The 142,552-nt window shown below is 47.0% G+C and overlaps 2 protein-coding genes and 1 non-coding gene across 11 annotated transcripts; all 3 read right to left on the minus strand.

The window, feature by feature from the left end:
- Positions 1-715: 715 nt before the first annotated feature.
- On the minus strand, positions 716-69,419 carry LOC123779747 (multidrug and toxin extrusion protein 2-like). Of its 9 annotated transcripts, none has more exons than XM_045778233.2 (17): positions 69,252-69,356; positions 69,034-69,135; positions 61,796-61,864; positions 58,991-59,139; positions 58,124-58,166; positions 57,323-57,367; positions 55,171-55,268; positions 53,645-53,742; positions 38,064-38,177; positions 36,898-36,965; positions 22,107-22,215; positions 21,248-21,323; positions 15,085-15,154; positions 13,594-13,726; positions 5,552-5,646; positions 4,269-4,323; positions 1,388-3,975 (listed from the first exon to the last, which is right to left on the minus strand). In XM_045778233.2, exons 2-17 carry the CDS (start codon positions 69,118-69,120, stop codon positions 3,737-3,739), a joined length of 1,548 nt encoding a protein of 515 aa, XP_045634189.2. In that variant the 5' UTR covers positions 69,121-69,135; positions 69,252-69,356; the 3' UTR covers positions 1,388-3,736. The 9 variants fall into 9 exon arrangements, with proteins under 9 accessions (XP_087723799.1, XP_045634189.2, XP_087723798.1 ...); XM_087867670.1 differs by having other exon boundaries at positions 3,884-4,093; positions 69,252-69,419; XM_087867674.1 differs by lacking the exon at positions 1,388-3,975 and adding an exon at positions 4,046-4,173 and having other exon boundaries at positions 69,252-69,419.
- Positions 69,420-70,564: 1,145 nt separating this feature from the next.
- Positions 70,565-106,158, minus strand: SLC47A1 (solute carrier family 47 member 1). The gene is made up of 17 exons (XM_045778179.2): positions 105,693-106,158; positions 101,440-101,541; positions 99,906-99,974; positions 98,814-98,962; positions 97,500-97,542; positions 95,985-96,029; positions 92,820-92,917; positions 92,422-92,519; positions 92,204-92,317; positions 92,052-92,119; positions 88,113-88,221; positions 87,916-87,991; positions 84,157-84,226; positions 83,552-83,684; positions 74,499-74,593; positions 73,721-73,790; positions 70,565-71,728 (listed from the first exon to the last, which is right to left on the minus strand). The coding sequence occupies exons 1-17, from the start codon at positions 105,879-105,881 to the stop codon at positions 71,499-71,501; spliced, it is 1,758 nt and encodes a 585-aa protein (XP_045634135.2). The 5' UTR covers positions 105,882-106,158; the 3' UTR covers positions 70,565-71,498.
- Positions 106,159-128,856: 22,698 nt separating this feature from the next.
- Positions 128,857-128,928, minus strand: TRNAW-CCA (transfer RNA tryptophan (anticodon CCA)). The gene has a single exon. It is a non-coding gene; the product is annotated as a tRNA-Trp (tRNA).
- Positions 128,929-142,552: the final 13,624 nt, after the last annotated feature.

Below are 142,552 nucleotides of genomic sequence, written 5' to 3' on the forward strand. Positions count from 1 at the left end.
TCTCCAGTGCCTCATAATGTCAGTTTTGAAAAATGAACTCTTCTGGTGGGCGTGCAGTGGTATCTCATTGTGATGTTACCTTGCGTTTTTCTGCTGGCTAATGATGGTGGGCAACTTCTCCGGTGTTTATTGGATATTTGCGTGTCTTTCCATGACAGGGAATAACAGATTTTATGAGAGGTGTTTAAGACAACAAATTTGAACTGAAGCCTCACTGTCCTACCTGTCCTAACACCACATGCTTCTTCAGCGAATGCTTGCCTGATATGATCTATGTCCACAGATCAGTCATAGGAAAGAATGAACATAGGACCCATGCATGGACATTACACACATGTACACACACACACCTCTAAGAAAGGGGAGATAAAAACCTTACACAAAGGAAGTATCCGAATGTATAGTTCTCACAACCTCTTGAGAAACAGAAACAATCTTCGAAAAGAAAAAAGAGCTGGAAGAAATAGTTTAAGAAATATGTGGCGCCTGGGTGGCTCAGTTGTTAAGCGTCTGCCTTTGGCTGAGGGTGTGATCTCAGAGTCCTGGGATCGAGCCCCACATCAGGCTCCTCTGCTGGGAGCCTGCTTCTTCCTCTCCCACTCCCCTGCTTGTCTCTCTCTCACTGGCTGTCTCTGTGTCAAATAAATAAATAAAATCTTAAAAAAAAAAAGAAATAGATTAGAAGGTTAAATAGAAAAAAGAAATAGGTAAGACAATAGGAGAGGACAAACAAGTAATTAAAACTCAGGAAAGAAATGGAAGAGAAAAAGAATGTTTTAACAGAGGTGAAAGCCAGTTCAAAACAACAAAAGGTAGAACAAGCAAGAGGTAAAAAGGGAAGTTTGGCCAAATTACAGAAAATGAAATGGAGACAAATATTGCATGGTTCCACTTACACGAGTTATCTAGGGTAGTCAGATTCACAGAGGCAGAAACAGAATGGTGCTACCAAGGGCTGGAGGGTGGCAGGGGTGACGGGGAGTTACTGTTTAATAGGTACACGGTTTCCACTTACAATGATGAAAAAGTTCTAGAGATGGATGATGGTGAACGCACTTAATGCCACTGAATTATACCGATAAAACGGCGAATCTACGTTACGTACATTTTACCACAATTTAAAAAATGAAATGAGACAAGGTTGTAAAAGTTATTAAAATAAGATGAAAGATTCTTCAACACGATAAAGGTCATTTATGAAAAGCTGACAGGGGCGCCTGGGTGGCTCAGTCGGTTGAGCGTCTGAGTCTTGGTTTTGGCTCAGGTCATGATCTCGGGGTCCTGGGATCGAGCCCTGTGTCGGGCTCCACGCTTGGTGGGGAGTCTGCTTGGGATTCTGTCTCCCTCCCCCTTACCCTCTGTCCCTCCCCCTGCTTGCTCTCCCTTTCTCTCTCTCTAAATGAATATATCTGAAAGAAAGAAAGAAAGAAAGAAAGAAAGAAAGAAAGAAAGAAAGAAAGAAAGAAAGAGAAAGAAAGAAAGAGAGACAAAGCTTTTCCCCTAGGATCAGGAGCAAGATGGAATGTCTACTTTTGCTATCTCTATTCAACACAGTATTGAAGTTGGAGACAGACCAATCAGCAATTTGCTGTTGTCATCTCAGTCCCAGACCTGGGGCCCTCTGTGCTTTCATAAAATGCATATTTCTCTGACACGCTCAGCTTTTGGGTTCGCATAGCTGAGGAATATTTTGGAAATGCCAGCTTCTGTTCAGGCGTGCTTTTATCATTTTCCTGAGGAAGGTTTTATACATTCCTGGTTAAATGTGTCTCTGGATATTTTACCTTTCTGTTGCCATTGCAGGTAAGGCCTTTCTTTTCATTATATAATCCAAGTGGCGGTTGGTATGTGGGAAGGCTGTTATTCCTGTATGTGAATTTTGTGTCTTGTTAAAATTTTGAATTCCTTTTATCGTTTGCGGTGGTTTTCAGCTGATTCTCATGGGTTTTCCAAGGATACAATTATATCATCTACTAAATATGCTTAATTTTATATTCTCCCTTCTGGATTTATACCGCTGATTTCTTTCCCTGCTTAATGGCTTTGGTTGTGTGATAAACTGATGTGAGAGTGGAAATGCTGGTGGTGTTCAGGGCTTCAGAGGTAATGTTTCCAATGTTTCTCTGCTAATAGTATGCTGGCTTCAGGCTGACATACACACACACGCAAACACACACACACACACACACGCATGTTTATGTGTTCATGTTCTGTAAAATCGGGTTCAGGAAGAATTCAGGGAGTCTGCTTTATTGCATGTGTCCAGCAAGAATGGTTGAGCATTTTGTCCAATGACTTCATAGTGCTTATAGAGATGACCCTATAGTTTTTCTCCTTAGATCTATTTTGATGATAAAAGATATTAGTTTCCTCATGTTGAACAATCCTGGTTATTATTAAGTTGCTAAATGTGGTTGACATTTTATTTAAGAATTTTTCAGGAGTGCCTGGGAGGCTCAGTTAGTTAAGTGTTGAATTTTTTTTTTTTAAGATTTATTTATTTGAGACAGAGAGTAAGCACGGGGGGGAGGGGCAGAAGGAGACGGAGAGAGAGAATCTCAAGCAGACTCGCTGAGTGTGGAGGCCGACCCATGGCTCGGTCCCACAACCCTGAGATCATGACCGGAGCCGAAATCAGGTCTGAGCCTGACACTTAACCAGCTGAGCCACCCAGGCACCCCAAATAAAACCTTTAAAAAAACAATAGTTAAAAAAAAAAATCACGAGTGGACTAAATGCACAAAATGCCACATTTTAACTGGTTAATTTTATGTTACGTGAATTTTAGCTCAAAACTTTCCCTGCATGTTTTCTTCTAAAGCGACCTGTTCGAGATTGTGGTTGCAATATTTGGGGCTATCCCTCTGAGGATACAAGTTTTCTTTTCCCTACAAAGTCTCGGTTTCTTTTCTGTTGCTTTCTTGTATCACTGTTTTTTCACAGCTGTCTGGTAATCCCGGACTTCTTGTTCACATTTCAGAGAAAGAGATGAAAAGCCAATGGGGACACTAGTCACTTGGTGGGCTTTGTGGAGGGAATCCCCAATATTAGTACTTTTTTTTTTAGTATTTTCTATTTGGGTTAGTCAAACTCCCCATAAAGGCTTTAAACATTTGCCGGGAGGGGGCAGCATTTGGGGAGCTGAGCCGCAGAAGAGAACACAGACTGATTTTTTAATATGAAAGCTGCCCCCAAAATGGGTTCAAAGGCCCCAAACTAGAAGTTAGCATTTTGAAAGATTTTATAGCCTCAAACATTATTAGCATGCATTTTCAATTTTAAGGTGTTTATTTTATAAAAGCTTCTATGGCAATACCTGAGACAGAACTTGGATAGGCACTTAATACACACCCCCTGCTAAGATCAAACACACTGACCGAGAAACACAAATGAAACTGGCTCAGCAATCAATTTGAGAGGGCACTGAACTTTTCTGAAAGTAGGAAGACATTCAACGGAAGAGTACAGAACGCTTCCTGCAGGGGAAAATCAAATGTACAGATTTACAAACCATGATAGAGTTAATGTTTGGGAGAAACTTAGAGTTCTAACTCCTTTCTTGATCTCCGTGAGGATGGTGCAGATTCTGGGGACAGCTAAGAAAACATCACCGATATCCTTTCCGCCCACGGCTGGGAGTGAAACCGCTGTCCACGTGACAGGGGCACCTCCCGTGCCCCCCAGATCACGTACAATCATCATGTCTGGTTTGTGGGCTGGGGATCATTCTTCTGTTTCAGCCACGGTCACTGAACACCCTTATTCCAATTCCTGCTAAAAGAACAGCAACGGCCACAGCTAGAGCTATTCCACGAGAGCAAACCACCTGGCTCACTGTCAACACATCCCCGATGGTGGACACGGCATACTGGCTGCTTTCTTCTGGGACCGTTAGTTGGAGGGTCTGGCTCTCGGGTGTGATGATATCAGGCAAAATCGCTCCATCGGTTACTTCTTTCTCCAAGACGGGTAGATCTGATCGCAGAGAACAGTGGAGTACACACTTAGGGACAGGGTTCAGCAAAGGGATGGTATGGAAAGTTACGTAAGAATAACACATCGCCAACAATGGCCATCAATTCTTGGTTGGCATCTGTGAAATTACATGAAGAACACTTCACAGGACAGCCCAGAGCTGATCTCCCAGTTATCAGGGCAGAGACAAGATTTATTCTGCAAGAGAGCGGGAGCTCATAAGTTAACTCGGGCTACACGAACTTTCGGCCTCGTGAGGCCGATCAAGGGCCCTAGACCGGGTCCTCTGTTACCTGCTGGTGGCGGCGTGGTCTCTTTGATCCCCTTCAGCCCAGCTCGGACCTGCGCCTGAGAACAAGCATCACAGAAGTAAATGAAGTGTAAGTCAAGTGAGGCGAGAACTCTCTTGTTACAATTCCACCCGAGCTACTGATGAAACCACTACCACTAACATCCAGCGCGGTCCTTTCCGGTCTGGAAACACCAATGACCATAGCACGTAGCACCGGACAGCCACTATTCGCCCCAGTGCTCAGCTCACGGTCATAATGTAAAAAGCTACTTGTGCCTGTACTGGCAAATCTAACATCATTTCTCTCGCACCGTGCACTGCGGTGTTCCTAAGCACTGATTTAAGGAATAAAGTCTAAAGACACACGGTGTTGTCACATAAAGGCTGGCTGATGGCCCACCTGAATGTCCTGTACAATTTACTCCCTCCATAGGTCACGCTAAGATAGGAAAGGCGTCATATGGCACAATTAGGAAAACCAAAGGCATGTGAAGCTGGGGGAGGGGGCACAAAACTGAAGCAGGGACGCTTTGTGCACTAAACTCACCCCCTCCCATATCAGTGACACGTCTTCTCCTCTCAGCCATGTCATCTGGACAGAATAAACACAGCTCACAATTCACACAGAGAGACGCCTACACGGTCAAGACCCCGTTCCTCTACCCCGAGCTTATGGTTCTTTCCCCAAGCACTGGTCACTGATCGTAGATACTCAGCTTTTGAGGAAAACATGGACCAAAAACGTCTCTAAAAAGAAGCCTCGTCCATAGTCTCTCGTGGTTCAGAGGGGAGAGGGGTGAGGAATTGGGTAGGCCGGTGATGGGTATTAAGGAGGGCACGGATTGCATGGTGCGCTGGGTGTTATATGCAAATAATGAATCATGGAACATTACAGCAAAAACTAAGGATATACTGTATGGTGGCTAACAGAACATAGTAACAAATTAGTGTTAAAAAAATAAAATAAAAATAAATAAATAAAAAGAAGCCTAAAAACAAATAAATCAGTATAATTAGGATTTAAAAACTACTGTTTTGATACTAAAACAGCAAAGCTAATTCCCTGTTGTTGAAGCCTATTGAGCAGACACTGAGCTAACTGTATGAAGAAGAAAACGTGCTGAAATAGGAAGTCCCTCTGCCCCTAACTCTCATAGAGACACTTTCCATGAATGGAAGCAAGTCAGGCTGCCAGCGGCATTCTTGGCATTCTGACCCTCGAGGATTCCTTACAGAGCCACGGGACCACCAAAGGCCCACGCTTCTAGAAGGACGCGCTGTTACCTGCTCTGCAGCTCTCTTCCAGTTTGTCCTCCAGATGAGCCCCAAATAGAAAAGGGCTTGAAAGAAAACACAGATGATCAAGCCAGACCAGAGACCTAGGGATGCAGAATGAGACCACGGCTTAGATGTTCTTCACCTACGTTCCCGTCCCCGTCAAAATTCTTCCAGAACTCCTGTATCCATACAGTTAAAGTAACTTCACTTAAAATGACTTCCTTTAAAAATGTACCTAAGTGTGGCCCAGGATGGGACGCAAGCTTGCCAGTGATCGCTCAGTGGCCATCGATCTGCCAATCAACAGTAAAAAGACCACAACACTGTCTGCTGCTTGTGTGTTGATTTAACAGATATATACTGGCTCTGTTTGTCGCAGGTCTTGAAGGGCTGGAAACAGAGAACTGCACAGGCTGGCAAGAGCAGGGCCCTCCTGGAGCTTACCTGCTACTGGGGGAGACAAACGACACGCAAGGCAGCAAACGTGATAGCTGGAAGGGTGAGAAGGGCCACGGAATCACCGAACAGAGCGCTAGAACAGCGACCTACAGCCCAGCGTCCGTGAGAAGGGCAGGTGCCGCTCACCCATGGGGCAGGGGGGAGTAGCTGCGAGAGCTCCAGGACAGCCCTGTGGGCAGAGGGAGGAGCGGGCCCAGGCCCAGGGGAGACCAACTGCACTGTGGACAAGGTTACTGAGAATATAAATGGACCCATTAAAAAAAAAAGATATAAACAATGCTTACCCCCTTAGGAGAAGAAACTACTTAAACTAGTTCCATAGCCATTAGAGACCAAAGTGGATAGAAAACAGCCACTCGTCTATCAACAATTTCGCTATAAAGCGGGCTGCTTTGGTTAGAGATGGAATTCGGCATAGACTGAGAATTAGTCCATTCATTCATTCATTCATTCATTCATTCCACGTCCGCGGCCCCACACTGGCAAAGGCCCATGGAGGCTGGTCCTCTGTGGACCCCGGGTAATGAAACAAACCGGGAATTCAACAAAACTCCCGAGAATTCAACAAAACGTCTCTTCAATTGGGAAGCAGGTGGACTGACCGTTTACACCCTTTGATGGACGGATTCTATTCCTAGGAACCCGTTCTGAGGAAAGACTCCGGGATGTTAGCCATTCAGACACCTAGGACACTCATCACAGTCCTATTTATAAAGAGAAGCTATTTATTTATTTATTTATTTATTTATTTATTTATTTATATTATTGTTATTATTTTAAGATTTTATTTATTTATTTGACAGAGCACAAGTCGGCGGAGCAGAAGAGGGAGAAGCAGATCCCCCACCGAGCAGGGAGCCCCACGTGGTGGGGAGCCTGCTTCTCCCTCTCTCTCTGCAGCTCCCTCTGCTGTTCCCTTGCTTGTGCTCTCTCTCTGTCAAATAAATAAACAAAATCCTAAAAAATACATAAATAAAGAGAAGCAGTGTACATGTCCACTACCAGGGAAGCATTAAAGAAACGATACAAGGAAATATTACAGAGGTACTAAAAACCATGTCTTTGACGCGGAATAGGAGGAAATCACGTATTCAGTGTCACCCCACGTCTGTGACTAATAGAAAAAATTCTGGAATAAAATACACTGAATTTCTCTGCTGTTACGGCTCGGCACTGTAATTAAGGGTAATTTAATTTTGTGTATATTTTATGCATTTCCCAAATTTTCCATACTGTTAAAGTAAAATTTGAATAACTTAAAAGTACTTTTTAACAAACCTGAGCACCTACTGAGTACGACAGTAAAAAGCCCCTTAGTGAACAAAGACAGGGAGATCTGCTTATTCTAAAGAAGCGTTAGAGTCTAGTAAGAGAGAGCTTTTGCGTTTTGTTTAAGTAAAGCTGAGCTAACCTCAGCAGCTTATTAAGGACGGGGCTCTTGCAATTTAGCTAAGTGGTACTTCCCCGGTACGCAGGGCCGTGCTTGGAAGCACTACGAGACAGTAAGAAATGTTTGGCAGTTGTGTGTCCCAAACAGAGAATGATGAAGCCCAGCTTGACATTAAGCAGCCAGCGCAAAGGCCCCCAGCCTGGACCGGTCATTAAAAAGAGAGATGACATTGAAGACCGTTACTCATTAAGCCACCAAGTAACATTTCCAAAAAAGTCAAGGTAAGAAACTAAGCACCTGTCTGTGTGGACACGAAGGATCTCAGGACAGCAGCAAGATTAAAATGTCACAGAGAACTAGGGCAGATTCAAAATTTTTACATGGAAAAAACGCACTGATTGGATACAGAACAAAAGCACCTATTTGAATACATACTACAGCATTCAGTCAGTCCTCTAATTAGACTATGTTTTTCACTAAAAAAATAAAATTCACTGTTACTGAAGTCTATAGAAAATACAGATGTGGATATATACACAGAACATATGTATAACAACTTATTCCCAAAGCACATGATAGATTATTCTGCACAATTCTGTACTTTTAGAATCTTGATAATGGATAATTTTCTTAAAAAAAAAACAGCAATTTGCTGAAGTGACTCCCCACCGAAAGAAAAAGGTCTCAACAGAATGATTTTTCAGAGGCAAAATTGAGAAGGCTATCAAAAGGATAAACCCCTCAAAACATGAGAGCACAACAGTTTCATTGAAGAATTTCACCCAACCTTTCTAAAACAGATCGTCCCTATTCTACGTAAGTTGTTCCAGGGCATATAAAAAGGAAAGAAATTTAATTCCTTTTATGAAAGGAGTATAACATGAATGAATATCAAAACCCAAGAAAGATTACACAAAAAAATAAAACTACACACCAATCTTACATCATTGCAAAAAATCCTGAAATAAGATATTAACGGAATCTGGCAGCTCAGTAAAAGAATAGTGCATCATAACCAGGATTATGAGGAAACCAATTAATATCGTTTGTCATCATAATATATCTAAGGAGAAAAACCGTAGGATCATTTCCATAGGCACTAAAAAGTTATTTTTTTAACCAAAAGTAAAAATAAAGTCGAAGACTATAGAAATAATGTTATAATGCTACTGTAGGAGTTCTTGCTAGAACAATAAGGCAAGAAAAGAGAAAAAAGGCATAAAAATTGGAAAGGAAAAAGTAAAACTATTTGTATTTACACATGACATGTAAATATCATAAATATTTTATATCCACTTTGGTGTATAATGGATGTTTAACTAGTTTAAATAGTTTCTACTCATAAGTGGGTAGGTATTGTTTATATCTTTGTTGTTGTTGTTGTTGTTGTTTGTATTTGACAAAATACCCAACCATTCTTGTTGGAAATAAATCTTAAATCATGTTTAAGAAGCACGTACACACATATTTACTTACACGTGTTTGTGTGTTTGTGTGTGTGTGCGTTAGCCCAAAATCCTGCAATGACTTTTATTATAGAAACACTGGAAGCAGTATCTATAAAATCCTGAACAAGACAAGCAGTTCCACAAATACGACAACAATTTATTATACTACTAGAGGCATTAAGGAAAGGAAAGGAAAGGAAAGGAAAGGAAGAGAAAAAGGAAAAAGGAAAAGAAATCAGTGGAATAAAATCTTGTAAAGACAATATAAAATCATTTGTAGATGATATGATTGTATACCTGGAAAAGCCATTGAGAATCAACAGAAAACTACTGCAGTTATGAGGAATTCCAAATTTAACAAGAGACAAAATTCACATATAGTAACTAACAGCCCTCCTACCTATAAAGAACAACCACTTAGATTATATGGTAGAAGAGAAAACCTCATTTACAATGGCAACAAAAGGATAAAATGTCCAGGCTAAAATTAATAAAAAATGTGTAAAAGCCTTTGAGGAAAATGATTTTTAAAAATCCTGAACAGAAGCTAATGTTTCCAAAATGTTCATCAGCTATTTGAACAGAAACTACTGAGAGTGTCAGAGATGCACCCATTTCATGAAAACACAAATGGCCTCCAGGTCTTGGACCAACTGGAGGCTGGATTTCAGAGTTGGTTCCTCCACCTTTTGACGTGAATGGATTTATTCCCTATAGACAGAAATCTACTGGTTCTATTTTGAGATTAAACCCAGGAGAGAAGAATTTCCCTGAGGAAGAAATAAGGCGTCTGAAAAATAGAAGCTGCCTCAAGTACCTCTTCACCTGCTTGCTCTGAAGGAAAACAGAAGCTGAACGGTAGCACCTTAATGGGAGTAGTAAATATCTGAGTTAGGTATGTAGTTTACTGGAGGTAACAAATGCTAAGATAAATGCCACAGCCATTATAAACTCTCAACTCCTCCTCTCTGAAATAGGGATAAATCCCTCGCAGACATGAAAGATTAGAGAGGCAGCATGGGTAAGACCTGGAAGCATCACTGGGGCAGAGTTCTTGAGCCTGGATGACTACATCAGAAAGGGGGCCAGGAGTCAGAGGTGTTGGCAGGACCACTGTGAATACATGGGGCAGCTGAAATACGCACAGTAGGACCTCAGACATGAAGTGAGGCCCAGTGATGGAGATCCAAGAGCCAAAGGCACCAAAGACTGAGGCCCTGAGGATTTTGAGGAAGAGAATGCAGAACAAGAAAAGCAAAAGGATCACCTTCTGGTCCTTGGTGAAGGCCTACATTTGAAGAGCATGAAAAAGACAACCTGCGAAAGAACATAAGAGGAATATATGCTAAGAGCACTTACTATGAACTCACAAAAGATAGGGATCTTGTTTATCTTTATATTCCCAGATGATAACATACCGCAGGGCCTGAGATATGCAGATAAAACTTTGTTGAATGAATGAGGGGATTATGAAAATCAAACAGATGGAGATAAGGTGCACACAAGAGTATTAAGTATGGATCTGGAGGCGAACTATCTGGGTCCAAATCCTGTTTCATCACGGACTATCTGTGGGAAAAATTACTTAACCTCTTCAAGGTTTTAGCTTCTTCGTATTTAAGGTGGAACTAGTGGGAGATCACATCTCATGTGGGCATCATAAACTGAAGTGATATACATAAAAGGTTACCACATTTCTGATAAAAGCTCTTTATGAATATTATCTCACATCATGTGAATTTCAGGTTTTTACATTTTTTAAACTTAAAAATAAAAGTAATACTGTAGAAGAATAGAGAAAAATGTTAAAACCCTATTGTAAAAGTTCTTGCCATAATGATAAGGCAAGAAAAAGAAATAAAAGGCCTTAAAATTGGAAAGAAGGCAAAAAAGTCTTTTTAATAAATGGTGTTGGGGAAACTGGAGAGCTACATGAAAAAGAATGTACTTTTTTTATACCACTTTTTTATACCATACACAAAATTTAACTTAAAATGCATAAAGGCCTAAATGTGAGACCCCCAAGCCACAAAGCTCTCAAAATAAAACATACGCAGACATATTTATGGACACATCTCCTCAGGCAAGGAAAACAAAAACAAAAACAAAAAACTACTGGGACTACACTGAAATAAAAAGCTTTCACACAGCAAAGGAAACCATCGAAAAACCGAAAAGGCAATCTACTGAATGAGAGAAGATATTTGCAAATGTTGTCTCATAAGGGGTTAATACCCAAAATACATAAAGAAGTAATATAACTCAACACCAAAAAAAAATCTGATTAAAAAATGGTCAGAGAGGGGCGCCTGGGTGGCACAGCGGTTGAGCAGCTGCCTTTGGCTCAGGGTGTGATCCTGGCGTTGTGGGATTGAGCCCAGCATCAGGCTCCTCCGCTATGAGCCTGCTTCTTCCTCTCCCACTCCCCCTGCTTGTGTTCCCTCTCTCGCTGGCTGTCTCTATCTCTGTCGAATAAATAAAATCTTTAAAAAAAAAAGGGTCAGAGAACTTGAATAGACATTTTTTCCAATGACACACAGATGGCCGTGAGACACATGAAAAGATCACTAATCACCAGGGAAATGCAAATCAAAACTATGAGATATCACCTCACACCAGCCAGAATGGCTAGTACAAAAGAGACAAGAAATAAAAAGTGTTGGCAAGGATATGAAGAGAAGAGAAGCTTGGGGCACCTGGGTGGCTCAGTCGGGTAAGCATCTGCTTTTGGCTCCGACTGTGATCCCGGGGTCGAGAACTGAGCCCTACACTGGGCTTCCTGCTTCGCGAGGTATCTGCTTCTCCCTCTCCCGCTGCCCCTTCCCCCACTCATGCTCTCTCTCTCTCTCACTCTCGCTCTATCTCCAATAAATAAACAAAAATCTTAAAAAAAAAGAAAAGAAAAGAAAAGGGAACCTCATACACTGTTGGTGGGGATGTGAATTTGTGCAGCCACTTAGGGAACAGTATGAAGGTTCCTCAAAGAAATAAAACTACCATATGATCCTGCTTCTGGGTGTTTACCCAAAGAAAATGAAAACACTATTTCAAAAAAGATATATATATATATATATATCCCTATATTTATTACAGTATTGTTTATAATAACCAAGATATGGAAGCAACCCAGTGTCCGACAATAGATGGATGGATAAAAAAATGCGGTATATACATACATATATATATGTGTGTGTATATCTATAGATATATTTATATATATATATACATTGTGTGTGTATATCTATAGATATATGTATATCTAATATTCCAATATATCTAATATGTATATCTAATATTCCATTGTGTGTGTATATCTATAGATATACACACACAATGGAATATTATTCAGGCATTAAAAAGAATGAAATATTATTCAGGCATTAAAAAGAATGAAATCTTGCCATTTGCAACAGCATGGATAGAGCTAGAGAGTATAATGCAAAGCAAGATAAGTCGGCCAAAGCAGACGAATACCACATGATTTCACTCATATACGGAACTTAAGAAACAAAACAAATAAGCAAAGGGAAAAAAAAGAGAAACCAAGAAAGAGACTCTTAACTACAGAGAACAAACTGAGCTGGGCAGAAGTTGGGGGGAAGGAGGGAAATAGGCGATGGGGATTGGAGAACATTTATCTTGATGTAAAAATTAAATAAAATGTAAAAAAATCAGAACAGGAGTAAAATTATTTCTATTTACATATGCCATGATCCTATACATAGGAAATCTTAAAAAATCCACACATTAAAAAATAATACAGCAAAAACATTTAGTAAACTTAGATCAACACACAAAAATCAGCTGTGTTTTAAGATACCATGAAGGAACAATCTGAAAAGGATATTAAGAAAACAGTTCTACTCACAACTGTATCCAAAAGAATAAAATATCCGGGAATAAATTTAACCAAGGAAGTGAAAAACACTGAAAACTACAAAACACTGCTGTAAGAAATTAAAGACCCAAATAAATGGAAAGGTATCCTGTGTTCATGGATCAGAAGACTTATTATTAAGATTGCAATATTCTCTCTAAAGCAGTTTACAGATTTAACACAGATAAAAATTCTAATGGGTTTTGTTTTGGAAAACCTGACCCTCAAATTCATAGGAATTCCAAGGATCCTCAAATAGCCAAAACAAAATTAAAAAAGAACAAAGTTGGAAGGCTTACACTTCCTGATCTCAAAACTTACTACATAGCTATGGTAATCAAAACAGAGTGGTACTGGTGTGAGCCAGACATAGAGACTACCGGAGTAGAATAGAGTCCTGAAATAAACTCATACATCTATGGCCAACTAATTTTCAACAAGCGTGGCAAGATCATTCAGCGGGAAAAGAAGAGTTTTTCAATAAACGGTGTTCACTTCACCTAGGTAATCCATCGTGTTGCATGTCTGAGGCCAATGCATGACCACCTTAGGGCAAGCCAGTTCTGGCCACTCCGTCCTCCAGCCCATGATGGGTGCTCACAGGACCAAGTTCCTCTCTCTTGTAGTACTCAACCCAAATGGAATTATTGTGTAATTAATTAATCCTGGCCTCATCCTGAGGGCACAGATCACGTCTATTTTGTTCAAGACTCTATTTCCAGTGTTGTTATATAGAGGAGGCAGGGAGTAACTGCTTTGGGAGAAAATAATGCCACAGGGGCTATTTGTCAGTCAACTGCTTTATATCTCAAGCAGTTTATCTTAATAAGACAGATGAGATTTGAGGGTGATCACTGAAGAATCAAAAACATACCTATTATCCCAAGTTTAGCAGCAAACATCAGAGATACTCCAATGGGAAAACCAAAAACATAATAACCAATGGCGTTCAAGATCGCAGCAATCTTTTGTTTCCCTGTTCCTCGTAGGACTCCCCCGCAGGTGCCCTAAAGAGAGGAATAGCAACCAACACTGCAGTCATTTACCCGTCATCGCAACAAGTTTGGAATACTACATTAATACACCACAAGTTTTGATGGGGTCCAACAGTTCTATCTCAAAATGAGAACTGCACACTATGTAAGAGATAAGGAAACATGCTATGCTTCTAAGGTTACATTAAGAACAACAATAAACTATAGCAACTTTCATCAGAAACCCATCAGGTAACCTTATTTAAAGCTCTATTTAAAAATATTTTTGTGGGGGGCATCTGGGTGGCTCAGTCGTTAAGCGTCTGCCTTCAGCTCAGGAAAGGATCCCAGGGTCCTGGGATCGAGCCCCTCATTGGGCTCCCTGCTCCCCTGGGAGCCTGCTTCTTCCTCTCCCACTCCCCCTGCCTGTGTTCCCTCTCTCGCTGGCTGTCTCTCTCTCTCTGTGCCAAATAAATAAATAAAATCTTAAAAAAATATATTTTTGTGGGGTGCCTGGGTGGCTCAGTCGGTTAAGCATCTGACTCTTGATTTCAGCTCAGGTCATGATCTCAGGGTCGTGGGATCGAACCCTGCATCAGGCTCTACACTCAGCATGGAGTCTGCTCAAGTTTCTCCCTCCCTCTGCCTCTGCCCCTCACCCCCAAAATAAATAAATAAATCTTTTAAAAATATTTTATAAAAGCATATGTTAAAAAATGTAGAGCCTCATTGGTGGAAATCTCAGCAGAAACTAGTCTGATATCATGGCTGAAAAACATGAATGCGATCATGGGCTTCAAAAATGCCCAGAACCAGAGTGGTGACATTCATCTTGTTCTCTTCCACGTCATTCTTAACACAGCCAGTGTTCAATGGGTACCACATCTTCAGAGCGACATTAACAAACAGAAGAAATTCCTTGGGGGAAAAAGCAAGATGGCAAACGCACCTAGAAATCGTGTCATGAGAGCTAATTGCTGAAATTGGGAATAAACCTCAAGGCATCATTCCAGGGTACAGAAAAAGGGTCTTCAAATACCTATAAATCTATAGAAAAATCAGGCCACAGAGACTTTTTAGTGGTCAGGGTTAACTCAAAGGTGGCCTGGCCTGCCTTGGACGACACAGCAGAGGTCACCTGATCACTTGGCTAGGATGTCACGCACAGCATTCAGGCCCCAGATAAAGAAGAGGTTGGATAAGTCTGGTTTCTTCCACCTTGCATGCTATACTCTAGAGTAAGCCAACTTTCCCACAAATGGCTAAGAATGCCTGAAGCAAGAGCCTCTCTTCTCAAAGATGAAATCACAGACGTTTAATTCAAAAGTGAGAAACACAAAACAAATTTTGCCATGTATATTAGACCGAGTAAAATCATTCCAAATACTCACGGCAAGCGCATCAAACAGATGAAAGGGAGCAAAAACAGGCATCACTTGGCTCACAAGGTAAATAATCTCTCTGTTGGAGGAAAGAAAGGAGTCAGTGACTCAAAACTCATGCACAAATGGAGTACTAATTCATTACTGATCTGACAAACCTAACATTGATCAGGTAATTCAGTGAAAACACGAGTACACAATAAAGCCTTACTAATTTAAGTTTTATTAGTTAGAATTTGGGGTAAGAGGGACATGGTCCAGGTTGCCACTATAGAGGATAACTGTTAAAGTGTTGTTTATGAGTATAAAATGTGCAGGTTGGAAAAAAAGGTTTCAGCCTGTATATGGTAATCTTCCTCTGTGAATGGGAGTCTTCCTCAAAACTGGAGTTGAAAGTCAGTGTTTATATAGGAAACATTCATGGATCCTCTGAACTCTGATTATGGTGGGAGATCTGCCTGGGGAGGGACTACAGCGGGGGTCCTGGGATTTGGGAGACACAGCAGAGCTGGAGGTGACGAAGGTCCTGCACAATGGAGCCAATGTGGTTGTGACACATGAAACAGGCTATCATACTCTCCCCAGAGGAAGTTTTCCTGCTTCCCTACCATTCACCCTAAATGAAGACTGCTGGTCGACAGGTACCACCACTAAGCCCGCAGTCAGCCCTCTCACCAGAGGAGTGACCTCTTTGGCATAGATTCACAGGACTGTAAACTGACCTACTGTGTACACTATTCTCAACTAATCGAAACAACAATGCGGTCTTGTATTCAAACATAGACATTAACCCAGTGTTCACCAGACACAAGAAAATCAACAGCACAAAAAAAAAAAAAGGAAAGACCAAAATGAGTGTGCAGAATAGTTGACACAAATAACCAACATTTCCGTAAGCAAAAACAGAACGCAAGGAAAAAGAAGCAAATGGAGAAAAAAAATGAAATGAAAAAGATGAACACTAAAATAAAACATTAATGTAAGGACCAGATAATGAAACAGACATGGCAAAATCCTAAATTTCAATTTGAAAGATAAAGCTGAGGAAATATGCCAAAACACAGAGACAGAAAATGAAAGAAAAGAGACAATTCAGATTAATCCGTAAGTTCTACCATTTATATAAATTTCCCAGTGCTTCAGATTGAAAGTCTATAAAGTACCACAGTGAAAAAAAGAAAAAAAGATTCACCTATACTTAAGCACATCCAAGGACAAAAAGAATATCTGAAAGATTTCCAGAAAAAAAGATTCTCCTTCAAAAGAGTGAGAGTCAGATTAGTATGAAAAGTCCCCATCCAGGTGACATCACGGAAGATGGTGGACTAGAGAGCTCTAAGAATCAACCCTTTTACAAGAACAATTCTTGAACTGGCAGGAAATATCAAAATCAACCATTTCAGGACTCTGGAGTCTAGCTGAAAACGTGCAGCAAGAGTGCTTGATGGAGAAAGAGGCTAGTAAGTATCCATGAATTTTGGTGTTTTGCATAGTAGCTACCATTTCCCATCTCCTGGTCCTGTGACAGGCAGCTGTAGGGATGGCTGCCTGCATTCCTGACGTGGCTTATTGGTGGCACATGGGGCAATAAGGATCTTTTCCTCCAAAAAATCAGAGCTGCGTGTTTTGCTCTCCTTGGCAGTTCACTAAGGGATCGGCATAGAGGATGGCCACTGTCTCAACCCCTTTGGGCTGAAGTGCCTTCCCATGCAGTGCCTGTCACATAGTTAAGAGAGACAGAACTTTGAAAAAATATTTCTTTTCTTATTGGATCAAGACATTTAAGGAAATCTGCCAGGCCACTGGCGGACTGAGAGGATAAGAGACACCACACATGACAAGGAAAACAGTCTTTGTCAAAAGTGGTTTGGAAAATCACTAAACAAATGGACAACTGCAGAATAGCAGTGAGAACAAGAAGAGCAATGTCCAAGGAAAGAGGACAACCTCATTTCCAGAGTCATCTCAACACAATGTGCAAAATATAATTTCAACAACAAATCATAAGCATACAAAGAAATATGAAAGTATGGCCCATTCACAGGTAAAATGTAAATCATCAGAGACTGGCAAATATTGTCAGAATCATTTTCTTGGAACTCTGGAAATCCCAAAGGCTTGCAGTGACCCGGGGAGTGTTTTTTCAAGAAAAGCTGATGAATCTTGGTCGTAACGGTGTAAGCTTTGAGGTGTTTTTACTGACCTTAGTACCATCCCCTCCTCCCAGCTCAGCTGTAACCTTGAAAAATAACCACCCATATTTCCAAGACTGGAGGAGGAAGAACGAGTTGAACTTTTTCAAAGCTTCCTTCCCAAAGAAGAGCTATTTTGCAGATAAACCACCTGTCTGTGGTTGTCCTTAGAAGACCCCACTTGAAAGGCTGTCTTTATTTCATTTGACTCAAACTTACCCAGTGCTAACGCTGATCTCTGAGAGATGTCTGTCAAATTATTTATATGCAAATGTTTTAGCTGCTGCTGCCTGAAGCAATCGATAAGAGTTGGCACAAATGACAGACTAACCAACGAGCTTGGTAGGAGGGTCTGGGCGACAAGCTAGAAACAGCGGCTCTGAAAGTTCTGATATATTCACGGGAATCTAGAAGGCCATAAACATGCATGTGACTGTGCACATCCTCAAGAAGGACCAGAGAAGACCTAAGCTCTCGCCTCTGGCTGAGCCTAAGGCTCTGAGCAGGCAGGAAACGAGGGGTTAAGACCAAGTTGTTATGGCCTGAGTGTTGAATGTATGCCCTGACACATGCACAGAGGGCCCCTCAGCAAAGAGTGGGAGATGTCTGGGCTGCAAGTATCTAAGGAAATCTTGGTCCAGTAAGGAGCTGATCACTAAGCTGATGCAACAGAGACTTAGTGGCCACACTTGACCAAAAATACAGACTTTACCAAACTCGTTCATAAAAGTCACTAAGCAACAAACAGCAAATAGCAGCAACAGAAAACCTTGGGGGGGGGGGAAGCTCTGGTTTCCAGAACTGCCACATTATAACATAAAAAACGTCCCGTTTTCAACAAAAGTATGACGAATGTAAAGAAATAAGAAAGTATGGTCAATACAAAGGGGTGGGGAAAAGCAATTAATACAACTTTTCTCTGTAGAAGCCCAGATTTTGGACTCAATAAAAAACCCCTTAAATCAGCTATTTTATTTTATTTTTTTTAATGATTTTATTTATTTATTTGACAGAGATAGAGACAGCCAGCGAGAAAGGGAACACAAGCAGGGGGAGTGGGAGAGAAAGAAGCAGGCTCATAGCGGAGGAGCCTGATGTGGGGCTCGATCCCATAATGCCGGGATCACGCCCTGAGCCGAAGGCAGACGCTTAACCGCTGTGCCACCCAGGCGCCCCTTAAATCAGCTATTTTAAATACGCTCAGTCTTTTTTTTTTTTTTTAAACTGTGATGTCTCATCAGGTAGATAATATCAATGAAGAGGTAGACATCATTAAGAGAAACAAAAAATTGTGGAGTTGAAAAGTACGAAAACTGAAATGAAAGGTTCAGTAGAGAACCTCAACAGATCTGAGCTGGCACAAGGAACAATCAGTGAACCTGACGTGGGGAAAATTCAGATTATTCTGTCTCAGGAATAGAAAGAAAGATAAACGAAAAATGAACAGAGATGCAGAGACCTGTTGGAACACCAAGTATGCCACCACATGCATGATGGGAGTCCCAAACGGTGAGGAGAGAGAAAGGGACAGAGAAAGAAAAAGAACAGAATGGCTAAAAACTTAGATGAAAAACATGAATCCACACATCAAGAAACTCAACAAACACCAAGCAGGATAAACTCAAGGAGAAGGCAAGGTCATTTGCTGAGAATGATGGCCAGGGGTGGTAGGGAGGGATCAGTAGTTTGAGGAGTAGAGAAGGTCTACTATGGATTGTAGTGACGGACAGTCAGATAATCAAAGAGACGCAGGACAGACAGTGCTGAGGGTCTACTTGTGGTCGGTGGTCTTAAGTTTCTAGTGGAACCAACGTGCCCTCTTGTGTGATTTTTCCAAAATGAGAAGTTAATGGCGCAGAAAATGTGCATCTGGATTCCTCCAGGGTGGCGGTTCTGCCATATAGAGGGGTCAGCGGAATTCAGATTTTCATCTCATTTTTTCCCAGCTATATAAACTCAACTTGTTTTAAAAATCCTTGATGGCTTACCTTAACGTGCTCATGTTTTCCTCCAACTTCTTGAACACACGAAACAGGGTTATAAAAACTTTTAGTAACCCTGTGCGCTAACTCTATCTATCATCCATTTCATTTCTGGGTCAGTTTCCTTGACTGATGTGTCTTCTCAGTATGGATTTCCGTTTCTTGTTTGTAGGCCTGGTCACTTTTAATTGGCTCTAGACCTTGTTTTATTTTCTTGGGTACTACATGGTCTCTTGTTATCTTAGATACTCTTGAGGCGTGATGCAGTGACGTTCTGGAATGCAGTTAAATTTCTTGGAAATAGTCTGATACTTTCAAGCTTGCTTTTAGGTTTTGTTAGGTGGCCCCAGAGCAGCCTTCCTTCCAGGGCTAACTGTCCTCCGCTGTCGAGGCCGGATCCTTGCGAGAACTACGCTCGCTGGCGCACGCACGATGTTTGTCTGCTCTGGCTGGTGCGAACACCAGTTCTTCCCGGCCCTTCGTGAGCTTCCAGGATCGTTCTGCCTACTCCTCTCGGGAGATTTGCCCTCAGCCTCAATCACTATCCTCACATGCATGCACAGCTCAGCGAGGCACTGAAGACACAAGGAAGACCTCTGTAGATCTCCAAAGCTTCTGGAGGCTCTCTCCCCTCTGGTGCTGTTTTGTGAACTCTAGTCACATGGCCTCCCTAAACTCCTAACTCCGTTGCTTCAACCCGGGAGAGGGAAGGGCTTTGCCAGGTCCCCTCCCCATCGGGGCTGTGGCCTGGAATCTCCCTCCTGATAAGCTGGTGTAATCACAGGGTTCTCTTTGTTTCTTCTCTCAGGAATTACTATTCTGTGCTGCCTGTTGTCCAATATCTGAAAACCATTTGGAAATGTATAGATTTTGCCCAGTTTTTTTGTTACTTAAAGCAGGAGAGTAAATCCAGTCCCTATTATTCCATCTGACCATCTCCTCAGTCCTAAGATTTTATAAGAATATTTTGGGGCAGGGGCGCCTGGGTGGCACAGCGGTTAGGCGTCTGCCTTCGGCTCAGGGCGTGATCCCGGCGTTACGGGATCGAGCCCCACATCAGGCTCCTCTGCTGGGAGCCTGCTTCTTCCTCTCCCACTCCCCCTGCTTGTGTTCCCTCTCTGGCTGGCTGTCTCTCTCTGTCAAATAAATAAATAAAATCTTTAAAAAAAAAAAAAGAATATTTTGGGGTGCCTGGGTGGCTCAATCAGTTAAGCGTCTGCCTTCGGCTCAGGTCATGATCTCAGGTCCTGGGATCGAGCCCCGCATCGGGTTCCCAGCTCAGTGGGAAGTCTGCTTGTCCCTCTCCCTCTGCCCCTCACCCCCACTTGTGATTTCTCTCTCTCAAATAAATACAATCTTTAAAAAAAAAAAAGAATATGTTTAAGTATTTGTCTAAAACCTGTGAGGTCAGATGAAAATAAAAGAGCAAAAACAAACAAACAAACAAACCAACTTGAAAGTAATAAAAATGAATTTCTTCAGAGGAGTAATCTGAGGCAACCAGTGCAAATTACTGAAGATTTTTCATAAAGAGGATCTGGTTTATTCAAAACACATGTCACTATATCGAAATAATTGTGCAAATATATAATTACAGAAAATACAGTAAAATTCAACCTAAGATTGAGTGAGTGATCTATACAAATTCTGCCTCTTGATTCAGGCCTGCATGGTGTCCGTGTGCTCCGCACTGGGCGGTGCCATTCTGGGGATGCAGACATCCCATGTGCCTTCTCTGTGTCTCTCTGAGCAAAACCAGCATTGAGCACAAGAGAAACCCCACTCAGGTTTGATAAATAAAGAAACTGGGTATTGGAGGAATGGGGGTGGTTACCAGGGGCTTCCTTCATCCAAATTCATTCGAGTTTAGTACGCTGGTTCTCATTCCTGGAGACACTGGAAAATAGTACTCACCTCTCAGAACCAGAAAAATACAGTGAGGGAAAAAAAAAAGCATAAAACAGAAAACATTTTTCAAGAAGAGGAGTACGTACGTACCTGTCACTGGTAAATATGTAGGCAACCACATCCTTCAAGGCTGCAAGTAAAACGCCCACTACGAGTGCACAAACACCTGGAAAATCCAGAAGAAGCAACCGGAAATGAAAATTCTCCGGGTGTCATAAACCCTAGTGCTGGATCCCCAGGGGATATTTGTGTCAATGATTTAGGAAATGTGATAATTTTAAGTGTTTCTTCTTCCCGTCTATGAAGACAGCAAAGATGATCAGATGACTCAGACTCCTTTTTCTAAGGCAGATTCACAGGACAGATGTCAGTAAGATGTCAACACAACCAGAATCTTCTCTAACTGCTCAGGTTCCCCCACATTAAAGGTGCTAGAGGAGGCAGGGCTCCGGGAACGTGGAGAAGCAGTCACCCAGACTTTGGTCAGAAAATAAGCCTGCAGGGGCGCCTGAGTGGCGCAGCCGTTAAGTGTCTGCCTTCGGCTCAGGGCGTGATCCCGGCGTGATGGGATCGAGCCCCACATCAGGCTCCTCCGCTGGGAGCCTGCTTCTCCCTCTCCCACTCCCCCTGCCTGTGTTCCCTCTCTCGCTGGCTGTCTCTGTCAAATAAATAAAATCTTTAAAAAAAAAGAAAAAAGAAAATAAGCCTGCAGATGATAACAACTAGAAAATTTTTCAGTGGTAGCAAGTGTAACATTATGTCATTGGTACCTAATGACAGAAAATCATAGCAAGAAGTTTTATTTAATGGAGTAAACTGCAAAGAGCTTAAGGAATATTTCAGTTGTGTTTATATAGGTAAGTCAATTCCCTAGAGAAATTCTGATGTGTGTATTTTAACTTGACAACGCTCAGGGTGGGCGCCGGAGAGGGGAAGTGCTTGAACTCACCCGCACACAGGAGAACAGTGATGCTGGAGTGCCGGGCCTGCTCAGCATTCCCTGCCCCCAGGGCATTGCCCACGCGGACACTGGCTGCCACACCAAAGCCTAGGGGCACCTGAGAATGAACGATCACAGATCAGAAGAAGTCAGAGGGCCTGAGAGTGGGGATATGAGTGCCCCAGAGTCCAAGGGCACGGAACCCTAGAGACAGAGTAATCTGTGTTCGAGAACTGGATTACATCGGAGCCAGGAGCACACAATCAAATTGCCCATTCTCACGGACACCCAATGTCTTCCTTGCCGAAGAAACCTAGTGGCTGCCTGACTGCTCCCTGTACCAGATCCTTCAGGGCAGAATCCCTTAATGCTTTGAGGGCAAAGCATCTCCTTTACTGACTAAACACACACCGTCAAGACTTAATTCAATCTAGCTACATTCTACAAGAGAAGATTTCATGTATTACGAATATATACATAACTTGTACAAATTAAAGGAACCCTGTGAAAAAGCACTTAGAACAAAGCCTGGCACAGCGCAGGAAGTCCATCGACACTGATGGAACCGGACTCCATAACTCCATCACGCCCAACATCCCTACAGCTAATTATCCGCGACACTGACTTATGTCCCTGCAAAATACCAAAATTTTACTTTCCGTCATTCATTACGGAAATCTGAAGCTACAGGCTTCCTTGCTTCTTGAATAGACCATTATTCAACCTTCAGGGTCATCCTTTTGACATCCTGTCATTACTCTGTAATACAGTGTCACCCTCAGGAGCTGTACGGGTAACATGGTCGTACAGAAAACTCTGGTTTTAGCTGTCATGTCTGCTGATGATGGATACATCGGATTGAACTTCTCATTCCTACCAGAAACAGCATCCTCCCAACAACCTGTAACTTCTCACTGCTTTGAGAACTAGCCCGAGTCAGTAAAAAATAAAATAAAATAAAATAAAATAAAATAAAATAAAATAAAATAAAATAAAATAAAATAAAATAAAATAAAATAAAACAAAACACATATATTCAATTATGAACTTGCAAAACAATGTATTTGACTATATAAAACATTATAAGACTTGCATGCCCAGAGCATACCTAATGTCCTCTGGTTCAAGATGAGTGCTTGGCTCACATGCTTAACTCTCTTCCCTCCCAAATACCATTAAAATAGCAGTAAAGATGCTTAGTGGAAAAGACGTCCATTCACATCACTGAGAGTAAGAGAGCAGACTGGCTTCTGGAAGAGGGAGAGCAGATGTCATAATCCTGGGGCAGAACCACAGGAAACTGCAGTCCAGAATACAGACAGGCAGAGGCGACATCCTGCTCGTTCTTCGCAGTGGAGCCTGAGGAGGCTTGAAACTTCGAGTCCATCAGCGAGCCAGTGGTGAGCACTGCTCAGGGAGACCCACTACAAACAGCCCGGCCGCCGCCACTGCCTACCTGGACCTCCCTCCCAGCCTCACCGCACACGGAGAGACAAGGCTAAAACAGAAAAGCCAAGTGGGGGAGCTCCCTGTGTGGTGTGAGCACCTCAGAACCAAGCCCTTCTCGTTTTGTCTTGGGGACAGTGGGACAGGGGACGTGGGGTGGAGCTGCGGTGGAGGAGGTCAGACTGCCTGCTCCCCGTTCCTCGCCCACAAACCCTAAAAGGAAGATGTCCCCTGATAGATACCACCTTTGTACATGGCTCCCTACTGGTCTTTCCCATTCCGGGGCAAGGTCTGTTGGAGAAAAATTCCCAAATAACAAGGTCAGAAAAGCCATGCCATTTATTTTATAAATCAATGTATTCATTCTTTCATAAGTACAAAGGAACTAATAAAGATCACCAGATGTTTGAGGAAAACCAAAGAACATATCCCCCAAAGAGACCAAGATAAATAAAAGACCAACTGAGCTCAGAGGGAACAGTGACGTGACCAAAAGCACGGAAGAGAACATTTGAAGGTTCGACTTAGTGCCCTACAATATTTAACAGATAATGCAGCATAAAACAAGACAAGGTTCCCATAAAGAAGGGACTGTAAGAGAAAAAGCAAGGTTCTTGGCAATGAAAAACAAAAATGAAAAGATTTAACAGCAAAAAGACACAGATTTTTTTTTTTAATGGATCAAAAAAAAAAAAAAAAACCACAAGTTCAGGACTGGAGGTCAACCTCCACCTACCAGGAAATTAAAAAGAATATGAAAAAGGTACAAAAAAGGGAGAAAGAGTAATATTTTCAAAAACTTCTCAGAGTTGAGGAAAACAAAAGTCTTCAGTTGGAAAGGGCATACCAAGCGCTCATAAGCAGGGTAAGCAAAGGAGGACCTTCACCGAAAAACACACCTGAGAAATCTCACAACTACATGGACAAAGAAAGAAATGCTAGAACTTTCAAAGAGAAAAACCATGCTGTCACAAAGGAATAAGAACTAGATTAAGATTGGACTTCACATGAGTAACTCAATGCCAGACAAACGTACAGTAATGCCTTAAAAACTCTGAGGGAAGATTGCTTTGAACCTACAAGTCTATATTCTGCCAAGTTACCGAACAAGTCTATGGGGAAAATAAAGGCTCTTTCAAATGTGCGTGGCTCACAGCTTACCTTCCATATAATCTTAGGGAAAAGTTCTTTGACTAAATAATCCAAATTTAAGAGGGTGGGGAAGGGCAGTGGGAGAGGGAGAGGGAGAATCTTAAGTAGGCTCTAAACTCAGCATGGAGCCCAGTGTGGGGTTTGAACTCACAACCCTGAGATCGTGACCTCAGCTGAAATCAAGAGCTGGATGCTTAACCGACTGAACCACTCAGATGCCCCAAGAATCCAAATATTTTTTTGAAGAATTTAATAAAATAGAAGAAATGAGATCCAAGAAACTGGAGACATGAGGACAGTGAGAATTAATTGTGGTGTGACAGCTGTGGGACACCCCAGGAAGAAGTCGAGAGCTCAGGGATGCAAATTAAGGCAGGGAGTCACAGAGCCCGAAACTCTTCAAGAAGAAAAGGGAATCATACCGAACGGTCCGGCCGAGCACCGCGTGACCTTACTAGAAGGGTGAGGGTACACACTGCTCTGTCAATAAAAAATAAATAAACCCTATGAAAAAGGCCTTCAAAACTTAAAAAAAAAAAAAGCCTGAATAGAAAAGTCACAGGCTAAGTATGAAGCAAACGAAAATATATGATTCTGATAAACTGATGAAAGCAAGAAAAAATAATACACATCACCTTTTACTCATTAAAGTCTCTTCCAGTGGGAGTTTCGGTGTCTACTGGGGTATTTCCCTCCCATCTGATGCAGACCATCACTTGGGCCTGCACATAATTCTATACAAAAAATCCTAATATCCTATTTTTTTATGTTGCTTAATTTCTTTTTTTTAATGTTTATTATATTATGTTAGTCACCATACAGTACATCCCTGGTTTCTGATGCATTGTTCCATGATTCATTATTTGCATATAACACCAAGTGCACCATGCAATACGTGCCCTCCTTACTACCCATCACCGGTCTATCCCATTCCCCCACCCCCTCCCCTCTGAAGCCCTCAGTTTGTTTCCCAGAGTCCACAGTCTCTCATGGTTCATTCCCCCTTCTGTTTACCCCCCCCCCTTCTTCTTCCTTTTCTTCTCCTACCGATCTTCCTGCTATTTCTTACGTTCCATCAATGAGTCTTACACTGTTGGTCGGAATGCAGGTTGGTACAGCCACTTTGGAAAACAGTGTGGAGGTCCCTTAAAAAGTTAAAATTAGAGCTACCCTATGATCCAGCCATTGCACTACTGGGTATTTACCCCAAAAATCCTAATATCCTAAGTGTTACTTACTGGTTTCCAGATTTTCGGACAAGCTCTAAAACATGAAAGACATGACAATCCTAACAGAACACAATTCAAAGGTTATAATCTTTACGCAACAAAGACAAGGACAGCTGAGACGCAGCACGACACCATGATTAAGAACCAGAACTCTGAAGGGAGGCCTCTGGGATCAGGTCTGAGCCAGTGTCTTCCTTGACCTTGGACGAATTCCCTTCTCTGGGTCCCAGTTTCTCTGTTGGTAGATGGGTGGGAAATAGCAGGAAATACCTCACATGGGATTCTAGCAGTTACTCTTTGTAAAGTGTTTAGGGTAGGGGCGCCTGGGTGGCACAGCGGTTGAGTGTCTGCCTTTGGCTCAGGGCGTGATCCCAGCGTTATGGGATCGAGCCCCACATCTGGCTCCTCTGCTATGAGCCTGCTTCTTCCTCTCCTACTCCCCCTGCTTGTGTTCCCTCTCTCGCTGGCGTCTCTATCTCTGTCGAATAAATAAATAAAATCTTTAAAAAAAAATGTTTAGGGTAGTGCCTGGCCCGTGGCATGTGGCTGTTGTTAATACGTTATGGGATCTGGGAGGCAACTGGGAAGAGAGATGTAAAGAAATCTAAGGACACAATGTTCCTCATCTTGGAGGTTAAGTTGCCTTGTCTGTGAAGTTGATGGAGCAGGGAAGAGAGGTCTACTTTGATTATTTCGGGTCACAACAGTAACCACTAAGAGAAGGAGAAATAACCAGCACGTCAAGGTAAAGGGAGAGGTTGTGGGAAGTGAGTGGTAATCTTCATCCTCCCTAACAGAGAGTCAGAGGTCGTAAGAAACGTAGGAATAAAGCTGGAGGGTCAATCAGCAGAACTAAAACCAGAAATGGTTCCAAAGTGGCCAGCTCTGCGGAACCGGCCTCAAAAGGAGGAAGCACATCTATTCTGCTTGTAACCCCCTGAACTACGCGAGCATATTACATGCTGTTTGGTATGAATTGCTTTTATAATAAAACATTTTTAAGGATACGTGAAAACTGAAAGGAAGGCAGTGAGGAGAATTTGCCACAAATACAACTGATACAAAACAACTTTCTAGTATAGGGGCGCCTGGCTGGCTTGATTTCAGCTCAGGTCGCGATCTCAGTGTCCCGAGATGGAGTCCTGTGTCAGGCTCCACGCTCAGTGGGGAGTTTGCTTGAGACCCTCTCTCCCTCTGCCCTCTCCCCCCCGGTCTGCTCACGCTCACTCACTTGCTCTCTAAAATAAATAAATCTTTAAAATAAATAAAATAATGTTTGAGTACAAAGAGTTCACACAAATTGAGAAGAAAAAGAACCTCACTAGAGCCCAAACTCATGAACAGGCAAAGGATATAAACAGATAATTCAAAGAAAACTACTTAAAACATAAAGACAGTCAACCTCACTAATGATACTAAAATTGAAGTACTGTACCCATTTCTCATGTGTTCAATTCACAAAGATTTTTGGGGGGGAATACTCATTTCTAACAAAATTTTCTTCATTTGACACTATATTCTCAAAGATAAAATTCTATGCGGTAGAAGATATTTGCTGAACCAATACTGGTGATCGTGAGAGACTGCAGACCAAGGCCAAGTCCAGTCGCGGTGAAGCAGTGAAGTGAACGGGGCTATCTGAAGGCTCTGATCACACCGAGGCCAACTGAATTTTTAACTGTTTTTCGGAAAAGCCTTTAAAAAATGAAAAATGCTTACGTGAAGGTGATAAGTGGGGAAAAAAAAAAGGAGCATACCAGTGGGGAAAAATTACCCTTTTATTCCCCCAAAACGGAACTGCTCCCCTACTTAACCACAAGCCCTACCGATAACATAAACTGCCAATTAACACATATTTTATGCCTTATGTATTATGTACTGTCTTTTTACAATAAAGCAAGCTGGGAAAAAAGGTCATTAAGAAGATCATAAGGAAGAGAAAACGCACTTCAGTACTTTACTGGAAAAACTCCACATAAAAATGGACCCAAGCCATTATAACCTGTGTTGTTCAAGGGTCAACTGTATTTGGATTTAATTCTATCACCTTATTCTGTATGAATGACAATGTTTTCTTTTCCGCTTCTTTATCTTCATTATTTTCACTGCTTTGTATTGGACTGATCATGTTTTCTTAACTTCCTTTTTTTTTTTTTTTTTTTTTAAAGATTTTATTTATTTATTTGACAGAGATAGAGACAGCCAGCGAGAGAGGGAACACAAGCAAGGGGAGCGGGAGAGGAAGAAGCAGGCTCATAGCGGAAGAGCCTGATGTGGGGCTCGATCCCATAACGCCGGGATCACGCCCTGAGCCGAAGGCAGGCGCTTAACCGCTGTGCCACCCAGGCGCCCCTTAACTTCCTTTTTTATCCGGGCAGGCTACTGGCTTCGAAATACGTTCTATTTCCTCCCTCTCGGTTCGTCCTCTTAAAATGTCAACATGCATACGGACTTCAAAATTTTAAGTTAACCAACTATCCCCCACCCTCTTCCCTGATGCCTAGATTGTTTTAACTAAGAAAACCCTCTCCCGATCTCACCTCCTAGGACTATTTTTTATTTCTACCTAATTTTGTACTGTGCAAATCGTGCAAATGGGTCGCATGGTTTGTTCACAGTCACTGATAGTTTAGAGTTAACCACATTTGTCCATGTCTTTGCTCACTGCGGTTTTGACGCCACTGCTCCTTTCAGCGACAGTCTGTGATCAGTGATGTCTCTCTGTGTTTTAATCTGTTCTCCCGCTTGGGCCCTAGCTTAGCTGTGAAAGGACCAGCATTGTCCTCCAAACACTCTGATGGTATCATTTCACAGTCCTCGGGTTTTTATTGTTGTGGACGGGTGAGTCATCCCACTCCGTTGGGTGTCCACCCTGTTCTATTTGGGGTCCCCTGCATCCCCATATGAATTTTAGGATTGGCTTGAGCAATCTGTAAGAACGGCCAGGTCAAACTTTGGTAGAGATTGCAAGCACCTGTAGATCGCTCTGGGGGGGGAGGGTGCTGCTAACGGACAATACTGAGTGTTCTAATCCATGAACATGGGAAATCTTTTCATTGACTTAGGTATTTTCTTTCATTTCTTCAACAACGCTTTGTAGTTGTCAGCGTACAAATTTCACCCTTCTTTGGCTGAATTTACTACTAATGATTCTTTTTGATGGCGGGGCGAATGGAACTGGTTTCTTAATTTCATTTTCAGATTGTGCACTGCTAGTGTTATGGAAATACAACTGATTTCTGTGTACTGATGTTGCAGCCTGCAACTTTTCACAACTCGTTTATTAGCTGTAGTGGTTTCAGAGTGTGTGTGTGTGTGTGTACTGCTTAGGGTTTTCTATAGATAAAATCACGTCATCTGCAAATACAGCTAGTTTCACGTCTTCCTTTCCAATCTGGATGCCTTGTATTTTCTTTTCTTGCCTCAAAATCGCCCGGGCTAGATTCTCCAATACAATGTGCATTATGATTTTTGAATACTGAGATTCACGTCTTACTTCAGGCGTCTACCTCTCTTATTAAATGTCTCTGGATATTGCACCCCTCCCAGTCAGTTACTCTGTGCAATTCCTACTGAATGCACATGAGGACCTCTATCTTTCATACATTCCATCGCTACTTTTCCCCATTTTAATTTACGGTGGTTAAATACACATAAAATAAAATGTACCATCTTAAGCATTTTCCCCTTATTACTCCAGTAATTATTATATGCTTTTTAGCCCTAGGATCACTTTCAAATACAGTTTAATGGTATTAAATAGATTCATAATGTTGTGCAACCAGCACCACCATCCATTTCCAGAACTTTCTTCATCTTGGGAAACTGAATAAACGAGCAAGAAACAACTCCCCACACCCCGCTCCGAACCCCTGGCAACCACCATTGTACTCTGTCTCTGTGATTCTCACGACTCTAAGGACCTCGTAGAAGTGGAATCGCACCATACACGCATACCTCGTTTTACCGTGTTTCGCTTCAGTGCGCTTTGCAGATACTACGATTTTTACAAATAAACATCCGTGGCGATCCTGCATCAAGCAAGTCTCTCGGCACCATTCCTTCATGTCTCTGCACCACGTTTGGGTCATTCTTGCAATATTTCAAACTTTTTCATTATTATTATTATACTTATGATGATGATCTGTGGTCAGTGATCTTTGACGTTACTATCGACACTGTTTTGGGGCGCCACAAACGGCATCCATTTAGGACGGCAAACCTGAGAAACGCGTGTGTTCTGACTACTCCACAACCAGACGGTCCCCCGTCTCTCCCCCTCTCCTCAGGCCTCCCTCTTCCCTGACACACAACAATATTAAAATTAGGCCAAGTAATAACCCCACGGTGGCCTGTTAAGTGTTCAAGAGAAAGGAAGAGTCACATATCTGTCAGTTTATATCCAAGGCTAGAAAGGACTGAACTTGGTGAGGACGGCGTCTCAGAAGCTGAGCCAGGCTGAGTGCTGGGCCTCTGGCACCAAAGAGTGAGCCCAGCTGGGAACGCAGAGGAAGAGCTCTTGAAGGACATGAGAGGTGCCACTCCAGTGAACACACGAATGGTAACAAAGCAGGCTCTGACGTGGAGAAAGGGTTAGCGGCCTGGACAGAAGGTCGAACAAGCCCCAACATTCCCTTGAGCCAAAGCCTCACCCAGAGCAAGGCCCCGATGCTCTTCAATTCTGTGACGGCTGAGAGGTGAGGAAGCTGCGGGAGAAAAGTCTGAAGTCAGCAGAGGTTGGTTCACGAGGGTTAAGGAAAGAAGCCGTCTCTGTAACACAAATGTGCAGGGCGAAGCGGCAAGGGCCGACGTAGAAGCTGCAGCAAGTTCTCCGGAAGATCGAGCTCAGATCATCAATGAGGGCGGCTACTCTCAACAACGGATTTCCAGCGTACGTGAAATGGCCTTATTAGAAGATGCCGTGTAGGACTTCCATAGCTCCCCAGAAGCCAGTGTCTGGCTTCGAGGCTTCAGCGGTCAGAGTGACTCTCTTGCTAGGGGCTCGTGCAGCTGGTGACTAAGTGGAAACCAATGCTCATTTACCAGTTTCGAAATCCTAGGGGCCTTAAGAATTATGCTAAATCTGTTTCCCTGTGCTCTATCAGCAGAACAACAAAGCCTGGATGACGGCACATCTGTTTACAATATAGTTTACTGACTATTTTAACCCCACTGTTGAGACCTGCTGCTCAGAAAAAAAGGTTCTTTTCAAAATATTGCTGTGCGTTGACGATGCATCTGGTCACTGAAGAGCTCCGACGGAGACGGACAGTGAGATTAACATTCTTTTGGGGCCTGTTAACACAGCATCAACTCCGCAGCCCATGGATCGACGAGTTAATTTTAACTTTCAAGGCTTACTCTTTAAGAAATACATTTTAAAAGGCTATTGCTGCTATAGACCGTTATTCTTCATGGATGTGGGCAAAGTAAATTGGAAATTCTGGAAAGGGGCACCTTGGTGGCTCAGTCGGTTAAGCATCTGCCTTTGGCTCAGGTCATGATCTTGGGGTCCCGGGATCAAGCCCCACGTCAGGCTCCCCACTCAGCGGACTGTCTGCTTCTCCCTCTCCCTTTGACCCTCCTCTCTCTCCGTACTCTCTCTCAAAAAAAAAAAATCTTAAAAAAAAAAAAAAAAGAAAACCTTCTGGAAAGGATTCACCATTCTAGATGCCATTAAGAACATTCATCATTCATGGGAAGAGACAAAATATCAACATGAACAGGAGTCTGGAAGAAGTTGATTCCTACCCTATGGATGACTTCGGGGGGTTCGAGACTTCAGTGGAGGAAGTCGCTGAAGATGTGGTGGAAACAGCAAGAGAACTGGAAGCGGACCCTGAACCTGGGACTGAACGGCTGCAATCTCATGCTAAAACTTGAATGGACGAGGAGCTGCTTCTCACGGATGAGCCAAGAACGTGGTTTCCTGAGACAAAATCTACTCCTGGGGAAGATGCTGGGGAGACTGTTGAAATGACAACAAAGGATTTAGAATATCACATGAACTTAGTTGGTGAAGCAGAGGCAGGGTTTGAGAGGACCGACTCCAATTTGGAAAGAACTTCTACGGTGGATAAAATGCTCTCAAACAGCATCCAGTGCCAGAGAAATCGTTGTGAAAGGAAGAGTCAATCAACGCAGCAAACTTCATTGTCTTGTTTTCTAAAAATTGCCACGGGGGCACCTGGGTGGCTCAGATGGTTGAGTGCCTGCCTTCGGCTCGGGTCATGATCTCGGGGTCCTGGGGTCGAGCCCCGCATTGGGTTCCCTGCTCGGTGGGGAGCCTGCTTCTCCCTCTCCCTCTACTGTTCCTCCTGTTCCCCCTGCTTGTGCTCTCTCGCTCTGTCAAATAAATACAATCTTCAAAAAAACTAAAATAAAAATTGCCACGGCCACCCCAACCTCCAGCAGCCACCACGCTCAGCAGTCAGCAGCCATCCGCGTCAAGACAGGACGCTCCATCAGCAAAAAGACAACAACTTGCCGAAAGCTCAGAGGATGGTTAGTATCCTTCAGCGATGAGCTCTTAATTAGGGTATGTATATTTTTTTAGGCATGTGCCATTACACACTTAACAGCCTACAGTATAAACATGACTTTTGAACATACCGTTCCTTCGCTTTATTGCGACCGTCACTTTGTGATGGGGTCTGGAACCACGCCTGCAGTATCTTCAAGGTGCGCCTGTATTTGTCCTTTTAGCACAGTGCCCTCAGGGTTCTTCCCTCTTGGAGCACCTGCCAGACTCTCCTTCCTGTTTAGGGCTGAATCATCCTCCCGTGTATGTCTGTAGCGCGTTCTGCTTCTCCGCTCTTCTGTCGGCGGACACGTGGGCGGCTTCTTCCTTTTGGCTCTTGGGAACCGTGCTGCTGTGAACATGGGTGTGCAGACAGCTCCTGGAGATCTTGCTTTCAGTTTTTTTTATGTGTGACCCAAAGTGACATTGCTGGATCATATGATACTTTCAATTTTTTGAGGAACCTCCATACTTTCTTTCCATAGTGGGTACACCATTTTACATTCCCACCAATGGTGCACAAGGGTCCCCATTTTTCTGTACCCTCACCAACACCTGTTAGTTTTGTTTTTTTTTTAATAGTAGCCATCCTAGTGGGTATGAGATGGTATCCCAATGTAGTTTTTTGGTAAATATTTCCTAATGATCAGTGATGTTGGGCGTCTTTTCCTGTGCTTATTGTACATTCCTCCTTGGAGAAATATCTATTCAAGTCCTTTGCCCACTTTTTAATCCGGCTGTTTGTCTGTTACTGAGTTTTAGGAGTTCTGTCTATGTTCTATGTTAATCCCTTATCCCATAGGACTTGTGAATATTTTCTCCCATTCTGTGGGTTGCCTTTTTACTCTGTGGATATTTTTTGGGGATGCACATGGTTTTTCAATTTTCATGAAGTCCAGCTTGTCTGTTTTTTCTTTTGCTGTCTGTGCCTTTGGTGTTATATATAAGAAATCATTGCCAAATCCACTGTTATGAAGCTTCTGCCTTAGGTCTTCTTCTGAAAGTTTTATTGTTTAAGGCTTACATTTAGGACTTTGATCCACTTCGAGTTAATTTCTGTATATGGTGTGAGGTAAGAGTGCAACTTCATTCTTTTGCATGTGGATATCCAGTTTTCCAATACCCATTACTGAAAAGACTGTCCTTTCCCCCACTGAATGGTCTTGGCATCTTTGTTAAAAATCACCTGATCACACGTGCACGGATTGGTCTCTGTATCTAATTCCATCTATTTACATGTCTTTGTTTTATTCTGGAATTTCCATCAATCGGTCTTCAAGTCCATCATCTCATTTTCCAGCCTAAATCTGTTTATCCTATCAAGTATTACACCTATATGGCTATAATTTGTAATTTTAAAAATCCTACCTGGTGCTTTTCCAAATATTGTTCTTTTGGTTTCAGCTCCTTCTTTTATGTTTAATGACTTTAAATATAACACTTTCCAATTCCCCGATTATTACTTCACCATCTCAAGCTCTGAACTCTAATTTTTCTGTTTGTCGTATCTGTTCGAATTCTTGCTCATGATGGGTTATTTCTTTGTATTTTGTAATTTTGATTGTAAGCTCGCCCTTGTGGGGACTTGCTTTTTTCCACAGGAATAATGAAGAATTATTGCCCTACTGCCTCTAACAAAGGAAAGCCTGTGACAAGAAACAGAAAGTGGAATAGTGGTTGCCAGAGGCTGAGGGCAGGGGGAGTGGGTAACTGGAATGGGTCGAGTTCGGAGTCTTATGGGATGAAAAGGTTCTGGAGCTTGGCTGCACAAAAATGTTAACACAACTAAATCGCAGTTATAATGGTTAAGATGGTAAATTTGGGGGCGCCTGGGTGGCTCGGTCAGTTAAGCGTCTGCCTTCGGCTCAGGTCATGATCAGAGTCCTGGGATCAAGCCCCGCATTGGGCTCCCTGCTCAGCGGGGAGCCTGCTTCTCCCTCTGCACGCCCAGCCCGTTCGTGCTCTCTTGCACACGTGTGCGTGCACTCTGTCTCAAATAAATTAATTGGAGAGGAAGTGGAGAAAGGGGATCCCTCTTATATTGCTGGTGGGAATGCAAATTGGTACAGCCACTCTGGAAAACAGTGTGGAGGTCCCTTAAAAAGTTGAAAGTTGAGCTACCCTATGACCCAGCAATTGCACTACTGGGTATTTACCCAAAAGATACAGACGTAGTAAAGAGAAGGGCCTTATGCACCCCAATGTTCATGGCAGCATTGTCCACAATAGCTAAATTGTGGAAGGAGCCGAGATGCCCTTCAACAGACGACTGGATTAAGAAGATGTGGTCCATATATACAATGGAATATTACTTAGCCATCAAAAAGAACGATTTCTCAACATTTGCTACAACATGGACGGGACTGGAGGAGATAATGCTAAGTGAAATAAGTCAAGCAGAGAAGGACAATTATCATATGGTTTCATTCATTTATGGAACATAAGAAATAGCAGGAAGATCGGTAGGAGAAGGAAGGGAATAATGAAGGGGGGGGTAAAGAGAAGGGGGAATGAACCATGAGAGACTGTGGACTCTGGGAAACAAACTGAGGGCCTCAGAGGGGAGGGGGTGGGGGAATGGGATAGACCGGTGATGGGTATTAAGGAGGGTACGTATTGCATGGAGCACGGGGTGTTATACGCAAATAATGAATCATGAAACTTTACATCAGAAACCAGGGATGTACTGTATGGTGACAAATAAAAAAACTTTAAAAAAATGATGGCAAATTTTATGTTATGTGGGTTTTGGCACAATTAAAAATAAAAATAAAACAAAGGAAGGCTACGGCAGAGCAGGTAGGAAAACAGAAGATTCACGTGAAGGCGACAGATGTAGAAGATAGTTACTGTTGACCACACAGCTATACGCAAGCTCTAGCGGCCCCACCCGCGCACAGAAGCAACACCAAAACCCGCCCTTGATCGATGACTTCCCACGACCCACTACCAAACCTCCAGACACAACTGTCTACCTCAGCAGCCTCCGTTCCTTCGCCGTGGCTCTCGCTTCCCATCTAAGGTCTCTGATGACCGTAAATCTAAGGGACGCTTTCCACCCTCACCTTATGCGAGCCCCCCAGTAACCCTCCACCCAGCTGTCATTCCTTCTGTGAGTCGTTCTTCGTCGCCGGCTTCCTGCACCACATGTTCTCCTGACTGTCTTCATTCCACGCTGGCCTGTCCTCCCTTTCGGCTGAGTTGCCCTGTCCCTGATTTCTACATCTTGGGGTTTGCTCCTAGACACTCTCTGTTTTTATTCCCAAACAACGTCATCAATCCCCACTAAGAAAACCTTGTGTTCATTTTTGAGACTAAAAAAAGAAAAATACATGGAAACAAAAATGGCCCGTAACCCAATTACCCAAATGGCCTTTGCTGATCTTTAAAAAAAATACCAAACAGCGACAAACAAGGGAGTATTCGTACACGTTTGGAATATTCCAAAAGAATCGAGAGATACAAGGCACAGTTATTCAAGCCAGAAAGTCGGGGGTTGTTTTTGATGCTTCCTATTCATTGCCTTGGCTTCCACACCCAAGCCCTGGTCATATCCTCTCAACTCTGCCCTGCAACACAACGAACTCACGACTTTTCTCCCCGTCCACCAGCAGCCTCCCACGTGCTCACCTAGATGATTCCAGCAGCCTCCTTCCAGACCTTCCCCAACCACCTGTTCTCCCCTAAGCCAGCTTCTACAGGTCACACCCTTCTTTCCTCACTAACCCCTTCAGCCGGGTTCCCGTTTCGGGTCCCTGAACACGCCAAGTGCTCTTTTCCATCGTGGAACCTTTGCTCAGGCTTTGCAGTCAGCTCTCAGCCTCCGGCTTCCCAGGCTGGTCCCTCTCCCCTTTCCCGTCTCAGCTTAGCCAGGAACTCAGAAGGACCGCTTCTGACTGCCCTCCCTACAAAGGTATCCATCTCTATTTTTATGCACCTCAGACCTTTTTTTGCCTCTTCTGTGGCACAGGTCATGTATGTGTGTAATGCTCTCGTGTCTCCGTCTGTTTGTCTCCGTCTCCCCACCAGACCACGGGCCACGAGTGGGCAGGGACCGTCTCCATCTCACTCTCCATCATCTCCTGGCACCAACTCCATGTTGGTTGAATACACATGCCAGGCCTTGTGCTAAGTGCTTTAACACATTATCTATCCCATTCAGTCTTCACCTGCTACATATGTATTATGTTTTCCCATTCCATGTATGAGAAAACTGAAGCCCAGAAGGGTTAAGTAACGAGCCCATAGTGGCACAGCCGGGGAGCAGCAGGGCAGGACTCAAGCCCGGTGCCTGGCTCCAAAACCCACGCTCTCCCCAGTATGCTGTGCTCTCTCTCCTGCTGCCCGCCTCCCCTCTCTGCCGGTGCACGGCATGGCAGGCTGAATGAATGAGTGACAGCGGACCGGCAGTTTACGCAGAGAAGGTGCTGGGTCTCACCCTGAAGGTTCTTACCATGTAGGCTGCAGAGGCCAGTTCGTAAACGATGGCCTGGGCCCCAAGCTCTGTCACACTGATCAGGCCTGAAATGTTGGCACAGACACATACAAAAGACATCTTAGAAGTGGATTAAAGCAAACATTTCCCTAGGCAACTAGAACATATCTTAATTGAAAAGAAGTGAAGGGGTGTCTGGGTGGCTCAGTCGGTTAAGTGTCCACCTCTTGGTTTCGGCTCAGATCGTGATCTCATGGGTCATGACATCGAGCCCTGTGGGCTCTGCACTCAGCAGGGAGTCTGCTTGGAGATTCTCTCCCTCTGCCCCTCCCCCCAACTCGTGCGTGCTCTTTCTCTCAAATAAATAAATAAAATTATTAGAAAATTTTTTAAAGAAGCTAGGAGTGCCCCCAGAAGCATGACCGAGTGGCAGAGTTCACGACCTGTGCTAAGGAGAGCCCCAGATGTCCACTCCCAGGAAGTTTCCAAGAACCAGGGCAGCTAGGTTCAATCTACAAGGCCCTGCCCCACCAAGCAACAAAACATCAGGTTTAAAGAGAAAACAACGAGGCTCCTAGAGTTACAGGTCACTCCTCGGGGAGACGTAGGGTCGTGATGTGGGAGGGGAAGGACGGAACGCAGTGGAATTCCGTGTAGACGTGGTGGGACTACTGGAGTACTCAACTGTCCCCAGAAACTGTACTAGCATCGTTATCAACCTCTGTCTCTGTTATTTCCTCTACTCCTTTACTAGCAATAAGATGGCTACGGTGAATACCGATGACCGAAATTATTATAGCTGCTAGAGCCACATCAGTCACTCTGTGTTTGTAAATGGCTTAAAAACTCGCAGGTGCCCAGCAAAGGTCGGCGGAAGCAGAGGGTCTGAGAGAGTCAGGAGACCTGGACTGGGCTTTCTGTTCTCCCTCTCTGTGACCGTGACAAACCTCCCAACTGCGGCCTCCCTTTCCGAATCTAGGAAGTGAGGGGCAGTGAGGCAGAGCTAAAAGCCCCACTCAACTTGAATAGCTTAGGGTTGGACAAGGATTTAAACCTATGCTGAAACTTCCACGAGCGCCTGACGCAACGGGAAGGAAGGAGAAGTAAGGCCTATGTCTCTTGAAAAGCTCTGGAGACAAGAGTGACCGGGCTGTTTTTGGATTTCTACGGAACTGCTGACCAACCTGCGAGGAAGGTGCCGATCTCAAAGGTCCACCACTCGATGCACACCATGAACATACTGGGAACAGCCAGCTGGATGTAGGAGCCCCACTCCTGGAAACAGTCCCAAGTCCAACCTGGGGCACAGGGAAGACAGAAAACAGCGTTTACTTTGCAGCACTCTCTGATACCACCAATTCTACTTCACATGCCTCCCTCCTCCAATGGTCAGAGCCTGGGAGTAACCACAGTTGTCCGGAAAAATAATGCATTTTAAAGATGTCAAACCAGACCAGAGTTTGAGATGGTGGGAATAGGGCTGGCAATACTTAGCGAAATCCAAGTATGTGTATGCCCTCCCACCCACACATTTCACGCCTGGGCATAAATGGCAGAGACGCTTTCATAGAGCTCCATGAGAACACAGGTGGGCTGTTCACTGAGGCAGGCTGTGGGTGTGGGCTACTGGGGGCAGCAAGGAGATCGTCCCTAGGAAGCTAGAGAAGCAAACTATGACCACTGTGTATTACAGTTAAAAGCAGAACACCAGATGCGTATTTGGCAATAGGGTTAGATCTGAAAATACACTGCTCACAGGCAACTAATGTGAAAACAGATCCTTTTGACTACATCAAAATTTAAAACTTCTGTGCGTCAAAGGACACGATCAACAGAACAGAATCTGGCAGCCCAACGAACAAGAGAAAATATTCGCAAATCATATATCTGAGAAGGATATCTGGATGTCATAATAACCAGAATATACAAAGGACTACAACAAAATCCAGTTAAAAAACGAGTGAAGGTGGGGCGCCTGGGTGGCACAGCGGTTAAGCGTCTGCCTTCGGCTCAGGGCGTGATCCCAGCGTTATGGGATCGAGCCCCACATCAGGCTCCTCTGCTATGAGCCTGCTTCTTCCTCTCCCACTCGCCCTGCTTGTGTTCCCTCTCTCGCTGGCTGTCTCTATCTCTGTCAAATAAATAAATAAAATCTTTAAAAAAAAAAAAAACAAGTGAAGGAACTAAATGAACATTTCTCCAAAGCCAAGAAGCACATAAAGAACGCTCAACATCACTCATTATTAGGAAAATGCAAATCAAAACCACAGTAAGACAATATCTCACACCCATCAGAATGGCTTCTTTAAATAAGAAACAGAAAAGAACATGTCTTGGTGAGGGTGTGGATAAATTGTAACCCTTGTGCGCTGCTGGTGGGAATCTGAAATGGTGCAGCCTCGACGGAAAGAAAGCGTGGTGGTCCCTCGAAAAATGAAAAATAAAAAAGGATCATACGATCCAGAATATCACTTCTGAGCACACATAAAAAGAACGGAAAGCAAGATCTCCAGGTGCTGTCTGCACACCCATGTTCACAGCAGCACGGTTCCCAAGAGCCCACGTGGGAAGAAGCCGCCCACGTGTCCACCAACAGAGGAGTGGAGAAGCAGAACGCGATACAGACGTACACGGGAGGATGATTCAGCCCTAAAAAGGAAGGAGAGTCTGGCAGGTGCTCCAAGAGGGAAGAACCCTGAGGATACTGAGCTAAGACACAAAAAGACAAATAGTGTACATGATTCCACTTACATGCGGTATCTAGAGGAGTCAAACGTGGAGACAGGACGCAGAAGGATGGAACAGTGATGGCCAGGGGATGGAAGGAGGGGGAACGGGAGTTTCTCTTTAACGGGGACAGAGTCCCAGTTTTGCGGGATGAGCAAGTTCTGGACATGAACGGTGGTGATGGCGGCCCTGCAGCGTGAGTGTGTTTCACGTTCCTTAACTATACACGTAAGAATGGAGAAGATGGTAAATTTTCTGTTATGTGTATTTCACTACAACTTAAAACAAAACATTGTGCTAAGTCATAGAGGGCAGTACACTTTTTGCGTAAAGGGCCAAACAGTAAATATTTTCAACAACGCTGCAGGCCACACGGTCTCCCTTGCCACTGCTCAACTCTGCTGTAGCAGCAAGGGAAGGGCCACGGGCCATGTGCAGATGATTAGGGGTGGCCATGTTCCAATCCAATTCAGTTCCACAAAAAAGCTGCGGCTGTATTGGGTCCGTGGGCTGTTTGCCAATCTCTGTACCAAGTGAAAACTTATGGGGGAAAATAAAAGAAATCTAAACTATAATACTATTAGGCAAATATAAACATATGTACAACCAAAAAAGATAAAACCACTATGCACTTTTCAAAGATGCAAATGAAAAGACATATATTAACCAGAGAGAGGGTGGGAATAGTGAAATGGAGGGAGAAACACTCTAAAATGGGAGAGGGGCCCTGTAAGACACAACAACATCAGTGTGCTATGAATGTGAGTGTGAGAAATTCAATGCTTTGGATCGAAGGTCCAGGACACGAGAGGGAGAGAAGGCGGAGGGGAAGAAGGCATCAAAAAACACTGAGCAATTTTTGTACCAGAAGAGCAAAGAAAGTCACCAAGAGCCGTTTTGCCACTCACCTTATTGGGTCCCCAGAGAAGAAAAGAGGGAGGACGATGGCACAGGAGCGGGAGACCTTAATTCCGTCTGGTCCCAGGAATGCAGCTAGACAGCTAGCAAACCATGCTGAACGCTGGCAAACTCAACCGCAGATTGAAGAAAAGAAGAGTGGCAACGCTATGAGCAGAAAAGTGACCACTTTGCAAGGGAGGACGTGCAGAGAAGTGACTCCAAGGCGACGCACAGGAAGACTGCGGGGGGCCGGCTCCAGGCAAGCGCTGGAGTGGCGGAGCACAAAATCGAACTTTGAGAATTTTGCTCCGCTGAGGGACGGTGCTCCAGTGCCCAAGTGGGGGGTGGGACCCGAGTGGGGACACTGTGGTCTCAGGACCCTTGGGGTCACAGGAAGACTGGGAGCCTGAGTGCAGCAGAACTCCCAGGCATTGGAGCGGGGAAGCTGGCTGCAAACAGTGAGCCAGAGTGGGCTCTCAGCTCGGGGTGGCCATAAACTCTGATCTGAACACAGTCGGGCCGGTCCCAACAAGCAGCAGATCCGGGGAGACCACCCCCCTTCCTCCCCCGGAAGCAGCGGCCTGAGAGTGCAGTGGAGGCACCTGCTGGGTTTGGAGGTTCCAAACACGACCGTGTACCTGAGACAGAAATGCGCAGGGTCACAGGCCGGGTGAGCATGGAGAGCCGCCTGAGACCAGGGAGACAGGAGTGAGTGACTGCTTTCCCTGAGGGTGCACTGAGGAGGGGGGCCCGAGCTCTCGGCTCCATGGGGGCCGAGATTGGGAGGCCACCATGTTCACTCTCGTCCTCTAACTCACCTCAAAAAAGAGCACAAGAGGCAGTACTGACTGCCAGGGACCTAATCAGTATAGACATTAGTAAGATGTCAGAACCAGAGTTAGCAATAATTATAAAGATACTAGCTTGGTTTGAAAAAAGCACAGTAGACACTAAAGAATCCCTTTCTGGAGAAATAAAAGAACTAAAATCAAACCAAGTCAAATCAAAAAGGTTATTAATGAGATGCAATAAAAAACAGAGGCTCTAACTGCTAGAATACATGAGGGAGAAGAGAGAATCAGTGATATAGAAGACCTAACGATGGAGAATAAAGAAGCTAAGAAAAAGGGATAAACAACTATGAGGGGAGAATTCAAGAGATAAGTGATACCATAAAGTAAAACAATATTAGGATAATTGGGATCCCAGAAGAAGAGAAAAGGGGGGGCTGAAGGTATATTGGTGCAAATTACAGCAGAGAACTTCCCTAAACTGGGGAAGGAAACAGGCATCAAAATCCAGGAGGCACAGGGAACCCTCCTCAGAATCAATAAAAATAGGTCAACTCCCCGACATCTAATAGGGAAATTTACAAATCTCAGAGACAAAGAGAAAATCCTGAAAGCAGCTCGGGACAAGAGGTTTATAACCTACAAGGGTGGAAACATTAGACTGGTAGCAGATCTATCCACAGAGACCTGGCAGGCCAGAAAGGACTGGCATGATATATTCAGGGTGCTAAATGAGAAAAATATGCAGGCAAGAATACTATATCCAGCTAGGATGTCATTCAAAATAGAAGAAACTGTGATCAGAAACTAAAAGAATTTGCGATCACCAAACCAGCCCTATAAGCAATACTGAAAGGGGTCCTCTAAGCAAAAAGACAACACAAAAATAACATAGACCAGAAAGGACCAGAGACAATACACAGTAACAGTCACCTTACAGGTAATACAATGGCACTAAATTCATATCTTTCAATAGTTACTTTGAATGTAAATGCGCTAAATGCCCCAATCAAAAGACACAAGGTAACAGACTGGATAAAAAAGCAAGACTCATCGATATGCTGTCTGCAAGAAACTCACTTTAGACTTAAAGACACCTCCAGACTGAATGTGAGGGTGTGGAAAACCCTTTATCATGCTAATGGACATCAAAAGACAGCTGGGGTGGCAATCCCCATATCAGACAAAATAGATTTTAAACTAAAGACTGTAATAAGAGATGAAGAAGGACACTATATCATAATTAAAGGGTCTATCCAACAAGAAGATCTAACATTGTAAATATTTATGCCCCTAACGGGGGAGCAGCCAATTATATAAGTGATTAATAACAAAATTAAAGAAACACATTGATAATAATACAGTATTAGTAGGGGACTTTAACAACCCCCTCACTGCAATGGACAGATCATCTAAGCAGAAGATCAACAAAGAAACAAGGGCTTTGAATGACACGCTGGACCAGATGGACTTCACAGATATATTCTGAACATTCCATCCCAAACCAGCAGAATACACATTCTTCTCGAATGCACATGGAACATTCTCCAGAATAGATCACGTCCTGGGTCACAAATCAGGTCTCGACAGGTATCAAAGATTGGGATCATTCCCTGCATATTTTCGGACTATATGCTTTGAAACTTGAACTCAGTCACAAATGGAAATTTGGAAAGAACTCAAATACATGGACACTAAAGAGAATCCTACTAAACAATGAATGGGTCAAAAAGGAAATTAAAGAATAATTTAAGAAGTTCATGGAAAAAAGTGAAAATGAAAACACAACTATTCAAAACTTTTGGGATACAGCAAAGGCAGTCTTAAGAGGGAAGTATACAGCAACACAAGCCTTTCTCAAGAAACAAGAAAGGTCTCAAATACACAATCTAACCCTACACCTAAAGGAGCTGGAGAAAGAACAGCAAATAAAGCCCAAGCCCAGAAGGAGAAAAGAATTAGTAAAGATTAGAGCAGAAATCAATGAAATAGAAACCAAAAGAACAGTAGAACAGATCAAGAAACTAGGAGCTGGTTCTTTGAAAGAATTAGTAAGATTGATAAAGCCCTGGTCAGACTTATCAGAAAGAAAAGAGAAAGGACCCAAATAAATAAAATCATGAATGAAAGAGGAGAGATCACAATGAACACTGAAGAAATACAAACAATTATAAGAACATATTATGAGCAACTATATGCCAACGAATTAGACAATCTGGAAGAAAGGGATGCATTCCTAGAGACGTTATTATAAACTACCAAAACCGAACCAGGAAGAAATAGAAAACCTGAACAGACCCGTAACCAGCAAGGAAACTGAAGCAGGAATCAAAAATCTCCCAACAAACAAGAGCCCAGGGCCAGATGGCTTCGCAGGGGAATTCTACCAAACATTTAAAGAAGAATAAATACCTATTCTTCTGAAGCTGTTTCGAAAAACTGAAATGGAAGGAAAACTTCCAAACTCTTTCTTTGAGACCAGCATCACCCTGATCCCAAAACCAGACAAAGACCCCACCAAAAAGGAGAATTACAAATATCCCTGATGAACGTGGATACAAAAACCCTCGCCAAAATACTAGCCAATAGGATCCAACAGTACATTAAAAGGATTATTCACCACGACCAAGGGGGATTTATTCCTGGGCTGCAACGGTGGTTCAAATCTGCATATCAATCAATGTGATGGCTATATAAGGAAAGGACAAGAACCATATGATCTCTCAATAGATGCAGAAAAAGCATTTGACAAAGCACAGCATCCTTTCCTGATTAAAACTCTTCACAGGGGGCGCCTGGGTAGCGCAGTCGTTAAACGTCTGCCTTCGGCTCAGGGCGTGATCCTGGCGTTCCGGGATCGAGTCCCACATCAGGCTCCTCCGCTGGGAGCCTACTTCTTCCTCTCCCACTCCCCCTGCTGTGTTCCCTCTCTCGCTGGCTGTCTCTCTGTCAAATAAATAAATAAAATCTTAAAAAAAAAAAAAAACTCTTCACAGTGTAGGGATAGAGGGAACATACCTCAGTATCATAAAAGCCGTCTATGAGAAGCCCACAGCAGAGAATGAGAGCTTTTCCCCTAAGGTCAGGAACACGGCAGGGATGTCCACCATCACCACTGCTGTTCATCATAGTACTAGAAGTCCCAGCCTCAGCAGACAACAAAAAGAAATAAAAAGGCACCCGGATCAGCAAAGAAGAAGTCAAACTCTCACTCTCTGCAGATGACACGATACTCTATGTGGAAAACCCAAAAGTCTCCACCCTTAAATTGCTAGAACTCATACAGGAATTCAGCAATGTGGCAGGAGATATAAAATCAATGCCCAGAAATCAGTTGCATTTCTATACAATAACAATGGGACAGAAGAAAGAAAAATTAAGGAGTCGATCCCATTTACAACTGTACCCAAAGCCATAAGATACCTGGGAATAAGCCACTGAACCAGAGAGGCAAAGGACCTGTATGCAGAAAACTACAGAACACTCATGAAAGAGGAAGAGGAATTGAGGAAGACACAAAGAAACAGAAAAACGTTCCATGCTCATGGATTGGAAGAACAAATATTGTGAAAATGTCTATGGTACCTAGAGCAAACTACACATTCAGTGAGATCCCTATCAAAATATCATCAACTTTTATCACAGAGCTGGAACAAATAATCCTAAAATTTGCGTGGAACCAGAAAAGACCCCGAATAGCCAAAGGAATGTTGAAAAAGAAAACCAAAACTGGTGGCATCACAATTCCGGACTTCAAGCTCTATGACAAAGCTGTGATCATCAAGACAGCAGGACTATTTACCCCAAAGATACAGACGTAGTGATCCGAAGGGGCACCTGCACCCCAATGTTTATAGCGACAATGTCCACAATAGCCAAATAAGGAAAGAGTTCAGATGTCCATCAACGATGAATGGATAAAGAAGATGTGGTATGTGTGTGTGTGTGTGTGTGTGTGTGTGTGTGTGTGTGTGTATACACACACAATAGAATATTACTCAGCCATCAAAAAAATGAAATCTTGCCATTTGCAACAACATGGATGGAACTAGAGGGTATTTGCTATGTGAAAGAAGTCAATCAGAGAAAGACAATTATCGTATGATCTCACTGATATGTGGAATTTAAGAAATAAATGAGAGGATCATAGGGGAAGAGTGGAAAAAATAAAATAGGACAAAACCAGAGAGGGAGACAAACCATAAGAGACTCTTAATCACAGGAAACAAACTGCAGGTTGCTGGGGAGAGGCAGGGGTAGAGGGATGCGGTAACTGGGGGATGGGCATTAAGGAGGGCACGTGATGTAATGAGAACTGAGTGTTATGTAAGACTGATGAATCACAGACCTGTACCTCTGAAACAAGTAATACATTTATGTTAATTAAAAAAACAAACAACAAAAGAATCAACAGAGAATGTTCCGCATGAATTACATGATACCTACGGCTGGTGAGAAGTATCAGTGGTCAAGAAGCGCCAGTGAGCAGGAAGCATTAGGAGCCAGGAAAGCACAGTCCCTCTCCTGTCTCCCATGAAAAAACCAGAAAACCTGCCTGCCAACCTGGAGCCATGGGTACAAATGAGCCATGAGCAGAAAGAACCAGCCCGCGTATAGGAGAGGGCTTGAACCTGATGGAGAGTCACGGTGAGGAAACCTGAGCTAAGACCCTGGGACTGGACCACGTATATTTCATTTGACCTGAGCAGATACAGAACCTTTAAAAAACGGGCAGGGCATATATGGGACTCACAAGGAAGGCAAACCCCCTTGGGTAATAAGCTCCAGACAAAATCATAAAGAAGCCAGTAGAAACTACAGTCTGAGGTAGCAGGGATCAGTCAGACGACACTTAGCGAAATTAGGTGTGGTTCTCAACACATCTAAGATATCATTATGAGCCACAAAGAATCTGTCAATTAAATTAGGACATGGTATTTCAGCACATCAACGGAAAGACAAAATCTAAATTTTAGAGACATAAAAATGCAGGAAAAAAAAGAGTCTTAGAATTAACAAAATATGGGCAGAGGTATGTTTCATGGCCCAGGATACAGAAAAAAGTCTAATGCCAGGAAACAAACTCCACAAAACCAACACATGGAAGATTTTATACCTGATAAACTAGAAGGGATAGAGCAATCTGAAAAAAATAATTTTAAGTAAGTGCTCTTAAAATGTTTAGGGCGGGAGGTTTTGAAATAAGGCTAGGCAGAAAAGAACCAAGTAATCTTAGAAATAAAAAATCTAACTGTTGGAAATTCGAAACAATAAATGAGCCAGAAACTAGACAAGGCAGAGCGTAAAAGACAATTAGCAAACAGAGAGGAAAGAGATCTCTCGAAGCACAGGACAGAGAGTTGCGGAGAGAGAACATATGAAGAGAAATTAAGCGATCTGGAAGGTGTCTGAGCGAGAGGACAGAACAGTCAGAGATGGGAGAATAAACAGTAGAAGAAAGGGCTAAAACCTTTCCAGGGTTTAACGGAGGCCCTCAGATCAAGAAATCTTACCGAACGTCTACAAGATACTTTTTTAAAAATCCTCATGTGGCCATGTTACAGTACAAAGAGGAAGAGAAAAGCTTTAAAACTACGAGAGAAAAATACCTGATTGTCTGCAAAGTGAAGCCAACCAGGTTGATGGTAGACTTGTCGCCAAGAACAAGAAGGAACTAGTGTAATATCAGCCATGCAGAGTTCCTATCAACTTAGATTTTTATACCCAGCAATATTCAAGAAGGAGAAAAATATAAAGACATTTTTTAAAAGATTTTACTTATTTGTTTTTTTAAAGATTTTATTTATTTATTTGTCGAGAGAGAGAGAGAGAGTGAGAGAACACAAGCAGGAGGAGTGGCAGGGAGACGGAGAAGCAGATTCCCCGCTGAGCAGGCAGCCCGACACGGAGCTCGATCCCAGGACCCCGGGATCATGACCTGAGCCAAAGGCAGATGCTTAACCAACCGAGCCACCCTGGCGCCCCAAACATTCTGTATATAATCTTAAAGCTGTTTTTAAGGTGGTTTAAAGCATGTATGGGATTGATACATTAGACCTAAGATTTGAATTAAATTCACAATCAACGTTTAAATGTCTGGGAAACCCAAATTGTTAATTCTAAGTTTTGGGGTCTTACGTAAGCACTAAAAAGTGAAAAGCACTTACTGAGAGAAATGTTGATTATTTAAAGGATGTTAAACAGTTAATAATTTCACAAGAGGTAAATCGGTCCACACCAAAATCCTACCCCTCCCTCCCAACATTAAGGGATTTACCGACCTGGTATAATGAAGTGGATCTGCAGAGGGTCCCAAATATGCATTTGTGTTTATAAAAAACTATTTAGATATGGCCCTTTTCCTCCACCATTAAAACTATGGGGTGGGGGGAGATAAAAACAGACAAAAATTGAGCAAGGAACTAAGAATCACTTTACGTGGTATATTTGCGCTCTTCTTCCTTCCCTTATTTATGGATCATTGGTAATTAGCCACCTCTGCGGAAGTACTTAGTTTGTCTCATAACCAGATGGTTTACGTACAACATAAAATATTTGTGATGTTCCGGAAAAGGCAAACCTACGGAGACTAAGAGATTAGTGGTTGCCCAGGGCTCACGATGAGGACAGGGACGGACTGTGGTCACGAGGAATCATTTTGGGTGGAAACCGTATCACATACCGTTTTGTATGTAATATATAGAACTGTATCATACTCGGGCATCTGTATTACATACCTCAACAAAGCTGTTACAAAATACATGGAATAGTTTGACTCTGAAGCATGAAGAATCTGAAACGAGTAAGCACCGTGACTGACAAGAGGAAATAACTGAACACCGTCTGTGCTGAGATGTGGAGGCTGGGCAGAAGGACGCTAAGACATTTTCTAAGATCCATTCGTTTCTGCTTTTGAAAGTGAAAAGAAGAATGAAAGGAGGCTGATTAGAAGAAAGAGGTAAGGTGTAAGGGCCTAAGCTCGCTCTTCTTTTATCGCTATTAACAGATTAGTTTTGCTTTCAGACGTGCATGGGATATTTTTCTTATTGCGGGCAAACTCCGATCTCGAGTCCGCAGCATTTGTACAAGTACACTGGGACCCAGGTGATTGAAAATGAGCATGCCACAATTCCAGTTTACTTATCTAGAAGTATTTATGCCCATTAGTAAAATGATAAATAACTTTTTCAGGGAACTCTTTTGTCAAGCAGGAGCACGCATGAAATCTTACAAGATAAATGAGTATCCAGGGTGAAGGCACAAGGGCCACAGCTGTTGGCATACCCTGAGAGCTTCATAGTTCCCAGCAGTGGTGGAGACCACCATTTGCCTACCTATTTCACAGAAATAAACTTGCAAAAAGTTTAGAGGCCACGTGTACATTTCTCGCAGCCCAATAGGAACCTGTGGCTAGGTACTGGCCAGACAGGACAAATCAGAATTGGTGTGGGCAAGCTTCAGGAACTTTTAACGCCCTTAAAGGGAGTGTGTGAAAGTCCTGTTCTTCTCCCTCCTCCTTCTTACTGACTGGAACACAAGAGCAATGTTGGAGCCATCATGGTCCATGAAGTGACCCTGGGAATGGAAACTATGTATTGTAGAGAAACACGATAAAAAGAGCCTGGAACCAAGACCTCTATTAACCTACTTAATGCCCTTATGGGTGGATACGACATCATGAATAGAGCTCAGCCAGCAGATCCACCTCTGTGCTCAGAAAAGGACGCTGAAGTCCTGCGCTAGGATGCATGGCGAGCGAGGCCCAGGTGGGATTCCTGCCCCCCCTCCAGCTGGCCACCTGTGTGAACTCAACCAGAAGCGATGGCCCTGCACATGGACCGTGACACTACAGACAGCCATTACAGCCCCAGACACCTACCTCTGAATTTCTTGCAGGTGAGAGAAAAATAAACTCCAATCTTTTTAAAGAAATTGTTATTCGTAGCAGAATGAAATCCTATCTAACACAAACACCATCTGTAATCTTTATTTTTTAAGTGGCAGAATGAAAATGTTAACATCTATTAAATCTGGCATTGTTAATTATGGGTGTTTTGTTATTCTCTCCACCTTCCTGTGACTTCTAAATATTTGATATTTAGATACTGGGACTTTAATGGTGTATCCACAGGGCCAAAAACACAAGATACAGAATCCAATCAGATGCCATTGACGTTTGTGTTCCAATTAGCAGGAAGGACATCAAAAGCCGACAGAATCTAATCGGGTGGGAAAGGTAGAGGCCGTGATAACAGAATTACATAAAGATACAACGCATCTGATGGAAGGGCAGGATAGAAAGTGTCCTTACAGCCAGACAGGGAAATGAAAGTCAAAAATCACAAGATACCTCTTCCTATGTAACAGGATACCTAGAATTAAAAAAAAAAGAAAAAGAAAGGAGAACACATGTTGGTAAGGATGTGATGGGAATGTAAAATCATGCAGCAGTTTGGAAAAGTCTGGTGATTCTGCAGATGGTTCATCAGAGAATTACCATACGAGCCAGCAATCCTACTCCCAACTATTTACCCAAAAGAACTGAAAGACAGATCCACACAAAAACTTGCACGTTAGGGGCGCCTGCGTGGCGCAGCGGTTAAGCGCCTGCCTTCGGCTCAGGGCGTGATCCCGGCGTTGTGGGATCGAGCCCCACATCAGGCTCCTCTGCTGTGAGCCTGCTTCTTCCTCTCCCACTCCCCCTGCTTGTGTTCCCTCTCTCGCTGGTTATCTCTGTTAAATAAATAAATAAAATCTTTAAAAAAAAAAAAACTTGCACGTAAATGTTGATAGTAGCATTATTCATAATGGCCAAAGAGAGGAAACCAAATATCCATTAAGTGTTGAATGGATAAGTAAAACAGAGTATAGATCCACACAATGGAATATGACTCAGCCGTTGAAAGAAATGAAGTACCGATTTACACTACAGCATGGATGAACCTTGAAAATTTTACACTAAGTGAGATAAAGCAGTCACAAAGGACCACGTATTGTGTGGTTTAACTTATGTGAAATGTTCAGAAAAGACAAATCCACAGATAGGAAGTAGGTTAATGGCTGCCACGAAGATATGAATATATACATTCGAGAAGCTCAACAAACCGCAAGCCACATCAACTCAATGAGATCCACAGCAAGACATGTTATAATCAAATTGTCAAAAGACACAGAATTTTTTAGGCAGCAGGAGAGAAGTGACTCATCACATACAAGGAATCTGCAATAATATTAACAGCCAGATTCTCATCAGAAACCATGGAGGCCATAAGGCAATGGAATGACAGATTTAAATTGCTGAAAAAACTGTCAACCAAGACTTTTGTATCTGATGAAAATATCCTTTAAAAATGAGGGAGAAATTCAGGTCTCCTGGGTGGCTCAGTCGGTTAAGCATCTGCCTTCAGTTCAGGTCGTAATCCCAGGGTCCTGGGATTGAGCCCCACGCTGGGCTCCCTGCTCAGAGGGGAGTCTGCTTCTTCCGCGCCCTCTGCCCCTCTGCCCCACAACCCTTGCTCATGCTCACTCTCTCTCTCTCAAATAAATAAATAAAATATTTTTTAAAAATGCGGGAGAAATTAAAATACACCCAGATAAGCAAAAGCTGAGGAATTTTGTTACCACTGGACCTGCCCTAAAAGACATGTTAAAGGGAGTCCTTCAGGTTGAAATGAAAGGATGTCAGAGAGTGACTTAAAGTTGTGTGAACAAATAAAGACCTCCAGTAAAGGTAACTACATAGGCAAGTAGAAAAGCCAGCATCGGGGCGCCTGGGTGGCTCAGATGTTTAAGCATCTGCCTTTAGCTCAGGTCATGATCTCAGGGTCCTGGGATCAAGCCCCACATCAGGCTCCCGGCTCAGCGGGGAATCTGCTTTTCCTTCTCCCTCTGCCCCTACCCCTGCTTGTGCTCTCTCTCTCTCAAATGAATAAATAAAAATTTTTTTTAAAGCCAGCACTATTGTATCTTTGGTTTGTAACTCCACGTTTTATTGCCTCCATAATTCAAATGACAAATGCATAGAAAAGAATTATGAATCTTCATTACTGGGCACACATGAATAAAGATGTAATCAGACGACAACAAAAGGGGTGGGGGAGAGAGCTGTACAGGAGCAGCATTTTCGGATGCTACTGAAGTTACGTTGGTATCAATTCAAACAGGATTGTTATAAATTTAAGACGTTAAGTATAATCCCCATGGTAACTATGAAGAAAAAAATCTAATCTACACAAAGGAAATGAGAATGGAATCAAAACAAGTCACTACAAAAAAAATCACCTAAACGTAAAAGAAGTCAGTAGGGGAGGAAATGAAAACACAAAAAAAGGTATAAGACATATAGAAATCAAATAGTCAAGTGGCAAAGAAAGTCTGTCCTTATCAGTAATTACTTTAAATGTAAGTGGATTAAATTCTCCAATCAAAAGGCAGAGACTGACAGAATGTACCAAGAAACATGGTCTAACAATATGCTATCTATAGGAGACTCCAGTGAGAGTGACTTACCAAGCAACAAATAGGCTGAAAGAGGACAGAAAAATATACCCCATCCAAACAGTAACCCGAAGGGAGCTGGGGTGGCTATGGTAATATGAGGTAAAATAACTGTACGTGAAAATCTGTTACAAAGGACAGAAGAACAACAATATATATCGATGAAACAGTTCGTCAAGAAGATGGAACACTTATAAACACGTACGTACCATACAACAGAGCCCCCCCTCCCAAAATATGAAGCAAACATTGACAGAACTGGAGAATTAGTTCCACAAAGAGTTGGGAGACACAGTACGCTATTTTCGGTAATGAATGGAACATCTAGACAGATGATCATTAAGGAAATAGAGGACTTAAAACAAAATTTCCCAACAGAGGAAAGTCCACGGCCTTAGGGCTTCACTGGTGAATTAAAGCAAACATCTGAAGAAGAACTGACACCAATCTTTCTCAAACTCTTCCAAAAAATAGAAGAATAAGTAACACTACTGAACTCATGGCCTCATTCTATGAGGCCAGCATCACCCTGATACCAAGGCCAGGTTCAGACAACACAAGAAAAGAAAATCACAGAGCAATATCCCTTATGAATATGGATGTAAAACTCCTTGACAAAATACTGGCAAACTATACCCAGCAGCATATTAAAAGGATTGTACACCGGGACCAAATGGGATTTATCCCAGAAATGCAGCTGTGATGACCACCAATCAAAGGGATACATCACATTAATAAAAGGGGGAAAAACAAACACTGCTCAGCTCAGTTAAGGCAGAAAAAATATCCAACACCCTTTTTATGAACAAAAACACTCAACAAACTAGGAATAGAGGAAATTTTCTCAACCCGATGAAGGGCTTCTATGAAAATCCCACACGTATCGTATCAATGGCTAAAGACTGAAAACTCTGCCTCTAAAATCAGAAACAAGACAAAGGGGCTCAGTTTTTATACTTCTACTCAACATTGTGCTGGAAGTTCTACCAGACCAATTAATCAAGAAAAGAAATAAAAGGCATCAAAACTGGGAAGGAAGAAGTAAAATCATCTCTGTTCACACATGGCATGATCCTGTACGTAGAAACACCCAAAGAATCTACAGGGAAGCCGCCGGGGCTAATGAAAGACCCCGGCAAAGTTTCAAGATACAAGATCAGCAGAAAATAGACTGGAGGTTACCGGAGGCGAGAGGGAGGGAAAATGGGGAGTTACTGCTTAATTGGTACAAGGTTTCTGTTTGGGGTGATAGAAATGTTTTCGAAATGGATGGTGGTGATGGTTATGCAACATCGTGAATGTACTGAAGAGCTCTTAAAATGGTTTAAGACGGCAAGTTTCCCGTGATATATATTTTACCCCAATTTTAAAGATTAGAAAAAAACAAAACAAAACAAATCTATTTTACTGAATTTACAAATGCACGTTAAACTACTTAAGGGATGCTAACCTGTAAGTGGTACTGAATGTTTAAGAGAGTTCAATCTGTTCACTTGAGTTGATAAGACGTTAATTAAACTTCACTTTCATAGAGCAGCATGAATTGCAAAGAACAGTTAGGGTTTCGTATCTGCAATTTTAATTCATTAAGTATCAATTATTACAACCCGACAGCTGCCAACAGTTTTCCTTGACCAAAACCTGACTTCATGGACATAAAATTAAAAAAAAAAAATCTCATATTGACCTGTAAGTTTTATATTTTCACTAATTTAAATATTTTCTATAATTTTTAAATTTTCCAAAAGATTAAAAAAAAAACCTCTCTGGGGAGAAAACAATTCCCCAAACCAGGATTACATCCCTCTGAATAACAAATAACAAAACGTAAGAAATCAAAGTCCTCGTACCTCCCCAGGTGTCGACGTGAATTTTTTTCCACCACACATACAGGAAAAGAAGAGCAGACAGGAGGAACTGGGAAGTGGTGTTTGCCCAGGCGGATCCTCTGAAGGAGAGAACATGATCATTCCCTGTGAGTGCGTTCCATCCAAGTACAAAGAAACAGGCTGTCCCGAAAAGCTTTGGCTCCGTTAGGGAATCACAATCTTTAGAAAAGCCTAGAACCTGAGGACTATCTTTTCACAATTTAAATATAGCACCCACTTAAGATAGACTTGTTTTCTTTCCACCAACACTGAATTTTGTGGAAGAGCCAAATGTGACTATCAGTCAACCGAAAAACAAAAGAACATAAACATCTGTCACTATTCCTTGTCCTCACAGCCTGAAATAACCCATCATATAAATTCTTACACATAATTAGTTACATACAGTATCAAAACACAGCTATCGTGTTCAGAAACACTGGTCTAAGGTTCATAGTTGTTTTATTTCCCAGGATTTTAATAAATTTGTTTGCTATTACAAGATAACCTTAGAGCATCTTGGACAGATGACGTTTTACCCCACAAATAAAATGACGCCCCGTCCTTCTACTTTTTCATTTCACTCTTCTGACCAATCCTCGAATTTTATCACTGATTAATCCATTCCCATGGGTTCCTCTCCTCTTACCCAACTACCCCCAAACTGTCCTTCGTAGATCTATTCGAGAAACTTATTTTTTTAAGATTTTTATTTATTTAGTTTGTCCAAGAAACTTCTAAGAGAGGGTCTGTAAGGTGCACCTGCAGGGGAAACCCAGACCCCCCCCCCCACTCAGGTGTTTACATGGGTTGATGTCACCAGCTTGCAAACCTGTCAACCGACTCTTCCCCCATGGCCAAAGCCTCTTTCCGTTTTCCTAGCGTAAGGAAGATGTCATAAACCTTTTTTCACTGGTTATCCTTATACTCCACCTCTCCACTATCCTTTACTTAATGGCTTTTATATACATTTCCTACTGCAACTAACAGTAAGAAATAAATTTGCTATCACTCCCCGGTACCCACAATAATATGGGTACACACGTGCGCACGCACACAGAAACAAACGTCTCATGAAAATACCCCCACATCTTCTCATATTTTCTATTCTATTTCATTTTATTTTCTTTCAGTTTTCATTTATAAAGAAACACGCTGTCCTAGGGCAGATAAAATTGCCAGGGGCTCAGGGCTGGGTCTGCAAGAGCTGGTGTGACCACGCCGGCCACATGCGAGGGAGGCTGGCTCTGGGCCAGCGCACTGGAAGGTTCAGCTGGGAGATTCACCAACGGCCTGGCATCTCCGGTGGGAGGTCCAGACTGACACTGCCTCCTACGTGCGACCCTCATCTTCTCAAGCTTCGTAAAGATGGAACTGGGTCGATTTCTTACAACTCAGGGATAGCGGGAGAATCAGCGCTCCCTCCCGGGCTGCCTCCCAGCCCCTGGGACCGGAGCCCGCACCTGGCAGACACCCAGGCTCTGGGGAAGGAGAGGGTCACTACTTACACCACGCCGAGGTCCAGGGCATAGAGCAGAAGGGCATTCATGCCCACGTTGATCACATTCGCTGCAATTCCCGTGATCACTTGCGGCATGATGATGCCCTAAAACCCCCCCAAGAAGAAAACAAACAGCATTTTCAAAAGTCAATCAGTTCGGTGGTGTGAAATAACAGGAAACATACATTGGTCTCGGCCCCTGCCCTGCCCCGGTTCCCAGCACAGAGCTCCTAAAGCCCTCGTAATTTCCCCAGGGATCAGAACGCTAGGGGGTTCCTTTGTTCTCACACAGGGTCTTCAAGCCGGGTTCTTGACACGGAGTTCCGAAATCCTTTGGAATGTCTTGGGGGACAAGGGTGACTTTTGTCATAACGAGGGGACTCTGAGTGGGCTCCTGGATGGGACCAGGTCACCAGAAACACCAAGCCGCGATTAGAAGCTTGACTTTGTCAGCCCCTCTCTCACTTTCCAGACGGGGGAGAGGGGCTGCGAATAGAGTACGAGATCGATCCTGCTGCCCCCAAAAGCACAGGGTCTGGAGAGCTTCCAGCTTGCTGAACACGAAGACGTGCTGGGAAGACGGCACCCCTTCCCCACGGGCCTCGCCCCCTGGGTGTTCGTCTGCATTCTTTGTCAGATCCTTTGATGATAAACGTAAAATGTTAGCAAACTTGTCCTCAGTTCTGCGAGTCTCTCTAATACATCAACGGAACCGACCAGCCGATCGGTCACACAGGTGGCAACCTAGACTTGCCTTCGGCATCTGGAGGTGGGGAGGTTAGACGGTGGGACTGAGCCCTCCACCTGCGGGAGGTCCCAAATCCAGGCAAGAGCGTCCGAGTCCAGTGAAGAGGCAGGCCAGCCAGCTGCTGTGGCCGGACTTCGTGGTGTGGAAACAGCCCCCACGCCTCCGGGGAGAGGACAACGCGGTAGTCGTGTGAGAGCAACGAGACTTGCAGGAGGAAGAGGGAGTCCCTCTAAGTAGGCAGAGTTACACGCGCAGGGATTTTAAAGGACAGCGTAGCTACATGGGACCGCAGCGGCCAGGGCCAAAGCCACTGGCTGCATCTCCGCCACGGGTGCGGCTGCAAGCCCAACCAACCAGCTGCGTGTAAGTGCTTCCGATGACCTGCTGCGCCCCAGCTGGTACCACGGAGACAGAAGAGAAGGAATGATCGCGTGCACCGCAAATCCACTCCCGGCATGCAGCGTCCCGGGAGGACCATCTGGGAGACGCTTGGGCCCAGTTACTTCTCCACAAGGCCGCGGGCAAGGTTTATGAAGTCCTCGCACACGAAACACCTGCCAGGCCGGGCCCCTAGCGGGCATGCGGTGAATGTTCACCCCGTGCTTTACGGGGCCACAGAGCCTCACTCCTTCTGGGTCTGTGGCCTACCCTACACTAGTCCTCGGATGAACATTTTCCTGAGGATTCTCCGTGTGTTTAAATGGATCTGACCACCATCGAAGTGGACAGCTTTGGGGACGCCTGGGTGGCTCAGCGGGAAGCGCCTGCCTTCAGCTCAGGTCATGATCCCGGGGTCCTGGGATCGAGTCCCACGTCGGGCTCTTTGCTTAGCACGGAGCCTGCTTCTCCCTCTGCTCCCCCCCCCCACTTGTGCTCTCTGACAAATAAATAAAATCTTAAAAAAAAAAACAAAAAAACAAAGAGCGGCTTCTGTGGACAGAAGTCACATGAAGGCAAGCAGATGGCTTATAGAAGAGGGACATGGGGAGGTGGCATGGTGACGTAGAGGTCACCCCTTACCTCTACCCTCGACCTTCTCACCCATGTCCCTTCTCTGTGTCATATACCAGGGGCACCGTGAACCCCAGGCGCTTCTGGGCCATAGGAACTCTGGGGCTTCTTCCTCTAAAACAGAGGCACGAGAGCCAGGCCTGGGGCCAGACCCAAAGCCAGCCAGCAGCCCACAAAAGAGGTTAGAGGTGGAGTAACACCAGGGGTGGGCGCAGGAATTGGACAGAGGGAGACGGGCGTCTCCCCTGAGCCGGACAAAGTCCATCTACGAGACGTCACGTCTCCCCAACAAGGAGCTCTCGGTAGGATTCCAGGAAAAAAATTGTGAATTACTTTTACTATAGAATATTTACTATACATTTCCAGTACCACGGAGTAAAAATAGAAAAAGAATCTGTACCTGACTTTGTAAATATCTCGTCTGCAGCTGGAACAGGAATGTTGCCTGTAAGAGAAAACAGAAAAACCCCTCACATTAATAGGAAAGTATAATTCCAAGAGTTTCTGTCAGTTCTGTTTTTTAAGAAGACATTTCCTCTTGATGAGACGTCAAAATCAGAGAACCAGAGCCACACCAATCAATGCTAGGATGCTGTTTGGAATTTTCCAGAAAAGACTCGCTGACAAACGGACAAGTCGACCTCTAACTGGCTGAAGCAGAAACCCCTCACTACCTTGACATTTGAATGGCTCCGAGGGTGCCAGCCGGGGGGGGGGGGTACTTCCCAAAATCCCAGGGGAGCCCTGGCAACATCCTGATTAATTTGCAATCGAAAGTAACCATGGCATAAGGAAGGGGAGTTCTTCCTCTGATCGGTGTGCATGCTTCCTGTAAGCTGGTGGGCCTCAAAGTGGTACAAGCTCTGAGAATCAGTAAGGGAGGGATGGCAGGTCCAAGAGAGACCCGTTGAACTGACACACGGACAGCTCTGTGATACGAGGAGGGAGGCCCACACTTGCCACATTCATGAGCTGCTTCATGTAAAGCAACGCGGGGCACCTGGGCGGCTCAGTCGGTTAAGCACCTGCCTTCAGCTCAGGTAGTGGTCCTGGGGTCCTGGGATCGAGCCCCACGTCGGGCTCCCTGCTCAGCGGGGAGTCTGCTTCTCTCTCTGCCCCTCCCCCCTGCTCATGCTCTCTCTCTCTCCCCCTCAAATAAATTAATTAATTTAAAAAAAAAAAGAATACCCTTGACACTTACAGGAAGAGCAGGAATAAAAATCATCACATAAGTCTGGGCTATCCTGAAATAAACAGCAAACAGCCTTCGGTTAATATCCAAACAATTACTGATCATACGTCTTCAAATTGAATCCACACAGTATTTTCTAAAAAGTAAAACTAAAAATAACTTAGATGGGGAAATTTAATGACGCTCTTAAGAGACTTTTTCTGCAACCCAAATTAACACATCGGGCCCGCTGAGCGTCTGCTTTCTAAAGGCAAGCCGGACTTTACACCTTTCAGCACATTCCTAGCAGAAAAGGTGGAACGAACACAGCAAAATGAACTGAAACGTGGGCGAAATTTAGAAACTTTCGGAGTTGGGACTGTAGGTGTATCTCACACTGAAGCAAGACGGTCTTCTAGAAAAGGAGAGATGCCTCCTTGTGTGCCATCCATGCCATGTACCCTGAAGACAATCCCAGAGAGCTTGCTGCAACTGCAGGTTAAAACAAACCAACCAACCAACCCAACTCTAAAAATAAAAGTGAAGGCAACTATGTTGCTATTCTCCTTCTGGGGGGAGAGAAACACTCGGTGCGTTTGCAGAACACCAGAACAGAGCAACTCTGGGAAATGTGGTCTCGGGCCAAGGGTATTACATTCTTGTCCTGTATCTTTTCACTCTGGGCACGGCACCAGGCCACCATGTTACCCCGTGTCCCTGTGTCACCCAGTGTCAGGTGGTCCCCGCCAGCCCTCTAGCCTGCACTCCGCAGGTCACAGCTTCCGTTTGCCACAGGGTTCGAGTCCAGGGAATCGGCCGAATATGTCAACACAGGTAAGAGGCCCAGATGGTCACTTACTCTGAACCTGGGGTTCTGACATGAGAGACGCTGCTGACCTGGAGACTTCGGGGTCTTGTTTTAAGAGCAGGAGGATGCGTTCCGTATTGATGAAGACGGCCCAGCAAGGAAAGCAACACAGCATCAAGATGAGGATTCCTCTTTGAAGGATGATCCCCACGCGTTTCAGGTTCTTGCCTCCAAAGGACTTGAGAGAGAAAACGTGCGATGGTAACGAATGCCGCGGTGTGCTGAGAGCCGGCGGGGAGAGGCCCGGCCGGGCGGCCCGCGTGGCTGGGACCGGGGTGGCGCACCAGGCCCAGTGGCCGCCACAGCGGGAGGGGGACAGTGGGGGGCTCCCAGGAGGGAACCGACATAAGCTGCTGAAGTCTAAGAGGGACGAGGGTACAGAAGCCAGAGGCGACCAGCCACCGGGGGCCCAGAGCACGGAGCAGAGAGCGGGCCAGGGGAGGACAGCGCAGGCCCCAGACAGAAGCAGCCCCGACAGAGGCTGAGGGGCGTGTCCCCACAGTGGCCTTGGCCGAGTCCGGGCCTCGCCGAGCTTTTCCCACGCTCCCTTTCCTTCAAGTAACCCGTGTGACTGTCTCTTTCCACATCCAAAAAGGGGTCTACCTTAAGGCACAGTACAGGGGTGGCGCAGTCGTTAAGCGTCTGCCTTTGGCTCAGGGCGTGATCCCCCCGTTCTGGGATCGAGCCCCACATCAGGCTCCTGTGCTGGGAGCCTGCTTCTTCCTCTCCCACTCCCCCTGCTTGTGTTCCCTCTCTCGCTGGCTGTCTCTGTCAAATAAATAAAACAAAATCTTTAAAAATAAATAAATAAAGCACAGTACCAAAGGCAACGAAAACAAATTAAATAAAAATAATGGCAAGATAAATACCATAGAATATTACGCAGATAGTAGAGGGAATGTCTGTACTAGTTCATTCCACGTGTTCTCCAAACTCATGGTTTAACGGGAGGAAAACATGATAAAACCATGGTGATTTTTGGGCGCCTGGGTGGCTCGGGTCTCAAGCCCCGCATCAGGCTCCCTGCTCCGCTGGGAGCCTGCTTCTTCCTCTCCCACTCCCCCTGCTTCTGTTCCCTCTCTCGCTGGCTGTCTCTGTCAAATAAATAAAATCTTTTTTAAAAAAATGTAGATTTTAGGGGCGCCTGGGTGGCACAGCGGTTAAGCGTCTGCCTTCGGCTCAGGGCGTGATCCCGGCGTTATGGGATCGAGCCCCACATCAGGCTCTTCCGCTGTGAGCCTGCTTCTTCCTCTCCCACTCCCCCTGCTTGTGTTCCCTCTCTCGCTGGCTGTCTCTATCTCTGTCAAATAAATAAATAAAATCTTAAAAAAAAAAATTTTTTTTAAATAAAAAAATGTAGATTTTAGAATGGTGTGGGTGTGTAAGTGTACATCGATGGGAATATTTGGAGGATTGTCACCAAAAATTTAACAGAGATAACTCCTAAGGGTTAAATTTTAGTAATTTTCCCCCCATTTTTTTCAAATACTTTTGTAGGTAACCTGAAGTTTCTATATGTGCTTGACTTTTAGTATATTTCTATTTTATTTTTTCTTTTTTATTATTTTTTTACTATCGCTTTAAAAAGTTATTTAAAATCCAGGAAACAACATGCTATTATGGAATACATTTATTAATACAGAAAGATGTCCATTCTAGGTGAGGAAATAAAGATAGAGTGTGTTCTGTTTAAAAAAAAAAAACTGTATGAATAAAAATAATGAAATGATGCAAAAAAGGGACAAAAAACGAGTTTAAAATAAAAATTCATATCCTGTGCCATGCCAATGCAGAGCTAACTTGAGCCTAAATTGCATTAATTGCTTTAGAGCCCTGTTCAGCTCAGCCCGCAAAAACTCTCTCAGAATCCACCGTGCACAAACGGTCGGGGAGCTGAGTGCAACAGCTTGGCAGACACCACGTATGCTCAGCGCTGCTCCTTCCTTTGGACATAACCCTGTCCTCTCTCTCCCAGGCACTGGGTTTGAAGGCAGGACTCATTCGTCACACATCCACCCACCCATCCATCCATCAACCATCCATCCAACCACCTGTCCACCCATCTACCCATCTCTGCTTGCTTCTCTGCCTTCCTCTCACTCATTCAACGAACTTCCAGGGTACCCACTCCATAGCAAGCACAAGGCTGAACCATAGTGACTCAAAGACTGAATGGGATAAAGCCTTTCTCCCCAAGCACCTCGGATCCTAGTAGGGAAACCACTATGGTTGTGAAGCAGGGGGGCGAGATGGAAGACAGAGCCAGGAGTGGAAGGCCTGGACCAGAATCTTCCTCTCCTCTGATTATGCTGGCACACCAACCTGGAGTTCCCAACCCCATGACGGCCAGTGAGAACGGACACAATGAGCAGACTCTCTGCTAACATGCGGAGACGGCAGATAGAGAAGGATTCTGACTCGAGCCGAGGAGGGTGGTGTATTCTTGTGAGAGAGACCGTTCAGGTGGGAAAGCCTGCTGAGTTTAGTTCTGGTCGAGCTGAGTCTGAGTGTCTGGGCCGTGGCCGACATTCAAGCCTGGCCCTCAGGAGAGAGATGCGGGTAGGAGATGGAGATGTGGGTCCTCAACATCGGGTAAGGGAGGACGGTTTTAGGGTGGGAGAGATCACAACAGGACAGAAAAAGGGAAACCCAGCCCCACCCGAGCACATAGGCCCCGAGGACACGAGGACACGATTAGGAAAGTCGTCAGCAGCATGGTATTTGACAAACCAGAGGCAACAAAAGCCACAGAGGGGACAGTCCTTTACATCACCTCCCACAGGAAAGGAAACTGACCCAAACCAGGGTGCGGGGGAGGGGTGGCCCGTCCTCACCTGAGACATCAGTGTGTCGCAAGCAGAGGCCAAGCCAGTTCCCACGGAAATCCCGGTAACGTTCACGACCTGCAAGGAACGACCCCGAGCTGCAGCTGGCACCCGGGGCCCGGCCCTGCCCGCAGCTCCCTCCGCACCAAGCAGTGAAGTAAGACAGCTTATCTCGAAGCAGCGACCCGAGACTGAGCTGAAGGCTTTCCGCTTCAGGGCAAATGCTGGCTGTCGACTGTAAACAGAACTACCGCCTCCGAGCGAAGGATCGCAATCGCTTCGTGTCAACCAGGGTGACTTATGAGCTCATTTTTCTCCACACGGCTCCCGTTACAACGTCCACGTGAAGAAGCGAAGCTGTGACCGATCTCTAAGAGCGGTGCCCCTGGTCTGCGACGTGCGTCCAATAACAGTGACAGCAAACCCGGACTGTATGCTACAAGCAGGCCCCGTCCCAAGCCCCTGCCGTGCGGGGTGTCATGAGCACTGCTCCCACCTTACCGGGCACCTGAGCAAGTCACAGAAAGCTGCGGTCACTCCGATGGTGGCCTGAGGCTGGGAAGTCTGGCCCCAGGCTCTAATCCGCTAGTGAGAACCGGCGCGAGGTTGCGTGACCTTCTGGCCTCGGCCTCAGCCCGGGCCCCTGACAACTAAGGTTAACCTGCAGGTAGGCTCAGAGCCCAACGGGCTGTTTTGCAATAGCGGGGGCTGGGGAGAGCTGGAGGCCCTCCTTTTCTTTCCCGGTCTCACATTTAGCAGGAGTTCAACCCCTGGTGAGTTCAGCTCTTGGCTGACCAAGGTCACGCACTCTAGGCCCCAGGAGTCGGTGACAGGCCACACGCAGAGTGAGTCCCCTGGCCTCTGCCTGCCAGCCCAGGGCAGCATCAGGGCTAAGGCTCCAAACCCTCCTCTGCCTTCCACGAAAAGAAAGGGAAGCATGGCTGTTACCCTTCCTCGACGGCTTCAAGTCTCTCCCCAGGTCAAGTCCGTTGTCAGAGCCTGCCTTGATCCCCATCAAGGGCTGCTAACCCTGAGCTCTGACGTCATCCCTTCCCCATACCCCATAAACCCTGAGCTCTGACGTCATCCCCTCCCCATACCCCATAAACCCTGAGCTCTGACGTCATCCCCTCCCCATACCCCATAAACCCTGAGCTCTGACGTCATCCCTTCCCCATACCCCATACAACCCTGAGCTCGGACGTCATCCCCTCCCCATACCCCATAAACCCTGAGCTCTGACGTCATCCCCTCCCCATACCCCATAAACCCTGAGCTCTGACGTCATCTCTTCCCCATACCCCATACAACGGGCTGTCTGTATATTCAGCCTGTTCCATCCAGACTTGCAACTGTATCTCTTGTGGCAAGTTGTATGGGGACACCGTCTTCCACTTCACCAAACGCTACAACAGACATTCCTCTGACTCAGTATCAGGAAAGGCCGTCCTTCCCCCGAGTAGATGGCCCAGTAACATCTTGGGCCTGCTGGGAATTTCTGGAAACTACCAGGGCAGGGAGTCCAGAGTGCAATTTGCAGCTTCTCCGGGGCTAACCACTCCCAGCTGAGTCTTTTTCTAGCCATGTTTCTTTGACCCTATCCGACCAGCTAATTATTTATCCTTCTGTCTTGAAAGTATTTTTATAAACCAACTCAAATTCTTCATGAAACAAGGTGGGATATAAATGTTCTTGGGCACCTGGCTGGTTCAGCCAGTAGAGATGTGACTCTTGGTCTCGGGGTCGTGAGTTTGAGCCCCACGTCGGGGGGGAGAGATTACTGAAAAAAACAAAATATTTTTTTAAAATGTTCTCTTATTTAAAAAACAAACACTCTGGGGGCGCCTGGGTGGCACAGCGGTTAAGCGTCTGCCTTCGGCTCAGGGCATGATCCCGGCGTTATGGGATCGAGCCCCACATCAGGCTCCTCCGCTATGAGCCTGCTTCTTCCTCTCCCACTCCCCCTGCTTGTGTTCCCTCTCTCGCTGGCTGTCTCTATCTCTGTCGAATAAATAAATAAAATCTTTAAATAAATAAATAAATAAATAAATAAATAAATAAATAAATAAATAAATAAATAAAAAATAAAAAACAAACATTCTGGGGCCCGTGGGTGGCCCAGTCAGTTAAACATCTGCCTTCCGCTCAGGTCATGACCCCAGGGTCCTGGGATCGAGCCCCACGTTGGACTCCGTTCAGCGGGTAGTCTGCTTCTCCCCTGCCCTTCCCCTGCTCGTGCTTTTCTCTCTCTCTCTCTCAAATAAATAAAATCTTTAAAAATATATAAAAAATTAAAAAACACTTTTGTAAATTCTCTCGTTCACATACAGAATTTTTCATAAGATGAAACATTTTTAAATGTATCTGGCTTTCATAAATAGTTTTCTTGATACTGGGCCTGTTGTCTTGGTAGCAATTAGTTACAATTTAACAGCTGGTTAAAAGCATAGTCTAACGGCCCATGGCCCAAGGAAGGACAAGCACGGACCCCCTGACCTCAGACCTTAGCTACAGAAATTCCTCTCTTTGGAATATCCCAACCTTCCCACATTCCCTTTTCAGGCCTACTGTTTGAATTTTAGGTTTCTATTTCCTCTGTCCCCATTAATTTTTTCTTCAAAATGTAGCAACTCTTCTTAGGCTCTTATCATCGGGTGATTTGGGACGGAAAAGCATAAAGGAACAGTGCTGCGAAGACGTCCGCTCAGGAGGTGCGTAGGTGAGGCCCAACCCAAGGCTCCCCGGAGCTGGGTACTTCTCTGAAATATCCACTTGGGCCGGATCTGTGCCAGGAACCAGGCTCGGCAAAAATTCCCATGAGCTGGCCCATCAGCAGGACGGCACGCAGAGACAGAGTGTGGCAGAGCGCCAGAAGGACGGGCCCTGCCTGGGGCTTCCCGGAAAGCGTTCTGCAGATGCCCCCAAGCCACGTCTAGAAGGATATGTCCCAGCCCCACGTGCAAGTCACAGAATACAGTGGGCACCCACAGACAGGACGCCCCATGCCTGGATTTCACTGTCCGGTGACGGGAGCAATGCAGGGCGTTAAGCCAGGGAGTGGCTTGGGGGTTTTTTTTATGGCTGGGACTGGAGAAGGATGAGACGGAGTCTGGGCCAGAGGAGGGGTGGCCCAGGGCTGGCAGGAAGGGTCAAGGCTGGGCCAGGACAGTGGTAGCAGGAAACAGAAGGAAAGGAGTCATTTTAAGAAATGCGGGGAACGAAGTTAGCAGGGCCTGCTGACAGACGGAGAGGGGGGTGTAAAAACAGAGGGGAGGGTCTGGGGTATCCCAGGGAGGACGGTCACTAGAGCTTCACCCCTTTTCCTAGTGTGAGGCAGTCCTGATGTATTCGAGTTTGTAGATCCTGAGGCAGAAAGACACGGGAGGGGGCACCTTGGTCAAGGAGGGAGACACAAATTTGAGAGGCACCGACGAACAGGAGGAGGAAGGTAACGGAGAGAGGTACACCTGTCAGAGGCAGGAAAACCAAGGAGAACCAGCAGTGGAAACACAGAGGAGGCAGGGAGGCCAGGTAAGGGCGAGGCCTCTGGAGAAGGGAGAGTGGGGTGTCACCGACAACATTAGTCAGGGAACGTTAAATGGAGTGGTGGAGAAATACAGGCCAGCCTGCAATGGGGAGAAAAGGAAACGAAGATATAAGATAGGCTTTCTGGCAAAGAGTATAAGCGCCTGGAGGCCAGACAGGGGGCTGGGAAGGGGACAGGCAGCTGGAGATGTTTTTACAGAAAAGGAGAGACTTAGATACGTTTATCATAGCGCAGAGGGACCAACTAAAGAGAAGAAATGGAAGAGAAAGGATGGTTCTGGAACACAGGCAGAAGGCCGGTCTTGAAGAGGGGAGTAATGGAGGTCTGGTGTTGAAGGGCAGGTGAGGGGAGGCAACGACTATGTGATCCACGATCCTGGGAGGGAGAGAAGATGCAGGGACCACAGCACAGGAAGACCCCATGAGGTCAAAGGGCAGGTAGGAGGTGTGGGGAACTGACAGGACAAGGAGAAAACATTGCCGCTGGGAAAACATCTACAGTGGGTCCATGCTGAGGGATGAAAATGTGCAGCGTGTGAGTCCTGAAGTGGATCGGGGGGGGGCGGTCCTGGAAGCCAGTGAGGTGGAGAGAGGTGGGGCCCACACACCCAAGAGATGAGCACCCAGGTGCTGGGGTGTGTGATGAACACCGAAGAGGCCCTGTACTGGCCACTGGATATCACTGACAGGGAAAGGTCCAGGATGGTATACGGGGAGGGACTGTCCAAACACGAGCACTGTGAAAAGACAGTCTATTCAACAAAGGGTGCTGGAAAAGGTGGACAGCCACAGGCCAAAGAATGGGACTGGACCGCCTGCTTACACGATACACAAAAAATAACTTCAAGTGGCTTAAAGGCCTGAGCGCAAGACTTGAAGCCATCAAACTACTAGAAGAAAACATAGGCAGGAAGCTCTTTGGCATTGGTCTCGGCAATAATTTTTTTGGATTTGACACCAAAAACAAAGGCAACAAAAGCCAAAACAAGCAAGTGGGACTACACCACACTCAAGAGCTTCAGCCCCCTAAATGCAAAGCCAACCTACAGAATGGGAGAGAATATTTGCAAATCATCTATCTGATCAAGAGTTCATCTCCAGGGGCGCCTGGGTGGCGCAGTCGTTGAGCGTCTGCCTTCGGCTCAGGGCGTGATCCCGGCATTATGGGATCGAGCCCCACATCGGACTCCTCTGCTATGAACCTGCTTCTTCCTCTCCCACTCCCCCTGCTTGTGTTCCCTCTCTCGCTGGCTGTCTCTATCTCTGTCAAATAAATAAATAAAATTAAAAAAAAAATAAAAATAAAATTAAAAAAAGAGTTCATCTCCAAATAGAGGAAGAACTCCTCCAACCCCATAGCAGAAGAACCCCAAACAATTGGATTAGAAACTGGGCAGAGGATCTGAACAGAAATGTTTCCAAAGACGACACACAGAGGGCCAACGAATTCTACAAGAGATGCTTACCATCACTGACCCTCGGGGAAATGCAAAGTAAAACCACAATGACCTATCACCGCACACCTGTGAGGGTCTGTGACAGGAAATAAAGTGTCAGACAAGATGGGAAACCACCGTGTCCTACTGGAGGGGATGCAAACTGGTGCGGCCAGTTGGGAGAACAGTAGGAAGGAGCCGCAAACACTTAAAAATAGAACTACCATATGATCCCACAATCCTCCTTCTGGGTATTTAACCCAAGAAAATGAAAACACTAACTCAAAAACATATCTGCACCCCCATGTTCACTGCAGCATTATTCGTAAGCCAAGGTATGGAAACAACCTAAGGGTCCACTGATGGATGCAGAAAATGTGGATAAAGAAAATGTGGTCCACACCCAGGCACGCATGCACGCGCGCGCGCGCACACACACACGCACAGTGGAATATTATTCAGTCATAAAAAAGGAAACCTTGCCATTTGCAACAACATGAATGGACACTGAGGGCATTATACTAAGTGAAATAAGCCGGTCAAAGACAAACGCCATATACTGTGGAATCTAAAGAAAGGAAAACTGAACTCATAGATACAGAGAGCAGACTGGGGGTTACCAGTGATTAGAGGCAGGGGGTGGCGAGGAGCTGGGTAAAGGCAGTCAAAAGGTACAAAGTTCCAGTTACAAAATATATAAAGTGTGGGGATGCAATGTATAGCCTAGTGACTGTAATTAATAATATCGTACTGCACATTTGAAAGTTGCCAAGAGAGTAAATCTTAGATTTCATCACATGGGAAAAAAAATCCGTGCATAGTGACAGGTGTTAACTAAATTTATTGTGGTGATTCTTTCACAATATATGCAAATATCGAATTGTTACATTATACACCTGTATGTCAATTATATCTCAGTAAAAAAAATTAAAAGAAATTTTTAAGAGGGGCACCTGGGTGGCTCAGCCATTAAGCATCTCCCTTCGACTCGGATCATGATCCCAGGTTCCTGGGATCAAGCCCTGCATCGGGCTCCCTGCTCGGCGGGAAGCCTGCTTCTCCCTCTCACACTCCCCTTGCTTGTGTTCCCTCTCTCACTGTGTCTCTCTGTCAAATAAATAAATAAAATCTTAAAACAAAAGAAAAAAAGAAAGAAAGTTTTAAGAAAGGACACTGGGAAAGAAAGGTTTGGAAACTGGTAAAAAAAAAGGTAGACACCCCCCCCCCAATAGCGGGCCCTGTGGAGAAACAAAGTGTCCTTTCAAGTTTTCAATAATAACCCACTATTAATATCTGTTCACAGTCAACGGAATGACCAGGAGTATGGGGGGGTCCCACAGTGTCCTATGCGGGGGAGGGGTCAAGTTCATCCTCTCCAGGGGACACAGTCAACAGCCTGCATGTAAAGCTTCTCTGCTTTCTTGACTCTTTCTAGAAGCCCCATCTAAACTTTGAAAGGAAGCAGAAATATCCCTTCACCCGAATTACACTCAATAACAGACCTGTAAATAAAATGTCTGATTCCACATACTTAGGTCATCCCAACCATAAAGTTGAAACCATAAACCTCCGTGGTCCCCCGACGATCTTAAGGCATATACCCACCTCCAGTGGGGACGGAGGGGACATCTTCTTAGACTGAGAAAGACCACCTTGCCATCATCACCTTGGAGGTGTTTTCCCCTTCTCCGAAAGCCTGGATGAAACCTTTCCACTACATCGCTAACAAAAACCCAGGGACAAAGACCTCCAAGGCAGTGCGATTTCAATCCACGGCCCAAGGGGAGACCCTTTCTTACTAGCGTGAAAGCCTGCGCCCACAATGAATTGTGTAATTCGAAGTCATGGCAAACAAGGGACACGACCTCTAAGTTCTCTAGTTTGATTTCATAACGGGGAAAAAAAATGCAGTTCTGTTCGTTTCACCAGCACAATTTTTTTTTTCTTTTTTTGATAATACATTTTTTATTATGTTAGTCACCACACAGCACAATTTCTATCATTGCTACCAATTCCTTGCGATCCCTGGCCGCTCCGGTCATTCGAGCTCGGCCACCGCGGGATGGTGACAAAGACGGAAACAGCCCCCGGTAAGAAGCCGACCCAATCTTCTTTCACATCTGAAGATAAGGCCCAGAAAGGCACCCCTGGGTCAAGGTCCGACCCTGCAAGGCAAGACCTCAGCCAGGACACAATGCAAATCCCGAGGCTTTACCACGGACGGGGTCGACCCCAAAGGAGAGACTGAAAAAACGCAACACCTACCGACACGGCGAGCGTAACGGCGTCCAGCTCCACTTTGCCCAGATGCCCGCAGAAGATGGAACTGACCACGCTAATGAGAAAGATCATCAGCTGCGCCAGGAACTGCCGAGGGGAAGGGAAGGAGAGCACGAGCTGACGCCGAGCCCGGCCGCCCGGGGGGGACGCTGCGGGGCGCCCGGGCCGGGCCGCCGTCGGGGGGCGCGGGGCCGCGCACTCACCACGGGGCCCGCGAGCGCCACCAGCGCGGCCGCCTCGCGTCGCACGTCGGGCGGCAGCGCGCCCCGCAGGCCCCGCAGGCAGCCGCGCCAGAGGGGGGCGTCGGGGCGCTCGGCGCTGTCCGGGGTGGCGGCGGCGGCGGGCTCCATGCTGGCGCCGGCACTGGTGCGCGGGAGGCGGCGGTGGGCTGGGGGCGGCCCGGCCCCGCCCCGCGGACCGCCCCACCTGCGGACGCGGCCGGGGGTGGAGATGGGGGTGGGGCAGGCGGGACGCCCGGGACGCCCCCCGCCAACCGTCGCGGTCCGCAGACCCCTGGGGGCTGGGGGCGGGGCGCCGCCCGGGGAGTGGGAGGCCGCGGGGGGGGGGTGCTCTGCGACAGACGACTGTAGGTCGTTAAGAGTTAAAAGTGCCCAGGCGGGGGTTGGAGAGGGCGAGTTCGTAATTCCACCCTCCGCACCTCCCGGCACTTTGGTGCCATTTCAGGTGACCAACCCGTCTGCCTCGGGTTACGGGTGTGTTAAAGTACTCCCCCGGGGATGCGCTTTGGGACCCGGAGATAAGCCTCCCTATCCCCCCATCCCCCATCCCCGGGGCTCCTACCTGACGAAGAAGGGCAGACACAGTGGGAAATGTCTAGAAGGTTACGGAATATCTGTCCCGGACCCAATGAGGAGGGTGTGTATGAACTTCCTAACAAAGAGCCGGGAGAGGGGATGTTGCTGGGGTCCAACCTTCAGGGAGGGCCTTTATCTTGGTCCCTGCCAAAGGATCCTCCAAGGAGAAAAAGAGCATGGAGGGTGGAAATGCCTTGTGAAGGTGGCCCTGGGTGCTTTTTACTGGTGGTAGCTAATTTTTCTGATCTGGTCCATTATCTGCTCTAGGCCATGCCTAGCTCTTTGCATCCGTGCAAGCACCCAGTGTACCTAATATTGAGGCTTGCTGCGTGAACGGGTGTGGCCCTACCCCCGGGAAGGCGGAGTCCAAGTACTCACTTGGTTACTACTTAATCCAAGGCCACTATTGAATTCTTGTGCTCTGACTGCCCTGAGAGGAATTAGCAATGGTTCTTTGGACTGTCACAGCTCCAAAGACTTCCCCAACTGTTCTCCAAGGGGGGGTGGGGGGGGAGGGGAGGGAGCATTCATCCAAACCTCATCCTTTTGAGACACAACCACACAAATCCTCCTGGATACACGTTTGCCACGGAAACCTGGGGTTCCTTTTTTTTTTTTTTTAAGATTTTATTGATTTCACAAAGAGCACACGCAGGGGGTAGTGGCTGGCAGAGGAAGAAAGAGAAGCAGGCTCCCTGGCCAGCAAGGAACCTGATGTGGGGCTGGATCCCAGGACCCTGGGATCATGACCTGAGCAGAAGGCAGCCGCTTAACCAACTGGGCCACCGTGGTGCCCCGCTGGGGTGCCTTCTTAAAGACAAAGACCCAAACAGAAGATGAATGGGGCCCCCACCCAGGACCCCAGCCTCCTCTCTCCTAGACCCCTCTTTTCATTTCTTCCGACTCCCCCTTGTATCAAACATAGGAAAGGGTCTGACTTCTTCCTTTTCTTGGATTAGCTCTTCAAACCCTTTATTCCTGTCTGCGGGATGCCTTCCCCTCTAGAAAAATGAAGTGCTGGCTCTCAGTGAGGCCCACAGCTTCCTCTCTCCTTGTCTCTGCCAATCCATGTCAGCCCCAACGGGAAGCTTCCTCATCAATGCCATCTGACTCCTTTCTGCTTAATCTACATCTTCTCCCCTTTTGGTTTCTCAAACGATTCTACTGCCCATAGCGCCTGAGCTATCTGGACCCCAAATGAATATTCACAAATGCCTTTCGCCCGCTGAATCATCCTCGAAGGCACAAGAAAAGATATACTGCAAAATATATTTTAAATAACTCAGGAGGAAACCTGAAGCACTTCGTAAACGGGTTTCATCTAAAGAAACAGTAAGCAGGAGAACCAACTGTCAAAGCCAAGCATGAATGCAGTCGATACACCGTGGTCCTTGGTTGAGACAAGGTGGGCGAACGGAATTATTACCACTCTCGTCTTTCAGACATTGTCTTGGGCAAGAACAAAATTTGTACCCCACTTCCTTTTCTTCATTAGAAAACATAACTTTGAACTCTCAAAACCTTGAACTCTTGAAACCCATGGGCACAGGCGAAACGAACTTAACTGAAAACAAATGCCCACCGTTTGGCCTAGGAATTACTTGAGCGGACTCTCTTCTCTCGCTCTTTGGCTTCTCACTCAACTCTGACATAGGCTTTCACTAAAATCCCCAAGATCAAGACGGAAATGACCCCCAGGAGCAGAAACCCACGCCGTAGCACCAACTGTTTCACGGTAAACGTAGTTCTGTGCCAGGCTTGGGCTTGGGCCTCGGGATCTTCCTGGTGCGCCCGCTGGTCCAACCAGATCTCCTCATTTCTCCCAACACGTCGCATTAAAATTCTTCCACGGTTCTCAGGGTACACTGAAGGGAAAAACGAACTTCGTTAGTGTAAAAGGCTATTTTTTCATTTGTAGAAAAGACGCCCATACAGGTGTTAGTAGCCGGGGCCAAGTTTCTTCAGGAAGCAGATGCCACCTTGGGTACAAAAAAGCAATTCTATCTCCGAGCGCCTCGCCGTTTGCTCACTCACCAACTCTGACTGGATCCTACTGTTGTGGGCTTGGGGCTTCTAGGGAGCTCGGTGCCACCGCAAGAACCAGGGAGAGATGGGGGCTCTCGAAGTTAAGGTTCATAGGGGGAGTTTTCAAGGAGCCAACACTCCTCCAATGAGCAGGCCGGAAGGAGAACCAGGCCAACGGAGGAGACAAATAACCGAAGACCTAATTCAAGGCCGTTCTCAGAACTGAAGAGAGAGATGAATCTTCGAGTCAGAAGGCCTACGGAGTACCCAGCAGGACAGCGACTCAGATGTACGGTCTGTCTTCCCGCACTTCCCGAGGGGAAACAAAGGCAGTTAACCCAACGGAACAAGAATAAGATGGGCGTCGGACGTCTTAGTAAGCACAGTGGCTACTGGGAATGTGACGATGCCTTTGGAGTCGTGAGAGCAAAGAATTTCAAACTGAGCAACACCAGCTCTTACTCTTACAAAGTACTTTCTCCTCGGTGGGGCGCCGGCCTCTCCCTCACCCTTGCACCCTCCCCCATTCATGCTCTCAAATAAATAATCTTAAAAAAATAAAAAATAAAAACACGCTTTCTCCGCCTCAGACATCGTTCTCAGCACTCCACACGTAGGAGGGTCCCTTGCCTCTCACAACAGGAATATGAGATACTAGGAGGTATTGTCACCCTGCTTTTATAAACAGTAAATGGTAGAAAACTTGGACCAACCACCCTCGGAGTATCATCACGAAAGCTGGACAAAATAAATGAAAAGGATCGTCTTGAAGGTGTCAGAGTGCCTACCAAGGTCACGAAAAGTCACCAGGGCAAGATGGAGGGGAAGCTGGAGACCCAGAGGAGGGAGCCAGCCTTTGGAGCCTCCTTGGACCTGACAGTTCTCTATCTGGACTGAGCAGTGCTTTGGGGAGTTCAGTCTCGACCGAGGTAAACCCGTCTGTACTTCAGGCTGGAACTCAAGGGCTGCATCCAAGAATTAAGGATGAACCAGAAGTCAACCAGTCCTCATCCCGGTTGCCTCCAAGTCGGGGAAGGGGGGGAAGCGGGGGGGGGGGGGCAGGAAGCTCAATTGTTAAAATTCCCCTACACTTTGGTAACCCGAAGAGTGTGACAGAAGCAAAGGAAAATCCCCTCTGAAGACAGATATTGTTGTCGGCCTCAAATTACTTCTACAGACAGTGTTCAAAACACAAGATCTGGAACCCAATCAAAGATAACCAGCACACAGGGGACGGGACGAGGTGAAGGAGAACTAGTGAACAGCTGAATGGGCAGCCAAATGTAATCCAGCCAGCATAGCAGCTCAAAGGGGTGAGTCCATGACTCACTGGCCAAGGAACTGGGAATCTCGGGGGGCGGGGGGGGGGGGATTCCTAACTGGCCAGAAGGAAAACGAGATACCCACACTTGCGTGCTTCTCCCCAGAAGCAACACTTAAAGACAATAATCTGCTTAAAGCCCACCTCGGTGTTTGCCCGGGGAATGAGGGAACCCCACGAACAGCACCACACTCATGTCAGTCTCCAAGGTAAGGTCACGGCAGATCACCAAGCCTTAGAAACGCCTGTGAAATGCTCCCATGAGGAGACCCAGGGCTGAATGTGACCTGCGGCCTCTAATCATCTATAGTAGCGTATTATCTGGAATTCAAGCAAATAAACTTCGAGTCTGTTCAGCTCAAATTTGCAAGACCTTACCATTTGTTTCTGCAGCTTTATGGCCCAAGTTCAGTGGGAGCTCATGGCAGCAAGTCTAGTTGTATCCCACCGACGGCCCCTCCAGGACCACCCGGAGAGGCCTGTTCCAAGGGCTGATGCAGTGATTCCATACCTGGGTCCGGGCAGGCAGCAGAAGTCCCATCCTGGGCCATATTTACTGTCAGGTTGGCATGGATCTCAGCCTAGAGGACAAAACTCAAAGTAAACCCACCACAAGGCTTTATTTACCATAGTGTTAGTAAGACATTTGACTTGAGTACCCAGTTTAGGAAAAACCAAGCCATTTTCTTTAACTGACATGTGATTGGAGCTTCTCCAATCTTTCCGAATGATTGACATGGGACCAGCGGGTGGGGGAAGGACAGATGGAAAAGCACAGCTTAGGGGGAAGGCAGAGCCCAAGATCACAGAACCCCTTCCTTTCCCTCCCCTTTGTGTCTTTTATCTACCGTCTGTTTCCAGACCCACACGGACTCTAGCAAGTTGGAGACACAGATGGACGCAGGTATCTTCATGAAATATTTGGGGATCATAAATAACAGTATCAGGATAAATTTGCTGGCATCCCACCTGTCTATCCAGGTGAAATTGGCTTTTCAGGCACAAGGGTGGCAGCTTCGTATGGGACACAAAGAAGAAAGGACCCCCTAACTTTTTTATTCAATGACTAAAACAAAGGGGAATGGGTAAGATCCAGGGTCATCTGGCCCTTCACATCTGAATTAAATGCAGCTAAGACAAGAGCAAAGTAGCACTGGTGATAAAAGGGGGAAAGACCCTTCCAAAATGAGAGAGAAGAGAGAGAGAGAGAGCACGTGCGAGCTTGAGCTGATTCTGTTTGTTTTCCAGGACAGGAATTTTTACCCAGCCAGCAATGAGCATATAGTTACCTCTTCACAGGCTTTTTTCCAGTTTAGCCGACCAATAATGCTGAGAAAACACAGGGATTGTATGATGGCGCAGATAAGCATCCCTAACCGCAGACCTAGAAGCGAAAATATTTAACAGAGGTTAATTCTGTGGAAGACCAGCCACCCCTGGAGAGTAAGCTGGTCCCCTGTCGCTTCTGAGAATCTGCTTTCATGGCCTGGGGTGGAGCCCACAGTGAGCCAGAGACCTCTCACATGCTCTCTCCTTGGGTTTCCAGAAGGTTCTGGGAGACCCAGGGCAAGCCACTGCCCAGCATTCTGGATCTCAGAACTGACGTTCAGAGGGTATGTTTGGCCTTCGTGATCCTAACTATTAAGAGAAGCACCAGTTATAAAGGAAATGAAGATGCCAGAACAAACTGTCTTCTACTTCTAAGAGTACTGTGCTTTCAAACTGCTCATGTTCTATTTTCCTCCACTAACATGTTCAAGATGCAGAAGTCAGCAACCGTGTAGGTCCCCTCCCTTGGCGCTTTCCGGCCGGACCTTACTCGCTTTGGGCGCAGACTTCCAGAGCTCCCAGGACAGGGTCGTCCGCAGAGACAGATGACCACACAAAAGGAGAGGCTGAGCGGGAATGGAAGACAGGAAGGTTCTCGTGGACCCCAAGGCACCATCACACTCTACCTAGAAAACCCACACAGGACACAGAGGGAGGCCCTAACCAAGGAGGGTTTCTTTGGTCAACAGAGAGGAATGGAATGTTCAAACGGGTAATTCTCAGACCATAGGTAAAAAGAGAACTCTGATCCACACCGCCTACAGCACCCCGTCCAGAAAACCAACTCCTTATCTATAATAAACACCCCACGAAGCCAGCCTGGGACACATCAGACTCCGGGGACAATGCAGGGAGCTAAATCGTAACTTCTCCAACGACTGACCGGAAATGGCCACAACTTGATTCCTAATTGACACCTTCCCTAATTGCTGTCCTCTCTTCCAACTTAGGACCAACCAGAGAGGAGCAAACGTGTCCTGCTGACCAATCCCGCAGGACACCCCAGTTCTCCCCAGCTCGCCTCCAGCTTCCCCAAGCCATCAGACACACCTGAGCCCTCCCCTGGTCCCATTGCAAAGCTCTCCCCCCCTCCACTACCTGCCTCTGGGTTTCTGCCAAAACTCCAGTGCCGGTGGCTGACGCCCCTGACGGAGCAAGCTCAGAATAAAGGGCCTTTGCTTTTCCCATCGGGTTGGTCTTTGTTTCCTTCCCCAGCTCATCATGGAGGGCCCCCCAAGACCTGGCCTCTGCTACCAAGTATCATGGATCCCAACGCCCAACCAGATGTGGTACCCACAGAGGCCCCTTGTGCCTTTCTGCTCGTGGTGGGTGCAGTCCAGGAAGACGTGGTAAGTTGGGGCCAGGTCCACACCCCAATCCCCTTACAGTGAGTTCCTTGGCCGTATCTTCTTTGGTTTGGTAACTGGGTACCAGTGGTTCCCATTTGTTTGGCATCCTTGGTGGACTAGGCCATTCCTTTTCACCCCTTTTGCTGTGTTTTCTGCTACTCTTTTTTTGCGGTGCTGTGCCAAGTGTTGTCCTAGAGGGGGACTTAGAGGCCGGGACACGGACTGTTATGTGCACCGATCTCCTAGACCCATGATTCGTGGCTCTCACCCAACGGGCATCCACGTGGACCACCTGTGCTGTGGGTTACCACGAAAACCAGGTGAGGTTCTCCTGTTACAGTTTCGGGTTCCGAGACCTTGGCTTTGATCCAGACAGCATTCTTCTTTGGTTTTCCGCCCGCCCGTGCTATCTGCCGTTGGGGAGTCAGAGAAGATGCTGATGTCACCACAGCCACCCTTCTGTCTCTTTATGTCCGGGGAGAAAATGAAAACTGAAATCGGAGCCCTCATACGAAAACAGAACTTGATATGAGAAAGAGCCCTTTCGCCGAACGACAACACCTGGCAGAACATTTGGAAAGGTCTTTGGGACAAAACTGAGACAAGACCCAAAGTCAACGTGGAGCCCTGCGGAGAGAGCTGGGAGGCCCATCCTCCACCCCCCTGGCCAACACCTATTACAGGGACATTTGCAGATGCTGTAACAGAAGGGACACTAAGAAAGAAAAACCAAGACAAAGAAAAGGCTCTCGTTTCAGATCAGCGAGAGTCCTCGAGGAAGGAAAAAAGCACTCATTAAACACCCGGGGGGATTAACTAGGAAGATGGATGGTCATTTTCATCAACGCCTGGTGGACACCTGCCACCCTTGCCTAACTTCGGCCTCAGGCTAGAAGTACCACAGGTGGTTGGCATTTCAAGCCAGCCACAGGTGTTCCCCATCTCCCTCCCGGTCTTTAACTGGAACCCTTGACTAAGAAACACATCTTCCGGGGCGCCTGGGTGGCACAGCGGTTAAGCGTCTGCCTTCGGCTCAGGGCGTGATCCCGACGTTATGGGATCAAGCCCCACATCAGGCTCCTCCGCTAGGAGCCTGCTTCTTCCTCTCCCACTCCCCCTGCTTGTGTTCCCTCTCTCGCTGGCTGTCTCTATCTCTGTCAAATAAATAAATAATTTTTTTTTTAAAAAAAGAAAGAAACACGTCTTCCTGCGCTGTGATTACCACCCCTGTGAAATTCCGCAGGCAGAGCCTGACTTTGCAGATGGCCTTATGATATCAAAGGCACACCGGAGGGAACTAGGTCTGGAGGTCCCAGAGGACCCCTCCATTCGTAGTCCAGGTGGGTCTGCTCTGGAGAGATCTTGCCTGCTCTGTTATATTGGACAAGGGCCCCAGACAAGGACCTTGACCCTGTACCTGACACTCCCTGGCCTTCATATTCTTACTGACGTGGCCAAATAATTGCAGCGAGATCCATCAAAGTTCAGATGGCTCCTACCAAATGCTACCTGACCTTCCCCGGCATCCCTTCAAGGCCAACGAAGGGAATCGAACCTAGAGTGGAAAGTCACAGCCACAGGTTTTCTCATCCCCGGACTGGCCCTTCTAACTGCCACTCATAAAAAAAAAAAAAAAATCAAATGAATGAGGCTATTGATTTATGCAAGACCTCGGGGTCATCAACAAAATTGTGATCCCTCACCCACCACTAATACCTCACCCAATTCCATCCTGACATCAATTCCGCCGGAAGCCACCTGCTACACCGTGGCTGGTCTTCGGTGGGCCCTGCTCCGCGTGCCCTACACCCGGACGGCCACAGCTCTTTGCCTTCACTGCAGAGGAGAACAATGGATCTGTACACTCAAGCCCCCCTCCTCATATTCTCAGTTCCTCAATCAAGAATTGTAAATCTCTAAACTTCCATCGTGAGGGGCGCCTGGGTGGCTCAGTCGTTAAGCGTCTGCCTTCGGCTCAGGGCGTGATCCCAGAGTCCTGGGATCGAGCCCGCATCGGGCTCCCTGCTCCACTGGGAAGCCTGCTTCTTCCTCTCCCACTCCCCCTGCTTGTGTTCCCTCTCTCGCTGGCTGTCTCTCTCTGCCAAATAAATAAATAAAAATCTTAAAAGAGAGAGAGAGAGAGAGAGAGAGAGAGAGAGAGAAAGAAAGAAAGAAAGAAAGAAAGAAAGAAAGAAAGAAAGAAAGAAAGAAAGAAAGAAAGAAAGGGAAAGAAAGAAATCCTGTTTTCTTGCTCTTAGCCTCGGCACAAAGGGGCCACAGTTTCAAAAGCAAAATCACAATCATGCCAGCACACAGTCCATTTAGGGTCTGACCCGTGTAGGATTTCTAGGTTTCGCTGAATTTTGCAGACAACAGGAGCCAAATTTCCCTGACGTTGCAATACCTCTTGATGAATTGACTGAGTCCATAATGACGGCCCCTCTGCTCAGGAGGCCCCTGCATGAACAGTCTTCTGGAATCTGAAGACTCAAGAGCCTCCTTCAAGCCCAGGCATCCCTAACTACAAACAAACAAACAAAAATTACACCATTTTGTCTATTTGCACCTGAGCCATCTGGACAAGCCTTTGGGGTTTTCACTCAACCTCAGGCAGACATCAAAAGCCTAGTGTTTGCCAGTCTTCCTCTTGACCCCACTGCAAAAGCTTCTCCCTCTTGTGTTCAGGCAATAGCTTCTATGCCTCGAAACCTGTCGATGCTTCTGATGAGCGAGTTCTAGGTTCGCCCCCACACCCCCAGACCTCACGGTTCCTCTTGCAGCCCAGACAGCATCCTGAGAACACACAGCATTCTTCAGCCAGCGGATTAACCACTTAGGAGATTCTGCTGGTGCGTCCTCTCCTCTCACACTACCATTCACCCCCACAACACCCCTGAGCCCTGCCACTCTCCTAAACCCCCAGAAGGGGAGCCTGAGGATTGTCTTCCCTGAGCTAGGGAACTCCCCGTACCTCACTCAGCTTTATTCCAGACCCCTCTTGACAGCTCTGACTTAGTAATATTTGCTGGTGAATCGGACCTTAGCACTAGGACGTGCGACCCCTAGTGTGAGCTCTCCTCCGGAATCCAGTCCTCCACCTGCAATCAGCCCAGAGACTTAGTAATATTTGCTGGTGAATCGGACCTTAGCACTAGGACGTGCGACCCCTAGTGTGAGCTCTCCTCCGGAATCCAGTCCTCCACCTGCAATCAGCCCAGAGGCCAGACCCCTACTGTGCTTCCTAAGGCAGCTCGACTAGCAAAGACCAGAGAGGAAACCTATGTGCAGACAGCAGATTTATGCTTTTGGAAAAGCAGCCCTGATTTGGGGGTGCTTGGGAAACAGCAAGTTCCTCTCTTGTGCTGAAACCCCCATCACAGACGGACAGCGAGTTAAGGAACAATTTTTTGAAAGATGTATTTATTTATTGGAGAAAGAGAGAAGCCTGAGGGGGAGGGACAGAGGGAGAGGGCCAGACAAAACCCCAAACAGACTCCATGCTGAGCGCAAAGCCCGATGTGGGGCTCAATCCCACAACTCCGAGACCACGAACCAAGACCAAGAGTTGGGATGCTTAACCAGCTGTGCCACTGAGGTGCCCCAACGAACTTTTAAATGCCCTTGTATTTCCCAAACAGGCGGCTATTTTAAAGGTTGTGGCCCACGTCAGACAAGAAAACGTGGTAGCAGAAGGAGACGTTCACACATCATTTATGCCGGATAAGCTGCTTTTACCAGGTTCTGGTCCTCTCTGAGGCCTCAAAAGATAAATCTCTGGAGGTTTCAAAGAGGCCATTAAAACATCAACGTTATGGGGTGCCTGAGTGGCTCAGTCGGTTAGGCGTCTGCCTTTGGCTCAGGTCATGATCCCAGCGTCCTGGGATCGAGCCCCACATCAGGTTCCTGGCTCAATGGGGAGCCTGCTTCTCCCTCTGCCTGCTGCTCCCCCTGCTTATGCTCTCTCTCTCTGACAAATAAGTAAAGAAAAATTAAAAAAAAAAATAGCTGAGTTTTTTTCAGGTCATGTGTCACCTGTCACCAACACAATCCAGGAGAAACCATGAAGGCTGCCGTGGCCAGAAACCAGGCCTCAAGGGCCCTCTGAACACTTTCAGATGGACTTTGGTGCAGCTGACATCGTCTATGAGATTTAAATACATGTTAGTAATAGTGTGTCTCTTTTTAGGACAGACTGAAGCATGTCTTTGCTGAAAAGCTCCAGCCCTTACCATCACTAAAAAGCTGCTTGATTTTGTGTTTCCAACCGGAGACTCCCAAGTTTTAGACCAAGTGACTGAGACACACGCCCCATGGGAACCATATAAAATAACTCTGTAAAATATGGCCCCTTACTCAAAAACAATCCTGTCCTCGTCACCCGCCATCTCCTGGAAAAGTAGAAAGGACCAATGTCATCCTTAAATTGAAATCAGCAAAACTTTCAGAAACCTTTGAGCTCCCTTGGCCAAAGGTACTCCCTGCAGTCTTTGCACACCATAAACAGAATACGGTCGACTCCCTCGGGGACACATCAGTTTCCCCTGTGAATTAAGAACTGGAAGGCCTGTGTCCAGAGATTTCCCCCCAATACCAGACTGACCGGCTGCATGGAAAATATCACTGGGTCCTACCACCGACAGCTTAAGGCTGCCTTCCCACATCTTCCTAAACCCCTTCTTCATAATCTTTAGCCAGGAGATTTCACCTACTGGAAAAGACAGCAGAGAGAAACTGCTCCTGAGCCTTGTTGAAAGGGACCCTATCAGCGGTTGTGACGCTGGCTGGAAGCATTTTCTCCCAAGTCTTGAATGTTTCCGTGCGGCTGCTCTCCCATGGGATGACCGCCATGATGGACAACATCAAGGAGCTCAAGATCTTGCAATACAGTGGACTATGAAAATGACTTTATGATCCCAAGGGGTAAAGATCTAGCTCTCCAGTTTTCCCTGAATTCCCTGAGTCTCTAGTTTTCCCTGAGAAAGAGGCTGAGACACTGAATACATAGACAACGGCCACACCATATATAAAAGAACTATGATCCACCACCAGCAGCAACATACCCAGGAAACCCCCTATCTATGACCGACACCCCAAAAGCCAGCCTGCTGCCTCTCAGACTTGCGGGAGGCCAGACTGCTATCTCTAGGGATACTCCTGGGAGCTCAACAGTTACTTCCATAACAGTTGACCCAAAATGGCCAGGACATGGTCAGTAACGGACAGTTTCCTTAATTTTTGTCCCTGCTTCCAACTTAGGGCCAAACAGAGAAAACCAAACCTGCACCCCTGACCAATCACACAGGATGCCCCATTTCTAGGGAGCCCACCTCTTTCCCAGGCCACCAGCGTCCAACAGGGTACACCTGACACCTTCCCCTGCCCCCCCCCCGAAGCTCTCCCACTCCTCTGCCTGCTTTTGGGTCTCTGCCGAAACTCAGAGCAAATGGCCTTTGCCTTTCCCATGTGGCTGGTCTTTATTTCCACGGCCATCGAGACCTAGGTAAGGGCAAGGTGGCTAGACTGGGTTTACAGGTTTCGGTGGCCAGATTTGGTGCATAGTTTACGGGTCTGCTCCTTGATACCAATCACCCCCGTATCACGTTTCGTGAGCGATCAGCCCAATATTTAGAAGAGTAAAGGTGATGGCCACCTGCCATTCCTATAAGGAACTAACATATACCTAATAGCTTTCTCTGTCAAATCCAGTGTTCCCAATCCGTAAAAACTACCAGCTTACCCTAACCACCCTAAACAGAAAATAAGCAGCTATCTGCAGTCGTCATTTGGACGTGATGACTTACATTTCCAGGAATTTCACCATACACCATTTACAAGATTTCTGTTTGATTCAACGTAGGAATCCCAAAACACGGTGCATGTCAGAATCCCCTAGGAATGTGTGTATTTGAAAAGCCTCCCAGGGGATTACGAAGGGGACTTCACGATGTGCCGGAGCTGCCCGTGAGGGTATTCAGGGTGGCATTACGACGCTCCTCCTACGCCCCGTGTACGTACGCTGCATACCCTACCAGTGGTGAAGCAGTATTCGAAACCTGTATTATACCTTTTTTTCTGGAAGAGGTGGGTAGCAGGGATTGACTACAGTCTTCTCAGAGCCCTCACCTGCCCAGAGAGCCCAACATTTTTTTAAATTGAGATATAACGGACATCTTAGTTTCAAGCGTGCAACCTCATGATTTAGCGTTTGTATATATCGTGAAATGATCACAGTAAATCTCGGTACCCTTCGCCACACGTGGTCACAAAGTTCTTTTTCTCACGATGAGCACTTTTGAGATCTACTCGCTAAGTAACCTTCAAACATGCGATATAGTATTATCCGTGCTGCACATACCACCCCCCGACATACTGTATAACTGGAAGTTTCTCCCACAGCACTTCTTTTAAGTGATTCTTAACTCCCTCGACTTTGCACATACTAGGTACGCTTTTGTTGAACGAGCAAGTGGGCCTTGTACAGCACCAGGAACATAGATCTATATTTGTCTTTTTTTAATTTTTAAATTTTTATTTTCTTAGATCTGTATGTGTAAGTAGAGTCCTCTAATAGTTCCCTTAGCTATGCCACTGGAAAATCCAAAATATGAATGATGCCAGAAACTCAGCTCCGTAATTTCACGCACCGTGATGAAAGTCCAGTGAACTCTGCATTGGCAAGTCTATTCTTTGAACATCTCCCATGTTTTTCATTAAAATATTATTGACCTTGAGAACAACATGTAGCATCATGGGATGGGGAGTTCACTCGAGGTATCAGATGACTTCTCACCCCTCTGGGCCTGCCAAGTACTGATGGATAAATAAGTCTATCACTACTTCACCCAAAGAGAATGTGTTCGGGTTTTAATAGAATCATTTATTCACTGCCAATGCATTCCCCATTATTATTTTAGAAATCAAAGCTGGGCAGTCTTTTGTTTCCTTACTCTTGTAAAGACCAGCTCTGGTGATTCCAGATCCTATGTTTACGTTCTTTCCTCCAAAGGTGGGAAGGTGATAAAGAGTCCCCTTCCTTCTGAAATATTCCCACACATCACACCCATGGCCTTCGGGGGAGACCCTACAAGACACATGGCTTAAAAGGTCGTACCAGGCGGGAGGGGGAAGGTATGGAATGGCCATGAGGGTGACCTCCAGAGCACCGCTCCAGGTGCTGCGTGGGCTAAGCTACAGCGGGCCATGATCTCGAATGTCTACAGCCACTGTACCATGTATGTTGTCAGAAGTTCGGCAAGAATCACAGCGAGGCCGACCCCGGCTTCTCCGGCCTCACCCCAAACACTCCAATAGGGCCAGTTTATAATGGCCTCAACTCGTCCTGCAGTCTCGCCCTCAGGGTCTCATCATAAAAGGGCTATCACCGAAGGACAGAACTGGGGCCACCGAAGGTACACTTCTGAATGCTTTTTCAGCACTCCTGCTGTCACCAACTTGGAAGAAGTGAGAACCGCATGACACAGGACAGGGAGAGGAACAGAAAGGTCATCCTGCTCTGCTCAAGTATGTTGGTGTGGAAGAGGGTCTGGCAGGGTTAAGAGGGGTGTGAACTTCCAGAGCCAAGTCTCTGAAAAGCCCAACATGTTCCAATAGTCATTTCCGGGGCCCATGCGTAACAGACCCACTTGCCCGTGGGGAAGGCTTACCAACCACTCCCAGTCTGGCTATGAACATCAGCGAAATCCCGACGGGGAGACCAATCACGTAATAGCTAATGGTATTGACAATGGCCCCAATCCTCTGGTTGCCACTGCCCCGAAGAATGCCCGCACTTGTGCACTGTAGGCAGAAAACAGCGATCCGTGAGAAGGTCGTCGAGACTTCAGGAAGACTGCCATCCCCGAGCACATCCTGTCCCGGGGCACTCTGACTTAAAAATCCCTAATCACGTCCCAGTGTTGTCAAGCGAAGAGGCTAAAAATATTCAGTATCGCCGGCCTGCCCCAGCCCAGCTGCTCTCTTCTGTTTAAATTTACCACCCGCAGAAGAAACCCATAGATCATAAAGGTGGGGAAAGGCAACTGCAGGGGGCCTGGATGGCTCAGTGGGTTAGGCACCTGCCTTCAGCTCAGGACATGATCCCAGGGTCTGGGGATCGAGTCCCTCGTCGGGCTCCCTGCTTAGCGGGGAGTCTGCTTCTCCCTCTGCCCCTCCGCACCCACCCAACCCCCCAATGGTATGCGCTCTCTTTCGCTCAAATATAAATAAATAAAATCTTAAAAAAATAAAGGGAATATTGCATAATACTTACAGCAAGAGCTTCAAACAGATGGGAAACAGCAGAGATCGGAATCACCCGAGCCAGTAGAGCAACGACTTCTCTGTTAGGAAAAGAAAGCACGTGGTGATCAGGAAGAGACAGACAAGTGGGGGGGGGCTAAAAAAGACTATGTGATTCAGGTGACAGCACTTGGCTTCCTCATAAAACTGGAGGGGCTCGTGCAGTCCAGCCAACAGCACTCAATTCGGGGGCAGTCCTCCTGTTTCTTGGCCCGTAGGAGAAACCAACCCTACAATGGATCACATGACTTTTAGAATATACAAGAGGTAGACAGTTACATCAAATGATGTGGCACCCCACAAAAAAATAAAATTTGGATTATAACGCCATCCTTCGTTTAACAGGATTCCACGCATCTCTCTCCATGTGTCTGGATGAAACACAACGGTGTGGTTAAGCTCCTCTCTGTGGAACCAGGGTGGGCAAATTATAAAGGCCACAGATACAGTTTACAGAATTATCCATGTTCCTAGAAATTGTCCCTGACCTCTACAGCCAGAGACATTGATTTTAACACCTATGCTTAAAGAGAAACGAGAAAATGCTGCCACTGACCCAGGGAGGGGAGGGAAAAATCCATAATACTCTTTGAGTCTAGAACATTGTCTGGCAAAAAATATTTGTTGAATGAGTTAAAAAAAAAGAAACGCAGCACGGAACAAGATGGTCACTCCCCTCCCCCTCAAAAAGGGACAGAAACACAGGTCTTTCCTTCGAGTGCAATTTTATTTTCCGAATAGGTCACAGATGCAATGGTTCAAAGAAATCAAACACTATGAAAAGGATATCGAGAAAAATCTTCCTTCCGCTCTGTTCCCAGCCCACACACTACCTCCTCCCCCGAGACGAGGCGGCAATCCTCGGGACAGTCTGTACTTGTCCAGATACAAATGTGCTCTCTTATCTTCCCCTTCCAGTCTCCATCATTTTGTGTTCTGGCGTCCTTTACGCGATGTTCCGCAACTTGATTTGTCTGATAGATTACATTCACTCCTATAGTCTATCAAAACATAGTATCTTTTATGTGCTGCTGAATTCTGTCCACTAATATTTTTTTTTAGATTTTATTTATTTATTCGGCAGAGAGAGAGACAGCCAGCGAGAGAGGGAACACAAGCAGGGGGAGTGGGAGAGGAAGAAGCAGGCTCATAGCGGAGGAGCCTGATGTGGGGCTCGATCCCATAACGCCGGGATCACACCCTGAGCCGAAGGCAGACGCTTAACCGCTGTGCCACCCAGGCACCCCTCTGTCCACTAATATTTTATTTTGGATTTTAAGATAGATATGCATAAGTGAGATTGGTCTGCAACCTTCCTTTTTTCTTACACAAACTTTGTCAGACTTTGGTACCAATGTTGTATTTTTGCTTCCTAAACAGAATGTGGAAATTTTCCTTTTTCTGGTCTCTGCCACAGTTCAACAGCACTGGAATAACATTTTTTTATTTTTTTTTAAAGATTTTATTTATTTATTTGACACATAGAGACAGCCAGCGAGAGAGGGAACACAAGCAGGGGGAGTGGGAGAGGGAGAAGCAGGCTGTTAGCAGAGGAGCCTGATGTGGGGCTCGATCCCAGAACGCCGGGATCACACCCTGAGCCGAAGGCAGACGCTTAACCGCTGTGCCACCCAGGCGCCCCTGGAATAACATTTTAAAGGTTTTATAACGTTCTCCTTTGGAACCCCCAGGGATCAGTGCTTTTTGAGGTTTTTAAAATAAACTTTTCTTTTTCTTATTTCTTCTAAGGATATTGGTCTAGTTAGACCTCCTATGTTTTCCCAGGTAAGTTTTGGTAACTTATTTTCCTAGAAAATGATGTATTCCTTCCAGATTTTTTTTAAATTTACTTGCAAAAGTCATGCAAACTAGTCTGTCATGGTTTAAAAAAATTACTTTTTTTTGCGTCAAGAAGCTCTCTCCCTCTTCCCCCTTTGATTAGGTTAGGTGTCCATGTTGTTAGAATCTATGCGACCAAAGCTGCCAGTTTCCGTTGACCCTGGCAGGCTCCTAAAAAATTTAATTTTGTGAGTTTTCTCTGTCTCGTAATATCATCAAAGATACGGTTTGTGGGGGCGCCTGGGTGGCGCAGCGGTTAAGCGTCTGCCTTCGGCTCAGGGCGTGATCCCGGCGTTATGGCATCGAGCCCCACATCGGGCTCCTCCAATGTGAGCCTGCTTCTTCCTCTCCCATTCCCCCTGCTTGTGTTCCCTCTCTCGCTGGCTGTCTCTGTCTCTGTCGAATAAATAAATAAATAAATCTTTACAAAAAAAAAAAAAAGATACGGTCTGTGGGCCCTTGGTTTTCCATGCCTTCGCCTGCCCTGCATGGTTTCTGGAAGTGGACAGGCTCAGGCTCAAGCATCTGCCCTGTGCCTACTGAAACCATCAGCACAGATACACTTCCGATAACCTTAATTCGGACTCCCTTGCACGAAAACGAGAACGATTTCTGGTTGCCTTTCCACTCACTCTGAAGTGACGGACACTTAAACATCGTATTTCCCCACAGCGAAAATGGCTGAGCTGAAGGACAACCCAACACTGGAAGTCAACCGACAGGGGCGCCTGGGTGGCTCCATCAATTCACCATCAGACTCTAGGTTTCAGCTCAGGGTGTGATCTCAGGGTTGTGGGATCGAGCCCCGTGTCTGGCTCTGTATCAGACTCTGTGTCAGGCTCAGTATCCGGCTCCTTGCTGAGCATGGAGTCAGCTTGAGATTCTCTCTCCCTCTCCCTCTGCCCCTGCCACTTGTTCTCTCTCTGTCTCTCTCAAATAAATAAATCTATCTTTAAAAAAAAAGTCAAAAGACAAATATCCGAAGAATGAACTGTGAACGGCAGTCCTGTCCACCAGCTGCTTTTCAAATCCATGAAGGAAAAGTCAATTTTGCATTCTGTAACTGCTAATGAAAGAATCCCAAATCGGGGCGCCTGGGTGGCTCAGTCGGTGAAGCGTCTGCCTTCGGCTCAGGTCATGATCCAGGGTCCTGGGATTGAGCCCCGCATCGGGCTCCCAGCTCAGCGGGGAGTCTGCTTCTCCCTCTCCCTCTGCCCTCGGACCCTCCCTCCCTACCCCCCCCCCCCGCCCCAGCCAGGCTCATGCTCTCTCACTCTCAGATAAATAAATAAAATCTTTTTAAAAAATTACATTTCAGAGGTATCCTTGCAATATATTCACATAGTCAAAACGCACCAGCTGGCCTCACTGATGAAAGCAGCTAACCCAACAGAAACCGAAAACCAGAGAGCGGATCCACCCCTTACAAGAATTCTTCTCGGCAATCTGTCTGCTAATGTGAATCTTTTTGAGATGACCTATCAGGGATATTTTAACTTCAATCTGAACTGACGAGTATATTACGCAACTTGTACACACCAGGGACTTGGGCAAATTGAGATACCGAAATGCTTCGTGTCATTGGCACCGGAATAATTAACTGGAAATGTCACCAATGGGACCCCAAAGGGGTTTCCTTCTTTAAAAGACACACAGATCCTGACCACCAGCAGCATCTCTCAGCACCCGGGCCTGCACAGCGGCCTTCTAGAGGGTAAATGACCTCCAAGAGCTCACCTGTTCTTCCCAGGTCACAGGAGCGGGTTTGTCATCTTGCCAACGGCTCAGGGACCCTCCACAATGCCACACTCCCAGGAAGCCCGGTGTGAAGGCATCTACCCAACCATTCCTTCCCGTGGATTTCCCATTTCAAGAAAATCTTCACACTCACCGGTCGGTAGTGAAAATGTACCCCACAACGTCCTTACAGCTTAACATCACGACACACAAGGTTACAGCCAAGACTCCTGGAGGTAAAATGGCACAGAGACAACACAGTGAGAAAGGAGGGCTGCAGGGAACCGCGCAGCTGGGCTTCCCGGGCAAAGACCGCTCCGGTGAGTCACTGGCGGGAGACTCTTTAAGCACCTGTGACCAGCAGGGCAACAGTGGAGGACGTCTTGGCCTGCTCGATGTTTCCTGCACCCAGCGCGTTCCCTACCCGGATGCTGGCAGCCACACTGAAGCCTGAAGGTATCTAGAAGCCAAAAGAACCATACGACAATGACAAGGGAAGAGTGAATGGGGAGCAAAGCTGCAGCCTGGCCTCTGGGCTCCTTTGTGAGCCGCACCGGGAATCTTCTCCAGGGCGGAGGAGCCTGGGAGGTCGTGCTGCACACCTCCTTGGTAAAACTCTGTGCAGAAAGTTCTGAGAAGGCGAATTTGCAACATCCCCTTTGTCTAGCAGGGTGCCCCCAGGCTAAGGTGAATGGGCCTCACTCACTGGGCTTTTGAGCAGAGCTTCTAGGGTATACAATGGGCGGGTCCTGCACAATCACATTCCTCTCCCCACCCCCCCACCCCCCCACCTCCCGCCTGTGGCCAGACAAGAGCCCAAGCTAAGTCTGAAAGACCATCAAGGGACCAAATTTAGAAGACAGGGGCGCCTGGGTGGCTCAGTGGGTTCAGAGTCTGCCTTCGGCTCAGGTCATGATCTCAGGGTCTTGGGATCAAGCCCCCTCATCGGGCTCTTTGATCAGCAGGGAGCCTGCTTCTCCCTCTCCCCCTGTCCTTCCCCTGACTCGGGCTCTATCTCGCTCTCTAATGAATAAATAAAAACTTAAAAAAGTTCAGAAGACAGAATCTTAAAACGGTGACCTTCCCCCTTCCCCAAAATGTGGGGTAAAAAGGAACTTAAGGAGGGGCGCCTGGGTGGCACAGCGGTTAAGCGCCTGCCTTCGGCTCAGGGCGTGATCCCGGCGTTCTGGCATTGAGCCCCACATCAGGCTCCTCCGCTATGAGCCTGCTTCTTCCTCTCCCACTCCCCCTGCTTGTGTTCCCTCTCTCGCTGGCTGTCTCTATCTCTGTCGAATAAATAAATAAAATTAAAAAAAAAAAAAAGGAACTTAAGAAAACAGAAAGGTGCATAGAAAGCAGATAGCAGGCTACCCTTTTGAGTGGGGGGAGGGTCGGGGAAGGGCAGGATGAAAAGCGGTGTGAAAGCAGACACAGGAAGGCAGGATGGCGCAGCCGGTTAGGAATGGGAGTTTTTGAGACCACACTGCTTGGGTTCAAGTCCAGACGCAGGCATTTATCAGCTGTGTAACCCTGAACACGTGACTCACCCTCTCTTGCCCTCAACTGTTTTCTGTCAGTGGGATCCTGTAACAGAGCCTACCTTGCAGGGTTACTGCGGGGATGGGAGGAGTCTATACGCCAGCTGCCTAGAACAAGGCCTCACGTGTAGTAATTACTCAATAAAAATTAGGCATTACTAGTATCTACAAATTTACCACTTGAGAAAGTGGTATTAGTTTAAAAAAAAAAAAAAAAGGAGTCACCACCCATTGGAACATGCATTTTGCCTAATAGACAGGCTGACCAACGGGCAGGACCGTAGAAATCTCAGACTGAGGCACGCAGAAGACCTACAAGACGGACCCAAGCCGGGAACTTGCCAGTGGGAGCAGACAGACAGCTCTCCCACGGATAATTAACTACCAAGGGAAAGAGAGGGATGTCCGTGATGAAGAAAACCCAGCAGACACCACCCTTCACCAAGAAATCAAGTTCGTATCACCAGTCGTGGAACAAATGCATGTCACCTGCCTCCTGCCAGAACGTGCGAGCAGCACACAGTGACACTTCTGTCCTATTCCTGCCAAAAACGCAGACTTGGAAACTATTCACGAGGAAGTGTCAGCTCGACAAATTGAGGGAAAGTCTGTATAAAGTGGCCCCTGTTTTTCAAAGACATCAAGGTCAAGAACAACAAAGAAAGGCTGAGGATTTGTTCTAGATTCAAGAACATTAAGGAAGCATAACACTTCAGGGGCGCCTGGTTGGCTCAGTCAGTTAAGCCTCCGATTCTTGGTTTCGGCTAGGGTCGTGGTCTTGGGTCATGGGATCAAGTATTGGGCTCTACACTCAGCGAGGAATCTACTGGACATTCTCTCTTTCTGTACCTTCTTCCTCACCCCCACTCGAGCTTGTGCCCGCACACGCACTCTCTCTCAAATAAATAAATCTTAAAAAAAAAAAAAAAAAAGAAGCATAAGACTTTAGTTCTGGGAAAAAACCAGTTGTACAGGACATTATCAGAAGAATGGATGGTATTCGAATATGGATTGTGGAGGTGGTAGACGGGTAGAAACACAGATTGATCGACAGAGAAAAGAAATGGGGCAAAATATGAACAGCTGGGGGGCGCCTGGGTGGCACAGCGGTTAAGCGTCTGCCTTCGGCTCAGGGCGTGATCCCGGCGTTATGGGATCAAGCCCCACATCAGGCTCCTCCGCTATGAGCCTGCTTCTTCCTCTCCCACTCCCCCTGCTTGTGTTCCCTCTCTCGCTGGCTGTCTCTATCTCTGTCAAATAAATAAATAAAATCTTAAAAAAAAAAATATGAACAGCTGGGGAATAAGAGTAAAGGGCACAAATCCTTCTTTCAATTAGAGAAATACAAGCGTCAATTCTTCTAAGCCTGTTGGAAAGCATGTGACAATATATGCAAAAGACTCGAAACTGTAATTGAATTTCACTTCGAGGAATTTATCCTAAAGAAATAAGCAAGTATGTAAAGATATTTGTCTAAAGCGTCTTTGAAGTGTTGTTCGTAATATTGAAACATTTGAAATTAAATATTCCACAATAGGAGATGGATTTAAAAATGATATGTACAAGGAGACACTGGTAAGTGTTTTGATTTGGACATAGTTACTGAACTTACTGCAACTTAAAATGTGTATTAAATATCCAGTGTTGAAGCAATGAATACAGGTTTAAAAATTCTGCTGAGAACAGAATAAAAGCAAAAACCAAAAACACACATCCCCAACAGAATGATTCTTTAAAAAACAAATTGGAACTACAGGGGTGCTTGGTGGCACATTCAGTTAAGCGTCCGACTCCTGGTTTCAGCTCAGGTCTGATATTGAGGTCGTGAGATCGAGCCCCATGTCTGGCTTCAAGCTCAGCACAGAGTCAGCTTGAGATTCTCTCTCCCTCTCCCTCTGCTCCTCTCACTGCTGCCCACCCCCCCCCACACTCTTCTCAAGTAAGTAGATACATCTTTTTTTAAAAAATAGGAAATACATATTTTATGTAATTTTTAAATATAACCAACATCAAGGTGGGGCAGGGGGGATGATCTAATCCCTTTCACATGACAATTCTCTTTCTAAAGCGGCACTTGCTAGAGATGAAAGCCCTTCAGAATTTCCAGGTGCTGTTCCAGAAAACAAAGCCACAGGAAAGCCCCTAACAACTGGCATTCTTCTCTAGCACATCGAAATCTCCCTCCTTTCCAAGGCTGAGTGATACTCCATTGTATGGACAGAGCCGTCTGCTTCATCCGTTGACAGACACTTGGGTCGCTTTCACCTTTTCGCTACCGTGAATGATGCTGCTGTGGCCTGTGCACGGGTATCTGCTGGAGACCCTACATTCAGGTCTTTGGGGTCCACCTAAGAGTGGTCACACGGAGCTTAAGAAGCATCAGACCCAGGCAGGCGCGGAGCTCGGGGAGACACAAGGAGCTAGGCTCTTCTTGCCATGCATCTGGCACCATCACCCCTCGGGCCCCCTACCTGTCCCCGCAAGGCATCTGTGTCGTGACGACATGAAAATATTCTTTGGCAATCAAGGATGCGCGTGACCAGCACTGAGCAACTCATTCTTCCAAACTTCCCAGAGCTCCCAGGGAAGACCCCATCGTTCCAAATGGACCCTCCCTGGCTCCAGGATGAAATTTCACTTTCGTCAATCCGTTTAAAAACTACTAAGTGATGAATGCCTACATGCATTCTTCGGACTCTTCTTTCAAGGGGAACGTCCAGCACATCCCCACAACCAGCCCCCAGACACTCACCAAGAACAAAATAACGGTCAGTTCATACACGACAGACTGGGCTCCCAGCTCCACCACGCCAAGGATACCTGGTAGAGAGAGACAGCTGACAACGTGCTTCCAGACGGGGCCCCGCGTTGACGCCCGCCATCGCCACCTGTCCCCACACTGACCGCTCAGTAAGTTGCCGATCTCGTAGGCCCACCACTCCATGCACAACATGAGCATGCCGGGGATAGCCAGGTTGAAAAAGGAGGTCCAGTCCTCCAGACACTCACGGGACCACCCTGCAGCGGGGACGCAGACACATGAGCGACACGTGGTGGCTGGGCTGGACCTCAACCCAAGACCAAACCCGCATCCGACTTGGAAGACAAACGGCGGTCTTTACCTCCCCAGGTAGCTTGATGCAGTTTCCTCCCACGGATGTAGAAGAAGAGAAGCAGTGCCAGGGTGTACTGGGAAATCGTATTTGCCAGCGCCGACCCCCTGGGAAGAAGAGTGCCAGTGAGGGACGTGCGCGTCCTCCGTCCTGCTGGGACGCCTGCGTAAGCCCTGATCACGTCCTCTTTCTGGGGCAGCCTCACTGTGCATTCCAAACAGTGTATCCGGAGTGGCCCAGGGAGGGGACCACACACGGACACGTGACCAGGTCTAGGTCCCCCCCCCCCACCATGCTGCCCTGGAAAAGCCACAAGGTCATTCCTTCCCCGTCCCAAGGTCATTCCTTCCCCCGTCCCAAGGTCATTCCTTCCCCCGCCCCCCGACCCAAGAATCAGTTAGACTCACATCACCCCAAGATGCAGCTGATAAAGAAACAGATAGTTGATGAGGGCATTGACGAGGTTGGCTGCTATTCCGGTTAGGACCTGGGGCAGTACGATTCCCTGAAACGAGGAGAGACCACACCCCGTGCTGGAGACCAAGGAGCGGGACTGCCACTTTGTCCCCCAATACACTGGCACGGTGAGCTGCCACAAGGACCTAACTGGATGCCATCCTTGCTGCTCCTACCTTCCTGCCTCCCACCCCCTCCTCCTCCTCCCGGAGGCGTGAAGCATGGGGCTCCGGCCACAGGGATACAGGCAGGCGATGAGAAGGCAGAGGAGAAGCAGGAAGACAAAGCGGTTGGCCTTCCAGAAGGAAGGACTGGCAGGGACTGACTGTAAACAAGTCGCCTTCTGCTCCGGACGCTGGGTGAAAGCTCGGCGCTTTCTGGACCAAACGGAAGCTCAGGGATCGGAGAAAATCTAAGACGACCTAAATGTGGGAAGGACTCCATCACACCTGGCTCTGCTCAGCAGCACAGGGCAGAAAAGTCCAGGCCCACGGGCATCTCGATGTAAGACTTCCGGCGGAAGAGGGAAAGGACGCACACGGGCTGGGGATACAGAGCTGCGTGCCGACCATCGGGACAGATTCTCGGACACGACAAAGCCAGCGGTGACAATCACAGGAGGTGCTGTTTCTCCTGGCTGTAAACTGTCACCCAGCCCCTTCTCTGAATGCTTTTTCTCTGAGAAACCCGGCTCTCTAAAATCCCAGACCACTGGACATTTTGCTGTTTGCTGTATCTCAGTAAACCTAAAAGATTCGTCTCCTGCCTGGGGGATTGACGTCACTCACACACAGAAAAAGCAGCCTCGATTTCCAACTCAGGAGGGGAGCCTCTCGTGGGTTTCTGGACGCGGCAATCTGCATCTATCTGAGCTCCCCAAGGAGAGAGGACTGGGGTCCTCTTGGCACGGCAGACCCTTTCCTGCTTTGCTCCGAGCCCATCAAAGCATGGCCTCCCCTGGATTGCACCTGGACTCCACCCTTCAGAATCGTAGCATCTTCCCCCTTTGCTGGATGGGAACCACACTCCTCTGATCTCCGCTATGGCTGGCAAACCCGACTCTTGCCATGCTGCGGGTCTGTCTCTAGGGGCCTCAGCAGTCCTGGGCTTGGGGACCGAGACAAGGATCGTGGCCAGCCACCACTATGGCTCACTTACTTATCAGGTGACCTTGCTTAGTTTTAGCAAAGGAGGCAGGTGACTACACCTGCCTTTTATGTAGAAAGTCAAGGAAGTAACGTGGGGTGGGCTTGGCCCAGGAAAGGACTGGCAGCTGGGAGCCTCGGTAAGAGGCTCCTGAAGTTATCACGGAAGCAAGAGGAAGAACGAGAGAGAACTGAAGCATGGGGGGTAGGGAGGGGACAGGCAGGACCTCCAGGACCGTCACTGATGGGCTGTGGGAGTGAAGGAAAAGATGGGAGTCCCACATGAGAACAGGTTACCCCAAGAGAAGATGTTGGAGGCCACTAACTGGGAGGGAACGCGGGGAAGTGGACAGACAGGCCTGGGGGCTGAGAAGATCAAGGGCACAACGTGCACGGGCCTCCCACGGGCAGCGGGCAAGACTGGCGGTTAGAGCTGGAAATGTGGGAGCCACGCGCACGCTGATGGAAATGGAAAACACGCAGACACACAGCTTCCCAAAGAGGAAGGTCAGCAGAAGCCGGTGGGGTTGCCTTCTCGAACTCTCCCCACTAAAAGTCTAAGCAGCCCCCCGGTTTCCTCCGGGCTCTTCCCACCCTGTCCAGCCATGTTAACTTTGCCCGCAGACCAGCTGCTTCGCCCTGTGGCGGAAGCCGGGTTACATGCAACTCCTGGCTCCCCCTCCTGTCCTGCAGCCAATGGGTCCTCTCATTCTATAGGACCCACCCCGCATGTCTCCCGTTCCTCCCACAGGGCATCCTTTCTTGTCACAGACCCACAGCATCTTTTGTACGGACCACATCTGTGACTCTCCTCTCTTCTCCTGGCCATCAATGGGTTTCCCAGCAGCTGAAAGATCCACACCAGAGGAACAAACACAAGGCCCCGAGCGCTGACCCGGGCCAACCCGCCTCTCTGGTTCTGTCCTCCACGGTGTCCCTCCACCCACATCGTGGCCTCTGCAGTCCCGCCTGTCAGTGACTCGGACACCTTGGGAACCCCGCATGTTCTCCAAAACCCAGTTCACGCCTCCTGGCCCCTCAGCTTCCAGCTTCTACTTCTAGAACTTTCCTTGTCCCTCAGAGAATGACAGAGAGGGGTTTTCACTTCCACTCTCCCCACTGGATCAAGCTGGAGCCTGCAGTCAGGAGCCCCCACGTTTGCTGGGAGACTGACAGTCAGCGAGAAGGTTCTGAGCAGGCTAAGTCCTCTCTGTGGCTTCAGACAAGGTTACGGGCTGGCAGCAGACATGGAGATTTCTGCCTCTTTCTAGACACTGATGTAGGTTTGAAATGGTTCGCTCACAGGGTAATAGCTTACATTGAAGAACGCTAACTAGACGGAAAACCTCCTCCCTTCCCTCTTCCCTTCGTTGTTCCCTTGCTGTGTCCCGGAGAACCTACCTCCGTGGCCATGACCCACTGCCCGGTACCCTCATGGACCTGGATTCATCTGGAAGGAAGTCCATGGTCCCACATAGGCTGACGTCATAAATCCATACCTACCATCCCAGGTCTTCGGCTGTTGCTGTTAGTCACGTGCGGAGGCCTAACTGACGTGAGGGATCATCAGGACGTGGGCCTTCACGCCCACTGAGGAGAGTCGGGCCCTTCGGACCCATCTGAGCGGAGAGGTTGGCTCCCTGGAGCCCGACAGGCGCCCTCTGCGGGGCACACGGGCACGCACCCTTCCTTCCAGGGGCCCAGTAACAGCACAGAGCCAAAGACCGACGGCTACAGTGCTAACCCTATCCGGCCAATGACAGTACTTCCGAGAGAGAATCGGGTAAGAATTTTCCAGAGCCAACAATAACGTATCCTTTCCTTGATGTCACCTCATAAACCTCTCCACACCAAAGTCCTGCCCCTACAACACGGGGAAATGTACTTCAGTGGCTCGTATTTTCGCCCCCCCCATCGCCGAAAGGCATAAACTCCCATGAGCCCCCCAAAGAGAAAAAGAGTCTGCATTACCTGGCTGAGCAAGTATTTCACTTGTAACGCATAAAGGAAGGTTGCCTACAAGAGAACAAGAAATGAACATTAACATCTTGGCCTTGCCATGCAGCCGTGAGCTGGGAGCCACGGCTTGGCTGCCCTCTGCTCCCACATGAGCGACAGGGCCACACCATCTCAAGAGGGGACAGGGAGGGGGACAGGGCACGGCAGCCAGGGTGTCTCGGGGCCAGGGTGCTCCAAACATCTCTTTGATGGATGGACATGATCGTAGAGACCCTAGAGTCTGGGAGAGCGAGTCCCTGGAGTGCATGGCAAGGATTCTTCTGGGGGTGGTGGGCTGTCAAGGACACCCCTGGGCAAACTCCAGGGGAGGCACCCCATTTATGTAGACTGGGCAACAGTCCTATCTGGTAATTAAACCTGAAAGATTTCAGGATAAATCAAAAACCACAAGGCCAATCAGGAGAGCAGACAGCCAGTTTTAAGAGCTGAATTGCATCCACCCAAATTTCTATGTCGCAGCCCTGATGTCCGATGCGACCTTTATTTGGGGATAGTCTTTCAAGAGGTGATTAAGGGGCGCCTGGGTGGCACAGCGGTTAAGCGTCTGCCTTCGGCTCAGGGCGTGATCCCGGCGTTATGGGATCGAGCCCCACATCAGGCTCCTCTGCTATGAGCCTGCTTCTCCCTCTCCCACTCCCCCTGCTTGTGTTCCTCTCTAGCTGGCTGTCTCTATCTCTGTTGAATAAATAAATAAAATATTTTAAAAAAAATAAAGAGGTGATTAAGTTAAAATGAGGTGGGCCCTCATTAGGGTGGGCCCTGGCCCAAAAGGACTGGTGTCATTATAAGACGAGGAACCCTAGGGCTTCACCTGCTCAGGGGGACACCAAGGAGAAGAGGCAGCAAGAAGGAGGCCGTCTGCAAGCCCGTGGAGAGAGGCCTTGGAGGACACCAACCCTGCCACACCTTGACTTGGGACTTTCCCACTTCTTGAGAAAAAATCGGTTTCTGGTGTTCGAGCCAGCCAGTCTGTGCCTTTCTGTTACGGCAGCCCGTGCAGACCAAGACAGCCGTACCGTCCCCAACTGCGTAAAATGAGCCTGGATTGTTCGCCGGCCACGCACCTCTGCGTCCAACATGAACACACGCTGAGGGCCCTGTGTGATCACGCTCAGCAAGGAAAACAATCTAAAAGTTCAGAGGGAGGCCCTGAGGCGTCCTGACGTGGGGAAGAATTTACCACCACCCAAAAAAAAAAGTCTGAACTCCTTTTCCGGGAGGATTCCAGAGGTCCCTCTAGGCATAGGAGCTCAGGACGAGGCCTCCTGGACTTGCCTTGACCTGGGCGTTTCTTGAGGGACAGACGTTCACGTCTTTCCTGGGCATAATGAAAGCCATGCTTCTTGAACGAGCCAGGGTCACATGTGGGAATCCTAGGAGACTGACCCAATGCACTGAGCTCACAGGTACCCCAGCTGCCTTGTACCACCGAACCTCAAGGGGGCCTCGTAACCGTTGAAAACTTACAGGAAGAGCTGGAACGAAGACCATGACGTAGTCCTGGGTAAGCCTATATAAGGAAAAGAAAAAAAAAAGGTGGCAGGGGTTTCCCTTTCAAGGGAAGGGTAGGGAGAATGAGCAAATGAACATTGCCTTCCCCGTTCTTGGCTCTTACTGAACGAATGGGCTTGAGTGCAGGAGCAAAACGTAAACATGGACACATAGACCTTATCATCTCATAACCCAGTTATAACCCTCTCTTGGTTCCTCCACATCTTTAGATCCAAGAAAGGGTTTTTCAAACTCAGCACGATGGCCCGATAATTCTCTGCTGTGCGTGCAAGGATGTTTTGTAGTATCTCTGGCTTCTCCCAATACCAGTACTGATAACCGGAAATGCCCCCCAACATTGCCAAATGTCCCCTAAGTTCACAGCCACTGCCCTAGAACAAGAACTTATTTTAAAGGAGGGGCGCCTGGGTGGCTCAGTCGTTAAGCGTCTGCCTTAGGCTCAGCTCAGGGCATGATCCCGGGGTCCTGGGATCGAGCCCCGCATCGGGCTCTTCCGCTATGAGCCTGCTTCTTCCTCTCCCACTCCCCCTGCTTGTGTTGTCTCTCTCTCCAATAAACAAAATCTTTTTTTAAAAAAAAGGGGGGGGAAGACGCCTGGGTGGCACAGCGGTTGGGCTTCTGCCTTCGGCTCAGGGCGTGATCCTGGCGTTATGGGATCGAGCCCCACATCAGGCTCCTCCGCTATGAGCCTGCTTCTTCCTCTCCCACTCCCCCTGCTTGTGTTCCCTCTCTCGCTGGCTGTCTCTCTCTGTCAAATAAATAAATAAAATCTTTAAAAAAAGAACTTATTTTGAAGGAATTTATGAACTAACCCAGCAGGCCTCAAACTCAGCAACACATCAGACAACACATCAGAATCATGCAGGGGAACTCGGAAAGACACTGGTGCCCATGCTGCCCCCCGCAGGACAATTAAAACAGAACGCTGAGAGGGGAAGGGGGGACCAGGTACGGTGGGTTTTTAAAACACCCAAGTGATGTGAATATAAACCAGGGTCAAGAACCACAAAACCATGAACAAACAGCCATAGATCACTACCTCAAAACTTTTCACCCGGAAGTCATGCAAATAAGGACGTCTAGACCTTAGGTGCCGGGTGTGGACAGCACTATGGCCTGGCAGAAGTCACCTAGGGAACCCTTGACCGCCCTCGTGGTGTGTGGCCTTGTCCCTGGCCTTTGTAATTCCTGGAAGCTGAACTTGGATGGGACCATTTTTCCGCCAAGATGGACCCCACCCCGCCCACTGCGACGTGGGCTCCCCCTTACCTGGACACGGCCGGGTCCTGCCGGAAGAGCAACAGCATCTTCTGGGCGTTGAGGAAGAGCGCCCAGCAGGGGAAGCAGGAGAGAAGCAGTACCAGGGTGGCCTTCTGCAGGATGACCCCCACATGCTTCAAGTTCTGGCTCCCATACGTCTGCGTGCACACGGTCAAAACAAACCCATTAGCAGAGAGACGGCACCCCCTGGACACCCCCCCCCAAAAGCCTTCAATCCCGATCCACAAAGATGGTCCTACGACTTTGCCACACTCTCTCGTGCCGCACTTGGCTGCCCATTAGAATCACCTGGAAGGCATTTAAGACACTGATGCCACGGTCCCACCAGAGACAGTCTGGATTTAACAGGCCCCGGGTGGGGCCCCAGGCAGCAGTCATTTTTAAAAGCGCCCCGTGAGATTCTAATGGCCAGTCAGAGTAGCATCGGCTGGAAACCTCTTAGAGATGCAATATCTTGTCCCCCCCATAACTCAGAGCAGAAACTCTGGTACGGCCAGTGGGGGGCCAAAACCCACTCCCACGGGCTTCCAAGAGCCCAACTCTGCACGTCTCTCCCTAGGTCATGTCCAGCGACATCTGCGTGGCAGCCTGAGACCAGCTATAGAGAAAGTAGTTCCTTCTGCCACTGGAATGAGCAAACCGTTCAGGTCAGAACATCTTCCTCCTCCCGCCTGAGACCTGGTCATTCAACGTTTAGCAGCATGCCACTGGTGGGACGCTCCCGGCCAGTTTTAACAAGCCCCCCAGGGAGCTCGAGTGGGCTCTCAAGGTTGAGAAAAGCACGGCCTAGCGCCAAACTCAGCGATGTGCAAAGGGCTAGGAGGGTCTTGGACACAATGTCCCCTCTTTGGCCAAAAGGTAACACAAGGCAGCCGTGCAAACATGACTTCCCAAGTCTGCGAGGCACGCGGCCACATTTCCAGAAAGCTAGACAGTGCAAGTGGAATTGAGGGCTTGCTGTCGGGGAGTCCCTCCCTCTGTGCACAAGACCCTCCCCTCCTGCCGGTGGGGCCCTCCCAGCTCCCCTTGCGAGAAGATGTCCAGGGTCCCTTGCGAGAGTCACCTGCGGCTTCCGTTTACCTGGGACATGAGGGTGTCGCAAGCAGAAGATAAGCCGAAACCCACAGAGAGACCAGCGACATTGATAAACTGGAAAAAAAAAATGCAAGACGGCCACGCAGAGTGAAAAGGAGACAGGAAGGCGAATTCTCTGTCCGTCCTGATCGGACGCAGCTGCGTGCCTCTGGGAACCCTCCCAAGTCAGCCTACCCAGCTCTGCCCTCCCCCGAGCCCCTGCACAAATCCGCTGGGCCCGCGTAATTAAAGGACGGGCACAAGTTAAAGAGAGAAAAAATCTCAGCCAGAGGTTATGACCAAGCCTTTGTCTTTAGTAAGCCCTGGGCATTTTGATTCCCAATTTCAGAGAGAATCGTCCTTGAGGGAAATGCCACGTGACACAGTAGCAGCTCTGCCTAAGTCTACTTGCTCCAGACCAAGCATGGCCTGTGACAATATCCTGAAGGACTCTAAGGGCTCAGAACCAAGCCCCTGAAGTCAAGGTCAGAGGGCTCCCAGGTGCACTTGTCTTGACCAGGGTCACCAACTAAAGCCCCGGGTCCCTGGAGCTTTGGGGAGCCGGGGGCAGTACCCCAACACCAGAGCGTGGTATCACGGGATATCTGGCACCTGCCATCTCCACCTGAGCCCGCAGGAACCTAACCAGGGACAGCAGCCTCAACTAGGCTCAGCCTAGAAGCACCAGCCTTCTTGCACTTCCCTTGGCTAAAGAGAATCTGCCAGAGGCTCGCTGAACACTTTTCTTCCCCCAGATTTCCACACATTAAAACCCCAAAAGGATAGTGAAGCCTGGGGTTGCTCACGCTGCTCCCTGAAAGCAAGACAACCCGTGTATATCCCTGGGGGCAATCCGGAATAGTCCTGCATAGTTCAGAGGCAGCGAACGCCAGGGCTGCAGGGACCAGGCAGGAAAGGCGAATGTGTGTCTGAGCAGGGCAAGAGCAAGGGGGAACCGGGGATGCTGCTGAAAGCCACCGACTCCACCTTTCTAGAAACACCTAGCTGGCCAAACGAAACAAGTGTGGCAGGGCCACTGGGCCACCCATAGCCAATTAGCCCCTGGCAGAGGTCAAGGACATCTCTCTTTGGTTTGGGGGATTCACATCTAGGATACAGAAAGGATTTGGGCTTCCTCCCAATTTTAGGTTTGGACACTGGGACCCAGGATGTCACCTTCCAGTTCTAGATCATGGAGATGGAAGTGGGGGCAGAAGCCAGAGTCCCATGGATTACAAAGTCACTGATGTGGGAGACAGAATAACGGCCCTCCAAAGATGTCCTGTCTTAACCCGAAGCCTGGGAAACCATGAGGTTACACGGCAAAGGAGACTTAGAGTTGCAAACGGAAATAAGGTGACGGCCAGGCCAACCCCTTGTTTTTAGCCCAGAGAAACTCATGTGAGACTTCTAACCTCCAGCCCTGTAAGATAACGAATTGTGCTGGTGTAAGGGATTAAAGAGGGGGACTTCCTAACAGCAGCAAGCGGAAACTGGTACAGACGGCTTTCAGAAATGTGTTAGCAAGTCCCATACGTACCGCAATCGCGAGGGTGACAGCATCCAGCTCCAGCTTCCCCAGGTGGCCACAGAACACGGAGCTTACGAAACTGATCAGAAACACCATCAACTGCGCCAAGAACTTGGAAGAGACAGAAGAAGCAGCTGCAGGTGAGTCCCAACCATCACAGTGGGAGGAGGGCGCGAGGGCCCGGGGGGAACCCCCCACCCTCTCCAAATCGACTCCAGTCAGAAGTAAAGAAACCAGGAGGTGCTGGGGGGTGCAGTCAGTTAAGCATCTGACTCTTGGTTTCGGCTCAGGTGGTGATCTCAGGGTCATGAGATCGAGTCCCGCGTCAGGTTCCAAGCTCAGCGCCGCGTCTGCTGGAGATTCTCCCGCTCCCGCTCCCCCCCCCCCCCCCCGCTCTCTCGCACTCAAGGAAATAAATAAATCTTAAAAAAAAAAAAAAAGTGAGCCTCGGCCAACTTTCACAGGCAAACGTGCAACTTCTGGTAGGGTTCTTGAAGGGTATCGAAGAGTTCATTTGTAACCACGATCAGTGCCCCGTTTTTGAGAACTTCCCGACTTTCTGATTCAATTTTTCACGTTAGAATCTCAGGAATTAGGCAATTCTGTTCCCCCACGTGTCTCGAGGACAGCTGTCTCAACAACAGCCTGACTGGCCGTGACTAGAGGTAGTCACATGTACAACAGAAGTCACCAGACGGACCGTGCCTCTGTCTCTTCCTGTCACAAAGGCCCTGCTCGTTTTTCTAGCCAGGCAGCAATAACCCAAACTCTTGCCACCCGCGGGCTTTCGAAGGGTGCTTTCCAAGGCCAGATGCCACAGAGGCAACAGGTGGAAGCCCGCCCAGTGTGCCGCGTGAGCACCCTCCCAGAAGCCCTTCCCAGGGATGCCTGAGAGCGCACTCCTAGCATCGAAAGGTCAGCCCTGGAAAGAGCCGCGAGGTCATGGGGTACAGCCACTCCACGGACACGTGACAAACCCAGGCAGGCGGGCCGAGCAACCAGCCCCAGTCACACAGCTGGTCGGTCACAGAGGCACAACTGGGGCCCAAGTCACTTGACTTGCAGATGGTCAACTGGGGTCAACCTCTTTAGAGGACGAAGTACATGCCAGGCACCAGGGATAGGGACAGAAGATGAACACCGTCGCTCCATTCCTACCCTCACAGAACCCACCATAGAGCAAGGAAAGAGCTTCAGCATGGAATGACACCTCCAATCACACAGGTGATGGGCACTACACAAAGATGACAGGAGCTCTAAGAGCACAGCCTGGGAGTCAGAGAAGATTCTGGAAGCAATGACGTGCCACTGAAACCTGAATGGTGACTAGGCAGGTGCAGATGGGGGTGGGCTGTCTGTCCGGAGAGAACGTTCCAGGCAGAGGAAACAGCAGCAGGAGGGTGTGGGGTCTGAGGCAAGGCTGGGGGAAGGACCACTGGGAGACAGAGAAACGAGATGAGACCCAGGCGCCTGCCAGCAGCCAAACCCCAGAAGACCTTGAAGAGCAACGAAAGGGGGTGACACGCTCACGTGCATAGCCCCACAAAGAGGACTTTGGTGGCTGGCTCCACGTGGAGCATTTGGGGCAGCACGAGCTGCAGAGGGGAGAGGACAGTTGGAGCTGCCGTGGTCCAGGCCTGGAGCCTGGCGGAAGGGAAGGGAAGACCTGCCCCCAGCTGAGAGCCAGTTAGGAGGCCTGGGAGAGGAAGCAAAGGAGCAAGGGAGGGTCCCGGCCCACCCCCAGGCCTCCTCCGCCCACCTGCCGCCACACGCATCACGCGTTGAGATGCCTCCCCTTCCCGCAGACCTTTATCGCCTTAGCCTAGATTGCCCTGCGCGGGCGGCAGCTCGCTCCCGCTGAGCCTTACATATGTCCCTAAGGACTTCCCCCACTGCCTATGGGGTAAAAAGCAAACCGTTAGCCTGCCTTCCTTGTGTGTAGTGTGGCCCCTCCGGCCACATGCCCCTCACCCTGCAGGCTGGCTCTGGTCCTTCTGCCCTGCAGCCCTAGAGGGTTCTCCAGCTCCCTCTCAGGCGCTCCTTTCTGCACACAGATGGAAACCAGCTCCCTCGATTTGGTCCCAGGCTATTCCACTGAGTTTCCCTTCCCGGCAATGCTACTCACAGCCCATGCTCCTGGAGAGCGGGCAACCCCTCTCTGGGATTATTTTTCCGGACTCTGACTTCCCCTGGCAATAAAGGTAAAATAATTTAAAAAAAGAAAAAAGAAAAAAACAGATACCATCCTCAGGACAAAAAGAAAGCATGATTGAAATGCCTGAGGCCAGGCAGTATCAGCTACGCCACCCTCCCCCGCAAATGTTTTCTGCAGGATAAATAGAACATATAGTGACATGTGTTCTGACATGCACCTCTTTCCCTTGTGTGAGAAATAGTCTCTCTCTACAGGCCTCACTGAAAGCTCGATGCGAGAGAGGTAAGGTGAGTCCAGACACCTGAGCCTGACGCCTATCTCAGATCCTCACGGGTCAATGTTCATGTGCGAGGACTGGAACGGAGATGCTGAATGGGACAGACAAAACCACACAGAGGAGATTTGGACCAGGAAACCTACCTAATGGATGGCAGATCCCTAGAGAGCAGAGTATGGGACACCAAGCACGGGAGAAGCAGCAGGCATCCCCTCCTTCTCCAAGCCCCTCAGGAAATAGAAAACTCCCAGCACCTGGGAAAGTGCTGTAGAAAGACCAAGAGGGGCTCCATATACAATTCATAAGACAGTCAACAGGTGCCAGAGCTCTAGGACCAATGTCATTGGGTAAGGCGGTCACATACAAAGCCACACACAAAGGACTGGCAGTAAAATCCCCAAATTGTCTCTCGGTCCTGTTTTCCTTCGTTTGGTTCTTTGTCTTGTTTTTCTAGCTTTTTTCTACAAGGACAAATGTCAATTACACTTATAATTAACATTCCTATATATCTATACACACGTCTGCAACACACATATCCATGTATACACAAACACAAAGAGCCCAGAACTTCAGGCTAGTGCTTGTCCCTGGAGACCTAGAAGGTCCCCTACATCAAGGTTACTTCGGGGACCGAACCCGCAGAGACAAATGACCTGTCCTGGGAGAGGCTGGGTCTCAGAAAGCCGCCCTGTGGTGTGTGTGTTGTATTATCAGGGCAGTAACAGGCTCATCGAGACATTTCTCACAGCAACTCTGCGAAGGAGCTTTGGGCAGACTATTAGCCTCAGTGTTTGGATGGGTAAGCAGAGCTTAGAAGAGGTCAGGAACTACTCAACTTCACACAGCTGTTTCCTGCCCTGCCTTCTGAGATCAAAGCAGGTATGGAGATTCCACACCACACATTCTTTCCGTTTTGCAAGACAGCTTCACAAACCCCTTTTTGCTGGATGGATTTTTGTTTCCTGGCTTAGTCCCCGGCATTATTCTTGCCCCCAGGCACGTAAGAGCCAGTATCACATGATCCCACAAACAGCGGTGTCACCACGCCAGGAACACGCACCTCTCCAACGTCCACTCGATGGCCCAAAACTTACGCCTTAAAACCACAACGGAGTCCACTTGTCCAGTGAAATGACTCACTCCGTTGACTTGAAAACCACCCAAACCGTCGGGGATAGGATTCTAGTTTTTGTGGTTTTTAAAACCCACATAACTTTTAAGTAGATTACGCGGAAAGAGCCCTAACCTAATGATGAGAAGAAACCTCAACTCCAAAGAGAACCACATTAAAGACATTAAAAAAAAACAACACAATAACGGGGGAGGAGAGTGTGGGACAGGACAGGATGCCTCTGGTTTCCTCGTGCAGAGGTTGACTTAATAATTCTGAAGGATTTGGAGATCTCGATCCAAGAGAGGCAGGCAATTTCACCTCCTTCCTCCCCGCCTCAAGGTAACTTAACTGCCTGAAATCCCGACTCGACAGCCAGTTTTCAAACAAGTTTCACAGGGTTCTGGGAACTTACTTACTTCGCTGGAATCCTCACCCAAAAAAGGCGCCCAAGAGAGCCTCTAGGCGAGCAGGTCCCGGCTCCCTGGGGGCTCCCCACGCCCGGGCGGGGGCCCGGCTGCACGAGCGGTGCCAACTGTGCGGAGCTAGTCGGCCCCGGAGAGGGTGCAGGGCGCCGCCTGGGACGCACGCGGAGGCATGAGGCCGCCCGCTCGCTCGCTCTGACCCCCTACCCCCAGGTCACCCGGGGCGACACGCGTACCGGGCCCCCGACCCGCGGGCCCGACCTCCGACCCTCCGACCGAGGCCACTTTACTCACCGCGGGGCCCGCCAGGACCAGGAGCGTTCGCAGCTCCTCTCGGAAGCCGGACAGCAGCACGCAGCGCAGTCCGGGGCGCTCGGGGCTGGCCTCCGGGCCTCCCGGCCCGGGCTCCTGTCCAGCCTCCATGCGCCTGGCGTTCTGCGTTTGGGGAGCGCCGAGGCTGCCTTCCAGAGGGCGCAGGGCCATCCCTGCTCCAGTCCCCGACCCGGACCGCCCGCCCGGCGTCGCGAGCCCGCCTGCAGCCCGGGGCCCAGCGGCGCGCGCCGCCTGTCCGACCACGACCCTGGGCGCATTTCTTGCAGCGCTGCACCGGCGTGGACGCCGGAGGGTCTTGTAGATGTTCACGTAATCCGGGTCTGGGGAGACAGGAGGTTGCAAAAAGTCTGGAGTCAGACGGAAAACGACCCGGCGGGCTGGGGCCTCCGTGCCTCGGACGCCAGGGCTGGCCCCGGCGCCGCTCCTCCTCTCCAGGGTTTCAGATTGTGAAACGCGCGGCGGGGAAGAATCTCGAGTTCTCACTCCGCCCGGGCCGCCAGCCAGGGGCTCGAGTTGGGCGCACACCCGCATAGCGGGCACCACGGCTTTGGCGGTACCCGTTTTAGGGCGTGCACCGAGCTCCTGCTTTGAGGCTTCGTCTGGAACTTGCATACCCCTTTTCTCCCGCCAAATGCACTAAGGAACTTAGAATCTACCAAAGTACAGCAACAAGCCCGCGTTTTCCAAATAGAACTTAGGCCGATTGGCCGGGCTTCTTTGGGTATTTATCCATCAGCCTGAAGTGGGGGGCGGGGGGGGTGGGAACAACAGGTTGTAAGCGTCAACAAACTTGGATTCAGGACTCACGTGCCACGGTCTCCCTGGGAGAGCAGGGCAACTTGCTTGCCTCCTAGAGCCTCGGTTCCCTCATCTGCAAAATTGAAACAATATCTCCATCACTGACCGGGGTGAGGAGCCAGTGAGTTTGCGTGGGTGGACCATCTGGCCTTCAGCCAGCTACACAATAACTGCTTAACAAATGCTAGTCACCAGGACAGGATGATTTCCCTAATAGTCGGAATTCCTTCTGTTGGATAAGTGATCCACCTTTTGGGGCTCACATAACCAGAAAGTTTAGAGTCAGGGATTTTAAAACAAGGTCTTTAATGTTCTCCGTCTTCCCCCTCTCCTCATCTTCCCACCGTTTGTGATGCTCTCCTGGGTTGCATTTTTTTCTCTGCAGGCAACCTCTCTTTCCCTGGAGGGGCAGGGTGGCCTCCAGCAACCTTCATCCCTTTCTTTCCCACCCCCTAAGCCAGATAGTAAGACCCTCCCTGTTCTAGCGCCAAAGAAACAGACAAAAAAAAAAAAAAACAGGGAGGAAATTTATGTATGTAGGTTTCTTGCCCACTTTGAAACAATCATCCTTGGCGGAGAGGTGGGGGGGATAGGTGTAATGTTTGGCTGGACCTTATGCACTCAGCTCTGTCCCAAAAAGGGTGGGTGCTGTTGATGAGGGAAACAAAGCAAAGCAAATGTAGCTTAAATTGAATCTCCTTACAGCTTGCATCCCACTGATAGGTACCTGAAACATACAGAGCGTGACCTTCCTCAGCCCACTCATGGCTGCCTTCCTGCCTTAATTAAAGGCTAAAAGTAATCTTACAGCAGCCAGCCCTCAAGGTCCTCAAAGGACCTTGCTTCCAAATTCCTTATAGACTTATGCTATCCCTAACCCCCACTAACTAAAAAGTACACAGTGACTCCTCACAATCCCAGTGCAGCTCTTTCCATCCACGGGTCCTGTCCCTTTGCTATATAATACAATCACCTTTTTGCAGCAAACACATCTCAAGAATTCTCTCTTAGCCGTTCACTCGCAAACCCAAAACCTTACAAATTTCATCACTAAGACTGGTAATAGACCCAGCAAAATTACATGTAGGGAGTGGAGGAGGCAGCATGAGTCCCAACACACAAAAGTCCTAGGCTGGGTGCTAGGTCTCCAATCATTGGTATTCTTAAACGGCCGTCTGGAGTCCTGGCCAATGCATTAAACATATAACAGAAATGTAAGATACAAATATTAAGAAAGAACAGGTAAGAGCATTAACTTGCAATTACAATTACAGATAATCCAAATAAAGCAAATGGGAAAGAAAGCTAATAGAATAAATAATGGGGTTTAACAAGGTTGCTGCAGGCAAGTTCTTCAACAGGTAATCTCGGTCTTTTATATCGGTAATACCGTATATGAAATGTTGGAAGAAGAAATCTCACAGTAGCAACAAATAAACCCTCCTTGTGATGTGGAAAGGAATTCCCTCCTTAAAGGGGCTGTGTGCAGTGATTTCCAAAGAGCACAGTATGCCAAGAGGGGAAAATAGTAATTTCAGAGTGGAGAAAACTGGAAAACACTACAGCAGCCAGATGGTCAAGGTCTCTCAAAGTCATACTGATAGATGCAACTGCCTCAGTTCCCTATGGCTGCTGTGACAGGTTACCATAAACTTGATGGCTTCAAACAACGGAAATGTATTCTTTCATAGTTCCAGAGGCAAGATGTCTAAACTAGGGGCGCCTGGGTGGCGCAGTCGGTTAAGCATCTGACTCCTGATTTTGGCTCTTGATCTCAGGGTCCTGGGATCAAGCCCTGTGTCAGGCTCCACTCTCAGCACAGAGCCTGCTTGAGATTCTCTCTCTCCCTCTGCCCCCCCCCCCCCACTTGCTCACCATCTCTCAAATAAATACATAAAATCTTTTAAAAAGTAAAATAAGATCAAGGACTTGGCAGCTTGCTTCCCTCTTGGGGGCTCAGAGGGAGAATCTCTTCCATGCTTCTCTCCTACCTTCTGCTGGTTGCCTGCAATCTTTGGCTTTCCCTGTTTTGTGGCAACATAATTCCAATCTCTGTCCCTGCCACCACATGGCATTCCCTGTGTGTCTACCTTTATGTCTCTGATTTCTTATGAGGACACCTGTCACGGGATGAGGACTCATTCTAATTACGACCTCATCCTAACTTCATCACATCTGCAAAGACCCTCTTTTCAAATAAGGTCACATTCTTTTTTCTTTTTTTTTTAAGATTTTATTTATCAGAGAGAGAGCACAAGCAGGGGGAGCAGCAGGCAGAGGGAGAAGCAGACTCCCCGCTGAGCAAGGAGCCTGATGCAGGACTCGATCCCAGGACCCTGGGATCATGACCTGAGCCAAAGGCAGATGCTTAACCAACTGAGCCACCCAGGCGTCCCTAAGGCCACACTCTGAGAGTCCAAGTAGGCCTTTGGGGAAGATGCTATTTAGCCAAGCATGGTACCGTTAATGAGATGGAATGAAAATGGAACTTAACCTTTGGTCTTCTCACCGAAACATACAACCTCCTCCACCCCCCACTCCCACCCCCACCCCCACCCCCCGCAAGTCAAACCATCAGAAAAACATCAGATAAATCCCAATTGAGGGATATTATATAAAATACCTGACCAGCACTGCTCAAAATGGTCAGGGTCAACAAAAAACAAGGACCTGAACTGTCATAGCCAAAAGGTGCCTAAGGAGACAGGACAACAAAATGTAAAGTGGTATCTTGGGTGGAGTCATGGAACAGAAAAAGAACATTAGGTGAAAACCAAGGAAATACGAATGAAGGATGGACTTCAGTTAGTAAGAATGTATCCCTATCAGTTCAGCTCCTGAAAGTTATTGTTTAAATAGAACCAGAACAAATAGATTCAGCTGTCAACAGCAGACAAAGTGGGGATCTGGGAGACACCTGGAAGTTTTCCCCTTGCAGAGAACTGCAAGCAACACTTGCAACTTGTAAATATCTTTACTGGGCAAAAAATAGCAGAGGCAGATGAAACTGACTTGTCGGTTTTGCTGTTCTTCAATTTTCATCTGGATGAAAAGAACCAAAGCTAAATGCAATCTGACCAGAACACAGGTGTTTCTGTGCTTTACCAGGTCTTCAAAAACAATGCTTAAGAATAATCTCAATAGGAAATAGACAGGACATGTCTTTGTGAATTTTAGAAAAGACTTGAATCAGAGACGTGATGTTCTTTCCAAAGTAATATATCCGCTTTTAGTCCACTGCAATATATTTCATACTTAAAAAATTTTTAAAGTGACTCAGAAAGCATTTAGGAGAATAAAATGTATTTTTTTCCTGGGGAAGGAAAGTAACGGGGAGAGAAGTCATTCTGTCAGTTGATTATCAGTTTAAAACAATATGCATCACAAGACTAGACAACTCGATCAAGGGAATGGTAGGCAGCCAAGAAAAAGACCCTACTGATGGGCCTTTTCTTACATTAAAAATTTATATTTACATGGGGTCCCTGGGTGGCTCAGATGGTTAAGCATCTGCCTTCAGCTCAGGTCATGATCTCCAGGTCCTGGGATCAAGCCCCATATCCAGGTCCCGGCTCAGCAGGGAGTCTACTTCTCCCCCTGCCTCTCCCCTTGCTTGTGCTCTCTCTCTTTCTCTCTCAAACAAATAAATAAAATCTTTAAAAAAATTTTTATTATTATTTTTTTACAATGGCCTTTTATTTACAAAGGGCCATTGGAGTCAATGAAGAAGTAAAGGGTACTTGGAACAGTTGTGGAAAAGCACGCTTAACTTGAGCAGCGCTGGGATTTTGGCTGACACTGCATTATATCTGCCCATTTATTCAGAAAGAATGTACCTCATTAATATACTGAGTCTTCCAAGTTCACTATATCCCTACCTCAATTCATTTCTATTCCCCAAATGAGTAATGTACCGAGTGCTGATGACGTTTGACAAATTGTCATTATGTTCACATGAGGCTCTTGAGATTTTTTAAAATCATGTATCGAAGTTACTTTTACCTGCTTTTTGTCCCAGTATTCACCAAAGGAATCACATTTTCTTCTTTAAGGATTTTTTTTTTCTTTTTTTAAGATTTTATTTGTCCGAGAGAACACAAGCAGGCAGAGCAGCAGGCAGAGGGAGAGGGAGAAACCAGCTCCCTGCTGAGCAAGGAGCCGGATGCGGGACTCAATCCTGGGTCCCCGGGATCATGACCTGAGCCAAAGGCAGATGCTTAACCAACTGAGCCACCCAGGCATCCCTCTTCTTTTAGGAGTTTAATGTAAGTTCATCCTAGCTTCCCTAATAATTAACCTTCCCTGGTTTCTGGAATAAACTTCCTTTCATTATGATATACTGTCGTTGGTGTGTGGTGGTGAATTTACTGCGAGTGTTTTATTCAGGATTTTTTAAATCTGTGTGCATAGGTTAGACTTTTCTATCTGTGTTCGCTGTCTTTGTCCAACGTAGGCGATCAACCCATTTATAACTTTGTAGAATCAGTTGTGAAGCTTTCTATTTTTATGCTCTGTAAGTATTAAAATATCATAAGAATTATCTGTTCTTGGGGTGCCTGGGTGGCTCAGTCTTTAAGCGTCTGCTTTTGGCTCAGGTCATGACCCCAGGGTCCTGGAATTGAGCCCCACATCGGGCTCCCTGCTCAGCAAGGAGGCTGCTTCTCCCTTTCCCTCTGCCTCTCCCCCTGCTTGTGCTCGCGCTCCTGTCAAATAAATAAATAAATTCTTTGTCCTTTGAAGGTTTGAAGGCATTCCTCTCGAAGACTGGCTGATGCCTTTTAGGAGGCACAGTTTGCTTGAACATAAAAAAAAAAAAAAAAAAGAAGAAGAAAAAAAAAAGGGACAAGTTTCTATTTCTTACGAGGTCGCTGGTGTATTCAGATTTTCAACCTCTTCTTGAGTCCATTTTGGCCAATGATAAATGTTCGTAGCTTGCGGCTGTAGCAATTGGCCACAAACCTAGTGGCTTGAAACAGGAGAATGGAGCTGGGCTCCGAGGGTTCGAGAGTACCTGGCTCCAGGGGTCCCAAACAGACCAGGTTCGGCCCCTTACCGCTGACAAAATCCAAAGGCAGAGAGAGGCAGCAGTGGTAAAACAGGACGGGAATTTATTTCAGTGAGGCCAACGCCGGGGAAGACGTGAACAGTCGCAGAGACTGTGCTGAAAGCACGTCCAGGTTTGCATAAGGACAATGTGGGACAAAGGTCGGTGGGTCCCCGCAGGTGGGCAGTAAAGATCAGGACAATCATCGTATCATTGTCTTGGAGTCAGTCACCTGCCGGAGGGGTCTTGCTGGCTCCGGCAATTGTTGATTGCTTGACATCGGGCAGGGGTAGTTAGTTCGTCCCAGCATCTGCTGATTTGCCCGCAGGGTCTTTTGCTGGAGGTAAGAGATAAGCTGAAAAGAAGAACTTAACCAGTTAGAATGTTTGAAGTCAAAATGGAGATTGTTGGAGTCCTCTTTCAAAAACTTTATTTTGCAGAGGTCATAAGTCTGAAATGGGTTTTGTGGGGATAGGATCAAGAGGTGAGCCGGGCTGTGATGCTGCTGGAGGCTGGGGGGGGGGGATCCATTTTCTTGCCTTTTCCAGCGTCTCTAGGCTGCCCACACTTCTTGGTTCATGGCTCCTTCCTCCATCTCTGAAGTTCATGGCTCCAACCTCTGCTTCACCAACACATTGCCTTTTTCTGATTTTGACCATCTTGCTCTCCTCGTGTTAAGGACCTTTGAGGTGACATTGGGCCTACTTGATAATCCAGGATGATCTCTGCACGCAGGATCCTAAAATTAATCCCCTCCGCAAAGTCCCTTTGCAAGGCAAAAGGTAATGCTCAGAGGTTCCAGGGGTTAGGGTGTAGACATCTTTGGGGGACGTCATTCTGCGTAGCACACTCCCCATGTTCTCAACATGTCTCTGGCTTTCCTGTATTCTCTATTCTGATGAACTCTCCATTATATAGTGGGTATTTTCTCAAGTCACCATGTTTTAGAAAGGACACCTTGCGTATCCTTTCTGAATCCTCACATGCCGCCCCATTTTTCTTCTGATCAGAATTAAGAGATACGCCATTGCTTCTAACATTGTGTATTACACACGAAAAGTCCAAAGCCACTCAGTTTCTTTTTATTGTACGGACCCACGGCGGTCGTTGTGGCTTATTTTCCAATCTTCTTTTCACTCCAAATGATTCATCTTTACCAGTCATGGTAATCTCATTTTCCTCGTCAGGGCTCTGTGTTGGAATGGACACACATGCCTCGATTCTGGCCAGGAAACGTGACAGAGAATCTGACGCAGGTTTCTGGGAAAGCTATCCTTCTTTCTAAGAAAGAGTCCTTGAAGGAAGGCTCCTTATTTTCCCCTTCAGGTGTTACTCTAGCTAGATGGCTAGAAGTCCCAGCCATTATGCCGCCAGCCCAAGGATGAAGCCAAAACTGGAAGACAGTAAAGCCAAGAGAGTCACAGAGATGGGGGGGGGCACTAGTGCCAGAGAGATCATAAATAGATCATTGTGAAAGGTAAGTTCCTCTCATTTGCAAGAAGGGCAAAATCTTTTTTAAAATTGTGATGCTGGGGCGCCTGGGTGGCACAGCGGTTAAGCGTCTGCCTTCGGCTCAGGGCGTGATCCCGGTGATCTGGGATCAAGCCCCACATCAGGCTCTTCTGCTGTGAGCCTGCTTCTTCCTCTCCCACTCCCCCTGCTTGTGTTCCCTCTCTCGCTGGCTGTCTCTATCTCTGTCGAATAAATAAATAAAAAATCTTTAAAAAAAATAAAATAAAATAAAAATTGTGATGCTGTGATTTATAATAAGAAATAGACACTGTATTTGGTTGTTCATCTGATTTCTGGAAAGAGCTCCCCAAACCATTGGAATTTCCTAAGTGATAAGATCAATCAAGGTACCTTTTGTTCTGTTCTGGTGACTTCTGGACCTCACCTAAGGGGGAGGGCTGTTTGCCATTTGAGCCAAATATGGGATTAGAGGGTTGGAGCTTTTGGGTTCATCCCCAACTTCCAGGAAGAGGAGAAGGATTGGATCCAGGTTGAGTTCAATCGCCAATGGTAATGATCAAGTTAATCATGACTACTTAATGAAGCCTCCATAAAAATCCATTGGGACGGGGTTCAGAGAGCTGCTGGGTTGGTGAACCAGTGGATATTTGGGGACAGTGGCCCTTGGAGAACAGGAAGCCCCCCCACCCTTCCCACATCCCTAGCCCGGTGCATCTCGTCCCTCTGGCTGTTCCTGAGTGATATCCTTTTATAACAAACCAGTAACCTAATAAGTCAAGTGTTCCTCTGAGTCCTGTGAGCTGCTCTAGCAAATTAATTGAATCCAAGGTGGGGGTCATGGGTACCTCCAGTCTGTAGCCTGTTGGTCAAAAGCACAGGTGACAATCTGGACTTATGATTGACTTCTGAAGTCACGGGGAGAACTAGGGGAGGTCAGGGGACAGCCTTATAGGACTGAGCTCTTTACCTATGGGAACCGACCCTCTTTCCAGGTAGATGTATCAGAATTGACTTGAATTGTGGGATACCCTGCTAGTGTGTAAGAATTGTTTGGTGGCATGGGGAACCACCCCCTACACACACACACACACACACACACACACACACACACACACACACATTAGGACTGGGTGCAGAATGCTTCTTAATAAATGTACACGCACACCCACCCCCTGCAATGGGGACATAAGTCAGTGTATGAGTGTCAGAACCAGACCAAACCAGACTTGGCCAAGAGCCAGATATAACCCAGGACAGAAACAGAGCCAGAATATACATAGAAAACACAGGGTCGGTGAGAGCCAAGCTTTATTGCTTCATGAGATTCATGCTGGGCTGGACCAGGGCAAACCGCCATGTAGAGGCCGTGTCAAGGCAACAGGCTTGAGCAAAGCAAACTTGAGCAAGACAAAAGGGCCACAGTGACCACGAAGCTGAATGCACACAGGCTCATTAAGCGACCCGCCTTGAAATGGCCACAGACCCTAACTGACCAATTACAAGCAGGCACAGTTCCCAAGATTACCAAAAACGGAAAAATTCCCTACATTCCCATACTCCCTCACTCCACCCTATAACTGTAGCCCCTCACCACCTCTTCGTGGCAGACGGTCTCTCCCTTGCTGTCCTGACCGCTGCTCCCGGTCTCTCCCTTGCTGTCCTGACCGCCGCTCCCTTGCCGTATTCCATAAACTTCTATCTCTCTTGTTCTGCCTTGAGTGAATTCTCTCACTGCCTACACCACTGGCCCCCACCCAGTATGGGTTGCCCCATACTCGAAGTGCAGTTTTCTTGCCTCTGGTGGGTAAACACTTCCAGGTTGTCTCAGTGGACCCTTCAGGGGTGACAGGGAGACCTGGAAACAGATGCATTTTAGACAAGAGAAGAATGTTATCTGCAGATCTGTTCCAGGGTCAGACTTTAGAGAATGGGTTGCCAAATACGGAAGCACTACAGGAATTAGAAGAGGAGAAAAAGTCAGGATCTCCAAGGTTACCAAGTCCGACCATGACACACACACACAAATGTGTTTTCTCGTGAAAATCATATCCATAAAGTTGGTGACATGCCTTCAGATGTCAGCATTACAAAAGTTGAGGAGAAGGATTTTAGGTCAGGGAGGAAACAACTTATAGGACTCAGTTCTCATTAATTTGGGGAGCCACAACTTGACAGAGTGGGTTTGGAGCTGGCTTGACTTAGCTCAGGGTGCAAAGTGTCTGGTTTGGAATTTGCTCCTACCTGGGAGATGTCACATACGTACTCACTCACGATGTTAGCAGTCACAGTGTCCGCAAAGTCGCTTCCCCAAAGAACATGAAATCTAGAAGCCCTGACGGGTATGCCTGAGCCCGCCCTCCCTCGGGCTCCCCTGCATCGATCTCTGGTCCAGTTTGGATGACCATACCCTATCACGCTGAAGAAAGCAACCCCATTGACACTGAAGTGGAAAGCTTTTTTCTTCTTCTTCCTTCTTATATGGCCAGTCTTGTCCTTATCCTTGGAATTTCGATATTTCACTAGAATCTGTCTGAGATCAGGTCTTCCTTCAATTTCTCCTGACCTTGCTGGGCCCTTTATTCACACGCTCCTTCAGCTCAGCCAAACGGCCCTTCACTGACTAGGAAACCACCACCAATAGAATAACGTGCCCCAAATTCTCACCAACAGGCAACTAGAGGGGAGCGTCTGCTCGCCGGAAGTGCTCAGCGGAAGCCAGTGTCCCTGCCTGAAAGACAAGAGGACGGATGTCCACTCCCCTTGGGCTTGGCGCACTGCCCCCTCGGGTACACACGCACCTGGAAGGGAAGGCCTGCCGGCCCTACCCAGCTCGTGCCTTGCTGTGACCTGACGTAGCACCCTGGGATTTCAGGCCCAGTTAGCCATTGTTCAAAGGTGTGGCTGCACCCTTACGATCAAGATAAGCGAACTCCAGGCAAGGCCAGAGGTAACACCTGTGCCAGTTGCGGCCACAGTGAGCCCAGGATGTTGGTCACTCGGAGGGCCAGGCCTTGCTCAGCCACGAAGGAGCTCAAGCCTCCAAACTGGTCAGGAGCTCATTGACTCAGGGCTGCCCCCCCCGGGGGGGGGAGGGTACAGGGCAGAGCTGGACTGGGGCTGGATTTGGAGGCTAAAAGGGGACACCATAGGTCCTCTGGGACAGCGTGAAGCAAGCCCATTCGGTTCCCCACCGAAGGAGACCTTTGGAGTCTGAAAGAGGCAGCATCATCGAGTGGAAAGAGCCGCCCACCTGTAAATCAGGACACCTGGGTTCTAGCCTTGCGGCTGCCATTTCCTGGCTACAAGACCACAGACCGGCCACCTCACCTTGAATTTTAACATTCTTGCCACAAAATGATAAGAATAATTCCTACTTGGTCTATTTCCATAAGCTTTTTTCCCCAGATTTTAATTTTTTTAATGTAATCTCCACCCCCAATGTGGGGCTCGAGCTCACGACCCCCAAGAGCAAGCATCCCACACTCTACGGACTCAGCCAGCCAGGTGACCCTCTATTTCCATAAACTTGAGAGGATCAAAGGATAAAATGTATATAAAAGCGTACCGAGAACTCTACTGAAGGAGGCAAATAGGAGCCCTCCTCCTCCTCTCCAGACATAAGGAGTCTTAGAGATTCTCTAGATTGCTCTGTGTACCCTTTATGACATCAGGGCAAACTGTCTTGTCTTTCTTTGAACACCTTTAATAATAGGCCTCTGATTTGTATCAGTTTCCTGAGGCTGCTGTAACCAGTTGTCACAAACTTAGTGGTTTAAACAACGCCGATGCATTATCTCACAGTTTAGCAAGTCAGAGGTCCAAAGTAGGTCTCGCTGACCGCTCTCAAGGTGTTGGCCGGACTCCATTCCTCCTGGGAAGGCTTAGGAGAGAACCCTAGCTTCTGGAAGCTTCTGGAAGCTGCCCATGTTCCTTGGCTCTTGGCTTTTCCCTCCATCCTCAAAGCTGGCAACACAGATTGAGTCCTTGTCATATCACATCTCTCTCCACCTGCACCCTCAGTTCCCCTTTGCCATGTGACGTAACATATTCATAGATGCCGGGGATTAAGACTCGGACATCTTTGGGGGCCACTCTTCTGCTTAGCATACCCCAGAAGGGGGAGGCTCTTCATTATGCTGAGACATAGTATAAAATCCTCACCTGCCAGTCCTAATTCTGCTCTCACACTATGTGTGACTCCTCTTCTTCCCACAATAGTTCTGGAATGATCTGAGCCAAAGATGCTATTTCTCTCATATTTTTTCTGGGGTGTGTGATCTATCATTGACCCCCCCCTTTCTACTGAAGCCCCCACATCCTACAAAAGTTGAGGTGTCTGGAACCAATGATGCATCCCTGGGTATGGTCTGTTCAGAGAACCCCAAACTCCCTTCACTAGGAGGCTGGGAAGACTGGCAAAGACTGGACGATCTTTACCAACCCTTCTGATGAATTCTTTTGGAAAAAAAAATCACTGTAGCTCAATATACATAAATAAACATACAGATCATGGGTGAATTTTCGCAGAGTGAGCACACCTTCGTAACCAGTGGCCAGATTAAAGACAGAACATTACCAAGCCTCCCAAAGCCCCCTTGTGGCCTTCTAGTCACTAATCTTCTCAAATGAATCCACTCTCCCAGTTTTTAGCTGCACGGTAGCCGGTTGAACGGTGCCTCCCCCATACTCTGCAAAAGATACGTCCATGGCCTAATCCCTAGAACCCATGAATGTGATCTTATTTGGAAAGAAGGTCTTCGCAGATGTCATTAAATTAACAATCTGGAGAAGAGATCATCCCGGATTACCCGGGTGGGCCCTACATCTAGTGACGAGTGTCCTTACAGGAGACAGAAGAGGGAAAGACACACACGGAGAAGGGCGTGGGAAGACCGAGGGAGAGGCTGCAGGGAGGTGGGCACCGGCAAGGTGCTCCTAGAGCCTCCAGAAGCGGAAGGGATAATGATGGATTCTCCCCTAAAGCCTTTGGAGGGAACAAAGCCGACATCTTGACTTTGGACTTCCGGCTCCCAGACTGTGAGAGAATGGATTCCTTCTGTTGAAAGTCATCGAATGTGTAGAGATAGGTTATGGCAACCCTGGGAAATGAATACAGGTGCCCATTCGCTCTGTTTTCTGCTGATGTAAAAAGAACTTAGATAGCACGTGTATTTGGTGTCTGACTTCTTTCATCCAACATTCCCTCAGCTGTAAGCTTCATCGTGCTCAGGAGTGTAGCTGTATTTGGCTCATTCTCATGACTATATACTAATCCACTGTCGGAAAATGCCCGTGGGCAGGGAAGGACCTTTCCATTTGCTGCATTTCCTCACTGATGTGTGGGATTTTCTCATTTTGGTCACCCCGGTGTGTGTGCGTGAGTGTGTGTGTGCATAGTAATATATTTTGCTTTGAATTCCATTCCCCTAAGGATTAATGAGATTTGTCATCTTTTCCCATATTTTTTGGCCATTGCAGCAACTTTTTAAAAAAGATTTTATTTATTTATTTATTTATTTATTTATTTATTTATTTATTTATTTATCAGAGAGAGAGAGAACACAAGCAGGGGGAGTGGCAGGCAGAGGGAGAAGCAGGCTCCCTGCCGAGCAAGGAACCCGATGCGGAACTCGATCCCAGGACTCTGGGGTCGTGACCTGAGCCAAAGGCAGAAACTGAACTGACTGAGCCACCTCGATGTTCCGATCATCTTTTTAAAATGCATGTTCACATCTTTTCTGTGTCTTTCTACTGGGTCTATTAAACATTGCTTGTTTTTCTTACAGAATATAAGAGTTCCTTATATATTTTAAATATGAATCCTTTGTGGATATATATATATATATATATATATATATATATATATATATGGCAAGTATGTACCACTATTCTCTGAGTTGCTTCTTACTCTCTTAATTTTTTTTTTTTTGATAAACATAAAGACTTTAAAGGTTAAGAATTTAGGTCTTAAGGGAACTAAAATTCTACAAAAGAAGGAAGATGATACTTTCCCATATAATACACAATGCCACAGCCTTTCGATTTTTAGCACTTGGTTAGAGAAAGCCAAAGGCAGCGGGCATGGGCATTGACCCAGGAGAAGTTTAAAAGAGGCTTAAAACACATCAAAGATAGATGATACCCTGTCCTCCATGCCTCCAGTCCAGAAAGCTCTGTCCAGCTACGAACAGCAGCTTGGAGTCATCTGAGGGACCACATTCGTAAGAATCACAAAGACCGTCAAATTTTTTTTTAAAGATTTTATTTGTTTTCTTGTCAGAGAGAGAGAGCACAAGCAGGGGGAGTAGCAGGCAGAGAGAGAGGCAGACTCCCTGCTGAGCAGGGAGCCGGATGCGGGACTCGATCCCTGGACCCTGGGATCATGACCTGAGCCGAAGGCAGATGCTTCTGGACTGAGCCACCCAGTCTCCCCTGACCCCCAAGAATATTAATAACAATGATGACTGAATTGTGTCCCCACCCAAATTCCCATGTTGAAGCTCTAACCCCTAACGGGACTGGATTTGGAGGTAGGGCTTTTAGGCTGGAATTAAAGTTATATGAGGTCATAAAGGTGGGGTCCTAATCCGATAGGGCTGGTGCCCTAATAAGACCGAATGCATTAGAGAAAAGGCCATGTGAAGACAGAGCAAGATGGCAACCATCTAAGAGCCACGAAGAGGGTCCTCAACAGGAAGTGAGTCACCCGGCACCTTGATCTGGGACTTCCGGCATCCAGAACCATGAGAAAATAAATTTCTGTTGTTTAAGGCTCCCAGGCTATGGCATTTTGTTATGGCAGTCCAAGCTAACCAATACAACAACCTTAAAAATGTCATGTCATTACCCATAATTTGACATAATGACATTTTCCTTTTTGTAATCGCATTAGCCACTGCCATATTCCAGGGCTACGCTAAGTGCTTTTATCCATAATCTCCTAATCTTCACAGCAATCCTAGAGGGGTTCCTAGCTTCTTCAGAGGGGCTCCTTTAGGGTTTGAATGGCTAAGTCACTTGCCCGAGGATAAGTGTCTACTAAGTGGCAGAGAGGGGACTGGAAATGACTTCTGCCTGATTCCAGAGACAGCAGACAAATAGAAGGGCATAATTTAATATCAGAGAATTGAGAGACAGGACTACCCAGCAAATGCGTTGTGTGAGCCTGCTGTCCCCAGGCACAAAGCAACAAAAACGAATAAATTCCGTATTTTCAGATGTGGGTGTTCAGAAAAGACAACCACCAATCTCCATATTGTCAGGAGCAGCCTCAACCCAGAGTCTATGAAATTTCTACATTTATAATGATTCCAGGAGTTTTGTTCTCTAAAGTGCCTCAAATCTATTTAATCTAGGTCAGAGGAACATGGGAGCAGCGAAGTTGGCGAGAGCTAGGAGCGGAGACTGTAAATGCAGAAGGGTTGTAACAAGAAGCCAGTAAAATCCTTGCATTCAGCCCATTGGACAGGGGCACCTGGGTGGCTCAGTCAGTTAAGCGTCTGACTCTTGATTACGGCTCAGGTCATGATCCCACGGTCCTGGGATGGAGCCCCAAATTGGGCTCCGTGCTCAGTGGGGAGTCTGCTTCTCCCTCTGCCCCTCACCCTGCTCTCTGTCAAATAAATACAATCTTAAAAAAAAATAAATAAATAAAGGAAGGAAGGAAGGAAGGAAGGAAGGAAGGAAGGAAGGAAGGAAGAAAAAAGAAAACTAAGGCTCATAAAAAAGCAATTGGCCAAACTAGGATTCGAGTGTAAATATGTCTAACTTAAAGTTTATCTTTTCCACTAAGAAACATGCATTTCATCTATTTTAATATATCAGAGACCAGACATCATGTATGATCAAAAAAGCAAAGGACTCATGCGCCATTCAGTCACAAACTATCCCTATTTTTCCAAATTAAAAAAAAACAAACAGGTGAGTTTCAAGTATTTTCATTTTATTACCTTAAGATTCTATTTCTAGAACTCGCTAAAAATGGAATTTGAAGAGTTGCAAACTATTTCAGTGAGCGAAGTAAGGCCGTTAGATAGAATATAGACACATGTGGGGGCGCCTGGGTGGCACAGCGGTTAGGCGTCTGCCTTTGGCTCAGGGCGTGATCCCGGTGTTCTGGGATCGAGCCCCACATCAGGCTCCTCCGCTATGAGCCTGCTTCTTCCTCTCCCACTCCCCCTGCTTGTGTTCCCTCTCTCGCTGGCTGTCTCTATCTCTGTCAAATAAATAAATAAAATCTTAAAAAAAAAAAAGACCTTAGAATATAGACACATGTGATGCTTATAAAATGTAATATAAACTCTTGAAAATAATATAAAACATTTAAAACAGGTATAGCACCTGCAATGACGTCGTCTGGGAAAATTTCTTTTCATCCTTTTGCACAGACTGTGAGTCAGTCCTGAGGCTTCCTCTGGGTTGACTTTGATTAGTGATTTCTGGCCCAGCTCTCCCAGGCCACAGACAGGAATGAAAGCATCTTGCAACGCGTTCTGCCCCCTACTTTATCCACTTGGCTGGGCCACCACAGGGGCCCCCCATTCCAGCGGCCAATGAGCTTGTTTGGCTTTTCTATTCTCTGAACAATAGGTTTTGTTTGTTTTTAAGATGTTATTTATTTATTTGTCAGAGAGAGAGAGCACAAGCAGGGGGAGCAGCAGGCAGAGGGAGAAGCAGGGTCCCTGCTGAGCAAGGAGCCATATGGAACTCCATCCCAGGACGCTGGGAAGGCAGATGCTTCACCGACTGAGCCACCCAGGCGTCCCTGAATAATAGGTTTTGACAGCACACCCCAGGACGCAGGAAGACTCTCCCAGGAATCTGTGACAAAGTCAGTTTTAAGGAATTGATTTTCCAGACCCTTGATTTCCTCGTTACCACCACCCTGCCTGAGAAAAGCGCTGTGGGTAGTGTGCTCTTTTTAATTGTTTTGCCCTCTCTCTGTTCAGTCTTTGTCTCCAGAAAAGCCACCTTCTCCTTAGGGTGCATTGCCCCAGGGTGTAAAAACTTCAGAAGTGCCAAGTAAAGAGGCAATCTGACAATTTCGAGCTCTGTCATCAGAACTCGTAATACACTGTATGGGCGCTGTGCTAATATGAATCATAGTGATAATTCAATCCCAAAGAAAAACTGGTAATGCTTAGACCTCTAAGGTCTCAGGAAATAGGCATTTTAATTTTCAGTTTATATTTGCATTTTTGTGGAGAGAAATATGACAGAGTGGTAAATAAAAAAACATCCAGCATGAACGTATATATTATTCTAAATTTGTGGAGGGAGAAATGAAATACAAAGAGAAAAAGGAAACATGCAAAATTTCTAACCAGCACATAGGAGTTTGTTCTTGTCTTTTTTAAATGCACCGTAGTATCAAATCCTCGTGGTGTTTATACTTCATGGGCTATATTTAGAAAAGGATGAAACCGCTGATTTCAACATGTTACTATTTAGAACATGCCAGTTCTTGCAAGGATCTTAAATTATAACAAAAGTGTTAGGTGCCCACCAGAAAATATGCAAAGATTACATCGTTTTCCAGAAAGTCTTTTAGGGGTACTCAGAAAAGCTCAAAAGTCCTCCCTGTGTCAGAGGGAAAAGATGTTCAAGTTCACAGCCCAGCTTTTCCTGGGTTTGCTCCTTGCGCCCTCTGCTGGTGAGCTGCGTCTCTAAGAAGGCAGCGCTGGCTTCCTGTTCTCTGCATTCCCAGCTATGGTCAAAATCCGGCAGGTGGGGGGCCCTGAGCAGAGCCGGGCTGCCTGTGGTTGCCACTGTGGCCAAACCCATGTGGATTTGCGTGATCCCTTCACAGCACACAGAGTACAGAATCACGGGGTCAGATAGGCAGCAGAATGCTTTCCTGTCCAAGTGCTGAACTCCTATAACCTTCCCTTACTGACCTAACCAGGAGTTTCTGGCCCTGGAAATACTAATAATGTTGGAATAATAGTAGTAGCAGTAATAATAATAAAAGTAATAATAATACCACCCAACACCACTGTCTATGGTGTTTACGACATGCCCCTCGCTGTTTGAAGCACTCTCCATAAATTCACTCACTGAAACCCATAAGGTAGGAACCTTTATTTTCCATTCTCCAGAGGAGGGTGTTGGGCACAGAGGGACGAAAAATAAATAAAATCAATTGCCCAAGTCCCACGACTGGTCAGAGATGCAGCCGGGATGTAGATGCAAGCAGCCCCCCACCCCCACCCCATTTGGTATACGTGCCACTGTTCTTTACCATTCATTATGGACAAATGAGAAACACAGGCACAAAGACGAAACAAAAATCTGTCATCTCGCCACCCAGAGATCATCCCCGTTTCATGTTCCTTTCCAGTCCTGTGCGTGAGCTTGTGGGGGGTCTGTCAGTCTGTCTGTTTGATACACATGAGACCTTCTATTTCTGTACCGTGCTTAGGACGCTTCAAAATATATCCGGGTTTCCCTCGGTCACGTTTTGTCTCTACTCTTTGCCACTGACTGTTTTGAGTATCCCCTGGAGGTAAAGCAGGCAAATGTTCCTCTGTTTCTTTCTGACATTCAGCTTCTAGAATTTTCCACAGTAAGTAAGGGCAGTTCAGGGGAATGAGGTGGTAGGGACCCCTTCACATGTTGCCGTGGGGTTGTGAGTTTGAGCCTCATGCTAGGCACAGAGTTTACTTAAGAAAAAAAAAAAAGGTAGGGGCGCCTGGGTGGCACAGCAGTTAAGCGTCTGCCTTCGGCTCAGGGCATGATCCCGGCGTTATGGGATCGAGCCCCACATCAGGCTCCTCCGCTATGAGCCTGCTTCTTCCTCTCCCACTCCCCCTGCTGTGTTCCCTCTCTCGCTGGCTGTCTCTATCTCTGTTAAATAAATAAATAAAATCTTAAAAAAAAAAAAAAAAAGAAAAGAAAAAGGTAGAGCTCCAACTCACAGTCCTGACAGTCACCAGCCCAGAAAGGCAACCTGCTGTAAGCGGGACTTGGAGGAAGTCAGACTGCTATCTCCAGCAACAATCCAGGAAGCCAAACAGTGACCTCTAGCACAATCAGCCCCAAATGGCCGGGACTTGACTAAAAACTAACAGCCTCCCTGAATTTTGTCCCTGCCTCGATTTAGGACCAGCCAGAGACAAGCAAAGACGCACCCATGACCAATCACAGAGGACGCGCCCGTTCTAGTCAGCCTGCTTTCAGCGTCCCCAGGTTGCTCTAAAGCTCTCCCGCCACCCCCTGCCCACCTCTGGGTCTCGGCCAAAACACAGGTGCTGGTGGCTGGCTCCCTTCTATCTACAGCAGGCTCAGGACAAATGGCCTTTGCTTTTCGCAGTTGGCTGGTCTTCATTCATGTCCACACTTCCTTTCCTCCTCCGGTTGGTCCTCCGCACCAGCCAAACTCAGTTGGAAGCCAGAGGGCAAGGGTCACATGGATGGGGTCCACAGAGGAGTCGCATGGGAAGGTCACACCCTGGGTCAGACGCGCAGGTGGGCTTTGAGCGGGGACATAATAGATGGGGCACCCATTACAGAAGTCACATTAGGACAAGGTCAGTGGGTCACACAGGTGACATACAGAATTCACACCTGTGGTCATAGGGGACCTCCAGGGAGCCCCTGTTTACTCCATCCACCCCCACACAAGCACGGCCAGGGGCATCCCATCCCAGAGCTCTTAGATGTTGAGGTCAGAGATTTTGTACTAGAAACCTGCTCTCTGCCTGACCTTAGAGCTGTCCAGGGTCCCTCAGTGTGGCTGCCCTTAAAAACTATCCACGCGCCCATGTCCCTTGGAAGGTCTGTCTGTATCCTCAAGGAGTAGAACACTCACTGACGTTCCTAACTTTTTTTCTTTGACAAGGTGACATATTCATAATATATGCATATATATTCATATATTCAAAAATCAAAACAACATAAAATGAATGTGAAATGTTTTGTTCCTACGTCTGCCACCTTTCACCTTATTTCCTGACTGGTTCTTAGTTGATTTTATAAAAACTCTTGGTTTCTGTACGTTAATTTTGTACCTCACTATCTTACCAACTTCTCTTTTCGTTTCTAGTAATTTTTCAGCAGACTCCTTTAGGTTTTCCGGTTACACGATTGCATCATCTGCAAACGGTGATCATTTTAGCTCCTTTGCAGTGTCCGTAACTCCATTTTTTTCTATTGTCTAAGTGTCTGGGTTTTGTCTTTGATCTATGAAGTAATTTACAAGTTTTTAAGCATCCTAATTTTAATACGCTTTTCCTTGTTGATTTCTAAATTAATGGTAATTGGGTCAGAGAAAGTGACCTGAATGACACCTGTGCTTTGGAGTTTGGTGAGGTTTCTTTTGTGGTGCAGAAGGTGGTCACGTTTATATAAAATGCTTCATGTGAACTCAACAACAGTGTTACCTAATTGCTATGCACGGAGTTCTATCTATGTCCATTTGACCAACTTTGTTAATTTATTATTTAACTCTGGGTATCTTCAGCTGATTTTTTTGTCTGCATCATCAACCAATCATCTCTACCCTGTTAGTGATTATCTTACATTTTAATATATGTAACATGGTTTCAGGTTAATAAATATCCTTTCTTTCAAAAAATATAACCACTTAAAAGGCTTTACACTCAGATTATGGGAACACTGGCTTCCATGTTATTCTTGTCCAGGATTGTAGTTCTATTTTGCAAATCCACACATTTGTGGTATTTTTTTTTTGTTTCTGTGTGGTCGAAGTTTGTTAGCTAACCACGTTACCATTTCCTTGACTCACTGGGTCCTTCTTGCCTCTCAGATCTGTCTGGGATCGTTTTCCTCCTCCCTGAAATCCACCCCTTAGAGAGTCCTTCAGGGAGAGATGCTGGGGGTTCCATTTGTTTGAAAATATCATATATATATATATATATATATATATATATATATATATATGGTGATATTTGTTGAAAAAAGAAAAAATATATATATATGTATATATGATTTTATTTTTTAAGTAATCTCTACACCCAATTTGGGGCTTGAATTTACAACCCTGAGATCAAGAGTTGCACGCTCTACCAAGAGAGCCATCCAGGCACCCTAAAATATCTCTATTCTTCAAAGATAGCTTCCCAAGTATATAAGTCTAGGTTGGCAATTATTTTCTTTCAGTGCTTTGGAATTAAAGAGTGAGTTCTTTATTTTAGGGAGGATGGGCAGAGGGAGAGAGAGGAGACCCAAGCAGACCCTGCGCTGAGCGCGAGCCGGACATGGGACTCGATCTCACGACCCTGAAATCACAACTCGAGCCAAACCAAGTATCCGACACTTAACCAGCTGTGTCACCCAGGCTACCCAGTGCTGTAGAATTAATAGTACGCTTTTCTGGCTTTTGTTGATGCTGCTCAGAATTCAGTTTCAGACCAACTCTTATTTTTTTGTCGATAATTGGCTTTTTTCCCCCAATCCCCTGGTTGTTTTAAAAAATCTTTTACTCTCCATATTGGGCAGTTTTCTTATGTTGTATACAAGTATGGATGTCTTTTTCCTTATCATGCTTAGGAGATAGAGTGCTTCTCGCCAGGGACGACTCATGTCTTCCATCAATTCTGAAAAGTTAGTAGCTACCATTTCTCCAAATACAACCTCTCCCCTACCATCTCTTTACTTCCCCCGGGGAACTCCAGTTAGGCTGAGATTAGACATTTTCATTCTATCCACAGTATTGCTTTATTTTCTCCCCTATTTTGTATCTCTTTGCCTCTTTATTTGCCTTCAGTGTAATTTCTTTAATTCTACCTTTGTATTAGTAATCTATTGCTACATGGGAAATGAACCCCAAACCTTAGCTCCTTAACATTTATTATCTCACACAGTCTTTGAGGGTCAGAAATGCATGTGCGTCTTAGCTGGTTGGTTCTGATTCGGGGTCTCGTATGAAGTTGGAGTCAAAATGTTGACAGGGGCTGCAGTCCTCCAAGAGTCTGAGTGGGGATTCCTCGTGATGCTGTTGGCTGGAGGCTTCAATTCATCGTCAAGTGAACCTCTGCAGAATTTCAGAAATGTTCTTGCAATATGGCAGCTGGCTTTCTCGGAGCAAGCGATCCAGAGAGAGAGGTGGGAAACCACAGTTCTTTTATGACTAAGTGTCCAAAGGCACACACCATAACTTCTCCTTTTTCTGTTTGTGAGATGAAAGGCGTTAAGTTCAACCCATACCCAAGGGAAAGAGAATTAGGCATCACCTTTTGGAGGGAATGCCAAAATTTACAAACATATTTTGAACCACCATGATATTTTATTTAATTATTTTGTTTCAGTTCTGCCTGTCTAATCTGCTGGATAATGTACCTGTGTGTTTCTAATATCAAATATTAAATCTTTCATTTCTAGAATTTTCTTTTTAGCTATTTTTTTTAATATTTATTTGACAGAGATAGAGACAGCCAGCGAGAGAGGGAACACAAGTAGAGGGAGTGGGAGAGGAAGAAACAGGCTCACAGCGGAGGAGCCTGATGTGGGGCTCGATCCCATAACGCCGGGATCACGCCCTGAGCCGAAGGCAGACGCCCAACCGCTGTGCCACCCAGGCACCCCCTTTTTAGCTATTTTTAAAACATACCAGAGTCATTCTTCTTGTTTCTTGTTCTGTTAATTTTGTAGTCCTCTTTCGTTTTTAAAAGATTAAACATAACCATTGTACACTCAGTATCTGAGAATCCCCAGTCTCTGGACCTGATTTTGCTGGTTCCTACACAAAAGGTCTTCTCTCTTATTTTCTTTTAAAATATGAGTGTATTTTGACTGGTACTTTAAAGCCAGAGGCCTGTTTTGAGGGTGTATTTCTTTCAGGGCTCCTGCCAGCATGCTGTGGGTCCTACTGACCTGGGAAATTATAAAATAATTTTTTGACTTGGAGGTTTTGGACTATGCAGGTAGGGTGAATTCTGATCTGGAACCCATGTTTCATATTAGATTCTATGTACCCTCTAATAACTAGATTTAATGTTAACATTTTGGGGGGTGCTTATTAAAAAAAAACAAAGTGAGACTCTGTCTCCATCCCTTCTTCCTCCTCATTCCCCAGAGGTAACTACACCCTAGAATTAGTGTGAGCAATTCCCGTCCATATTCTAATATGGATATATAATAACTATATATTATTAACATATACAGTACGCGTTGGAATTTTTATGCAACTTGCTTTTTTTTTTTCTCCTATACATCCCTCTACTGGTGGACAGGAAGCGCTTTTTTGGTTTTGATCTTTTGTTTGTAACTATTAGCAAACAATACTGAGGTGCATATCTTGGCCTTATGGCTGTGGCTAAATCCACAGAGCTTCTGCAAGTGGTGTAACAATGCAGGTGAGAGGGAACATTGGGGCGGAGAGACAAAAGAGGTGGGTAGGGCGAGCAAGGAGACACCTGCAAAAGGCACCCAGTCCTTCTTGGGACGAGGTGTCACTTCCCGGACGAGAGTCCCCTCCAGGGGCGCATTATATCTTCCCATAGGTGGGGTTCCGAGGGCCCCAAGTGCGTTGGGGGAGGGGAAGGAGGATGGGGGCTGGTAACTCCAGGGGCCAGTGCTGAATTGCGGGGGGGGTGGGGGCAGGGCGGCCACCAGCGCGCGGGCGGGGGTCACTCCGCGCTGGCCGCGGCGCCTCCTATCGGAATCCAGAAGCAACCTCCGCCTCTCGCAGTCGCTTGCGGAAACCCTGTATTCGCGATGCAAGGAAAAAAGAGCGGGGTTTTCCGCCTGCTGGAGGTTTAACCACGGGCGCCCGAGGCCGAACGTCTCCCCTGCGGCTTCTGCAGCGCCTCGGCCAGCCCTCCGTAGCTCGGGGAAGAAAAAAAGGGACCATGACCCCGACGTGACTTGAACACGCAACCTTCTGATCTGGAGTCAGACGCGCTACCATTGCGCCACGAGGTCACAGCGAGTAGACGCGTCTGCGTCGCTAAAGGCCTCGCTGTGCCGGCACGGTCCCGCGGCTCGGAACACCTAGGCGGGGAGGCACGGTCCCCCCGGAGCTCCGGCGCTCGCCCAAAGGGAGGAGCGCCGGCCGCCCGCTCCTCCGCTTCCGGGAAAGCCGCGCGCCGGGGCCGCGGATCCCGAGCGCCGCGCCGCCGCCGAGCCCGCCCCGCCGGAGCCCCGGTGCAGGGGGCGCCCGGGTGCGGCCGCGGGGCCCGGCTGCGGCGGCCCGGGGGAGGCCGGCGGCAGCTCCCGAGTTCCGGGGAGCCGCCCTCGGCCGGCCCTCCGCCCGCTCCGCGGACAGCGGCGGCGAGGGGCCGAGGACCCTGCGCGAGGGGGCGCCCCCCACCCCCCAGCCGGCACGCGCGGGCCTCGACCCCCAGGCTGCGAAGGCGCCGCGGTTTTATTCTTTGCAAAGTGTCACAGGAAGCATTTTCTTTGATGAGGGTCCTAACAACACCGGGAAGACAGTTGGGGTACCCGAAACCCCCCAGCCGGAGGTGACCTGCTCATAGATGCTCGTGCGCGGTATTTCTTTTTGCAGAGTTTTCCTGGCTGGGAATAATCCCAAATAGAGTTTTGCTCTTTGGATTGATGGATAGCACACATATCGGAAAAGCGGCCGTGCGTTTTCACGGAGTGTAAATACGTGGGCGTCCGGCACCCAGATCGAGAAAGAGAACGTTAGCACCCCCCCTTCTGGTCACTTGAAATTCGTTTTTGAGATGGGGTTATATTGTACACAACCTTTCTCTCGGTGTCCTCGCTTGTCATAATACTGTGCATATATTTTAGTTAATAGTTTTTCCTAGCATGATTTTAAGCGGCTCATTATCCACCTCGTGGGCGTCTTAAGTCTCTGCTTTTGGACAGTACTTTTTCCTTTTTTTATTAAATAAGAAAGATACAATTATTAAATAAGCTCTAGAATTTTTTTTAAAAAGCCATTAATATAGAGCAGTATCCTGGTCTAAGAATATGAAGCATCAATTAATTGAATAAATACAACCCCCACGAGGGCCTGATGTCCTTCAGGGAAAGAACAATCTGGAATGGGCCTCACTCTTTATAGGAGGGAAAGAGGAACTGTGTCTGGGGCTCTCAGGGAAGCCAGTGGGGAATGGTGGGGCTGGTGAAGGGCTCTCTCACCATCCTGGTCACTTGGGGACAGCTAAGATCACCAGAGCTTCTATGAATCTTGGATAGGAATCTTGGCAATTTTTGTGTTTGTGGTCAGATGTGAGAATAGCAGGCATTTGGGATTAACTGTGAGTCCTGAGGCAGCTGCCCCAAGGCTGTCAGAGTAGCAGAGACCAGAAGGTTCTATCACTGTCCTCAGAGGGGAGCGTCAGCTAGCCCAAGATTACTGATTCCATCTACAGGTATCCAGACAAGAGTCCCTTCCTTATTGCTTTTGACGGCCCAGAGGTGATTGGACCCTGAATAGGGGAAGGTGTGGGGAGCTAGGGAGTGACAGAAATGCTTCTCAGAGATCTAAGAAGTGACTGAAATGCTAGAGCTTTGAGGTTTGGGTTCTCTTTTAGGCTGATCACAAACTTCCTCCCCTGTTCCTCCTCAAGACCTCTAGCATAGGCCACATAGCAAAGTCCCTGTGAGGAAAAGCCAGTGGCTTTCCCACAGAGGTCAAGAGTCTCCAATCTACTGGAAGGGATGGTTCACACCCAAGGAAACACCAGAGACACTCTTGAAATCCCTGCTCAGATTTTTGGGTGTTCCTGTCATGTCCTGGCCCTTCTCCCCAGAGGTGGAACCAAAACCAGTTTTTATTCTAAACTACAGTGTGGTAATGTCATCAGATGAAGGGATTCAAGAGATGTGTGCAGAGAGGGTTACAGGGTCCTTTTAAAAGTCAGACTGGGGCACCTGGGTGGCCTTTAGCTCGGGTCATGATCCCCATGATCCCAGGGTCCTGGGATAGGGATCGAGTCCCTCCTCTGCCCTTCCCCCTACTCATGCTCTCTATCGCTCGCTCGCGCGCGCTCTCTCTCTCTCTCTCTCTCTCTCGAATAGATAAAATCTTTAAAAGTAAATAAAAATAAAAGTAAGACTCAAGCTTGCCGGGCCGACCAAAGTAAAGGGAATGAAGCAGTCATGCCCATGTACAGAGCCAAAGCCTCTTATGTATAATTTTGACGCTTTGTTCATCTTGGATTTTGGCATTTAAAAAAAAATACTGTTTTTTTTTCTTTTTTTTTTTTCTTGACTGCTGAGGTTTTTGGCGCCACCCACACTCCTTGCATTTTGCCCCGGGGAGAGTGTCTCATTGGCCTTGCCCTCATCCCAGCCTGCGGCTCACTAAAATTCTGTGACTGCCCAGAAACCACAAAAAACTGCTTCTTTCTTTTAGAACAAAACTCTATTAAAAACAAAAACAAAAGAAATAAAGAAAAACAAACAAACAAAAAACCAACCCCACGAAAGCCCTGTTAAATAGAGAAATTTTCAAAATTACATAACAGTCAATGTCCAATTAAATACACCCCCCCCCCAAAAAAAGGTAATTGCCAACATGGGCGAGGGTGTGGGGAAAACGAAGATCTCTGAGAATCCATGCCAGCCTGGAAAAGAATGTAGGTTGGTACTGGCTTTGTGGATTGTGATTTGGCGGCTGTTTTAAAAATGCTCCGTCCAGGCGTTTCCTCTTGCAGAGAAGATGTACTAAAGAACCAGTTAGGGGCGCCTGGGTGGCTCAGTTGTTAAGCGTCTGGGCTCAGGGCCTGATCCCAGGGTCCTGGGATCGAGCCCCGCATCAGGCTCCCTGCTCTGCTGGAGCCTGCTTCTTCCTCTCCCACTCCCCCTGCCTGCGTTCCCTATCTCACTGGCTGTCTCTCTCTGTCAAATAAATAAATAAAATCTTAAAAAAAGAAAGAAGAAAGAAAGAAAGAAAGAAAGAAAGAAAGAAAGAAAGAAAGAAAGAACCAATTAAGGACGAATGCAAAGATGGACCTTCAAGATTGTTCTCATCCATATTGTGTAATGGAGCGTTGGGAACAATCTTGATGGTTCTATGGTACAAGTTCAGTCTGGATTTCCAAGGGAGCGAGGCAGGGAAGCTACAGGGAGCCTTGAATAAAGGGGTGTGGTAGGGAGAAGTCCAGAAGTAACTGCTATGGTCCAGGAAGGCTGCAGGCATTATGCCAAGGGCTGCCCCACCACTGAGAGAACCATGGTAACTTTGGCTTCTCCGTCTCTGCCTGGTAGAGCGTCAGACCCAGGCAACTGCTCTATCAGAAAAAGTTTTTACTTGGCTTCTGTTTCCTAAGGGGCTGAACATGTTCCAACTCTCCAAAGCCCAACAAAAATGTGCTAGATCTTTCTGATAGACACATTCTTCTTTCCAGCACATTCCAACAAGGACTTGAACAGAGAGGCGCCGAGAAGGGCGGTGCTCTGCGGAGTGCGTCTTCTCTCTATCATGCAGCTCTGGGGAAGCAGCCTCATGGCAGGCCGGCTTCTTGGGAAGCCTAGGTGGAGACGGTGAGGAGAGCCAAGAATGTATTTTGGGAGGAACACTGGTGAAAGGAGGAAGCTTGTCTTTGGGGAGGAAGCTGAACTGGAGGGGGTGTGGGGGAGGCTGTCAGCCTGTGAGGCAGTCCTGGCTGCAGGCTCTGCCACCCCATGGAGAGAGTTCTGGACAAAGACAGCCTGTGGAAGGACCCCACCCCCCACCCCCTGCCTCAGAAGGCAATGACCAAGGGCGATGACAGCAAGCTGGGGAGGCCAAAGGCTCACAGTGGGAGGCTGTCCGCTTATTTGTCCCCTCTTCAGAAGGACAACCACCCTTGGAACTGGTGGAACATTTAGAATTTCATCAGAAATACGCCCTGGGAGCCGGTGTGGGACCCAACCCAGAGCCCTAGGCCAAGGACAAGTCTCCAAACTGTAGCCTCCCGGTGACCCGACGTTAAAGGCCCGTCATAAACCAGTGAGGGGCAGATGGAAGTTGAGTCTGGCCGCTGCAGAGAAGCAAAAAAAAACAAAAACAAAACAAAACAAAAAAAACAAAAAAACTGCAGATTTGGGGAGTTTGTGAACCTCACGCATTTTTTTTCTTTTAGGCGATTTGGTTTTCATGATAATTTGCTTTTATGCTAAGCTCTCATTCTCTGTGCCTCAAAACCTTGATGAGGAAAGAAGCCCTCCCTTAAAATGGGAAAATCCAAAGGGATTGTGGGTGAAAACAGTTACTGCTTCTTTCCTCTCTGCCCCTCCCCTGTTTAAAGCTTCTGTGACCCGCTAGGCTTTAGTTTTGCTGAAGGGTGGTTCTGTTGACACCGGGGGAAGTTTGGCTGACTAGTCAGAACTTGTGTGGTGTTTTTGTTTGTTTTAAGCTCCAGGCCCAACGTGGGGCTTGAACTCTCTACCCTGGGATCAAGGGTCTCAGGGAGCCAGCCAGGCACCCCTGGGCTTGAACATCTTTCAGTGGTTTAATTAGGTTGCCATGTTTGTTCGTGACCAGAGGAGACTGGGGCAGCGTGAATATCCTTTACATTGGAGGAATGGAATTCCAGAAGCAGAAAGTTCTAGGTCTTCTGGGGTCCTGACGAGTGGCTCCTTATATACTTTCAAGTTGGGCGGGGGTTAGGGACAGTGTAAGTCTCTAAGGAATTTTGGAAGCAAGGTTTGCAGGACTTGGAGAGGGCTAGCTGTTGTTAGGAAGAGGGCATTTATTACTGTTTAGTAAATCCTCCGTCATGAGATGCTTCCGATGTCTATCAGTGGGCCATATGCTTGGGGGATGATTGCTGACATGTATCTTGGGGGTGGCGGGTAGCGATAAATCACATTTCCAAAGGAATTTCTATACGTTAGAGCACACTCACAGGATCCCGAGGGGTCAAGCTAACATAGCCTTTGCCCTTAGCAAAGTGTCAACATCAAGGCCGCCGAGCTCCCAGGGGAATGTCACTCTGCCTGCTTCGAGGACTTGTCAGTGGGCTGTTAAGTAGTAACGAAATTTAATTTTTTCTTCTCCTTTGTTTCCCACATCACATGCAGAGATTGGCCTCAACGGCAGACAGGGCCTTGGAATTCCAGCAAAGGCAAGACGAAGAAGATGATGGTGTCTTTTTTGGACTAAAACAGCTGTCTTCCAATATGGGGTATAGTTTCTAACTCTAAAAGGGGGAACCTTGTCCTTGTTGTCAGAATTATGGGACTGAAATGTCTTCAGCAAGATACATGTAGACAAGGGTAACTGTGAGAAGATCCACTCTGCCAAGGAGGAGGCAGCAAGAATACTGGGGGGGGGGGGCTGGGTGTCAGGACAGAGTGTTCCAGTCCTGGCCTCACCACCTACCAGCTGTGTGACATTGGACAGGTCGCCCAACGTTTCTCTGCCGTAGATTCCCCAATTCGAAGAGAAGTGCAATGTAACCCATCTCAAAGGGGCCTTGTAAGGATTAAACAAAGTAACGCTCTAAAAATGGATTCCAGTGGCGCCTGGGTGGCTCAGTTGGTTAAGTGTCTGCCTTCAGCTCGGGTCATCATCTCAGGGTCCTGGGATCGAGCCCCGCATAGGACTCCCTGCTCAGTGGGGAGCCAGCTTGTCCCTCTCCCTCTGCCCCTCCCAGGCCTCCCCACCCCGAACTTTTGTGCATTCTCTTTCAAATAAATAATAAAATCTTTTTAAATGATAGAGGATTCCAGAGCAAACAGCCTTGTTTCCTAGTATCTAGCGTGTAGTGTGACTACTAGGTTTCCATGAACTTGTCAGCCTTGAGGCTCTGGGCGAGTACAAAACTGACCAAGTCCGCAGGAGATGTAATTTAACCTAATTCTGGGTTCTCCATAAATGTGGTAGTGGCTGAGTTCGCTGTGAACACTTACAGTGGATCCTATCAGCCCGAAGGTAGCTATGGCGTTGGCAGGCCCCCTTTCCTACTTTACATTCTCAGATTTTCTCTACCACATATTGCCCTCCTCCGATTAGTCTGTAATGGACTCCAACCAAATCACTTTAATGGTAGGCCCGGAATACCGAGAGTGTATACTTCCTGCCAGGTTTTTTTTTTTTTTTAAGATTTTTTTTTTAAGATTTTATTTATTTATTTGACAGAGATAGAGACAGCCAGCGAGAGAGGGAACACAAGCAGGGGGAGTGGGAGAGGAAGAAGCAGGCTCATAGCGGAGGAGCCTGATGTGGGGCTTGATCCCATCACGCCGGGATCACGCCCTGAGCCGAAGGCAGATGTCCAACCGCTGTGCCACCCAGGCGCCCCTTTTTTTAAGATTCTGACAGCACAAGCAGGCAGAGAGGCAGGCAGGAGGAGAGGGAGAAGCAGGCTCCCCACTGAGCAGGGAGCCGGATGCGGGACCCGATCCCAGGACCCTGGGATCATGTCCCCAGCTGAAAGCAGACGCTTAACCAACTGAGCCACCCAGGCACCCAATTTCCTGCCCGTTATTGGATGGATGTGTAAATGGAGGAGTCATCACAAAATGTTCCATTTTGTAGAGTACGTTTGTACTCTAGGTGGTCTGGGAACTCCCATCTTTGTCATTCTATCCCTTACTTTTTCTGAGGACCTACTCTGTCCCCAGGACATAGTATTTCATATTTTGCTTCATTTAATCTTTGCAACCAGCCTGCTCTTGAATTCTTCCATTGTACAGCTTGAGCTTCTTGGATGGGATTTTTTTTCCCCTGTTCTTTCATATCTACGATAATTTCCTCTGAAGAGCCTTTTACTGGCCCCCCCACACCCCCCTGAGAGATTTTCTGCTTTGAGCTTCCATTTGTATTTTCACGGTATTATAAAACCTCGAATGTTTAGGGAGAGGTTTTTGACGGTTTAATCCGTGGTCAACTGACATCTTCTCTTCCCGAAGGGAAATGTTCCTAAGAATAAAATAGTAATAATTAGAGGCTCGCAACACATGTTCAAGAAATTCTTGGCCCAGGACTCAGGTCCCCTATCTCCCTCAGGATAACCATGAGCCAGCCAATCCAGGGGTTCCGGATGAGAAAGAGCTGAACTGTCCCCACCCCTGACATCTGGAGGGATTCTTCTTAGCCCTGTTGTGAGGTTCTGATGTTTCTCAGCCAGCATAAGGTCAAAAAGGCAGCCAGTCTGCAGCCTGTCAAAACTTTTGGACACTCTTAAGACCTAGTTCCTCATTCCCTATTTTGATTTTCCTCTACAGGGCATGACCCATATTTTAGTTCCTACACTGTCAACTCAGTTTCTTTGATGGATGTTTCCAAAGGTTGAATGGGTTTCAGGCTAAATTTGTTCTAGAGGCTCTAGAGTTGTCCCGCCGGCCAATGGCCTCCATTGAGGCCTTTGGGGCCTTCGCGCTTTGGTGCCTTCGCCGGGCATCCATCCTTCCCCTGGCAGTTCTGCTCCCTGAGGCCATGCTCCCTAGCCCGGATGGCCATGGCCACGGGGGAGGGAAGCAGCAGGTGCACTAGGCTGGGAGCTTGGAGCGGAGGCAATGGTGGGTCTGGGAGACTCGAGCGCTGTACGCAGCAGCCCCAGCCCTGGGTCTGGATGGGCGATGGCCGAAACTCGAAACTCGGGGACTGAGGTTGGGCCGAGACCCCGGAGGCGGTACAGACGAGCTCTGCCCGCTCAGCAGGGTGGGCGCGGGGGGCCTGGGGAGGAAGGGCCCAGCGGGAGGGGCCTGAGACATTGAGATTCCCCCTCGGCTCCTACTCTCGGTCCCCCGAGGCGCAAGGCCTGGGCTTTTATCCCGCCGCCGAACCAATAGCGGCTGAGGTTGCGCGGACGTCACAGTGGGCGTCTGTGACGTCGAGCGGTCCCCTCGCCACGTGACTCCATCCCCGGAAGTCCCACACGAAATTCCTCCTTCAGACTCCAGGTCCGGGATGGACACAGTCCCCCAGTCTTTGCCCTTTCAGCTGCCGCCTCCCTCTCACCCTATTCCTCCCGGTCTTCATCCGTTCAGAATCCGATGTCAATCACCCGCCGGTCCTTATGCCACCGCGGGGAAGAAAGCTCCTCGAGCCCGGTTTACCGGCGCCGAGCTGCCTGCCGCGGGCCTCCTGCTTCCACGAGGCCCAGGGCGCAGGTTGAACCGAACCCGGGCGGGGACCTGAATCCGCGAATCCCGGTGCCTGGTGGGGACTTCCGCGACAGCCTCGCGGGGCTATGACCACGCCCCTTCCTAAGCCCCGCCCAGGGCTTGCGGAGAGGTTTCCATGGTGACAGTACACAAACCTTAGCGCTGCGGAGGCCTCCACAGCCCTGCACCCCCAGCCCTCGCTCCTGCAAATAAAGGTGATCGGGAATGACAGCGCACGGAGAAATGGGGGCCCTAGTGGGGCCAGGCCCTGGGAGGGGCAGTCTGGGGGTCCAGGACATGTGAGCTGTGGTGCGAGGGCCTGCAACCCTCAGAAGAGGCAGCAACAACTGGGGAACCAGGGATTGAGCTCTGAGGGAGCAGAAGTGCAGGTGGAAGCGGCTGTTACGTGAGCCCGGGCAGCACAGCTGGGAGAAGACAGCAGGAGCAAGAGGAGCTCGTTCAAACGACACCTTGTAGTGTTTTCCTAGAAAGGAGCGGGCAGCCTGATGGGAGGGGTTCTCCAGGCTAAGGATATGCGCAGTGTGGACAAGTACGCATGGCGTGCTGGGATGGGGGAGTAGGGAGGAGCGGATGGACTCTTGTTTTCTACACCCGCATAGTTTAGAAGGCTAAATAGTTCTAGAATTCTGTATTAAGAAAACAGCACCGGGGGCGCCTGGGTGGCGCAGTCGTTAAGCGTCTGCCTTCGGCTCAGGGCGTGATCCCCGCGTTAGGGGATCGAGCCCCACATCAGGCTCTTCCACTGGGAGCCTGCTTCTTCCACTCCTACTCCCCCTGCCTGTGTTCCCTCTCTCGCTGGCTGTCTTTCCCTGTCAAATAAATAAAACCTTAAAAAATAAATAAATAAAACCTTAAAAAAAAAAAAGGAAAAGAAAACAGCACCCCCCTACCCCTCAGTCCATTTCCTTCTCTCATGTGAAACCATTTCCATGGGTTGGCAGCCCACGTTAATGTCACCTGTTGTCTTGCTTTCTGCCTGAGCCCTGGGATCTGTGTATTTGTCTCCTGTTCATGGGGCGATGGCTTCTAAGTTTAATATTTTGATGCCAAGTTTTGATCAGAGTTTTCATTCACTCTGACACATTGTTTTCATGGGTTCTAGACAAACTTTGTTTTTACTCATAGTTTCTTTGTGTAGATCTGGTGCTAATTTCTTTTAAATAATTCTTATGTATTAGGTAAGTTCTCCTGAAAGGGCTGCTTTGCCTGAGATTTTTTTCCTTCTCATTAAAAAAAAAAAAGAGAAAGATCTGACATATTACAGCTGTGCTGTTCTATATGGTAGCCACTGGTTACTATATTGTGTTTATAAATAATGTTGACATCTTGGCAATATTGTTTGTCAATCCATGAAAATTTTATTTTAAAAATGAAGATTTTATTTATTAGAGAGAGAGTTGGGGGAAGGGGCAAGAGGAAAGGGAGAGGGACAGTCAGACTCCCAGCCGGACCTGGGGCTTGATCTCAGGACCCTGAGTTCATGACCTGAGCCAAAACCTAGAGTCAGACACTTAACCAACTGAGCCACCCAGGTGCCCCTTGTGTGTCTTCTTTCATTTCTTTCAACACTGTTTTATAGTTTTCAGTGTACAAATCTTTTGCCTTCTTGGTTTATATGTAAATATTGTATTATTTTTGGTGCTATTTTTTAATAAGATTTTATTTATTTTGAGATTGAGAGTGTGTATAAAGAATACGAAGGGTCATTCAGAGCAGTTTGTCGATTCGTGAGAATGATTTTTATCTGTACTCTCACTGAAGGAAACGTCTCCTTACCCCTTGCAAACACAGGAAGTCAGGAAAGTGCCCCAATTCATAAATTTTTCTCATTGTTCGTCCCCAATTACTGTCGTTCATTTTTAATCAGATGGGAATAGAGAGAAAGTTAGAGATACGTGTATACATGAACACAGACAGAAAAGCACATATAAAGACAGAGACAAGTGCTAAGAATAAAATAAAAGAAGCATGGGTTCATTGTTGAACTCAGTGCTCTATAAATCATAAACCACAGCAAATATCAACAGTATCATATTTTTCTGACCTAATAATTCAACTTTATTTTCAGTGATTTTCCCCATTTCACATTGTTCATATCTGCCTTGAGGGCTTTAGTATATGTGTTCTCATTTCACATTTTTGATCCGTCCATTCTAAGTTTCTTCTCTCCATGCCGTATGCTGGACACCGATTGGTCCTCTTTCGAGGAAGTTGTTCTGCTCTTTTCCCTGAGCTCATCTTTCCTCCCTCACCCTGGGGGATCACTTCCTCTGGCAGAGGATCGCGAGGGGATGGTAGCCAGACCCTGCTCTATGTCCAGCAAGGTAGAGTTCAAGGAATTGGAGCTCTTGGGCTGAGAGCACCCAGCACTCCAACCCCATCTGTGGTCACTCATATTTGGAGCCTTAGACTCCAAGAAACTCTTCAGGTCCGGGCTTCACCTTGAAGCATCCAAGAAGGGTAGCACGGGGGTTTCGCTGGAGTCCACTAGTCCTGGAGGCCTGGAGAAAAGAGGGGAGTCATGATTGCCTGGGAATGTCCGTTCCTACCTGCTGTCCCCAATTCCTCACCCAGCAGGGTGTCTGTGTTGCTTGGATGTCACCTCTGATAACACCCACATCAGCAACCTGGGCCTTTGCTACGGATTCCTGCTGTTAGGCTGGGGGGCAAACAGTGCCTGTCCAAGGGCAATGGTTGAGGAAAGCCCAGAGCAGAGCTGAAAACACTACTTGTAGTTGGAGTCTCCCTGTGCCCCAGGCTGCAGACCCCCCACTTACCCCCCAACTCCACATACACACAAACGCGCACACCACTGGCCAAACCTTCCCTCCTTCCAGAAGTTTCTCATAACGTGGGTCTGCTGGTTCCTGGTTCCATGGTTTCCGCTACGGTTTTTGTCAGGGACATTTTCATGGACAGACCCAGCAGCCTCTGGGCCATCAGCATAGCAGGAGCACACACCACTGGCCAAACCTTCCCTCCTTCCAGAAGTTTCTCATAACGGGGGTCTGCTGGTTCCTGGTTCCATGGTTTCCGCTACGGTTTTTGTCAGGGACATTTTCATGGACAGACCCAGCAGCCTCTGGGCCATCAGCATAGCAGGAGCACACACCACTGGCCAAACCTTCCCTCCTTCCAGAAGTTTCTCATAACGTGGGTCTGCTGGTTCCTGGTTCCATGGTTTCCGCTACGGTTTTCGTCAGGGACATTTTCATGGACAGACCCAGCAGCCTCTGCCGTTCATCAGCACAGCAGGAGCCAGACCTCCTCTTTGCGTTCTCAATTTTACTTAACAAAGCGCATATTTTCCACAACTCTGACGAGTGCTGGGAACTCTGTGGCCTATTCTTTACTCCAAACCTCAGCCTTCAGTCCATCTGATGACCGATGACCAAGTCTGCCCCCAGGAGCCTCATTCTCAACTCACCTCTGACAGCACTCCTTCCAGGTTCAAGTGGCTTCCAAGGTCCCATTGATTCTAGTCCAAGGCTCAAACACATTTATAAGCCTTGACTTCTCTGCTTGGTTTTCATGGTCATTGCCTGGTCTCTCCCTCCTGACCCAGCTTTACCTACACTGCTCCCCAACACTTCCTCTGTGCCCCGCCATGCCAGCCAGTCTCCAGGCACCTCCACTAAACCTCCCTGTTTTCCTGGCCCTCTAGCCTGAACTGAAGCTCTGCCTTCCTCCAGCTTTTGATTTCCAACCGGTCCTTCACTCTAACTCACATTAGGGGAGTTTTCCTTGACTAACTCCAGACCATTAAAATAATACTTTTATGGTTTTATGATTTTATGGGGATGGAGATAGGCTTTGAGAAAATAATTTCTGGAGGCGGTTAAGCGTCCAGCTCTTGGTTTTGGCCCAGGCCCTGATCTCATGAGTCATGGGATCGAGCCCGGTGTCAGGCCCCTCTGCTCCTCCCCGTGCTCGTGCTCCCTCTCTCGCTTTCTCTCTCCATCTATCTCTAAAGTGGACAAATAAAATCTTTAAAAAAAGAAAGAAAATAATTTCTGAAACGATTCCAATATGCAGCGCTATGAACTACAAGAATAGAGGGTCTCCAAAATCCTTCCAGTTTGTACCGTCTTCATATCAATATCCTTGCAGGAGGAAGCCAGCTGAGCAGAAGGCCTGGGTTATTTTCGGACAGGGTAAACTTTTGCCCATTGCTAACTCCTGGTAACTAGTTGGCGTAGCCCCCCACAAATAGCAAAACTCCTGCAGCATTTCCAACAAAAGAAACAATAATGATTGCATACATTTTCTAGGGCCACCATAACAAGGTGCCACAGACTGGGTGGCTTATTAACAGAAATTCATGTTCTCACAATTCAGGAGCCTAGAAGTCCCAGATTGAGATGTCATCAGGTTTCATCTGAGACTTCTCTCCTTGGCGTGTGGATAGCTGCTTCCTCCTGTGCCTTCACACGGTCTTTCCTGTGTGTGTCTATGTCCTAATCTCCTCTTCTTATAAGGACACCCATCATATTGAATTAAGCCCCACCTAATGACCTCACTTTAATGCAATTACCTCTTTAAAGACCTTATCTTCAAATGTGGTCACATTCTGAGACACTGGGGGTAGAATTTCAACATATGAAGGGGGGGGTTTACAGTAACTGTATTCTTTTTCTTTATATTCTTTGTTTCTTTTCTCCCTCTCTCTCTTTTTTTTTTCTTCTTCTTTGGTTCCAGATACTTCAGAACAGTTAAAAACACTAGTTGACCACTAAGCTAATGGCCACATGGCAGTGAATGCAGTCTTTACAAAATTAGTATTCTTTTTAAAATGTCACTAAACAAGCAAATAATGACAACCCACAAAAAACAGCAACAACAAGCCCCAGGGAGGTGGGAGAATTATTTTCCAGTGTTGCCACATTTTAATATTCAAAAGGTCTAGTTTTCAACAAAAAATTATGAGGCATATAAAGAAACAAGAAAATAAGGACAATACCCTGGAAAGGGGGAATGAATAGAAATGCCCTTAGGAAGCCCAGGTATACTGATTAAATAAAGACTTTAAACCAGCTTCCAAAGGGAGAAAGGAAACCATGGACACACGATTAAGGACAGCAGAGAAACAATGTCTCACCAAATAGAGAGTATCAATAAAAAGAAATCATAAAAGAAACCAAACAAATTCTGGTGATGAAAAGTACAACAACTGAAATTAAAAATTCACCAAAGGAGTCCAACAGACCGGAGAAGGCAGAAGATTCAATGAAGATAAGCAAACTGATATTATCCCATTTGAGGAGTAGAAAAATAGAGAAAAATTAACAGAACTCCAGACACCATGCATACCAATAGAAATTACAGAGGGGGCGGAGAGCAAGAAAGGAGCACAAAGATGAAGAATTATTACCAAAGGACTTCCCAAATCTGATGGAAGACATGAATCTACACATTCAAAAAAGCTCAAAAAACTCCAAACAGGATAAACTCATAAGACATATTAAAGTCAAATTGTCAAAAACAAAAGAGAGAGAATCTTGAGACGAACAAGAGA

Source organism: Ursus americanus, chromosome 14 (genome assembly GCF_024610735.1).
Source record: "Ursus americanus isolate L20-20 chromosome 14, mUrsAme1.1.p, whole genome shotgun sequence".
Taxonomy (NCBI): domain Eukaryota; kingdom Metazoa; phylum Chordata; class Mammalia; order Carnivora; family Ursidae; genus Ursus; species Ursus americanus.

Coding starts and splice junctions, on each gene's coding strand:
- LOC123779747 (XM_087867670.1), bottom strand. CDS start 69,398: ATGGAGCCCGCCGCCGCCGCCACCCCGGACAGCGCCGAGCGCCCCGAC. Junction 57,368..58,123: donor TTTTTATTCCTGCTCTTCCT/GTAAGTGTCAAG, acceptor TTTCTCTTACAG/GCAACATTCCTGTTCCAGCT. Junction 53,743..55,170: donor GCCCTGGACCTCGGCGTGGT/GTAAGTAGTGAC, acceptor TCTCTCCTTCAG/AGGATCCGCCTGGGCAAACA.
- SLC47A1 (XM_045778179.2), bottom strand. CDS start 105,881: ATGGCCCTGCGCCCTCTGGAAGGCAGCCTCGGCGCTCCCCAAACGCAG. Junction 74,594..83,551: donor AGCCAGACTGGGAGTGGTTG/GTAAGCCTTCCC, acceptor TTTCGCTTCTAG/GTCTGCGGTTAGGGATGCTT. Junction 73,791..74,498: donor GGAAAAAAGCCTGTGAAGAG/GTAACTATATGC, acceptor TTTGTCCTCTAG/GCTGAGATCCATGCCAACCT.